Source organism: Emys orbicularis, chromosome 3 (assembly GCF_028017835.1).
Source record: "Emys orbicularis isolate rEmyOrb1 chromosome 3, rEmyOrb1.hap1, whole genome shotgun sequence".
In the NCBI taxonomy this organism is placed as follows: Eukaryota; Metazoa; Chordata; order Testudines; family Emydidae; genus Emys; species Emys orbicularis.
Genome location: NC_088685.1, coordinates 182,674,140 through 182,817,742, shown reverse-complemented (window position 1 = coordinate 182,817,742; position 143,603 = coordinate 182,674,140). Strand labels below are relative to the sequence as shown.

Here is a 143,603-nt window from a genome sequence, read left to right as displayed (position 1 = left end):
GCATGCTGGACACGTAATACATGAACCCCAGACCGTTCACCCAGGCCAGCAGATGGCTGACTGGAGCTGGCGGCTGGGACCCTGGCTGGCAGCGGGATGAGCAGGCTGAGCGGGGCCGGCGGCCAGACTAGTAGACTTTATTATGGCCAGAAGAGACCTTTAGAACATCTAATCTAACCCCCTACATGATCACCGGCTTCCTGTATACTACAACAGTTACTTTTTGGGCACACACATTCCAGAAAGGCATCTAGTCTTCATTCAATGACATCAAGAGATGGCTAAGTGGGGCTGGCGGCTGGGACCCTGGCTGGCACAGACCCTTGTGCCCCGCCTCCCCCAGGTTCCGACCGCTTCCGGAGCGGCGCGGTGCGGCAGGGAGCCTGACCTGCCCCCGGTGTGCGCCGGACCAGAGCCCGCCCCCTGAACCCCTTTTGCACCCTAATCCCCTGCCTTGAACCCCCTGCCACACCCTGCACCCCTCCTGCACCCCGTACCCCTCCTGCACCCGACCCCCTGCCCTGAGTCCCTGCCACACCCTGCACCCCTCCTGCACCCGACCCCCTGCCCTGAGTCCCTGCCACACCCCGCACCCCTCCTGCACCCCGACCCCCTGCCCTGAGTCCCTGCCACACCCTGCACCCTCCTGCACCCCGCACCCCTCCTGCAACCAACCCCCTGCCCTGAGCCCCCTGCCACACCCCACACCCCTCCTGCACTGAAAGTGGGGTGAACCACATAGAGTAGCTCAAACCTTCAAAGTGTCAGGCCAGAAGCAGGACGTTAGCACTTCAGGGGATGGGTGGGTGTGGCAGTGACATCACAAAGGCCTTTTGCAGGACCTCAGCCTATTGGTCAAAGGTGTTAGGGAGGTGGTGACCTCACAGAGAGATGCTGACATCAGCCAGGCAGGACAGGGGCGCAGGGCCAGGGAAACCTCAGAGACCCCTGTGGCTTTGCTTCAGCAAGTCTCCTTCTCAAGGTCTCTCTTTGAGGACTGAGAGAGTATTAGGGTTCACATATGTGAGTGCGAGCAGGAGCCTCTTTCGAGTTTTCTCCTTTCCTTTTACTGATTTTACTAGAAAACAGATGTCCCTGTTTAGAAGGTAAGAGCCTCCAAGAGGTTTTGGAACCTGCTCAGTCTGATCCATCTGGTGCCAGCTGAATTCTAGGCATGGAAAACACTAGTTTAAGGTGGCAGAATTTTATTGCCTCCCTGGGATTTTGTCCCGTAGAATCACTGGGGACATTAGGGTTTGTCCTTTTCGTTTTACCTTTTCCTCCATCCCTCCTTCCTTTCTCTTCATCTCTTACTTCTTTTGTCCTTTCTCCTGTTCCCCTCCCACCACCAGGAGAGAGGTGTGTGTGTGTGTGTGTTGCTGAGGGTGCTCTTCACCTCCCCTTCTGGGAAGTTCATCCAAAACTGTGGGATTGAAATAGTGCTTGGACTCCACTGACACTAGATGCTGCCATCCTGTGGCTTAGCATTAGTGTCTGGGATGACTTGGGGCAAGATCTCAACCTCCCCCCAACCCACTTCACTGCTGCCAGAATCCCTCCTGCCCCCCCTGCTAGAGCCCCCTCCCTGCCCAACCTGGGTGGGGGTGGAGAAGAGGGTTCAGAGAACTTGAGCTGTGGTTTGGAGGTGGAACAGCTGTCAAGGGCACTGAGGGGGAGGTAGCAGGAGCTCACCCTACAAGGAGGGGGGTTGGCACTGGAGATTACTAGAAAGGACAAGAAGACTCCATTCTGGGGTTCAGGAGGTGAATTCATCCCTCAGTGGTGGGCAGGTGCTGGGTGGAAATACTGCTGGTTCCAGGTGCCCTTAATTCCCCCCGATTCCTCGGGGCGTTTGAGTCTCTGACAGGTTCTCGTTCCCTTGCAGCAGGAGGACGTCACGGCCAAAGTGATGCACCAGCTCCGCATCATCCGGCACTTGTGCCAGGTGCCTGAGACACTGCAGGGGCTGTGCCTCTGAGGCCATCAGCAACTCCCGCTCCCTGCTGCAGGTACTGCTCTGGCTCACTGTAAATGGGGAGCTAGTGGAAGGGGAAATGGAGCCCCCTGGCACTCACTAAAAGGGAAAGTGGTGGATTCTCCATCTCTTCATGTCATTGAATGAAGACTAGATGCCTTTCTGGAATGTGTTTTCCAAAAAAGTAACTGTTGTGCTATACAGGAAGCCCATGATATGCAGGGTGTTATATTAGATGCTCTAAAGGTCTCTTCTGGCCATAAAGTCTACTAATTTTGGAAAAACTGAGTGTAGCATTGGGAGCAGCCTCTGATGTTTTACTGTCTAGCCGGCTTGCTTCCTAGAATGAACACACATTGAGTGGGGTGATCCACAGGGAGTAGCTCAAACCTTCAAAGTGTCTGGTCAGCGGCAGGACAATAGCACTTCAGGGGAGGGGTGTGTGTGGCAGTGACATCACAAAGGCCTTTTGCAGGATCTCAGCCTATTGGTCAAAGGTGGTGGGGAGGTGGTGACCTCACAGAGAGATGCTGACATGAGCCAGGCAGGATAAGGGCGGAGATCCAGGAAAACCTCGTAGACCCCTGTGGCTTAGCTTCAGCAATTCTCCTTCTCGAGGTCTCTCTTTGAGAGAGTATTAGGGTTCACGTAGGTGAGTGCGAGGAGGAACCTCTTTCGAGTTTTCTCCTTTCCTTTTACTGATTTTAATAGAAAACAGACATCCCTGTTGAGAAGGTAAGAGCCTCGGAGAGGTTTGTAACCTGTTCAGTCTGATCCACCTGGTGCCAGCTGAATTCTAGGCATGGAAAACACTAGTTCAAGGTGGCAGAATTTTATAGCCCACCTGGGATTTTGTCCCGTGGAATCACTGGGGACATTAGGGTTTGTCCTTTTCGTTTTACCTTTTCCTCCATCCCTCCTTCCTTTCGCTTCATCTCTTACTTCTTTTGTCCTTTCTCCTGTTCCCCTCCCACCACCAGGAGGTGTGAGTGTGTGTGTGTGTGTATGTTGCGTGTTGCGGGGGGTGCTCTGCATCTCCCATTGTGGGAGGTCCACCCAAGAAAGTGGGGCTGAAATAGTCCTCGGACAGTGATCCCTACCGGTGACCTGGGCCTTCCTTTGGGCTCTCTGGTGAGAACTCTCAGCCTCCCGCCCCTCAGTCTCTACCCTGATTGGTTGAGCAGGGGGTTATTGACAGGGAGGAGACTCAGGTCCTTTTTGTTCTCTTTTAAGAACAAGTAAATAAGTCATAACCAGTCATCTGTTTGACGAATTTTGCTGCTTCTCTACATTAATTGTCTCTGCGCAGTTCATGAACTGTTGTTGGTCTGGAGCTCATTTGAGAGCACTTTATTCAGGCTCTGGCTTCGGGAGGGATGGGGCGGGACCAAAAAGGCTGGTTAGTGAGAGGCTGCCTTGACCCCAGACTCACGCCTGCTCCCCGCTCGGTTCCAGGCTGTCCAGGCTCCTGAGGAGGTTCAGGAAGAAGGCTCTGCAGGTGGCCCCAGAGCCTGAGGGAAGCAGCTGCCATCTTCCCCAGGAGCAAAGCGGCTTCTCCGTCCCTGCTGGCGGGGAAGGAGCTCCCGGCCGAGCGAGGAGGTGGAAGTGTCCAGCCTTCTGGCAGAGGAAAGCCGCTCCTGGCGCAGGCGCTGAGGTGAGAGAGCCAGCAGCCAGGCCGAAATGAATCTGGGCCAGGATGCAGCTGGGCAGGCAGGACCCGGCCCAGAAGGGGAGCCGGGCAGGGTGGCTCTGCGGCTTGTTGTGTGGGAAGCACCGGCCCCCAGAGCCCAGCCCTGATTCTCAGCAGGAGGCATCGCCCTGCCTAGTCCCTGAGGACCTTCCAGCCTCCCCAGGGCAGGAGGTGGAGGATCCCTGTCGCAGCACCAGCAGCTCGGCCCACTCCCCAGGGGACAGCAGCAGCACCTGGGACTCAGGCAGCAGTGAGGCCGATGGGCGCTGCTGCTTTGTTCCAGGTGAGGAGCCAGGCTGGGCTCAGGGAGGGGTGAGGAGGGGGCTGTGAACACCCTGGACCACGAACTCGACCAGTACTATGGGGGCGGGTCCCCAGCCCAGGTGTCTGGTCTGAGCCACGTGAACCCCGCTGACACTAGATGCTGCGATCCTGTGGCTTAGCATTAGTGTCTGGGATGACTTGGGGCAAGATCTCAACCTCCCTGCAACCCACTTCACTGCTGCCAGAATCCCTCCTGTCCACCCCTGCTAGAGGCCCCTCCCTGCCCAACCTGGGTGGGGGTGGGAGGAGAGGGTTCTGAGAACTTGAGCTATGGTTTGGGGGTGGATCAGCTGTCAAGGGCACTGAGGGGGAGGTGGCAGGAGCTCACGCTTCAAGGAGGCGGTTTGGCATTGGAGGTTACTAGAAAGGACAACAAGACTCCATTCTGGGGATCAGGAGGTGAATCCATCCCTCAGTGGTGGGCAGGTGCTGTGTGGAAATGCTGCTGGTTCCATGTGCTCTTAATTCCCCTGATTCCTCTGGGCGTTTGAGTCTCTGACAGGTTCTCGTTCCCTTGCAGCAGGAGGACGTCACGGCCAAAGTGATGCACCAGCTCCGCATCATCCGGCACTTGCGCCAGGTGCCTGAGACACTGCAGTGGCTGTGCCTCTGAGGCCATCAGCAACTCCCGCTCCCTGCTGCAGGTACTGCTCTGGCTCACTGTAAATGGGGAGCTAGTGGAAGGGGAAATGGAGCCCCCTGGCACTCACTAAAAGGGAAAGTGGTGGATTCTCCATCTCTTGATGTCATTGAATGAAGACTAGATGCCTTTCTGGAATGTGTGTGCCCAAAAAGTAACTGTTGTACTATAGAGGAAGCCGGTGATCATGCAGGGGGTTAGATTAGATGTTCTAAAGGTCTCTTCTGGCCATCAAGTCTACTAGTTTTGGAAAAAGTGAGAGTAGCATTGGAAGCAGCCTCTTATGTTTTACTGTCTAGCCGGCTTGCTTCCTAGAATGAACATGCATTGAGTGGGGTGATCCACAGAGAGTAGCTCAAACCTTCAAAGTGTCTGGCCAGCAGCAGGACATTAGCACTTCAGGGGAGGGGTGTGTGTGGCAGTGACATCACAAAGGCCTTTTGCAGGACCTCAGCCTATTGGTCAAAGGTGGTGGGGAGGTGGTGACCTCACAGAGAGATGCTGACATCAGCCAGGCAGGATAGGGGCGCAGGGCCAGGGAAACCTCAGAGACCCCTGTGGCTTTGCTTCAGCAAGTCTCCTTCTCGAGGTCTCTCTTTGAGGACTGAGAGAGTATTAGGGTTCACGTACGTGAGTGCCAGGAGGAGCCTCTTTTGAGCTTTCTCCTTTCCTTTTACTGATTTTACTAGAAAACAGATGTCCCTGTTTAGAAGGTAAGAGACTCCGAGAGGTTTGGAACCTGTTCAGTCTGATCCACCTGGTGGCAGCTGAATTCTAGGCATGGAAAACAGTAGTTTAAGGTGGCAGAATTTTATTCCCAACCTTGGATTTTGTCCCATACAATCACTGGGGACATTAGGGTTTGTCCTTTTCGTTTTGCCTTTTCCTCCATCCCTCCTTCCTTTCTCTTCATCTCTTCCTTCTTTTGTCCTTTCTCCTGTTCCCCTCCCACCACCAGGAGGGGTGAGGCGGGCTGGCTCCAACTGGCTGTAGGATCTGCTGCTGCAGGGGCTGTGGGTTAGGAGTGTTGCTCTTGGGGAGGCAGAGGCAGAGCAGAGAATGAGCTTGGCTGGAGTCAAGTTCTTCTTGTCCTGGTTAAGTAGTGACTGGGCTTTTAAGGGGACCATGCTCCAGGTTCATGCCTTCCTGTCATCCTGGAGCAGCTGGGGAAGCAAGTCCTCATGGAGGGCCCTGCCCATATCCCTGTTCTCCAGGCTCCCTTGGGGGCAGAGGAAATTAAGGGTCTAGCTCTAGCTTCTATCCTCTAGCATCTCCTGCTGAGGGGAAAAAGAGAGTCCTGGCCCACGGGGGACTGGGAGCTGGCAGGAAAATGCTGATGGAGTCCCCTCTCCCTCTCCCTTCCATTAGAACTCAGCAGAATCCCCCAGGATGGGTCACCACGTGGCACAGCTGGCTCTGTTGATCAGTGCCCCAGCCAAGGACATCAGCCAGCAGGCCAGGGAGGGGGTTTACCGGCTCTACCAGCTGCTGCTTCACCAGAGGGGTAAGGAACCCAGCTGGGAAATGGCACCCGATAGTAGAGTGAGACTGGGACCCAAGCCAATTTCTCTCAGACTGACCCCGGCTGGGGGATGAGTCTCTGTTTGTCTCTTTCTCTGTTCTATATCTCTCCCCTGCAATTCTGTTGGGCCAGGCACGCAGCGAGGACTCTGCCCACTGTGCAGCCACCAATGGGATTGGAAGGACACAAGCACTGCAACCAGAGTGACAAATGTGGGTGTGGGTGTGGGTCTCTCTTTCCCAGGGCTGAGCATCCATGAGACCAAAGCCCTGAGGTGCTGGGACTGGCACCAGGACAGCAGGCTCCTGGGCTACAGGAATACAGCCAGGGTCGGGGAGGTAAGGACACTCTGCCAGGGCATGCGACAGCTCAGGGAGTGGGGGTGGCTGGGTCCCCTGCAGTGACTGCCTCCAGGGGCCACTAGATGGAGATGCCGTTCTAGCCCCAGGAGTTGGAGCCTGGCTCTGGGCAATCTGCTAATGCCTCACATCCTGTTGGTTTTAGGTCTTCGGAAAGTTCTTCTCGGAAGGGCAGAGAAGACTCTTCCTCCGGACGGCAGTGCTGGCCATCCACAACCCCCTGCTGTGTGTCCAGGGGCGGCTCTAGGCACCAGCAAAGCAAGCACGTGCTTGGGGCAGCCCATTTGCAGCGGCGGCAGGGATCCAGCCTGGGAGCTGAGAACCAACAGGGGGTCCTGGGAGCTGTAGTTCCTTGGTTAGCTCCCTGCCTATAGAGCCAGCCTTGGAGCAGGGAAAGAACTACATTTCCCAGCATTCCCTTGGCCACTACCAACAGGATAGAGGGGGAGGGAGTGAGGAAGCTGAGACCTCATGCTGTAGCCTGCTGTGAATGGAGAGCTGAGCTGTGAGTAGGGATTCCATATTTTAACATTCAAAAAATAGGACACTCCACGGGGAGGGAGGGTAGCCCCACCCTGCCCCCATCCACTCCCTCTGACTGCCCCCCACAGAAACCCCAACCCATCCAACCCCCCTGCTCCCTGTCCCCTGATCACCCCCTCCCGGGACCCCTTCCCCAACTGCCCCCCAGGACTCCACCCCCTATCTAAGCCCCACTGGTCCTTGTATCCAACTTCCCCCTTCCTGAGACCCCCCCCCGAACTTCCCCTCTAGGACCCCACCCTCTACCTGTCCCCTGACAAACCCCTGGGACTCCCATGCCTATCCAACTGCTGCCTGTCCCCTAACTGCCCCCCCAAACCCCTGACCCATCTAACCCCCCCTTCTCCCGGCCCCTGACTGCCCCCCCGAACCTCCGCCCCATCCAACCCCCCCTGCTCCCTGTCCCTTGACTGCCCACCCCCCACCCCCCGGAACTCCCTACCCCTTCTGCAACCCCCCAACCCCCTTACCGTGCCATTCAGACCAGCGTGTCTGGCTTCGTGCAGCGCCAGACACACTGCTGCATACATGCTGCTGTGCTCTCCTGCGGAGCCACAGGCTCCCCCCTCCAGCACCTGCCTTCCAGATTTGAACACCTCAAAATTCAGGAGTGCTCAAGCTCAGTTTGGGCAGCTGTTACTTCATTTCTCCCAAATCAAATATACTGATCCACTGTAACTTGCTGTAGAAAAAGTAGGATAACATTGAGCAAGAAATGTTTCTCAGTGGTTATTAGGACTGGAATTGCTATTTTCAACAGCCATTGCCTTTTGTTTGTTTGTTTGTTTAAAAGGAAGACAGTAATATTGCATTGGCAAATTCCCCATAGAAAGAAAGAGTGGAACAAAAGAATAATAAAGGCACCTCAACTTTTCCTCATTTATGTAGGACAGTCTTATAATATGCATCCAGATATCCTCCAATCACACAAGCTGAAAATTGTTCCACTTTACTGCAGTTCTGTAACCATATGGGAACCAATCCTGTCTGTGTTCTGTGCACATCTAAAATTCCTGCTGAATGACCTGCCGTGGGAGCGAGTTACCAGTGACGCAGGGCTGCGGCGGAAGGAGGGTGCAGGTGGGGGGGGTGAGCCCAGGGCTGGGGCGGCAGGAGGTGTGTGTGTGTGTGGGGGGGGCAATGGTGGGGGGTAGGGGGAACCCAGAGCTGGGGCAGCAGGGTGTGTGTGTGGGAGAGCCCAGGGCTGGGGAGGCAGGGGGGTGCGGGTGGGGGAAGTGAGAGCCCAGGGCTGGGGAAGGCAGGGGGGTGCGGGTGGTTGGGGAGAGCCCTGGGCTGGGGCGGCAGGGGGGTGTGGCGAGGAGCCCAGGGCTGGGACAGGGGGCAGCCAAAAATTGTTTTGTTTGGGGCAGCAAAAAACCTAGAGCCGGCCCTGCCCCTGATCCAGTTAACTGAGGAAACCTCCCAGATCTTTCTCTGCTCCCTCCTGGAAGGCTCAATCTGGTCCTATGCTTTCCATAGTAAAGTCATGTGGTGAACATGTTATGGGTTTCAGACTGCAATTTATTTTGCTGGGTGTGTGCAGCGATGCAGGGGCAGAAGTCAGGTTGGTGACTGATTCTTAATGATGAATTTCCAGATTTTCACATATTTAGTTGTTCTTAAAATGGCAGCATTCTTTATACATGTGTTGTTGTTTAAGGGAGATCTACAAACAACTCCACCTCACTGATGGCATTTTTTTTTGGCCTGGTGCCATTTACGGCTTTAGCATCCAACCAATCTACACTGCTTTCAGTTGCAAAGGTGGGGAACAGCCCCAAAAAGGAGGAGCAGAGTAAAAACGAAAGAAAGAAAGAAATCAGTGCAGGGAGTTTAAAATGCTTCCTCTCCAGCAACCAGACAGTCTTCCTCGCTCACATTTTCACAATCCAGCCTTAAACAACATACACTGAGGGCAACAGTCTGAAGAGCTGTGCATAAGTTTGGGACCGTAATGAGAGTCCTCCTCCCATGATTTCTGAGCCACTATAGCTGCAGGGGAAAGCCCTCCAGCATCTCCAGCTGGGCAACTAGCCCTTCCCTTACTCTGTGCTCCCTACACTAGCTACCCAAATAACCTGTAATTCCATTGGTTTTCTGCTGCTTCATTTGGGATTGTTTTTCACTCCCTTTTTTAAGAGACATAATAAAAAAGACTTTAAGCTACTGGTGGTGGTGGGTGGGAGGAATGTCCCAGCAGCCAAGCACCCCAGAGGGCCAAGGACAAGATCTCTGGGAGTGAAACAGTTCCAACTTTGGGGGGGGGGCTTATCGTCTGCCTGGCATGCCAGCAGCTCCCTTCTGCCCTTTTCGTGCATCTCCCTCCACCTCTTTTCCTGGCTCCCCTCCTGCACAGGGAAGGGAGCTGGGGTGGTTGCTTTCCCCTCACTCCGCAGGCGTGAGTCTGAGGCTGGCAGATCTCAGCTTCTTCCCTCCTCGTCCTGCTGCATTTCCCTTCTAGGAGGATGTGGTGGGCGGTATTGGGCCGTAGCTCCTATTAGAGTTAATACGGGAGGGTCAGGGGACATGGTGAGCAGCTGAAAACTTCAAACCAAACCAACTCTGCACTGCCCCGCCCCTCCCCTCTTCACCCCCCCCCCCCCCTTCCTTGGAAGTTCGAGCTGCGCTGCCTGCATCAGCAGCCGGGCTGGCAGGAGGAGCAGCAGCAGCCCCTGCCCCCCCTGTGCTCCCAGCCCGCTCTGCCCCCCCGCCAGCCATGGGCTTTGACCTGGATCGCTTGGCCGAGCCCGTGGAGCCGGATCTCAAGTGCAAACTGTGCAGCAAGGTGCTGGAGGAGCCGCTGTCCACGCCGTGCGGGCCCGTCTTCTGCGCCGGCTGCCTGCTGGCCTGGGCGGTGCAGCGGCGCCTGTGCCCCCTGCAGGGCCAGCCCATCTCGGCCAAGGAGCTGCGCCAGGTGCTGCCGCTCAGGAGCCTCAGCCAGAAGCTGGAGCTCAAGTGCGACTCCAGCCCGCGGGGCTGCGGCCGGCCCGTGCGGCTCCACCAGCTGGCCGCCCACGTGGAGCTGTGCGACTCCAGCCCGGCCCGGTGCCGCCACAAGGGCTGCCCGCCCGGAGGTGCTCAGCCTGAAGGACGTGGACGCGCACCTGCGGGAGAGCTGCGAGCACCGCCCGGCCGGCATCTGCCAGCAGGGCTGCGGCTTGGTGCTCCTGCAGCGGGACCGGGCGGGGGGCGCGCAGCCGGGCGGGGCGGGGCGGGGGGCACTGCTGCCTGCGGGCGCCGCGCAGCCAGAACAGCAGCTTGCCAGGCCAGAGGGCCAGCCTGGAGCAGGAGCTGAAGCGACAGGCCCTGAAGTGGAGCCAGAGGGAGAAGTCGCTGCTGGCTCAGCTCGCGGCGCTGCAGAGCGAGGTGCAGCTCGCGGCGCTTAGGTACCAGGTGAAGTTCAACCAGTGCATGAGCCACATCCGCAGCATCCCCAGGAACCTGGCCGGCAGCCACCCCTGCAAGGTGAGTGAAGGAGTGAGCGGGCTGGGGGCCGCAGGAGCCCAGCCTGGCGGGCTCTGAAGTGAGCCGCCCCCTTCCCCTCAGCCCGCTGTTTGGTGTGACCCGGCTGCCTGTCTTTACACTGGGATCTCCTCTATGCCAAGGCTGCTCCTTGGAGGGTGCCTAGCAGACAGCGACGCTGGAACAATTTGCATAGTGGGGGCACTGAGAGCCATTGAACCAAACTGTCAACCCTGTATGTGATGGAAGCCACTTCAAGCCATGGGGTGCGGGAGCACCCCTAGTTCCAGCCCCTATGCTATCAGCTCATGGGTGATACTGCCAACGACCCTATCGACTTGGGACCAGATTCTCTGCAAGCCAAACTCTGCTGCAGTCAGCAGACCTACCCGAGCAGAGACTGGACCCTTTGTGGCATTTATTCCATCCCTACTTGTGTGGTCGCTTTTGGCAAATACAAATCGAGCTGACACACACTGTAGCCTCTGCCCACCACACTGTAACTGGACCTGGGATTGCACTTTCAGCCCCTGCAGTTTGGTGCGGTCCCCTAGAAAACCCCCAAAGGCAGAGAGGCAGTCAGTGAACACATGGCAGGTTAGTGCCACTCTCAGCCACCTAAAACCTAGCTCTCTCTTGTTGTGCCGATGCTTGAAAAGTCCGGAAACAGTTAAAGTGATGTGAATCAAACTTTTACATTTCAGCCCCCCCATTCATTCAGCCTGGAAAACTCGTCATCTTTCAAGAGCTGTGAAAGCAGATTCTTTCGGGCTCTCTCATTTTCTTTAAGAGTGCAAACGAAGAGCCTAAAATGCAGTCATAAATTACGTGAGTCTTTTTAGGTTACGTGTTTCGTGTCTCCTTTTGTAGTTTAAGAATCTGGCGGCTCTAGGGGTTGCACACCAGCAGCCTCTGGTAGTTCCCAGTGACTCAGTTTGGATGAGGATCTCATGTCAGGTTTGTCTGGAGTGAGAGGGAAACACAAGTGAGAGGAAAGGGCTTCAACTTCGCTGACAATAAACAAATTTGAATGCAAATCTTCCGGGGCAGGGTGTCCAGATCAGACCACAATTCATCCAGCTGGGTGTGACCTTATTAATCCTGGTACTGTGTTTTCTTTAGATGGGGTTCCAGTTTCAGATAGACATGGAGCTAACAGATATTTTTGTCTTATAATTACATTATTAAGAAGTAGCTTGGGAAACAGTTTGTTGTTTAAAAACATTAGAATAGTTTATAGTTTAGGAACAGTTCTGCAGGGACACAGAAATGTCTTTAGTTTTGGAGAAGGGCATAATGATTGGCAGTTTTGACATTAGAGACCAGCGCTGCTGCTTCAGCCCTTTGCCAAGTCAGATGGCATTGCTTATTGAATTGCCTGCTTTTGATTGAATAAACAGACACATTTTACTGGTGAGATGGCTTAACATGCTAAAGGGTTTGTTCTGTAAAGCTTTAATTCCTGTCTGAAGGATTGCTGTGCAGAGTCTGACATTGTTGGTTGCAACCATGGTGAGAAGTGATTTAATAGAACTTAAGCGCCACTCAAGAGACTTTTCTTCCAAAATCTTTATTGACTCTTTTGAAGCAAAATCCAGAGGAAAAGATTTGCGTAGTCTGGCCGGCTTCTGAACTAGTAGGATATGCTGAACTTCAAACTGCTATAAAAGAGACTCACATTTGGGGCACTGATTCAAGTTCTCAGAATTTTTATGTCCAGGATTAAGATGATAAATTCAAGGCTTATTGGAAATAAAATACTTAGTGTTTTAGAAACTTGAATACTTAATCTTTTTTTTTTTTTTTTTTTTTTTTTTTTTGCTACTTCCTCCTGGTGGCTAATCCATGGGGTTGGGGTGTTGGTTTTAGAAGATATGCTCATATATCGGCTTCACCTCTGGGAAGATATGACGAGAGGGAATGAAGAGAGCCAGCAATGATTGCAGTGAAGTGCCCAGTACGCAAGAAAAATAGTAATATGTGGGGAGGAGGTGAGAAAGAACAGGATTTTAAAAAGGACATTTTAAAAGGAAGTTGGCACATTGACATGAAGGCAGTCCTCTTGTGTAATGATTCTATAGCTATCCTTTCTTGTCACTACCAGTAGGTGCTGATGTATGTACTGCCTCAGAGAAATATGTTACAGAAGACAAGGAAAATTCATATAACGCTCATTTGGAAGAAAAACCATCAATAAAGTAAAAAATGTTCCTCATTAATTTAAAATGTATCATGCTGTAATATAAAACTTCACTGCCACAGTTAATAAAAATCTGTTTGGATATCAGAGTGCATCTACATTCATTATTATATTCTGAATATTTTAAAATGTACATTTTCTTTACTTGTCAAAATTGCTTAAATTTACCAATGTATAGAGAATGACAAAACACAATCTTACTTTACTCGGTACAGGCTGAATACAAATTTTCAGTAGGCATTATGTCTCCTGAAATACAACTGCTCTTATATGTGAAAATTCAAAATAAATTAAATTACTATGCTAAAGAAAGGCCTGTGATAATCTTTTTTGTTTTCTTTGTATGGTTTAGAAAATTATTTAACCATTTTTACCTAAGGAAGTAGGTTTTTTTTCATATATTATTATTTTTTAACTTTGGTTTCTTCACTATTTTTTACTCTGTGACTTATAAAATCACATCTAGGATTTTTGTGTGTGTGTTTTCTAGCTTATTTGCTTTACTTTGCTGTGAAGAAAAAAAGAAGAGAAAAAAGGTGTCTCTTCCCCCCCCCCCCCCTTTGAAGTGCTGTGGAATCTGTATAGAACCAGCTTGTGGAGCTGGAAATGATAAGAGGCCGAGATCTGGGTGAAATCCTGGCTCCATTGAAATCAATGAGAAAACTCCTATTGACTTCACTAGGGCAGGATTTCACCTCATAAGCTTAATATCGAATGTAATTAGTATATACAGGGATTTGTTTTAAAGGTACATAAACATTTGGGGCCTTATTTCAAGAGGTGCTGAGCACTCCCAGATCCACTAACTTAAAGTTTTGTGTGCTCAGCATCTATGAAAATCAGGTCCTTGGGCTCTTCAAAGTACCTGTTACATTTCAGTGGTATTTGTTTTTTCCATCGTGTAAACTCCTGTGTCATTTATAAGTATGTAGCACCATTTTAAATCAGAGTTTTCCATTCAGCTTGTTTGTGTTGCATTTTCCACAGCGAAAAGCTATAGAACATTGATACAGTCCCATGAAGTATTCTTTTTCATGTAACATTTTTAAATTAGCATTTCACCCCTTTTTTCTTAGGGAGGAGAATCTAAGCCATTAACCATCATGCTACAAAGAGAAAATGATACTTTGGGATTCAATATTGTAGGAGGACGACCCAATCAGGTAATCTCCAAAGTAAATATAGTTTTTCCTTTTTTTTTAAAGTACATAGATACTTTTTTATTATCATGTGGCTATTATTAGTAATAAAAACAAATAGCTGGGGCCAGCTTCTGCTTTCAGTCACACCATGGATCTGTACTAGCTGAAAATGGGTACAGAATTTGGCCTGCAGATTTAAGATTTTTTTTTTTTTTTTTTTTTTAAATCATTAGCTTTAACTATTTTTAGGACCCAGTCCTACGAGGCATAGAGTACCCACAACTCTAATGATCGGGTCCATAATACTATTAGAACAAACCTGGGAGCTGTCTGTAGTCTGAATTCATGCGAGTCATCTGTACTTATGCAAGTTGCCCAGTTGAAATCAGTGGGACTATTCAAATGAGTAAATGTTGCAGAATCAAGCACCCGTAATTCTGTGAAAAAATACTTGATTATTTTCATTAAAGGGAAAGATCAAAATCTTATTCTGTAGCTGCACTACCTGCATCATAGTCAAAACAACTGTCTTGCTAGTGTATGCATTCAAATATATATATTTATATTCCACCTTCTTGTATCTTAAATCAGTCTTCTAGCATTAATAACTAGCTTAGATTTGGAAAGACATTTTTTAAAAAAAATCCTAAAATATTAATACCTGTTTGCTTATATAATAATGTATTAAATGGTAAAGAAACTCGGTAAACTGAAAAAATTGATAGTTAATTAAAAATGTTTCATAGTGTTTAGTCAGTTACTATGTACTGATCAAAGGGTTGGGTTTTTTTTGTTTGTTTTTTTGAAGTTGTAAAGCTGTAACCTGCTACTGCTCTTTTAGCAACAAAATATTGGGGGCAGGGAGTGTGTATGCTTGGTTTGCATGTCTTTTCCTTCTTTTCTAAAGCTATATTTAGTGATGCCAAGGAGTCTGCTCCCATTAGCACCAAAGCCCAAGAAGTACAGGGCCTGCTCTGCAGAATTTCACTGCTAGGTCTTGTGGGTAAATATGAAGTTCTGCAGGTGTCATATGCATTTTATAAAGAGTTCCAAAGTTTGAGCTTGTAAGATTTCTTAAGGGAAAGGATGAAAGTCCAGGACTCTAGAAGACATGCATATTCTAATACTTACATTGCAATGTATAACACCTTTTCATAGTCCTGGTAAATGAAATCCATAAAATCTTTATTTTGGATTGCAATGTGACTTCTTCTACAATTTAGGGCTGTGGAAGAACTTGGATTTTTGCATGAAGAAAGCAACTCTGTGTTTGTTTGATTTCCTGGGTTTTCTTGGGATTTCATTTTTTGAACTTCTAGATCACTGAAGTATTCACGTGCACATCACATATATTGAACATTTTTTAAATAGTAACATATTGAGGGTCTAGTTTCAATCTGTGAATGAAACCTTAAATTTTTCTAGAAAGTTCAAAGGGAAGTGATGAAAACAATCAAGGTTCTTATTATGCCTATTAAGAAAAAATAAGTAAGTTATAGCACTGTCTGTAACGGGGAGGTTATTGCTGATTGGGGAAAGGATGTGATTTTTGTGCAGAAGCAACTGCCATTGATTATTGAAGAGATGGAAGTTGGTGGAGTTGTGAATTGTTAGGTGGAAACTTCTAGAAGGTGGGCAGGGCATCATATAACTTGGGTCTGTATAAAGCTGGCTACTTCATATTACTTTTCAGTCTTCAGTATTGAACTTAGTTTTTTCCCCTCTCATTCTAACTATAGTATATGTGAATACTACAAATAGGTGATTTGTGTTAGTGGCTACCAAATATCAATGTGAGACAGAACTGACCCAACATGCCTGAAGCTGAAGAAAATCCTAGGAAACAGGGATTGAATGGACTACAATAATTAAAATAGATCAGCGTTTCCCAACCAGTGTGCCACGGCACGAACAGGTGTGCCACAGAATTTTGGAAAAGTCACTTGTGCGGAGAAAAAAAAAATCTCATTTATTTTAATTTGCATTTTGTGCTATTGCTCTTCGGATGTATGCATGTGAGACAGACATTACACATGCTAGGCTCAAATGACCTTGCTTTGCTCTTTGTGGTGTCACATGGTAGCTGTGTTTTCTTAAAATTTGCATTGTGGCTTGCTGACTCAACAGATATCAGTAATCACACTGAACTCTTGGCTAATGTCAGGTATGTTGATGGAGATAGTATAAAAGAAATTTTTTTATTTTGCAGACAAGTGCCAGGTCACACGACTGGAGAGGAAATCTTCAGGGTGACAATGACCTGCCTTGAGGAGGGAGAATTGCACTGGAAAAATTGTCTTAGTGTTTGCACAGACGGAACTGCCTCCATGACTGGAAAGACAAGAGGTTTGTAAGCAAGGTCAAAGAACAAAATCCAGATGTGCTGGTGACCCACTGTTTCCTGCACTATGAAGCTGTCGTGGCCAAAAAACTGCCAGAAAAACTTTCCTCAGTGTTAGATGGAGCAGTAAAGATCGTGAACTTAATAAAATCACAGTCCTTAAAATGTTGCCTTTTCTCGTTGTTGTGTGAGGAAATGGGAGCAGAACACCAGAATTTATTTTTTCACATAGAAATACGCTGGCTTTTCCATGGAAAAGTTTTCTCATGTTTGTATGAGCTCAGAGAGGAGTTAAAGATAGCTTTGGAGGAATCTGATGTGGCACGGGATGCAAAACTTGCCTACTTGGCTGATATATTCCACCACCTCAATGAACTGAACAGGAAAATGCAAGGTAGAAATGAGGCTCTTGTCTCTTGCATGGATAAACTTGCATGAGTTTAGATCTAAGTTAGCCCTCTGATGTGAAAAAAGTAGCAAAAGGCACAATAGAAATGTTCACCCTGGAAAGCACAGCAGATCCCATTGGCAGTATTTTGGTCAATGCCTTTTCTGAGCATTTGAAAAGTCTGGAAGAAAAATTCAGCCTATATTTTCCTTCAACCTAAAGAGAAGATTTCGACTAGGTCTGGGATCCTTGAATTTCCTCTGCAATGGAAAGTGCTAAGAATCTTACAATAATGACCCAAGAGCAACTTGCTGAATTAAGGATGGACCCCTCTTTTAAAATTAAGTTTGGCAATATGCCTGTGGACTCATTCTGGTTGACATTGGCAGATGAATACACGGTAATCTCCATTTTGTTGCCATTTTCAACAACGTACCTGTGCAAGTTAAGTTTTTTCAAGCCTGAATTACATAAAAAACAAGCAAAGAGAGCATATGAGATCAGTGGAGCAAGAGCTCCGAGTTGCACTGTCAACATTTCCTGCTGGGATTAAGAGATTCTGCATATCAAGGCTAGCTCAAATTTATAATGAAAAGTAAGTTTTGTTATGATGATTTTAGCGTGGGGCTGTGGTGCGCCACAGAAATCTTTTATTGAAGTAAGTGTGCCTTAAGACTGGAAAAGGTTGGGAAACACTGAACAAATACTATTCTCTAATATAAAAATGTAAACATTGTGTCAAGAATTGTTGAGTAATAAGATAGAAAGGGTGTGTGCTCATCTCAAAGTGCAGGAAATCATTTTTTTTTTCCAGGTTATTCAAGGAAAATGTGCATTGCATGAAACTTGGTTTAATGAAGTGAAACAGAATGCTGATTGGTCCTGCAAGCGACAGATTTTTGAGGACAAAATTATGTTCTACTTACAGAATTGCAAGCTTTTCCTTTTGGATAACCTGTGCCTTTCTGTGTCTGAGGGATAACTATACTTACATTTTATGTGTGTTGTGTTTCATAAAACAGTTGAAAGTTTTTTCACTGTTTTGTTTTTTCTTCCTTCCCTCACCTGAAAAAACAAAACCAAACCCATAACAACCTCGTTAGGATTTATCTTAGCAGAAAAGAAGTTATTTCAGAGGGCTATGTGTGGGTTGTATGTTTTTTAAAGGAGAAGATGATGTGGTATGCTAATAAGACTCTATAAGTGAGAACTTCACTCCTGCTCTGGACTTTTGAGGCTGCGGGCTCCTGGTTCTGGTGGTGGGAGAATTCTTCTGTTGCCGGCACTGTGGAGACAGCCTCAGGCTGTCCTCCATGGACCCCATCACAAGCCCTGCCATAGGAGCTTACTGGGGGCAGCAGGAGCGTGTCAGATACTGGGTTTCTGGGCAGCCCTGCAGCTCTTGTGCAGCCCAAGGAGGCTCTGGTAACTTAGGTCCCCAGCGCTGGCTAAATTATGCCTGGGGGAAGGGTGGGTGGGGGTGGGGGTGGGGGTGTGTCCAGCCATCCTGAGAGCAGCTCAGGATTGGGAGGGCATAAAGGTAGTTTAAAGCCATTTTAGCCCCCTCCTGCCATCTTGGACTGCGAGTTCTTTGCTTCCCCTTTTAGAACCGAAGCACAAACTCTCGCCCCATGAATGCTGAATCCAGGTGGCAAAGACTGCCAAAGGATTCTGTATGTCATGTACCTATGTTGTCTATTTAGGCTGTACCAGATTCATCCCCTTACTCTCATCAGATAGTACCTTACTTTATAAAAAGTCATTGAATAAGGTGCAATTTTATATGAGTAAAAGTATATTTATATTAGTAGTTATATTTTTCGTATCTGAAGGGGACCCTCAGTAGAAGTCTATTTGTTTACATTAGACCATTTGGAAACATTTTTGGACCTCTTTTTAGGATGTGAGGCATGAAAAATCGAGGGGGTAGGCAGCAGGTGTTGATTTACCAGCACTTAATTTAGAGCAATACTGTCGACTTGAAATCTAGTCGGAATGAAAGCTCTTCAGGACAGTAACTGTATATTTGTACAGCACGTAGCACAGTGGAGTGAAATCTTGATTGTGGTTTTGCTGTAAGAAAGACCCACACAAAGGACCCAATCCTGCGAACACTTATGTACATGAATAGTCCCATTGGTCAGGGCCTAACTGACAACATACAAAGTACTGTAAAAAAGCTACAAAATAAAACAAACTGGGAAAATAGTCTTTCAGACATTTTTGTTGTTTGTAACATTAAATAATAGGGCTGTCAAGCGATTAAAAAATGTGATTAATCGTAAAATTAATTTTTTTAGTCATGATTAATCGCTTGATTAATTGCACTGTTAAACAATAATATAATACCATTTATTTAAATATTTTGGATGTTTTCTATATTTTCAAATATATTGATTTCAATTACAACACAGAATACAAAGTGTACAGTGCTCACTTTTTATTTTTGATTACAAATATTTGCACTATAAAAAAGCAAAAGAAATAGTATTTTTCAATTCACCTAATACAAGTACTGTAGTGCAGTCTCTTTACCATGCAAGTTGAACTTATGAATGTAGAATTATATTAAAAAAAACTGCATTCAAAATTAAAACAATGTAAGATTTTAGAGCCTGCATGTCCACTGAGTCCTACTTCTTGTTCAGCCAATCGTTCAAACAAACACATTTGTTTACATTTGTAGGAGATAATGCTGCCTGCATCTTGTTTACAATGTCACCTGAAAGTGAGAACAGGCGTTCTTATGGCACTGTTGTAGCCGGCATTGCAAGATATTTATGTGCCAGATGCGCTAAAGATTCATACAGTAACTCCTCACTTACAGTCATCCCGGTTAACGTTGTTTCGTTGTTCCTTTGCTGATCAATTAGAGAAAATGCTCGTTTAAAGTTGCACAATGCTCCCTTATAACGTTGTTTGGCAGCCAACTGCTTTGTTTACTGCTTGCAGAAAGAGCAGCGCATTGGAGCTAGTTGGTGGGGCCTTGGAACCAAGGTGGACCATCAGCCTTCCATCAACTCCCCACTCCCTTAAGTTCCCTGTGTGGCAGCCGCCCAGCAGGCTATCAATTGCCCGGCAGTCAGGGCCGGCTCCAGGCACCAGTTTGCCAAGCAAAATTCGGCGGACGGTCCTGTGACGTTGTGCAGCCTATATGGTTTTATAAAAACTTGATAATAAGTCAATATAATGTAACTGGGATAGTTTTAGAGAAAATACGGTAATAAGTGAATGTAACGTAACTGGGATATGCTTCATGCAAAAGGTCTCTTGTAAGGTATCATTACAAAGCTTATAATCTACTGAGTATGATCATCTGATATGTATAAATGTACCACTCTTGTATCTAAAACTAGAACTATAAAATGTAACTCTGAGGGCCTATTGTAATTATGTAAAGTGTGGGCCATTAATGATGGTTTGGAATCTTGATGACTCCCATTGTCTGCAGATGGCTGTTTACCTGTGAGTCTCCCTGTATATGTGTGTGCTGGCAAGTGAGTAATGAAGTCTTGCAGTGACATGTGATCATGTCACCTGAACTGGAATCCATCTTTAACCTGGTGCTTTTCCAGTGAGGGGGGGGGTGGAAACCCAGAGGGACAAAGGGTTCCCGCCTTATGCAAAAGATATATAAAGGGGTGGAACAGAAGAGAGAGGAGAGGAGCCATCATGAAGAATCCCCTAGCTACCACCTGAGCTGGACCAAGAGCTGTACCAGGGGAAAGAATTGTGCCCAGGCCTGGAAGGTGTCCAGTCTGAGAGAAACTTACTGAAGCATCTCTGAGGGTGAGATTATCTGTATTCAGCTTGATTAGACATAGATTTGCGCATTTTATTTGATTTTGCTTGGTGACTTACTTTGTTCTGTCTGTTACTACTTGGAACCACTTAAATCCTACTGTCTGTATTTAATAAAATCACTTTTTATTTAGTAATTTACTCAGGGTATGTATTAATACCTGGGGGAGCAAACAACTGTGCATATCTCTCTATCAGTGCTATAGAGGGCGAACAATTTATGAGTTTGCCCTGCATAAGCTTTATGCAGGGTAAAACGGATTTATCTGGGTTTAGACCCCATTGGGAGTTGGGCATCTGAGTGCTAAAGACAAGCACACTTCTATGAGCTGTTTTCAGGTAAACTTGCAGCTTTGGGACAAGTGATTCAGACCCTGGGTTTGTGTCTGGAGCCAGACGGGAGTGTCTGGTTCAGCAAGACAGGGTGCTGGAGTCCTGAGCTGGCAGGGAAAACAGAAGCAGGGGTAGTCTTTGCACATCAGGTGGCAGCTCCCAAGGGGGTTTCTGTGATCCAACCTGTCACAGGTCCCTCACTCCCGCTCGGAGCGAAGGACCTCCCACCGAATTGCCACCACAGATCGCGATCGAGACCAGAGGAGTCCCCTAAGTGCCCTCTGCGAGCCTCTCCTGTCCCAGAGGGCCTCACCCAGTTGCCAGTGGCCTAGTGTCTGGGTCACCCGAACCACCACCTAGAGAGAACGGGAGGATTCAGTCAGCAGGGGCTGCTGATCTGCCCCATTCACCAGTGCTGCCATCCTGTGGCTTCAGCATTAGTGTCTGGGATGACTTGGGGCAAGATCTTGACCTCCCCGCAACCCACTTCACTGCGGCCAGAATCCCTCCTGCCCGCCCCTGCTAGAGGCCCCTCCCTGCCCAACCTGGGTGGGGGAGGGAGGAAAGGGTTCTGAGAACTTGAGCTGTGGTTTGGAGGTGGATCAGCTGTCAAGCGCACTGAGGGGGAGGTGGCAGGAGCTCACCCGACAAGGAGGGGGTTTGGCACTGGAGGTTACTAGAAAGGACAACAAGACTCCATTCTGGGGATCAGGAGGTGAATCCATCCCTCAGTGGTGGGCAGGTGCTGGGTGGAAATGCTGCTGGTTCCAGGTGCTCTTAATTCCCCCTGATTCCTCGGAGCGTTTGAGTCTCTGACAGGTTCTCATTCCCTTGCAGCAGGAGGACGTCACGGCCAAAGTGATGCACCAGCTCCGCATCATCCGGCACTTGCGCCAGGTGCCTGAGGCACTGCAGGGACTGTGCCTCTGAGGCCACCAGCAACTCCCGCTCCCTGCTGCAGGTACTGCTCTGGCTCACTGTAAATGGGGAGCTAGTGGAAGGGGAAATGGAGCCCCCTGGCACTCACTAAATGGGAAAGTGGTGGATTCACCATCTCTTGATGTCATTGAATGAAGACTAGATGCCTTTCTGGAATGTGTGTGCCCAAAAAGTAACTGTTGTACTATACAGGAAGCCGGTGATCATGCAGGGGGTTAGATTAGATGCTCTAAAGGTCTCTTCTGGCCATAATAAAGTCTACTAGTTTTGGAAAAACTGAGTGTAGCATTGGGAGCAGCCTCTTATGTTTTACTGTCTAGCCGGCTTGCTTCCTAGAATGAACACACATTGAGTGGGGTGATCCACAGAGAGTAGCTCAAACCTTCAAAGTGTCTGGCCAGCAGCAGGACATTAGCACTTCTGGGGAGGGGGTGTGTGTGGCAGTGACATCACAAAGGCCTTTTGCAGGACCTCAGCCTATTGGTCAAAGGTGGTGGGGAGGTGGTGACCTCACAGAGAAATGCTGACATCAGCCAGGCAGGATAGGGGCGCAGGGCCAGGGAAACCTCAGAGATCCCTGTGGCTTTGCTTCAGCAAGTCTCCTTCTCGAGGTCTCTCTTTGAGGACTGAGAGTGTATTAGGGTTGACGTACGTGAGTGCGAGGAGGAGCCTCTTTTGAGCTTTCTCCTTTCCTTTTATTGATTTTACTAGAAAACAGACATACCTGTTTAGAAGGTAAGAGTCTCCGAGAGGTTTGGAACCTGTTCAGTCTGATCCACCTGGTGGCAGCTGAATTCTAGGCATGGAAAACAGTAGTTTAAGGTGGCAGAATTTTATAGCCCACCTGGGATTTTGTCCCATACAATCACTGGGGACATTAGGGTTTGTCCTTTTCGTTTTACCTTTTCCTCCATCCCTCCTTCCTTTCTCTTCATCTCTTCCTTCTTTTGTCCTTTCTCCTGTTCCCCTCCCACCACCAGGAGGGTTGAGGCGGGCTGGCTCCAACTGGCTGTAGGGTGTGCTGCTGCAGGGGCTGTGGGTTAGGAATGTTCCTCTTGGGGAGGCAGAGGCAGAGCAGAGAATGAGCTTGGCTGGAGTCAAGTTCTTCTTGTCCTGGTTAAGTGGTGACTGGGCTTTTAAGGGGACCATGCTGACCCTCCACACACACACCCTGTCGGGTGCTGCAGGGAGGTGAAGGAGGAAACGGTTGGCACAGAGATGAAGCAGACTGAAGTAGGGACAAACACAAGGGTGGTGCAGTCCATGGTGGGTTCCTGTGCACTGCCCTGAAGGGAGTATAGAGCATGGGCATGGGGAAGGCCAAAATTCACATCCAGGTAGATCATCAACCTACTCCTCTGTCCCAAGGGCCAGGAAGGCCTCTGGTTTTTGCTGTCTTTGGTAGCTGGAGCTGCTCTGATTTGGGGGTGGGGTGGGCATAGGTGGGAACAGGCCATAGGATTTAATCAAGTGTCAGGGGGAGACTCCCCCTCTGCGGGAGATTATGTTGCTCCTCTGTGGGGAATCCCTTCCTTGTAGATGCTGGACTCTGCCAGGAAGCCCAGCTCCCATCCCTAGCAGCTTGGCTGTTCCCTACCTGCTGTGCACCAGGCCCTCTGCAGAGAGCTGCTCTGGGCAAGGACTGCAGAGCCAGCTGTCATCCTGGCAGGTGTAGCCCCAGGTTCCATAACCCTGACCCATGGTCTCCCTCCGCTGGCAGGCTCTGAAAAAGGCCTGCCCAGAGACATGGATGCCATGCTGAAGAGCTTGCTGACAGCAACCCCGAGCACAGACAATCTCCAGCACATCTTGGAGGTGAGCATAATGGTCAGGGGGAGCAGGAATTTTACCTTAGCCCTGGGGAGGCCTGGAAATGAGAGACTGGATGAGCCACGTTTCCATTGTGTCCTGCTACCTGAGAGCCATCCGTGGTCAGGGCAGTGAGTGCAGGGCAGTGTTGGGGCCCTTCCACCTTCAGGGATAGAGGGAAGGCGCTGGTGCTCGACAACAGGGCTCTTCCTGGTTCTGTTGAGCACTAACTCCAAGGCCCCAGGCAGGCTTGTGGAGTGAGAGCATCAGACCCCTGTGAGGTCCAGGAGAAGGCCCTCCGAGAAGAGCACTGGCTCCTTCCTAGGAAGCTGCTGAGATTCTCAAGGAGGGATTCATCCCTTCTCTCCCATGGACACAGAGGATTGTAAGGAGCAGGGCGTTGTCCTTTATCCAACAGAGACCTGTCCTAGCTCTCACCCACAAACCTGGGAGAGAGCTGGGCACTTGACCGGATCCTACCCCTGCATTTGCCCTGGTACACTTTCTTCTCCCCTCCTGCCTTGGCTATTAGGCTACGGCTCTATGAACATGAAACAAACAGGAACTTCTTCTCTATCTCTAAGCCAAACTGGTTTATCAAGTCTGACCCCTCAACATATTTCAGGGGACGTATTTCCAGTACATGTATAGAACTCATTATACCCCACTCAGACCTGGTCACGCGGATTCGGCGGCGTTTCTGCCGTCGATCTGACGGTCCCGTGCCTTCGACGTACCTGCTGCTGAATTGCCACCGAAGACTGCCTGCGCTTGCTGCGCTGGTTCCTGGAGCCGCCCCTGCAGGGCAGGCAGCCCTATGAAGTGGTGCAGCAGCTGGGTTGAGGGTTGTTCCTGGGCGGGTAGCGTGGCTGTTTTGGAGCTTTGATTTAGTGCCTTCTTTTAATGTTTTATCTAATCCAGAGTATCTGGAGAGACATTTCCCTCCGTGCTTTACATACAATTTTATTGTAAACCCTCAGTTGAAGAGTGTCATGTTCACAATCATATTCAGGGAAGGGCAGAGGCTGATGGCTGAGGAAGGTCTCCCAGCTTCAGAATGGCCAGGTCTGCTTTTCAAGTGAACGTATCAGTATTTACGACTGCATTGCCCCCTAGGCACGTGTGATAAATGAAGGCGGGGGTAGCTCCCTTTTATGGACACTCAGCCAGCCAGTTAGCTATAAAATCCCTGTTAGTAGCTGTTCTCTACTTGCTTTATCTGTAAAGGGTTAAAAAGTCCATAGGTAAAAGGAAGAGAGTGAGCACCTGACCGAAAGAGCCCATGGGAAGGCTAGAACTTTTTAAAATTGGGAAAAAACTTTCCCTTTGTCTGTCTGTCTGTTTGTTCTCCCGGAAAGCAGGGACAGGGCTGGAACTAGGCTGTAAAAGCTTGTGCCAGGTATGAAAATCATCAGATCATACCTAGAAACTACTCTTTTGAAACCCCAGATATGTAAGTAGATCAGGAAATGTCTAGGAAGACACGATTAGGTTTATCTCTTTTGTTTCGTTATGGCTTGTGGACTCCTCTGTGCTAACCCCAGGTGCTTTTGTTTTGCTTGTAACCCTTAAGCTGGACCTCAATAAGATATCTTGATGCTTAATCCTTGTAATTGTTTTTTTTTAAAACCTAGCAAAAAGCGTAAGTTCCAGATGTATTTTTCTTTCCTTTTGTTTTTAATAAAATTTACCTTTTTTTAAGACCAGGATTGGATGTTTGTGTCCCTAAGAGGTTTGTGCGTATGTTGTTTAATTAGCTGGTGACAACAGCTGATTTCCTTTGTTTTTTTTTCTCAGCTCTTCCCTGGGGAGGGGGGTTGAAAGGGCCTGAGGGTACCCCACAGGAAGGAATTCCTAAGTGTGCCTTTCTGGGCTCTCAGAAGGGTTTTTTTTTTTTTTGCATTTGGGTGGTGGCAGCATCTACCCATCCAAGTTCAGAGAGAAGCTATAACCTTGGGAGTTTAATACAAGTCTAGCGTGGCCAGTATTAATTTTTAGAATCCTCACGGGCCCCCACCTTCTGCACTTGAAGTGCCAGAGTGGGGAATCCGCCTTGAAATGGTGGCAGAGCGGTGGGATCATTCTGAACCAGAAGCACAGATCTCAGTATTTTAAAAGGACACATTTTTTCTTTTGGCAGCCTGCAAAGCCAGGGAGGTGTTTTTTCTTTTCTTTTCTGCCTGAGGGGGAACAGGCACAAAAAGGGTTCAGCCTGCAAAGCCAGGGAGTCCAACATGCATTTTTTTTTTCTAGCTTCGTGGCAACAAAATAGCCAGGCTAGAGTAGGGCACCCCTGTGCATGAGGTTGAGGTCAGGCACCAAAACTCTAAAGCAACCAGTCTTCCCAAAGTGGCACGCCACGGAGAAGACAGACCCAGACCAAGCCCAGACATCCAGCTCCATGATGGAAATTCAGGGAGGGGATGAGGGAATGGAGAATCCCAACTGAGATCCTGGTGCCAGGATGGAGGGATGCAATGAGGGGGGAGGGGCAATGGCAGAAACCCATCCCAAGGTGGCTCCTTGGGAGGAAGAGGAGCCAAAGGGGTCGGCAGAGAGCCCAGGGCTGGGAATACATGAACGGACCCCTCAGATCGCCTCCTGTTGCAGCAAGCAGGGTTCACTGCACAGATCTGCCCTGATGTCACCTCACCTGCTGCCGTGGATCCATACGATTGGTGCTACACTCTGGCTTTGGAACAGTCTCTCAGGAAGCCCTTTGATGGGCCAGACCCCCTAGAGGTCTCACTCTTCCTGCAGGGTAAGAGACACGGCTTCACTGCCTCCTGTCACTGGACCTCTGGGCTTTCAGCACTCCTGCTTCACACCAGGAGCAGTGTTCAGCGAATCCAGCTGAGATAGACTCCTGATGGAGACTTGTGTACACTTCAGGGATTAAGGCACCTCACCAAGCATTTGCAGTGACATTCAGAGCATTGACTAATTAACCAGGCTGACGGCCTGTCCCAAATTGGGCGGGACAGTTCCGAAATGCAGAGTTCAAGTCCCGGTCCTGGGCTGAATGACTCCAGGACAGCATCTCCCTCTGGGTTATTTGTTGCTAGGTTTCAATGCCAAGGCAATTGGGTTTGCCATCTTCAGTTCAGCAGGGGCTAGGGTGCGGCAGGGGGCTTAGGGCAGGGGGTTGGGCTGCAAGAGGGGTGCAGGGTGCGGCAGGGGGTCGGGGGTCAGGGTGTGGGGTGTGGCAGGGGGCTCAGGGCAGTGCGTTGGGGTGCAGGAGGGGTGTGGGGTGCGGCAGGGGGTTCAGGGCAGGGGTGCGGGGTGTGGCAGGGACTCAGAGCAGGGGGTCGGGGTGTGGGATGTGGCAGGGACTCAGGGCAGGGGGCGGGGTGCAGGAGGGTTGTGGGGTGTAGGAGGGGTGCGGGGTGTGGCAGGGACTCGGCATGGGGTCGGGTGCAGGAGGGGTGCAGGGTGTGGCAGGAGGTTCAGGGCAGGGGATCGGGGTGCAGGAGGGGTGCAGGGTCTGGCAGGGGGCTCAGGGCAGGGGGTCAGGTGCAGGAGGGGTGTGGGGTGTGGCAGGGGGCTCAGGGCAGGGGGTTGGGTGCAGGAGGGGTGCGGGGTGCAGGAGGGGTGCAGTGTGTGGCAGGGGGTTCAGGGCAGGGGATTAGGGTGCAAAAGGGGTTCAGGGGGCGGGCTCTGGTCCAGCGCACACCGGGGGCAGGTCAGGCTCCCTGCCGCACCGCGCCGCTCTGGAAGCGGTCGGAACCTGGGGGAGGCGGGGCACAAGGGTCTGTGCCAGCCAGGGTCCCAGCCGCCAGCCCCACTCAGCCATCTCTTGATGTCATTGTCAAGCCGGGCCTTAAAAACCTCTAAGGATGGAGATTCCACCACCTCCCTAGGTAGCCCATTCCAGTGCTTCACCACCCTCTTAGTGAAAGAGTGTTTCCTAATATCCAACCTTCTTGGCAACAAGGGCACACTGCTGACTCATATCCAGCTTCTCGTCCACTGTAATCCCCAGGTCCTTTTCTGCAGAACTGCTGCGTAGCCAGTTGGTCCCCAGCCTGTAGCGGTGCATGGGATTCTTCCGTCCTAAGTGCAGGACTCTGCACTTGTCCTTGTTGAACCTCATCAGATTTCTTTTGGCCCAATCCTCCAATTTGTCTAGGTCACTCCGGCATATCCACCTCTCCCTCCCTGCTTAGTGTCATCTGCGAACTTGCTGAGGGTGCAATCGATCCGATCATCCAGATCATTAATGAAGATGTTGAACAAGACCAGCCCCAGGACCGACCCCTGGGGCACTCTGCTTGATACCAGCTGCCAACTAGACATCGAGCCGTTGATCACTACCTGTTGAGCCCAACAATCTAGCCAGCTTTCTCTCCACCTTATAGTCCATTCATCCAATCCATACTTTTTTAATTTGCTGGCAAGAATACTGTGGGAAATCGTATCAAAAGCTTTGCTAAAGTCAAGATATATCACCACTTTCCCCATATCCACAGAGCCAGTGATCTCATCATAGAAGGCAATCAGGTTGGTCAGGCATGACTTTCCCTTGGTGAATCCATGTTGACTGTTCCTGATCACCTTCCTCTCCTCCAAGTGCTTCAAAATGGATTTCTTGAGGACCTGTTCCATGATTTTTCCAGGGATTGAGGTGAGGCTGATCAGTCTGTAGTTTCCCACATTCTCCTTCTTCCCTTTTTTAAAGATGGGCACTATATTTGCCTTTTTCCAATAGAATTGCTCCATCTTGTACACCTTTGCGGACTCATGATAGAGCCTGGAATTAGATAATATATTTAGAAAAGTGCCTGACATCATCAGAGTGAATTTTCAAAAACATGTTTATTCTCTGCAATCTAAGATTCATGCATTTAAACCAAGGATCAGTTTCCCTTCTCCTTAAGGTCTCTTACTAGCTCATTTTAAAGATACATACAAGTTTTGCGACAATTATTTAATTCTCCCCACTGAATTGAGGCACTAAAACAAACAATCAATCAAACAAACCCCCCAAAACAGACCATTCATTAAAATCCTCCATTGATAGACTGTTAAGGTAGCACAACACACTGGGACTGGATGACAGGGGATGGATCACTCGATAATTGCCCTGTTCTGTTTATTCCCTCTGAAGTATCTCGCACCAGTCACTGTTGGAAGACAGGACACTGGGCTAGTTGGACCATTGGTCTGACCCCGTATGGCCGTTCTTATCACAGTAATATCACTCCCTGCCCATCTGGCATGCAGGACTCAATCACTCGGTTAGATGTTGACCAGTCCTTAATGCGTGTGTTTGGGGGCAGGGGGGCATGTCAGTGTGAGCGTGTGTGTGAATGTGTGAGCATATGAATACGGGTGCGTCTATTGCCGAGAGAAGCAGCGTCTGGCTTTAATTCTGAGCTCCATAAGGTCCAAGGTCTCGTGTCTCTCACCATGGTGAGCTCCCCAGGCTGGGCCTGGCTCCTGTGATCACTGATCAGCAGTGCCCATTGCTGGTTTCACAGCTCTGGCGGCAGGCACCCCAAGGTGGGTGAGGGAGAGGTGTATCTCAGCGAGCTAGACCCCGTCCCATGGGGCCTGGGAGCGTCAGCACAGACTGCGTTCTGGGGGATCCAGTGCAGAGCAGGGAGCACCAGGGCGATATGCTCAGGGCAACCGGCACGGCTGAACCTCTGGAATGCTGTGCTTGGCATCAGCAGGGTAGGGGCCTCTGTTCCGAGCTACAAGCAATGCCAGGTTCATCAGAGGCACTGGAGCTGCCGGCAGCTCCCCAGCCCCCCCAAATGCTCTTCCCCCTCAGTCCTGCGTGGCCCCGATGCACTAACCTGCTGGCCCTGTTTCTTCAGATGGGAGGGGAATGGTACAAGGGCTGGATGGGGCTAAATACATGCTGGTGTACGGAGTGCTGGCTGCAGGTTACTCTGGATCTGGGGGAGCCAGCCTGAGCTTGTCTCTGGGACCCCACACTGCAAAGAAAAGAAAGATCTTCTTTGTGGCGAAGGAGGTCATGAAATTAAAGATAGGAGCCTCATTCTCAGCATTGTAAAATGCCACCAGCGCTACCCTAACTCTGGGGTGGCTTACACATATGAACCCGAACCCTAACTCCAAGTGGCCTACCCATAGGTACCCTAACCCTAGGGCAGGGAGCCCTACCCACAAGAAACCTAACTATAGGGTGGGGAGTCCTACCCATATAAACCCTAACCCTGGGGTGGAGAGCCCTTTCAATAGGAACCCTAATCCTAGGCGGGGAGCACAACCCATACCAACCCTAATCATACAGAGGGGCGCTCAACCCATAGGAACCGTAATCCTAACTCCAAGTGACCTATCCATAGATACCCTAACCCTAAACTGGGGAACCGTACCCATAGGAACCCTAACCCAAGGACGGGGATCCCTACAGAAGAGAACCCTAAAACTAGGGTGGGGAGCCATACCTATTGGGGGTATGGCTCCCTGACCTAGGGTTAGGATTCCTATGGATAGGCCACTTGGAGTTTGGGTTAGGGTTCCTATGGGTATGGCTTCCCACCCTAGGATTAGGGTTCCTGTGAGTAGCGGTCCCCGCTATAGTGTTAGGGTTCCTATGGTTTGGGCTCTCCAGGCTAGGGTTAGGGTTTCTCTGGCTAGGGCTCCCCTCCCTAGGGTTAGGGTTCTTGTGTTTCGGACTCTCTGGCCTAGGCTTAGGGTTCCTATGGCTAGGGCTCCCTGCCCTAGTTTTAGTATTCCTATGGGTATGGCTCCCTGCCCTAGCATTAGGGTTCCTGTAGGTAGGCCACTTGGAGTTATGATTAGGGTTGCTAAGGGTAAGGTACCCCACCCTGTTATGCTTATAAGAAGCACATGGGATCTGTTTCAGGGGAAAAGGCAATACGCCACATTTATTAAAGATACAACAATTAGCATATGTATTTAACCACCACACACACAAACACACACATGCACCCCCCCACCAGGTGATGTTATAGTTACCAGTCCAGAGTCTGGCTCAATCTAGTGGCCAGCTAGGTTGGTGACGGATAGGTAGGAGCCAGGTTCTGTTGGTCACGACCTGATGCCCCAGGGAAGTCTTGGCAGGACAAACCCAGTTTCATGGCAAGACACCCTGTTTATACAGTGATTTTCCTTCATTGGGACCAATGAGTTTTGCACCGTCATGCTGTAATCCAGGGGTCTCAAACACGCGACCCATGGGCCGGGTATTTTCTGCGGCCCGCAAGCTCCTCGTGCCCCCCCCCCTCCCCCAACGTTTACCTAGAGCGTCTCTGGCCCAACACGCACCGGGGGAAGGGCAGGCTCCCTGCCTGCCTGCCCTGTCCCCACGCCACCCCGGGAAGTGGCCAGAACTTGGGGAAGGGGGGCACAGAGGTCTGTGTGTTGCTCTTGCTTCAGGCAGCGCCCCCTGCAGCTCCCATTGGCCGCAGTTCCCCGTTCCCGGCCAATGGGGCTGCTGGGGGCGGTGCCTGAAGCAACAGCAACACACAGACCCTTGTGCCCCGCCTCCCCCAGGTTCCGACCGCTTCCGGAGGGGCGCGGTGCAGCAGGGAGCCTGACCTGCCCCCGGTGTGCGCCGGACCAGAGCCCGCCCCCTGAACCCCTTTTGCACCCTAATCCCCTGACCTGAACCCCCTGCCACACCCTGCACCGCTCCTGCACCCCGTACCCCTCCTGCACCCGACCCCCTGCCACACCCTGCACCCCTCCTGCACCCGACCCCCTGCCCTGAGTCCCTGCCACACCCCGCACCCCTCCTGCACCCCGACCCCCTGCCCTGAGTCCCTGCCACACCCTGCACCCCTCCTGCACCCCGCACCCCTCCTACACCCAACCCCCTGCCCTGAGCCCCCTGCCACACCCCACACCCCTCCTGCACTGAAAGTGGGGTGAACCACATAGAGTAGCTCAAACCTTCAAAGTGTCAGGCCAGAAGCAGGACATTAGCACTTCAGGGGATGGGTGGGTGTGGCAGTGACATCACAAAGGCCTTTTGCAGGACCTCAGCCTATTGGTCAAAGGTGTTAGGGAGGTGGTGACCTCACAGAGAGATGCTGACATCAGCCAGGCAGGACAGGGGCGCAGGGCCAGGGAAACCTCAGAGACCCCTGTGGCTTTGCTTCAGCAAGTCTCCTTCTCAAGGTCTCTCTTTGAGGACTGAGAGAGTATTAGGGTTCACATATGTGAGTGCGAGCAGGAGCCTCTTTCGAGTTTTCTCCTTTCCTTTTACTGATTTTACTAGAAAACAGACGTCCCTGTTTAGAAGGTAAGAGCCTCCAAGAGGTTTTGGAACCTGCTCAGTCTGATCCATCTGGTGCCAGCTGAATTCTAGGCATGGAAAACACTAGTTTAAGGTGGCAGAATTTTATTCCCTCCCTGGGATTTTGTCCCGTAGAATCACTGGGGACATTAGGGTTTGTCCTTTTCGTTTTACCTTTTCCTCCATCCCTCCTTCCTTTCTCTTCATCTCTTACTTCTTTTGTCCTTTCTCCTGTTCCCCTCCCACCACGAGGAGGAGGAGGAGTTGGCGGGGGCGGGGGTGGTGTGTGTGTGTGTGTTGCTGAGGGTGCTCTTCGCCTCCCCTTCTGGGAAGTTCATCCAAAACTGTGGGATTGAAATAGTGCTTGGACTCCACTGACACTAGATGCTGCCATCCCGTGGCTTAGCATTAGGGTCTGGGATGACTTGGGGCAAGATCTCAACCTCCCCGCAACCCACTTCACTGCTGCCAGAATCCCCCCTGCTAGAGCCCCCTCCCTGCCCAACCTGGGTGGGGGTGGAGAAGAGGGTTCTGAGAACTTGAGCTGTGGTTTGGAGGTGGAACAGCTGTCAAGGGCACTGAGGGGGAGGTAGCAGGAGCTCACCCTACAAGGAGGGGGGTTGGCACTGGAGGTTACTAGAAAGGACAAGAAGACTCCATTCTGGGGTTCAGGAGGTGAATTCATCCCTCAGTGGTGGGCAGGTGCTGGGTGGAAATACTGCTGGTTGCAGGTGCCCTTAATTCCCCCTGATTCCTCGGGGCGTTTGAGTCTCTGACAGGTTCTCGTTCCCTTGCAGCAGGAGGACGTCACGGCCAAAGTGATGCACCAGCTCCGCATCATCCGGCACTTGTGCCAGGTGCCTGAGACACTGCAGGGGCTGTGCCTCTGAGGCCATCAGCAACTCCCGCTCCCTGCTGCAGGTACTGCTCTGGCTCACTGTAAATGGGGAGCTAGTGGAAGGGGAAATGGATCCCCCTGGCACTCACTAAAATGGAAAGTGGTGGATTCTCCATCTCTTGATGTCATTGAATGAAGACTAGATGTCTTTCTGGAATGTGTTTTCCAAAAAAGTAACTGTTGTGCTATACAGGAAGCCCATGATATGCAGGGGGTTATATTAGATGCTCTAAAGGTCTCTTCTGGCCATAAAGTCTACTAATTTTGGAAAAACTGAGTGTAGCATTGGGAGCAGCCTCTGATGTTTTACTGTCTAGCCGGCTTGCTTCCTAGAATGAACACACATTGAGTGGGGTGATCCACAGGGAGTAGCTCAAACCTTCAAAGTGTCTGGTCAGCGGCAGGACAATAGCACTTCAGGGGAGGGGTGTGTGTGGCAGTGACATCACAAAGGCCTTTTGCAGGACCTCAGCCTATTGGTCAAAGGTGGTGGGGAGGTGGTGACCTCACAGAGAGATGCTGACATGAGCCAGGCAGGATAAGGGCGGAGATCCAGGAAAACCTCGTAGACCCCTGTGGCTTAGCTTCAGCAATTCTCCTTCTCGAGGTCTCTCTTTGAGAGAGTATTAGGGTTCACGTAGGTGAGTGCGAGGAGGAACCTCTTTCGAGTTTTCTCCTTTCCTTTTACTGATTTTAATAGAAAACAGACATCCCTGTTGAGAAGGTAAGAGCCTCGGAGAGGTTTGTAACCTGTTCAGTCTGATCCACCTGGTGCCAGCTGAATTCTAGGCATGGAAAACACTAGTTTAAGGTGGCAGAATTTTATAGCCCACCTGGGATTTTGTCCCGTGGAATCACTGGGGACATTAGGGTTTGTCCTTTTCGTTTTGCCTTTTCCTCCATCCCTCCTTCCTTTCTCTTCATCTCTTCCTTCTTTTGTCCTTTCTCCTGTTCCCCTCCCACCACCAGGAGGGGTGAGGCGGGCTGGCTCCAACTGGCTGTAGGATCTGCTGCTGCAGGGGCTGTGGGTTAGGAGTGTTGCTCTTGGGGAGGCAGAGGCAGAGCAGAGAATGAGCTTGGCTGGAGTCAAGTTCTTCTTGTCCTGGTTAAGTAGTGACTGGGCTTTTAAGGGGACCATGCTCCAGGTTCATGCCTTCCTGTCATCCTGGAGCAGCTGGGGAAGCAAGTCCTCATGGAGGGCCCTGCCCATATCCCTGTTCTCCAGGCTCCCTTGGGGGCAGAGGAAATTAAGGGTCTAGCTCTAGCTTCTATCCTCTAGCATCTCCTGCTGAGGGGAAAAAGAGAGTCCTGGCCCACGGGGGACTAGGAGCTGGCAGGAAAATGCTGATGGAGTCCCCTCTCCCTCTCCCTTCCATTAGAACTCAGCAGAATTCCCCAGGATGGGTCACCACATGGCACAGCTGGCTCTGTTGATCAGTGCCCCAGCCAAGGACATCAGCCAGCAGGCCAGGGAGGGGGTTTACCGGCTCTACCAGCTGCTGCTTCACCAGAGGGGTAAGGAACCCAGCTGGGAAACGGCACCCGATAGTAGAGTGAGACTGGGACCCCAGCCAATTTCTCTCAGACTGACCCCGGCTGGGGGATGAGTCTCTGTTTGTCTCTTCTCTGTTCTATATCCCTCCCCTGCAATTCTGTTGGGCCAGGCACACAGCGAGGACTCTGCCCACTGTGCAGCCACCAATGGGATTGGAAGGACACAAGCACTGCAACGAGAATGACAAATGTGGGTGTGGGTGTGTGTCTCTCTTTCCCAGGGCTGAGCATCCATGAGACCGAAGCCCTGTGGTGCTGGGACTGGCACCAGGACAGCAGGCTCCTGGGCTACAGGAACACAGCCAGGGTGGGGGAGGTAAGGACACTCTGCCAGGGCATGCGACAGCTCAGGGAGTGGGGGTGGCTGGGTCCCCTGCAGTGGCTGCCTCCAGGGGCCACTAGATGGAGATGCCGTTCTAGCCCCAGGAGTTGGAGCCTGGCTCTGGGCAATCTGCTAATGCCTCACATCCTGTTGGTTTTAGGTCTTCGGAAAGTTCTTCTCGGAAGGGCAGAGAAGACTCTTCCTCCGGACGGCAGTGCTGGCCATCCACAACCCCCTGCTGCGTGTCCAGGGGCGGCTCTAGGCACCAGCAAAGCAAGCACGTGCTTGGGGCAGCCCATTTGCAGCGGCGGCAGGGATCCAGCCTGGGAGCTGAGAACCAACAGGGGGTCCTGGGAGCTGTAGTTCCTTGGTTAGCTCCCTGCCTATATAGCCAGCCTTGGAGCAGGGAAAGAACTACATTTCCCAGCATTCCCTTGGCCACTACCAACAAGAAAGACGGGGAGGGAGTGAGGAAGCTGAGACCTCATGCTGTAGCCTGCTGTGCATGGAGAGCTGAGCAGTGAGTAGGGATTCCATATTTTAACATTCAAAAAATAGGACACTCCACGGGGAGGGAGGGTAGCCCCACCCTGCCCCCATCCACTCCCTCTGACTGCCCCCCACAGAAACCCCAACCCATCCAACCCCCCTGCTCCCTGTCCCCTGATCACCCCCTCCCGGGACCCCTTCCCCAACTGCCCCCCAGGACTCCACCCCCTATCTAAGCCCCACTGGTCCTTGTATCCAACTTCCCCCTTCCTGAGACCCCCCCCGAACTTCCCCTCTAGGACCCCACCCTCTACCTGTCCCCTGACAAACCCCTGGGACTCCCATGCCTATCCAACTGCTGCCTGTCCCCTAACTGCCCCCCCAAACCCCTGACCCATCTACCCCCCCCTTCTCCCGGCCCCTGACTGCCCCCCCGAACCTCCACCCCATCCAACCCCCCCTGCTCCCTGTCCCTTGACTGCCCCCCCCCCCGGTACTCCCTACCCCTTCTACAACCCCCCAACCCCCTTACCGTGCCACTCAGACCAGTGTGTCTGGCTTCGTGCAGCACCAGACACACTGCTGCATACATGCTGCTGTGCTCTCCTGCGGAGCCACAGGCTCCCCACTCCAGCACCTGCCTTCCAGATTTGAACACCTCAAAATTCAGGAGTGCTCAAGCTCAGTTTGGGCAGCTGTTACTTCATTTCTCCCAAATCAAATATACTGATCCACTGTAACTTGCTGTAGAAAAAGTAGGATAACATTGAGCAAGAAATGTTTCTCAGTGGTTATTAGGACTGGAATTGCTATTTTCAACAGCCATTGCCTTTTGTTTGTTTGTTTGTTTGTTTAAAAGGAAGACAGTAATATTGCATTGGCAAATTCCCCATAGAAAGAAAGAGTGGAACAAAAGAATAATAAAGGCACCTCAACTTTTCCTCATTTATGTAGGACAGTCTTATAATATGCATCCAGATATCCTCCAATCACACAAGCTGAAAATTGTTCAACTTTACTGCAGTTCTGTAACCATATGGGAACCAATCCTGTCTGTGTTCTGTGCACATCTAAAATTCCTGCTGAATGACCTGCGGTGGGAGCGAGTTACCAGTGACGCAGGGCTGCGGCGGAAGGAGGGTGCAGGTGTGGGGGGGTGAGCCCAGGGCTGGGGTGGCAGGAGGTGTGTGTGTGTGTGTGGGGGCAATGGTGGGGGGGTAGGGGGAACCCAGAGCTGGGGCAGCAGGGTGTGTGTGTGGGAGAGCCCAGGGCTGGGGTGGCAGGGGGGTGCGGGTGGGGGAGGTGAGAGCCCAGGGCTGGGACAGGGGGCAGCCAAAAATTGTTTTGCTTGGGGCGGCAAAAAACCTAGAGCCGGCCCTGCCCCTGATCCAGTTAACTGAGGAAACCTCCCAGATCTTTCTCTGCTCCCTCCTGGAAGGCTCAATCTGGTCCTATGCTTTCCATAGTAAAGTCATGTGGTGAACATGTTCTGGGTTTCAGACTTCAATATATTTTGCTGGGTGTGTGCAGCGATGCAGGGGCAGAAGTCTGGTTGGTGACTGATTCTTAATGATGAATTTCCAGATTTTCACATATTTAGTTATTCTTAAAATGGCAGCATTCTTTATACATGTGTTGTTGTTTAAGGGAGATCTACAAACAACTCCACCTCACTGATGGCATTTTTTTTGGCCTGGTGCCATTTACGGCTTTAGCATCCAACCAATCTACACTGCTTTCAGTTGCAAAGGTGGGGAACAGCCCCAAAAAGGAGGAGCAGAGTAAAAGCTAAAGAAAGAAAGAAATCAGTGCAGGGAGTTTAAAATGCTTCCTCTCCAGCAACCAGACAGTCTTCCTCGCTCACATTTTCACAATCCAGCCTTAAACAACATACACTGAGGGCAACAGTCTGAAGAGCTGTGCATAAGTTTGGGACCGTAATGAGAGTCCTCCTCCCATGATTTCTGAGCCACTATAGCTGCAGGGGAAAGCCCTCCAGCATCTCCAGCTGGGCAACTAGCCCTTCCCTTACTCTGTGCTCCCTACACTAGCTACCCAAATAACCTGTAATTCCATTGGTTTTCTGCTGCTTCATTTGGGATTGTTTTTCACTCCCTTTTTTAAGAGACATAATAAAAAAGACTTTAAGCTACTGGTGGTGGTGGGTGGGAGGAATGTCCCAGCAGCCAAGCACCCCAGAGGGCCAAGGACAAGATCTCTGGGAGTGAAACAGTTCCAACTTTGGGGGGGGGGGGGTTATCGTCTGCCTGGCATGCCAGCAGCTCCCTTCTGCCCTTTTCGTGCATCTCCCTCCACCTCTTTTCCTGGCTCCCCTCCTGCACAGGGAAGGGAGCTGGGGTGGTTGCTTTCCCCTCACTCCGCAGGCGTGAGTCTGAGGCTGGCAGATCTCAGCTTCTTCCCTCCTCGTCCTGCTGCATTTCCCTTCTAGGAGGATGTGGTGGGCGGTATTGGGCCGTAGCTCCTATTAGAGTTAATACGGGAGGGTCAGGGGACATGATGAGCAGCTGAAAACTTCAAACCAAACCAACTCTGCGCTGCCCCGCCCCGCCCCTCTTCACCCCCCCCGCCCCCTTCCTTGGAAGTTCGAGCTGCGCTGCCTGCATCAGCAGCCGGGCTGGCAGGAGGAGCAGCAGCAGCCCCTGCCCCCCCTGTGCTCCCAGCCCGCTCTGCCCCCCCGCCAGCCATGGGCTTTGACCTGGATCGCTTGGCCGAGCCCGTGGAGCCGGATTTCAAGTGCAAACTGTGCAGCAAGGTGCTGGAGGAGCCGCTGTCCACGCCGTGCGGGCCCGTCTTCTGCGCCGGCTGCCTGCTGGCCTGGGCGGTGCAGCGGCGCCTGTGCCCCCTGCAGGGCCAGCCCATCTCGGCCAAGGAGCTGCGCCAGGTGCTGCCGCTCAGGAGCCTCAGCCAGAAGCTGGAGCTCAAGTGCGACTCCAGCCCGCGGGGCTGCGGCCGGCCCGTGCGGCTCCACCCGCTGGCCGCCCACGTGGAGCTGTGCGACTCCAGCCCGGCCCGGTGCCGCCACAAGGGCTGCCCGCCCGGAGGTGCTCAGCCTGAAGGACGTGGACGCGCACCTGCGGGAGAGCTGCGAGCACCGCCCGGCCGGCATCTGCCAGCAGGGCTGCGGCTTGGTGCTCCTGCAGCGGGACCGGGCGGGGGGCGCGCAGCCGGGCGGGGCGGGGCGGGGGGCACTGCTGCCTGCGGGCGCCGCGCAGCCAGAACAGCAGCTTGCCAGGCCAGAGGGCCAGCCTGGAGCAGGAGCTGAAGCGACAGGCCCTGAAGTGGAGCCAGAGGGAGAAGTCGCTGCTGGCTCAGCTCGCGGCGCTGCAGAGCGAGGTGCAGCTCGCGGCGCTTAGGTACCAGGTGAAGTTCAACCAGTGCATGAGCCACATCCGCAGCATCCCCAGGAACCTGGCCGGCAGCCACCCCTGCAAGGTGAGTGAAGGAGTGAGCGGGCTGGGGGCCGCAGGAGCCCAGCCTGGCGGGCTCTGAAGTGAGCCGCCCCCTTCCCCTCAGCCCGCTGTTTGGTGTGGTGTGGTGTGACCCGGCTGCCTGTCTTTACACTGGGATCTCCTCTATGCCAAGGCTGCTCCTTGGAGGGTGCCTAGCAGACAGGGACGCTGGAACAATTTGCATAGTGGGGGCACTGAGAGCCATTGAACCAAACTGTCAACCCTGTATGTGATGGAAGCCACTTCAAACCATGGGGTGCGGGAGCACCCCTAGTTCCAGCCCCTATGCTATCAGCTCATGGGTGATACTGCCAACGACCCTATCGACTTGGGACCAGATTCTCTGCAAGCCAAACTCTGCTGCAGTCAGCAGACCTACCCGAGCAGAGACTGGACCCTTTGTGGCATTTATTCCATCCCTACTTGTGTGGTCGCTTTTGGCAAATACAAATCGAGCTGACACACACTGTAGCCTCTGCCCACCACACTGTAACTGGACCTGGGATTGCACTTTCAGCCCCTGCAGTTTGGTGCGGTCCCTTAGAAAACCCCCAAAGGCAGAGAGGCAGTCAGTTAACACATGGCAGGTTAGTGCCACTCTCAGCAACCTAAAACCTAGCTCTCTCTTGTTGTGCCGATGCTTGAAAAGTCCGGAAACAGTTAAAGTGATGTAAATCAAACTTTTACATTTCAGCCCCCCCATTCATTCAGCCTGGAAAACTCGTCATCTTTCAAGAGCTGTGAAAGCAGTTTCAGCAGATTCTTTCGGGCTCTCTCATTTTCTTTAAGAGTGCAAACGAAGAGCCTAAAATGCAGTCATAAATTACGTGAGTCTTTTTAGGTTACGTGTTTCATGTCTCCTTTTGTAGTTTAAGAATCTGGCGGCTCTAGGGGTTGCACACCAGCAGCCTCTGGTAGTTCCCAGTGACTCAGTTTGGATGAGGATCTCATGTCAGGTTTGTCTGGAGTGAGAGGGAAACACAAGTGAGAGGAAAGGGCTTCAACTTAGCTGACAATAAACAAATTTGAATGCAAATCTTCCGGGGCAGGGTGTCCAGATCAGACCACAATTCATCCAGCTGGGCGTGACCTTATTAATGCTGGTACTGTGTTTTCTTTAGATGGGGTTCCAGTTTCAGATAGACATGGAGCTAACAGATATTTTTGTCTTATAATTACATTATTAAGAAGTAGCTTGGGAAACAGTTTGTTGTTTAAAAACATTAGAATAGTATATAGTTTAGGAACAGTTCTGCAGGGACACAGAAATGTCTTTAGTTTTGGAGAAGGGCATAATGATTGGCAGTTTTGACATTAGAGACCAGCGCTGCTGCTTCAGCCCTTTGCCAAGTCAGATGGCATTGCTTATTGAATTGCCTGCTTTTGATGGAATAAACAGACACATTTTACTGGTGAGATGGCTTAACATGCTAAAGGGTTTGTTCTGTAAAGCTTTAATTCCTGTCTGAAGGATTGCTGTGCAGAGTCTGACATTGTTGGTTGCAACCATGGTGAGAAGTGATTTAATAGAACTTACAGAGGGTCCTGTGGCACCTATAAGACTAACAGAAGTATTGGGAGCATAAGCTTTCGTGGGTAAGAACCTCACTTCTTCAGATGCAAGTGAGGTTCTTACCCACGAAAGCTTATGCTCCCAATACTTCTGTTAGTCTTATAGGTGCCACAGGACCCTCTGTTGCTTTTTACAGATTCAGACTAACACGGCTACCCCTCTGATAATAGAACTTAAGCGCCACTCAAGAGACTTTTCTTCCAAAATCTTTATTGACTCTTTTGAAGCAAAATCCAGAGGAAAAGATTTGCGTAGTCTGGCCGGCTTCTGAACTAGTAGGATATGCTGAACTTCAAACTGCTATAAAAGAGACTCACATTTGGGGCACTGATTCAAGTTCTCAGAATTTTTATGTCCAGGATTAAGATGATAAATTCAAGGCTTATTGGAAATAAAATACTTAGTGTTTTAGAAACTTGAATACTTAATCTTTTTTTTTTTTTTTTTTTTTTGCTACTTCCTCCTGGTGGCTAATCCATGGGGTTGGGGTGTTGGTTTTAGAAGATATGCTCATATATCGGCTTCACCTCTGGGAAGATATGACGAGAGGGAATGAAGAGAGCCAGCAATGATTGCAGTGAAGTGCCCAGTATGCAAGAAAAATAGTAATATGTGGGGAGGAGGTGAGAAAGAACAGGATTTTAAAAAGGACATTTTAAAAGGAAGTTGGCACATTGACATGAAGGCAGTCCTCTTGTGTAATGATTCTATAGCTATCCTTTCTTGTCACTACCAGTAGGTGCTGATGTATGTACTGCCTCAGAGAAATATGTTACAGAAGACAAGGAAAATTCATATAACGCTCATTTGGAAGAAAAACCATCAATAAAGTAAAAAATGTTCCACATTAATTTAAAATGTATCATGCTGTAATATAAAACTTCACTGCCACAGTTAATAAAAATCTGTTTGGATATCAGAGTGCATCTACATTCATTATTATATTCTGAATATTTTAAAATGTACATTTTCTTTACTTGTCAAAATTGCTTAAATTTACCAATGTATAGAGAATGACAAAACACAATCTTACTTTACTCGGTACAGGCTGAATAAAAATTTTCTGTAGGGATTATGTCTCCTGAAATACAACTGCTCTTATATGTGAAAATTCAAAATAAATTAAATTACTATGCTAAAGAAAGGCCTGTGATAATCTTTTTCGTTTTCTTTGTATGGTTTAGAAAATTATTTAACCATTTTTACCTAAGGAAGTAGGTTTTTTTTCATATTATTATTATTTTTTAACTTTGGTTTCTTCACTATTTTTTATTGTGTGACTTATAAAATCACATCTAGGATTTTTGTGTGTGTGTTTTCTAGCTTATTTGCTTTACTTTGCTGTGAAGAAAAAAAGAAGAGAAAAAAGGTGTCTCTTTCCCCCCCGCCCCCCCTTTGAATTGCTGTGGAATCTGTATAGAACCAGCTTGTGGAGCTGGAAATGATAAGAGGCAGAGATCTGGGTGAAATCCTGGCTCCATTGAAATCAATGAGAAAACTCCTATTGACTTCACTAGGGCAGGATTTCACCTCATAAGCTTAATATCGAATGTAATTAGTATATACAGGGATTTGTTTTAAAGGTACATAAACATTTGGGGCCTTATTTCAAGAGGTGCTGAGCACTCCCAGATCCACTAACTTAAAGTTTTGTGTGCTCAGCATCGATGAAAATCAGGTCCTTGGGCTCTTCAAAGTACCTGTTACATTTCAGTGGTATTTGTTTTTTCCATCGTGTAAACTCCTGTGTCATTTATAAGTATGTAGCACCATTTTAAATCAGAGTTTTCCATTCAGCTTGTTTGTGTTGCATTTTCCACAGCGAAAAGCTATAGAATATTGATACAGTCCCTTGAAGTATTCCTTTTCATGTAACATTTTTAAATTAGCATTTCTCCCCTTTTTTCTTAGGGAGGAGAATCTAAGCCATTAACCATCATGCTACAAAGAGAAAATGATACTTTGGAATTCAATATTGTAGGAGGACGACCCAATCAGGTAATCTCCCAAGTAAATATAATTTTTCCTTTTTTTTTTAAAGTACATAGATACTTTTTTATTATCATGTGGCTATTATTAGTAATAAAAACAAATAGCTGGGGCCAGCTTCTGCTTTCAGTCACACCATGGATCTGTACTAGCTGAAAATGGGTACAGAATTTGGCCTGCAGATTTAAGATCTGTGGTTTTTTGTTTTTTGTTTTTTTTAAATCATTAGCTTTAACTATTTTTAGGACCCAGTCCTACGAGGCATAGAGTACCCACAACTCTAATGATCGGGTCCATAATACTATTAGAACAAACCTGGGAGCTGTCTGTAGTCTGAATTCATGCGAGTCATCTGTACTTATGCAAGTTGCCCAGTTGAAATCAGTGGGACTATTCAAATGAGTAAATGTTGCAGAATCAAGCACCCGTAATTCTGTGAAAAAATACTTGATTATTTTCATTAAAGGGAAAGATCAAAATCTTATTCTGTAGCTGCACTACCTGCATCATAGTCAAAACAACTGTCTTGCTAGTGTATGCATTCAAATATATATATTTATATTCCACCTTCTTGTATCTTAAATCAGTCTTCTAGCATTAATAACTAGCTTAGATTTGGAAAGACATTTTTAAAAAAAAATCCTAAAATATTAATACCTGTTTGCTTATATAATAATGTATTAAATGGTAAAGAAACTCGCTAAACTGAAAAAATTGATAGTTAATTAAAAATGTTTCATAGTGTTTAGTCAGTTACTATGTACTGATCAAAGGGTTGGGTTTTTTTTGTTTGTTTTTTTGAAGTTGTAAAGCTGTAACCTGCTACTGCTCTTTTAGCAACAAAATATTGGGGGCAGGGAGTGTGTATGCTTGGTTTGCATGTCTTCTCCTTCTTTTCTAAAGCTATATTTAGTGATGCCAAGGAGTCTGCTCCCATTAGCACCAAAGCCCAAGAAGTACAGGGCCTGCTCTGCAGAATTTCACTGCTAGGTCTTGTGGGTAAATATGAAGTTCTGCAGGTGTCATATGCATTTTATAAAGAGTTCCAAAGTATGAGCTTGTAAGATTTCTTAAGGGAAAGGATGAAAGTCCAGGACTCTAGAAGACATGCATATTCTAATACTTACATTGCAATGTATAACACCTTTTCATAGTCCTGGTAAATGAAATCCATAAAATCTTTATTTTGGATTGCAATGTGACTTCTTCTACAATTTAGGGCTGTGGAAGAACTTGGATTTTTGCATGAAGAAAGCAACTCTGTGTTTGTTTGATTTCCTGGGTTTTCTTGGGATTTCATTTTTTGAACTTCTAGATCACTGAAGTATTCACGTGCACATCACATATATTGAACATTTTTTAAATAGTAACATATTGAGGGTCTAGTTTCAATCTGTGAATGAAACCTTAAATTTTTCTAGAAAGTTCAAAGGGAAGTGATGAAAACAATCAAGGTTCTTATTATGCCTATTAAGAAAAAATAAGTAAGTTATAGCACTGTCTGTAACGGGGAGGTTATTGCTGATTGGGGAAAGGATGTGATTTTTGTGCAGAAGCAACTGCCATTGATTATTGAAGAGATGGAAGTTGGTGGAGTTGTGAATTGTTAGGTGGAAACTTCTAGAAGGTGGGCAGGGCATCATATAACTTGGGTCTGTATAAAGCTGGCTACTTCATATTACTTTTCAGTCTTCAGTATTGAACTTAGTTTTTTCCCCTCTCATTCTAACTATAGTATATGTGAATACTACAAATAGGTGATTTGTGTTAGTGGCTACCAAATATCAATGTGAGACAGAACTGACCCAACATGCCTGAAGCTGAAGAAAATCCTAGGAAACAGGGATTGAATGGACTACAATAATTAAAATAGATCAGCGTTTCCCAACCAGTGTGCCACGGCACGAACAGGTGTGCCACAGAATTTTGGAAAAGTCACTTGTGCGGAGAAAAAAAAAATCTCATTTATTTTAATTTGCATTTTGTGCTATTGCTCTTCGGATGTATGCATGTGAGACAGACATTACACATGCTACGCTCAAATGACCTTGCTTTGCTCTTTGTGGTGTCACATGGTAGCTGTGTTTTCTTATCAACTGTTAAGTAACAGTGCTGAATTTTGATTTGAAGACTTGTAAATGGACGAATATTTGAAGAAAAGAGAATCTAGCACCTCCACATGAAGCTGAACATGAACATAAGAAAGTCAAAATGGTGAGCCAACGCTACGGTGAGTATTATTTGCAATTTGGATTTTCATTTACAGCTGAACCATCTTGCTGTCTTTGACAGTGTTGTGTGGGGGGGGAGAAACTCTCAAGCCATGCAGTCGTGCCAAGTGATGACACCTTACAAGCAAACATCCGTCCCTTGTCAACAAGGGAAAATATTTTTTTGAGCGTTTGAAGGATCAAACTGAAAAACAAGTGCAAATGATGAAAGACTGTAGCAGTTTCTGATAAACCACTGGAAGCAAGCTACTTCGCTACTTGTAGCGAAGGTGAAAAAGCCGTTATACAGTTGTAGAAATACTAATTTTACCAGCATGCAAAGAACTGATGACAGTAACTGTCATAACTATAAAGGGAAGGGTGACAGCTCTCCTGTGTACAGTGCTATGGAATCCCTCCTAGCCAGAGACTCCAAATCCTTTTACCTGTAAAGGGTTAAGAAGCTCGGGTAACCTGGCTGACACCTGACCTCAAGGACCAATAAGGGGACAAGATACTTTCAAATCGTGGCGGGGGGAAAGGCTTTTGTGTGTGTCCTTTGTTTAAGGGGTTGTTCGCTCTTGGGACTGAGAGGGACCAGACATCAATCCAGGTTCTCCCCATCTTTCTAAACAAGTCTCTCTTATTTCAAAATTGTAAGTAAAAGCCAGGCAAGGCGTCTTAGATTTACTTTGTTTTCTCAACTTGTAAATGTACCTATTACTAGAGTGCTTATCTTTGTTTGCTACACTCTGAACCTAAGACAGAGGGGAGTCCTCTAAGCTCTTTAAGTTTGATTACCCTGTAAAGTTATTTTCCATACTGATTTTACAGAGATGATTTTTACCTTTTTCTTTAATTAAAAGCCTTCTTTTTAAGAACCTGATTGATTTCTCCTTGTTTTAAGATCCAAAGGGGGTTTGGATCTGTATTCACCAGGAGTTGGTGAAAGGAAGGAGGGGGGAAGGGTCAATTTCTCCTTATTTAAGATCCAAGGAGTTTGGATCTGTATTCACCAGGGAATTTGTGAAGGTCTCTCAAGGCTACCCAGGAAAGGGAATTAGCTTTGGGATGGTGGCAGCGGACCAGAACTAAGCTGGTAGTTAAGCTTAGAAGTTTTCATGCAGGCCCCTACATTTGTACCCTAAAGTTCAAAGTGGGGATACAGCCTTGACATGGTGGCACAGCGGTGGGATCGTTTTAAACCCAAAAGCCAGTAAGAGATTTTTTTTTCCTTCTAGCTGCTTGGAGAGCAGAGCTGAAGGTAGATGCATATCTTATCTCTCCTTGCCTGAAGGCAGAGGTGTTAAGTTTTTTTAACAAGGTCCTTTGTTAAGAGAACGGTTCAATAAGTGAGCAAACTTTGATCTGGTAAAGGTAATTTACAAGCTGAATTGTTTTTTTTTCTTTTTGCATCCTCGGAAGTAGCTAGTTAGAAAGTCTCTGTTAACTCAGCAGCACTCAGCAGGAGCCTGAGCTAAATACATCCCAGTTTCAGTCAACTGCAGAGGGTGTGACCCAGCACAAGAAAACAGGAAAATGACTACCAAAGAAGCATCTAACAAAATAGAACTGGCCAAACTAGAAGCAGAAGAAAATGAAAGAAAACATCAAAGACTGCTTCAAATTAAAAAACTTGAAGAGGAGGCCCACAAGAGAGAGATGGAGCTGGAAAAAGCCAAAGAAAAAGCCAAAGAGGAGGCCCACAAGAGAGAGATGGAGCTGGAAAAAGCCAAAGAAAAAGCCAAAGAGGAGGCCCACAAGAGAGAGATGGAGCTGGAAAAAGCCAAACATGAAAGAGAAGAAAAAGCCAAACAGAAGGCCCATAAAAGAGAGATGGAGCTGAAAGAAAAAGAGATGGAACTGGAAGCAGCAAGGACTAGGCAGGGTGCATCAGACCATCCTAACAACTCCTCTCCAGGTACCACTTCCCATCCCAGGAAATTCCCCACCTACAAGGCAGGCGATGATACTGAGGCCTTCTTAGAAAATTTTGAAAGGGCCTGCCTTGGATACGACATCCCTCCAACCCAGTACATGGTAGAGCTGAGGCCGCAGCTCAGTGGACCCTTAGCAGAAGTGGCGGCTGAAATGCCTAAGGAACACATGAACAGTTATGAACTTTTTAAAAACAAGGCCAGACTCAGAATGGGGCTAACACCCGAGCATGCCCGTCGGCGGTTCAGAGCCCTAAGGTGGAAACCAGATGTGTCATTTACCCGGCATGCCTACCACATTGACAAAAATTGTGATGCCTGGGTATCAGGAGCAAATGTTAAATCTCTGGAAGATCTGCTTTCCCTAGTAAAAATGGAGCAGTTTTTAGAGGGTGTTCCTGAGGAAATAGAAAGGTACATCCTAGATGGGAAGCCCAAAACTGTAACCGAGGCGGGGGAGATTGGAGCCAAATGGGTGGAGGTGACAGAAAAGAAAAAAGCTAGTAGCAGTTGGAGCGAATATCAGAAGAGGCAAGCCGAAACAAAACCTTATCACCGGGGACAACCCAAGGCCCCACCCACATCCCAAGGGAAACCCCAGACGCCTTCTCACCCCACCACACCAGTCTCCATCAACCAACATCGCCCCGGTGATACCTTAGCAGGGCGATGTTTTAAATGTAATGAACTGGGGCATATAAAGGCTCACTGCCCCAAGAACCCCAACCGATTACAGTTCATTACACCCCAATCACACCAAAGAACCCCAGACCCAGATGCCTCTCTCATACCCTCGGAGCGAAGGGAAACCTTGAGAGTGGGCGGAAAGAAGGTTATCGCTTGGAGGGACACTGGGGCACAAGTGTCAACTATCCACCAATCCCTAGTGGACCCCAAACTCATCAACCCTGAGGCTACAGTGACAATTCAACCCTTCGTGTCACAGTCTGTAACCTTGCCTACAGCCCAGTTGCATGTCCAGTACAAGGGCTGGTCAGGAATGTGGACTTTTGCAGTCTATGACAATTATCCCATTCCCATGCTGCTGGGGGAAGACTTGGCCAACCATGTGAAGCTAGCCAAGAGGGTGGGAATCATCACCCGCAGCCAGGCTAAGCAAGCTTTCACCCCCATCCCTGTTCCTGAGCCGTCCACCAGGGCCCCGTCTGTGTTACCGGAGACCTAAACACAGGTGGTGGAACCGGATCCCCTGCCAACGACTGCAACAGCCGTAGTGGATCCAATCCCAGAGACCCAGCCAAAGCCAGTCCCAGAACCGGAACTGGCAACGCAACCAGCACCAGAACCATTGCCAGCACTGAGTCCAGCGCTTGCAACCCCGTCTACAACTCCAATGCCAGAGGGCACCAGCGAGCCTAAACTGGCGGAAGCAGCAGATAACCCTACCCAAGAGGCTCAGCCAGAGCCTGAAATACCACATAGTGCACCAGCGGACAGCGGTTCACAGTCAATGAAAAAAGCCCCTGCACCTGCATCGCTTCCAGAGGGACCAAGCCCCAGTCCACAGTCCAAGGAGGAACTGATGTCTCCAGCATCAAGGGAACAGTTCCAGGCCGAGCAGGAAGCAGATGACAGCCTTCAAAAAGCTTGGGCAGCGGCACGGAGCACCCCACCGCCTCTCAGCTCTTCTAACCGATCCCGGTTTGTTGTAGAAAAAGGACTTTTATACAAGGAGACTCTTTCTGGTGGGCACCAGGAAGACTGGCATCCTCAAAGACAGCTGGTAGTTCCCACTAAGTATCGGGTAAAACTCTTGAGCTTAGCCCATGATCATCCCAGTGGCCATTCTGGGGTGAACAGAACCAAAGACCGGTTGGGGAAGTCCTTCCACTGGGAGGGAATGGGCAAGGACGTTGCTAATTATGTCCGGTCTTGTGAGGTGTGCCAACGAGTGGGAAAGCCCCAAGACCAGGTTAAAGCCCCTCTCCAGCCACTACCCATAATTGAGGTCCCATTTCAGCGAGTAGCTGTGGATATTCTGGGTCCTTTCCCAAAGAAGACACCCAGAGGAAAGCAGTACGTACTGACTTTCATGGATTTTGCTACCCGATGGCCGGAAGCTGTACCCTTAAGCAACACCAAGGCTAAAAGTGTGTGCCAGGCATTAGCAGACATTTTTGCCAGGGTAGGTTGGCCCTCCGACATCCTTACAGATTCGGGAACTAATTTCCTGGCAGGGAACATGAAAAACCTGTGGGAAGCTCATGGGGTGAATCACTTGGTTGCCACCCCTCATCACAATCAAACCAATGGTCTGGTGGAGAGGTTTAATGGAACTTTGGGGGTCATGATACGTAAATTCGTAAATGAACACTCCAATGATTGGGACCTTGTGTTGCAGCAGTTGCTTTTTGTCTACAGGGCTGTACCACATCCCAGTTTAGGGTTTTCACCATTTGAACTTGTGTATGGCCACGAGGTTAAGGGGCCATTACAGTTGGTGAAGCAGCAATGGGAGGGGTTTACGCCTTCTCCAGGAACTAACATTCTAGACTTTGTAAGCAACCTACAAAACACCCTCCGACACTCTTTAGCCCTTGCTAAAGAAAACCTAAAGGATGCTCAGGAAGAGCAAAAGGCCTGGTATGATAAACATTCCAGAGAACGGTCCTTCAAAGTAGGAGACCAAGTCATGGTCTTAAAGGTGCTCCAGGCCCATAAAATGGAAGCGTCGTGGGAAGGACCATTCACGGTCCAGGAGCGACTAGGAGCTGTTAACTATCTCATAGCCTCCCCCACCTCCAACATAAAGCCTAAGGTATACCATGTTAATTCTCTTAAGCCCTTTTATTCTAGAGAATTAAACGTTTGCCAGTTTACAGCCCAGGAAACTGATGACGCGGAGTGGCCTGCAGGTGTCTACTATGAAGGAAAAAGGAATGGTGGCGTGGAAGAGGTGAACCTCTCCACGACCCTGGGACGTCTGCAGCGACAGCAGATAAAGGAGCTGTGCACAAGCTTTGCACCGATTTTCTCAGCCACTCCAGGACGGACCGAACGGGCATACCACTCCATTGACACAGGTAATGCTCACCCAATTAGAACCCCACCCTACCGGGAGTCACCTCATGCCCAAGCGGCTATACAAAGGGAGATCCAGGACATGCTACAGATGGGTATAATCCGCCCCTCTACCAGTGCATGGGCATCTCCAGTGGTTCTAGTTCCCAAACCAGATGGGGAAATACGCTTTTGCGTGGACTACCGTAAGCTAAATGCTGTAACTCGTCCTGACAACTATCCAATGCCACGCACAGATGAGCTATTGGAAAAATTGGGACATGCCCAATTCATCTCTACTTTAGACTTAACCAAAGGGTACTGGCAAGTACCACTAGATGAACCCGCTAAGGAAAGGTCAGCCTTCGTCACCCAGGCAGGGGTGTATGAATTCAATGTACTCCCTTTCGGGTTGCGAAATGCACCCGCCACCTTCCAAAGACTTGTAGATGGTCTCTTGGCGGGATTGGGATTATCTGCTGTTGCCTACCTCGATGATGTGGCCATTTTTTCTGATTCATGGACAGAACACCTGGAGCACCTGAAAAAAGTCTTCGAGCGCATCCGGCAGGCAGGACTAACTGTTAAGGCTAAAAAGTGTCAAATAGGCCAAAACAGAGTGGCGTACCTGGGACACCAGGTGGGTCAAGGAACTATAAATCCCCTACAGGCCAAAGTGGATGCTATCCAAAAGTGGCCGGTTCCAAAGTCAAAGAAATAGGTCCAATCCTTCTTAGGCTTGGCCGGATATTATAGGCGATTTGTACCACACTACAGCCAAATCGCCGCCCCGCTGACAGACCTAACCAGAAAGAAACAGCCAAATGCAGTTCAGTGGACTGATAAGTGTCAAAAGGCCTTTAACCAGCTTAAGGCAACACTCATGTCTGACCCTGTGCTAAGGGCCCCAGACTTTGACAAACCGTTCCTAGTAACCACAGATGCGTCCGAGCGAGGCGTGGGAGCAGTTTTAATGCAGGAAGGACCGGATCAAGAATTCCATCCTGTCGTGTTTCTCAGCAAGAAACTGTCTGAGAGGGAAAGCCACTGGTCAATCAGCGAAAAGGAATGCTACGCCATTGTGTACGCGCTGGAAAAGCTACGCCCATATGTTTGGGGACGGCGGTTCCAACTACAAACAGACCATGCTGCGCTACAGTGGCTTCATACCGCCAAGGGAAATAACAAAAAACTTCTTCGGTGGAGTTTAGCTCTCCAAGATTTTGATTTTGAAATACAACACATTTCGGGAGCTTCTAACAAAGTGGCTGATGCACTCTCCCGGGAAAGTTTCCCAGAGTTAACTGGTTAACAATTGTTCTTGAAATAAAACATATTGTTAGTTTTTATATAATCAGTAGTATGTCTAAAGGTACATGTGTTTTATTAACTCTGTTTTCTCCTAGAACTCCAGGAAGAAATCACAGCCAGTGTGGAACCGGACGTCCAACACTATCTGTGATTTGGGGGGCGTGTCATAACTATAAAGGGAAGGGTGACAGCTCTCCTGTGTACAGTGCTATGGAATCCCTCCTAGCCAGAGACTCCAAATCCTTTTACCTGTAAAGGGTTAAGAAGCTCGGGTAACCTGGCTGACACCTGACCTCAAGGACCAATAAGGGGACAAGATACTTTCAAATCGTGGCGGGGGGAAAGGCTTTTGTGTGTGTCCTTTGTTTAAGGGGTTGTTCGCTCTTGGGACTGAGAGGGACCAGACATCAATCCAGGTTCTCCCCATCTTTCTAAACAAGTCTCTCTTATTTCAAAATTGTAAGTAAAAGCCAGGCAAGGCGTCTTAGATTTACTTTGTTTTCTCAACTTGTAAATGTACCTATTACTAGAGTGCTTATCTTTGTTTGCTACACTCTGAACCTAAGACAGAGGGGAGTCCTCTAAGCTCTTTAAGTTTGATTACCCTGTAAAGTTATTTTCCATACTGATTTTACAGAGATGATTTTTACCTTTTTCTTTAATTAAAAGCCTTCTTTTTAAGAACCTGATTGATTTCTCCTTGTTTTAAGATCCAAAGGGGGTTTGGATCTGTATTCACCAGGAGTTGGTGAAAGGAAGGAGGGGGGAAGGGTCAATTTCTCCTTATTTAAGATCCAAGGAGTTTGGATCTGTATTCACCAGGGAATTTGTGAAGGTCTCTCAAGGCTACCCAGGAAAGGGAATTAGCTTTGGGATGGTGGCAGTGGACCAGAACTAAGCTGGTAGTTAAGCTTAGAAGTTTTCATGCAGGCCCCTACATTTGTACCCTAAAGTTCAAAGTGGGGATACAGCCTTGACAGTAACGTTAGGTGAAAATGCAGTCAATGAAATCGCAAAAGTTCCCCTTTCAGATAATATGATAAGTCGCCACATTGATGATCTCAGCTGACATTGAGACTGTGCTCGGAGAAAAATCAAATCAAGTGGAAAATTTGCATTGTGGCTTGCTGACTCAACAGATATCAGTAATCACACTGAACTCTTGGCTAATGTCAGGTATGTTGATGGAGATAGTATAAAAGAAATTTTTTTATTTTGCAGACAAGTGCCAGGTCACACGACTGGAGAGGAAATCTTCAGGGTGACAATGACCTGCCTTGAGGAGGGAGAATTGCACTGGAAAAATTGTCTTAGTGTTTGCACAGACGGAACTGCCTCCATGACTGAAAAGACAAGAGGTTTGTAAGCAAGGTCAAAGAACAAAATCCAGATGTGCTGGTGACCCACTGTTTCCTGCACTATGAAGCTGTCGTGGCCAAAAAACTGCCAGAAAAACTTTCCTCAGTGTTAGATGGAGCAGTAAAGATCGTGAACTTAATAAAATCACAGTCCTTAAAATGTTGCCTTTTCTCGTTGTTGTGTGAGGAAATGGGAGCAGAACACCAGAATTTATTTTTTCACATAGAAATACGCTGGCTTTTCCATGGAAAAGTTTTCTCATGTTTGTATGAGCTCAGAGAGGAGTTAAAAATAGCTTTGGAGGAATCCACACACATGGACCTAATCGCTGATGTGGCACGGGATGCAAAACTTGCCTACTTGGCTGATATATTCTACCACCTCAATGAACTGAACAGGAAAATGCAAGGTAGAAATGAGGCTCTTGTCTCTTGCATGGATAAACTTGCATGAGTTTAGATCTAAGTTAGCCCTCTGATGTGAAAAAAGTAGCAAAAGGCACAATAGAAATGTTCACCCTGGAAAGCACAGCAGATCCCATTGGCAGTATTTTGGTCAATGCCTTTTCTGAGCATTTGAAAAGTCTGGAAGAAAAATTCAGCCTATATTTTCCTTCAACCTAAAGAGAAGATTTCGACTAGGTCTGGGATCCTTGAATTTCCTCTGCAATGGAAAGTGCTAAGAATCTTACAATAATGACCCAAGAGCAACTTGCTGAATTAAGGATGGATCCCTCTTTTAAAATTAAGTTTGGCAATATGCCTGTGGACTCATTCTGGTTGACATTGGCAGATGAATACACGGTAATCTCCATTTTGTTGCCATTTTCAACAACGTACCTGTGCAAGTTAAGTTTTTTCAAGCCTGAATTACATAAAAAACAAGCAAAGAGAGCCTATGAGATCAGTGGAGCAAGAGCTCCGAGTTGCACTGTCAACATTTCCTGCCGGGATTAAGAGATTCTGCATATCAAGGCTAGCTCAAATTTATAATGAAAAGTAAGTTTTGTTATGATGATTTTAGCGTGGGGCTGTGGTGCGCCACAGAAATCTTTTATTGAAGTAAGTGTGCCTTAAGACTGGAAAAGGTTGGGAAACACTGAACAAATACTATTCTCTAATATTAAAATGTAAACGTTGTGTCAAGAATTGTTGAGTAATAAGATAGAAAGGGTGTGTGCTCATCTCAAAGTGCAGGAAATCATTTTTTTCCCCCCAGGTTATTCAAGGAAAATGTGCATTGCATGAAACTTGGTTTAATGAAGTGAAACAGAATGCTGATTGGTCCTGCAAGCGACAGATTTTTGAGGACAAAATTATGTTCTACTTACAGAATTGCAAGCTTTTCCTTTTGGATAACCTGTGCCTTTCTGTGTCTGAGGGATAACTATACTTACATTTTATGTGTGTTGTGTTTCATAAAACAGTTGAAAGTTTTTTCACTGTTTTGTTTTTTCTTCCTTCCCTCACCTGAAAAAACAAAACCAAACCCATAACAACCTCGTTAGGATTTATCTTAGCAGAAAAGAAGTTATTTCAGAGGGCTATGTGTGGGTTGTATGTTTTTTAAAGGAGAAGATGATGTGGTATGCTAATAAGACTCTATAAGTGAGAACTTCACTCCTGCTCTGGACTTTTGAGGCTGCGGGCTCCTGGTTCTGGTGGTGGGAGAATTCTTCTGTTGCCGGCACTGTGGAGACAGCCTCAGGCTGTCCTCCATGGACCCCATCACAAGCCCTGCCATAGGAGTTTACTGGGGGCAGCAGGAGCGTGTCAGATACTGGGTTTCTGGGCAGCCCTGCAGCTCTTGTGCAGCCCAAGGAGGCTCTGGTAACTTAGGTCCCCAGCGCTGGCTAAATTATGCCTGGGGGAAGGGGGGGTGGGGGTGGGGGTGTGTCCAGCCATCCTGAGAGCAGCTCAGGATTGGGAGGGCATAAAGGTAGTTTAAAGCCATTTTAGCCCCCTCCTGCCATCTTGGACTGCGAGTTCTTTGCTTCCCCTTTTAGAACCGAAGCACAAACTCTCGCCCCATGAATGCTGAATCCAGGTGGCAAAGACTGCCAAAGGATTCTGTATGTCATGTACCTATGTTGTCTATTTAGGCTGTACCAGATTCATCCCCTTACTCTCATCAGATAGTACCTTACTTTATAAAAAGTCATTGAATAAGGTGCAATTTTATATGAGTAAAAGTATATTTATATTAGTAAAGTTATATTTTTCGTATCTGAAGGGGACCCTCAGTAGAAGTCTATTTGTTTACATTAGACCATTTGGAAACATTTTTGGACCTCTTTTTAGGATGTGAGGCATGAAAAATCGAGGGGGTAGGCAGCAGGTGTTGATTTACCAGCACTTAATTTAGAGCAATACTGTCGACTTGAAATCTAGTCGGAATGAAAGCTCTTCAGGACAGTAACTGTATATTTGTACAGCACGTAGCACAGTGGAGTGAAATCTTGATTGTGGTTTTGCTGTAAGAAAGACCCACACAAAGGACCCAATCCTGCGAACACTTATGTACATGAATAGTCCCATTGGTCAGGGCCTAACTGACAACATACAAAGTACTGTAAAAAAGCTACAAAATAAAACAAACTGGGAAAATAGTCTTTCAGACATTTTTGTTGTTTGTAACATTAAATAATAGGGCTGTCAAGCGATTAAAAAATGTGATTAATCGTAAAATTAATTTTTTTAGTCATGATTAATCGCTTGATTAATTGCACTGTTAAACAATAATAGAATACCATTTATTTAAATATTTTGGATGTTTTCTATATTTTCAAATATATTGATTTCAATTACAACACAGAATACAAAGTGTACAGTGCTCACTTTTTATTTTTGATTACAAATATTTGCACTATAAAAAAGCAAAAGAAATAGTATTTTTCAATTCACCTAATACAAGTACTGTAGTGCAGTCTCTTTACCATGCAAGTTGAACTTATGAATGTAGAATTATATAAAAAAAAACTGCATTCAAAATTAAAACAATGTAAGATTTTAGAGCCTGCATGTCCACTGAGTCCTACTTCTTGTTCAGCCAATCGTTCAAACAAACACATTTGTTTACATTTGTAGGAGATAATGCTGCCTGCATCTTGTTTACAATGTCACCTGAAAGTGAGAACAGGCGTTCTTATGGCACTGTTGTAGCCGGCATTGCAAGATATTTATGTGCCAGATGCGCTAAAGATTCATACAGTAACTCCTCACTTACAGTCATCCCGGTTAACGTTGTTTCGTTGTTCCTTTGCTGATCAATTAGAGAAAATGCTCGTTTAAAGTTGCACAATGCTCCCTTATAACGTTGTTTGGCAGCCAACTGCTTTGTTTACTGCTTGCAGAAAGAGCAGCGCATTGGAGCTAGTTGGTGGGGCCTTGGAACCAAGGTGGACCATCAGCCTTCCATCAACTCCCCACTCCCTTAAGTTCCCTGTGTGGCAGCCGCCCAGCAGGCTATCAATTGCCCGGCAGTCAGGGCCGGCTCCAGGCACCAGTTTGCCAAGCAAAATTCGGCGGACGGTCCTGTGACGTTGTGCAGCCTATATGGTTTTATAAAAACTTGATAATAAGTCAATATAATGTAACTGGGATAGTTTTAGAGAAAATACGGTAATAAGTGAATGTAACGTAACTGGGATATGCTTCATGCAAAAGGTCTCTTGTAAGGTATCATTACAAAGCTTATAATCTACTGAGTATGATCATCTGATATGTATAAATGTACCACTCTTGTATCTAAAACTAGAACTATAAAATGTAACTCTGAGGGCCTATTGTAATTATGTAAAGTGTGGGCCATTAATGATGGTTTGGAATCTTGATGACTCCCATTGTCTGCAGATGGCTGTTTACCTGTGAGTCTCCCTGTATATGTGTGTGCTGGCAAGTGAGTAATGAAGTCTTGCAGTGACATGTGATCATGTCACCTGAACTGGAATCCATCTTTAACCTGGTGCTTTTCCAGTGAGGGGGGGGGGGTGGAAACCCAGAGGGACAAAGGGTTCCCGCCTTATGCAAAAGATATATAAAGGGGTGGAACAGAAGAGAGAGGAGAAGAGCCATCATGAAGAATCCCCTAGCTACCACCTGAGCTGGACCAAGAGCTGTACCAGGGGAAAGAATTGTGCCCAGGCCTGGAAGGTGTCCAGTCTGAGAGAAACTTACTGAAGCATCTCTGAGGGTGAGATTATCTGTATTCAGCTTGATTAGACATAGATTTGCGCATTTTATTTGATTTTGCTTGGTGACTTACTTTGTTCTGTCTGTTACTACTTGGAACCACTTAAATCCTACTGTCTGTATTTAATAAAATCACTTTTTATTTAGTAATTTACTCAGGGTATGTATTAATACCTGGGGGAGCAAACAACTGTGCATATCTCTCTATCAGTGTTATAGAGGGCGAACAATTTATGAGTTTGCCCTGCATAAGCTTTATGCAGGGTAAAACGGATTTATCTGGGTTTAGACCCCATTGGGAGTTGGGCATCTGAGTGCTAAAGACAAGCACACTTCTATGAGCTGTTTTCAGGTAAACTTGCAGCTTTGGGACAAGTGATTCAGACCCTGGGTTTGTGTCTGGAGCCAGACGGGAGTGTCTGGTTCAGCAAGACAGGGTGCTGGAGTCCTGAGCTGGCAGGGAAAACAGAAGCAGGGGTAGTCTTTGCACATCAGGTGGCAGCTCCCAAGGGGGTTTCTGTGATCCAACCCGTCACAGGTCCCTCACTCCCGCTCGGAGCGAAGGACCTCCCACCGAATTGCCACCACAGATCGCGATCGAGACCAGAGGAGTCCCCTAAGTGCCCTCTGCGAGCCTCTCCTGTCCCAGAGGGCCTCACCCAGTTGCCAGTGGCCTAGTGTCTGGGTCACCCGAACCACCACCTAGAGAGAACGGGAGGATTCAGTCAGCAGGGGCTGCTGATCTGCCCCATTCACCAGTGCTGCCATCCTGTGGCTTCAGCATTAGTGTCTGGGATGACTTGGGGCAAGATCTTGACCTCCCCGCAACCCACTTCACTGCGGCCAGAATCCCTCCTGCCCGCCCCTGCTAGAGGCCCCTCCCTGCCCAACCTGGGTGGGGGTGGGAGGAAAGGGTTCTGAGAACTTGAGCTGTGGTTTGGAGGTGGATCAGCTGTCAAGCGCACTGAGGGGGAGGTGGCAGGAGCTCACCCTTCAAGGAGGGGGTTTGGCACTGGAGGTTACTAGAAAGGACAACAAGACTCCATTCTGGGGATCAGGAGGTGAATCCATCCCTCAGTGGTGGGCAGGTGCTGGGTGGAAATGCTGCTGGTTCCAGGTGCTCTTAATTCCCCCTGATTCCTCGGGGCGTTTGAGTCTCTGACAGGTTCTCATTCCCTTGCAGCAGGAGGACGTCACGGCCAAAGTGATGCACCAGCTCCGCATCATCCGGCACTTGCGCCAGGTGCCTGAGGCACTGCAGGGACTGTGCCTCTGAGGCCACCAGCAACTCCCGCTCCCTGCTGCAGGTACTGCTCTGGCTCACTGTAAATGGGGAGCTAGTGGAAGGGGAAATGGAGCCCCCTGGCACTCACTAAATGGGAAAGTGGTGGATTCACCATCTCTTGATGTCATTGAATGAAGACTAGATGCCTTTCTGGAATGTGTGTGCCCAAAAAGTAACTGTTGTACTATACAGGAAGCCGGTAATCATGTAGGGGGTTAGATTAGATGCTCTAAAGGTCTCTTCTGGCCATAATAAAGTCTACTAGTTTTGGAAAAACTGAGTGTAGTTTCGCAGGGCCAGGGAAACCTCAGAGACCCCTGTGGCTTTGCTTCAGCAAGTCTCCTTCTCGAGGTCTCTCTTTGAGGACTGAGAGTGTATTAGGGTTGACGTACGTGAGTGCGAGGAGGAGCCTCTTTTGAGCTTTCTCCTTTCCTTTTATTGATTTTACTAGAAAACAGACATACCTGTTTAGAAGGTAAGAGTCTCCGAGAGGTTTGGAACCTGTTCAGTCTGATCCACCTGGTGGCAGCTGAATTCTAGGCATGGAAAACAGTAGTTTAAGGTGGCAGAATTTTATAGCCCACCTGGGATTTTGTCCCATACAATCACTGGGGACATTAGGGTTTGTCCTTTTCGTTTTACCTTTTCCTCCATCCCTCCTTCCTTTCTCTTCATCTCTTCCTTCTTTTGTCCTTTCTCCTGTTCCCCTCCCACCACCAGGAGGGTTGAGGCGGGCTGGCTCCAACTGGCTGTAGCGTGTGCTGCTGCAGGGGCTGTGGGTTAGGAGTGTTCCTCTTGGGGAGGCAGAGGCAGAGCAGAGAATGAGCTTGGCTGGAGTCAAGTTCTTCTTGTCCTGGTTAAGTGGTGACTGGGCTTTTAAGGGGACCATGCTGACCCTCCACACACACACCCTGTCGGGTGCTGCAGGGAGGTGAAGGAGGAAACGGTTGGCACAGAGATGAAGCAGACTGAAGTAGGGACAAACACAAGGGTGGTGCAGTCCATGGTGGGTTCCTGTGCACTGCCCTGAAGGGAGTATAGAGCATGGGCATGGGGAAGGCCAAAATTCACATCCAGGTAGATCATCAACCTACTCCTCTGTCCCAAGGGCCAGGAAGGCCTCTGGTTTTTGCTGTCTTTGGTAGCTGGAGCTGCTCTGATTTGGGGGTGGGGTGGGCATAGGTGGGAACAGGCCATAGGATTTAATCAAGTGTCAGGGGGAGACTCCCCCTCTGCGGGAGATTATGTTGCTCCTCTGTGGGGAATCCCTTCCTTGCAGATGCTGGACTCTGCCAGGAAGCCCAGCTCCCCATCCCTAGCAGCTTGGCTGTTCCCTACCTGCTGTGCACCAGGCCCTCTGCAGAGAGCTGCTCTGGGCAAGGACTGCAGAGCCAGCTGTCATCCTGGCAGGTGTAGCCCCAGGTTCCATAACCCTGACCCATGGTCTCCCTCCGCTGGCAGGCTCTGAAAAAGGCCTGCCCAGAGACATGGATGCCATGCTGAAGAGCTTGCTGACAGTAACCCCGAGCACAGACAATCTCCAGCACATCTTGGAGGTGAGCATAATGGTCAGGGGGAGCAGGAATTTTACCTTAGCCCTGGGGAGGCCTGGAAATGAGAGACTGGATGAGCCACGTTTCCATTGTGTCCTGCTACCTGAGAGCCATCCGTGGTCAGGGCAGTGAGTGCAGGGCAGTGTTGGGGCCCTTCCACCTTCAGGGATAGAGGGAAGGCGCTGGTGCTCGACAACAGGGCTCTTCCTGGTTCTGTTGAGCACTAACTCCAAGGCCCCAGGCAGGCTTGTGGAGTGAGAGCATCAGACCCCTGTGAGGTCCAGGAGAAGGCCCTCCGAGAAGAGCACTGGCTCCTTCCTAGGAAGCTGCTGAGATTCTCAAGGAGGGATTCATCCCTTCTCTCCCATGGACACAGAGGATTGTAAGGAGCAGGGCGTTGTCCTTTATCAACAGAGACCTGTCCTAGCTCTCACCCACAAACCTGGGAGAGAGCTGGGCACTTGACTGGATCCTACCCCTGCATTTGCCCTGGTACACTTTCTTCTCCCCTCCTGCCTTGGCTATTAGGCTATGGCTCTATGAACATGAAACAAACAGGAACTTCTTCTCTATCTCTAAGCCAAACTGGTTTATCAAGTCTGACCCCTCAACATATTTCAGGGGACTTATTTCCAGTACATGTATAGAACTCATTATACCCCATTCAGACCTGGTCACGCGGATTTGGCGGCGTTTCTGCCGTCGATCTGACGGTCCCGTGCCTTCGACGTACCTGCTGCTGAATTGCCACCGAAGACTGCCTGCGCTTGCTGCGCTGGTGCCTGGAGCCGCCCCTGCAGGGCAGGCAGCCCTATGAAGTGGTGCAGCAGCTGGCATACTCCCACTGCATGTGCTCTAACCCAACCAATATCCGCCCACCTCCGGAGCTCTCTGCCATGGCTTCTAATCAGAAAGGCCCTGGCTGGTTCCCCGGTACAAGAGAAGGGACCAGCCCCTTCACCAGAGCCTAACAGGTCCTTGTTTATTTGATAGAGTTACAGGGGAGGGTTGAGGGTTGTTCCTGGGCGGGTAGCGTGGCTGTTTTGGAGCTTTGATTTAGTGCCTTCTTTTAATGTTTTATCTAATCCAGAGTATCTGGAGAGACATTTCCCTCCGTGCTTTACATACAATTTTATTGTAAACCCTCAGTTGAAGAGTGTCATGTTCACAATCATATTCAGGGAAGGGCAGAGGCTGATGGCTGAGGAAGGTCTCCCAGCTTCAGAACGGCCAGGTCTGCTTTTCAAGTGAACGTATCAGTATTTACGACTGCATTGCCCCCTAGGCACGTGTGATAAATGAAGGCGGGGGTAGCTCCCTTTTATGGACACTCAGCCAGCCAGTTAGCTATAAAATCCCTGTTAGTAGCTGTTCTCTACTTGCTTTATCTGTAAAGGGTTAAAAAGTCCATAGGTAAAAGGAAGAGAGTGAGCACCTGACCGAAAGAGCCAGGGAAGGCTAGAACTTTTTAAAATTGGGAAAAAACTTTCCCTTTGTCTGTCTGTGTTTGTTCTCCCGGAAAGCAGGGACAGGGCTGGAACTAGGCTGTAAAAGCTTGTGCCAGGTATGAAAATCATCAGATCATACCTAGAAACTACTCTTTTGAAACCCCAGCTATGTAAGTAGATCAGGAAATGTCTAGGAAGACACGATTAGTTTTATCTCTTTTGTTTCTTTATGGCTTGTGGACTCCTCTGTGCTAACCCCAGGTGCTTTTGTTTTGCTTGTAACCCTTAAGCTGGACCTCAATAAGCTATCTTGATGCTTAATCCTTGTAATTGTTTTTTTTTTTTAAACCTAGCAAAAAGCGTAAGTTCCAGATGTATTTTTTCTTTCTTTTTGTTTTTAATAAAATTTACCTTTTTTTAAGACCAGGATTGGATGTTTGTGTCCCTAAGAGGTTTGTGCGTATGTTGTTTAATTAGCTGGTGACAACAGCTGATTTCCTTTGTTTTTTTTTCTCAGCTCTTCCCTGGGGAGGGGGGTTGAAAGGGCCTGAGGGTACCCCACAGGAAGGAATTCCTAAGTGTGCCTTTCTGGGCTCTCAGAAGGGTTTTTTTTTTTTTGCATTTGGGTGGTGGCAGCATCTACCCATCCAAGTTCAGAGAGAAGCTATAACCTTGGGAGTTTAATACAAGTCTAGCGTGGCCAGTATGAATTAGAATTAATTAGAATCCTCACGGGCCCCCACCTTCTGCACTTGAAGTGCCAGAGTGGGGAATCCGCCTTGAAATGGTGGCAGAGCGCTGGGATCATTCTGAACCAGAAGCACAGATCTCAGGATTTTAAAAGGACACATTTTTTCTTTTGGCAGCCTGCAAAGCCAGGGAGGTGTTTTTTCTTTTCTTTTCTGCCTGGGGGGGAACAGGCACAAAAAGGGTTCAGCCTGCAAAGCCAGGGAGTCCAACATGCATTTTTTTTTTCTAGCTTCGTGGCAACAAAATAGCCAGGCTAGAGTAGGGCACCCCTGTGCATGAGGTTGAGGTCAGGCACCAAAACTCTAAAGCAACCAGTCTTCCCAAAGTGGCACGCCACGGAGAAGACAGACCCAGACCAAGCCCAGACGTCCAGCTCCATGATGGAAATTCAGGGAGGGGATGAGGGAATGGAGAATCCCAACTGAGATCCTGGTGCCAGGATGGAGGGATGCAATGAGGGGGGAGGGGCAATGGCAGAAACCCATCCCAAGGTGGCTCCTTGGGAGGAAGAGGAGCCAAAGGGGTCGGCAGAGAGCCCAGGGCTGGGAATACATGAACGGACCCCTCAGATCGCCTCCTGTTGCAGCAAGCAGGGTTCACTGCACAGATCTGCCCTGATGTCACCTCACCTACTGCCGTGGATCCATATGATTGGTGCTACACTCTGGCTTTGGAACAGTCTCTCAGGAAGCCCTTTGATGGGCCAGACCCCCTAGAGGTCTCACTCTTCCTGCAGGGTAAGAGACACGGCTTCACTGCCTCCTGTCACTGGACCTCTGGGCTTTCAGCACTCCTGCTTCACACCAGGAGCAGTGTTCAGCGAATCCAGCTGAGATAGACTCCTGATGGAGACTTGTGTACACTTCAGGGATTAAGGCACCTCACCAAGCATTTGCAGTGACATTCAGAGCATTGACTAATTAACCAGGCTGACGGCCTGTCCCAAATTGGGCGGGACAGTTCCGAAATGCAGAGTTCAAGTCCCGGTCCCGGGCTGAATGACTCCAGGACAGCATCTCCCTCTGGGTTATTTGTTGCTAGGTTTCAATGCCAAGGCAATTGGGTTTGCCATCTTCAGTTCAGCAGGGGCCAGGGTGCAGGGTGCGGCAGGGGGCTTAGGGCAGGGGGTTGGGCTGCAAGAGGGGTGCAGGGTGCGGCAGGGGGTCGGGGGTCAGGGTGTGGGGTGTGGCAGGGGGCTCAGGGCAGTGCGTTGGGGTGCAGGAGGGGTGTGGGGTGCGGCAGGGGGTTCAGGGCAGGGGTGCGGGGTGTGGCAGGGACTCAGAGCAGGGGGTCGGGGTGTGGGGTGTGGCAGGGACTCAGGGCAGGGGGCGGGGTGCAGGAGGGTTGTGGGGTGTAGGAGGGGTGCGGGGTGTGGCAGGGACTCAGGGCATGGGGTCGGGTGCAGGAGGGGTGCAGGGTGTGGCAGGAGGTTCAGGGCAGGGGATCGGGGTGCAGGAGGGGTGCAGGGTCTGGCAGGGGGCTCAGGGCAGGGGGTCAGGTGCAGGAGGGGTGTGGGGTGTGGCAGGGGGCTCAGGGCAGGGGGTTGGGTGCAGGAGGGGTGCGGGGTGCAGGAGGGGTGCAGGGTGTGGCAGGGACTCAGGGCAGGGGGTCGGGGTGCAGGAGGGGTGCGGGGTGTGGCAGGGACTCAGGGCAGGGGGTCGGGTGCAGGAGGGGTGCAGGGTGTGGCAGGGACTCAGGGCAGGGGGTCGGGTGCAGGAGGGGTGCAGGGTGTGGCAGGGACTCAGGGCAGGGGGTCGGGTGTAGGAGGGGTACAGGGTGCAGGAGGGGTGCACGGTGTGGCAGGGGGTTCAGGGCAGGGGATTAGGGTGCAAAAGGGGTTCAGGGGGCGGGCTCTGGTCCGGCGCACACCGGGGGCAGGTCAGGCTCCCTGCCGCACCGCGCCGCTCCGGAAGCAGAGAGCTCCGGAGGTGGGCGGATATTGGTTGGGTTAGAGCACATGCAGTGGGAGTATGCCAGCTGCTGCACCACTTCATAGGGCTGCCTGCCCTGCAGGGGCGGCTCCAGGCACCAGCGCAGCAAGCGCAGGCAGTCTTCGGTGGCAATTCAGCAGCAGGTACGTCGAAGGCACGGGACCGTCAGATCGACGGCAGAAACGCCGCCGAATCCGCGTGACCAGGTCTGAGTGGGGTATAATGAGTTCTATACATGTACTGGAAATACGTCCCCTGAAATATGTTGAGGGGTCAGACTTGATAAACCAGTTTGGCTTAGAGATAGAGAAGAAGTTCCTGTTTGTTTCATGTTCATAGAGCCATAGCCTAATAGCCAAGGCAGGCGGGGAGAAGAAAGTGTACCAGGGCAAATGCAGGGGTAGGATCCGGTCAAGTGCCCAGCTCTCTCCCAGGTTTGTGGGTGAGAGCTAGGACAGGTCTCTGTTGGATAAAGGACAATGCCCTGCTCCTTACAATCCTCTGTGTCCATGGGAGAGAAGGGATGAATCCCTCCTTGAGAATCTCAGCAGCTTCCTAGGAAGGAGCCAGTGCTCTTCTCGGAGGGCCTTCTCCTGGACCTCACAGGGGTCTGATGCTCTCACTCCACAAGCCTGCCTGGGGCCTTGGAGTTAGTGCTCAACAGAACCAGGAAGAGCCCTGTTGTCGAGCACCAGCGCCTTCCCTCTATCCCTGAAGGTGGAAGGGCCCCAACACTGCCCTGCACTCACTGCCCTGACCACGGATGGCTCTCAGGTAGCAGGACACAATGGAAACGTGGCTCATCCAGTCTCTCATTTCCAGGCCTCCCCAGGGCTAAGGTAAAATTCCTGCTCCCCCTGACCATTATGCTCACCTCCAAGATGTGCTGGAGATTGTCTGTGCTCGGGGTTGCTGTCAGCAAGCTCTTCAGCATGGCATCCATGTCTCTGGGCAGGCCTTTTTCAGAGCCTGCCAGCGGAGGGAGACCATGGGTCAGGGTTATGGAACCTGGGGCTACACCTGCCAGGATGACAGCTGGCTCTGCAGTCCTTGCCCAGAGCAGCTCTCTGCAGAGGGCCTGGTGCACAGCAGGTAGGGAACAGCCAAGCTGCTAGGGATGGGAGCTGGGCTTCCTGGCAGAGTCCAGCATCTGCAAGGAAGGGATTCCCCACAGAGGAGCAACATAATCTCCCGCAGAGGGGGAGTCTCCCCCTGACACTTGATTAAATCCTATGGCCTGTTCCCACCTGTGCCCACCCCACCCCCAAATCAGAGCAGCTCCAGCTACCAAAGACAGCAAAAACCAGAGGCCTTCCTGGCCCTTGGGACAGAGGAGTAAGTTGATGATCTACCTGGATGTGAATTTTGGCCTTCCCCATGCCCATGCTCTATACTCCCTTCAGGGCAGTGCACAGGAACCCACCATGGACTGCACCACCCTTGTGTTTGTCCCTACTTCAGTCTGCTTCATCTCTGTGCAAACCGTTTCCTCCTTCACCTCCCTGCAGCACCCGACAGGGTGTGTGTGTGGAGGGTCAGCATGGTCCCCTTAAAAGCCCAGTCACCACTTAACCAGGACAAGAAGAACTTGACTCCAGCCAAGCTCATTCTCTGCTCTGCCTCTGCCTCCCCAAGAGGAACATTCCTAACCCACAGCCCCTGCAGCAGCACACGCTACAGCCAGTTGGAGCCAGCCCGCCTCAACCCTCCTGGTGGTGGGAGGGGAACAGGAGAAAGGACAAAAGAAGGAAGAGATGAAGAGAAAGGAAGGAGGGATGGAGGAAAAGGTAAAACGAAAAGGACAAACCCTAATGTCCCCAGTGATTGTATGGGACAAAATCCCAGGTGGGCTATAAAATTCTGCCACCTTAAACTACTGTTTTCCATGCCTAGAATTCAGCTGCCACCAGGTGGATCAGACTGAACAGGTTCCAAACCTCTCGGAGACTCTTACCTTCTAAACAGGTATGTCTGTTTTCTAGTAAAATCAATAAAAGGAAAGGAGAAAGCTCAAAAGAGGCTCCTCCTCGCACTCACGTACATGAACCCTAATACACTCTCAGTCCTCAAAGAGAGACCTCGAGAAGGAGACTTGCTGAAGCAAAGCCACAGGGGTCTCTGAGGTTTCCCTGGCCCTGCGCCCCTATCCTGCCTGGCTGATGTCAGCATTTCTCTGTGAGGTCACCACCTCCCCACCACCTTTGACCAATAGGCTGAGGTCCTGCAAAAGGCCTTTGTGATGTCACTGCCACACACACCCCTCCCCAGAAGTGCTAATGTCCTGCTGCTGGCCAGACACTTTGAAGGTTTGAGCTACTCTCTGTGGATCACCCCACTCAATGCGTGTTCATTCTAGGAAGCAAGCCGGCTAGACAGTAAAACATAAGAGGCTGCTCCCAATGCTACACTCAGGCCTGGTCTACACTACGAGTTTAGGTCGACTTTAGCCGCGTTAAATCGAATTAAGCCTGGACACGTTTACACGACGAAGCCCTTTCTTTCGACTTAAAGGGCCCTTTAAACCGGTTTCTTTACACCACCTCCGACGAGGGGATTAGCGATAAAATCGGCCTTAGGGGGTCAGAATTGGGTTAGTGTGGACGGAATTCGACGTTATTGGCCTCCGGGAGCTATCCCACAGTGCTTCATTGTGACCGCTCTGGACAGCACTCTCAACTCAGATGCCCTGGCCAGGTAGACAGGAAAAGCCCCGCGAACGTTTGAATTTCATTTCCTGTTTGCCCAGCGTGGAGAGCACAGGTGACCATGCAGAGCTCATCAGCACAGGTAACCGTGATGGAGTCCCAGGATCGCAAAAGAGCTCCAGCCTGGACCGAACGGGAGGTACGGGATCTGCTCGCCGTCTGGGGAGATGAATCAGTGCTGGCCGAACTCCGAAGCAGTAAAAGAAATGGCAAAATATTAGAAAAGGTCTCCAAGGCCATGAAGGACAGAGGCCATAACAGGGACGCACAGCAGTGCCGCGTGAAAATTAAGGAGCTAAGGCAAGCCTACCACAAATCCAGAGAAGCAAACGGAAGGTCCGGGGCTGAGCCGCAAACATGCCGCTTCTACGCGGAGCTGCATGCCATTCTAGGGGGTGCAGCCACCACTACCCCAACCGTGTGCTATGAGTCCCTCACTGGAGAAAGACACAGGGAAGCGGGTTCGGCGGACGAGGAAGATGAGGATGGAGAGAACATAGATAGCTCACAGCAGCAAGGAAGCAGAGAAACCGGTTTCCCCAACAGCCAGGATATGTTTATCACCCTGGACCTGGAACCAGTAACCCCCGAACTCACCCAAGACCCTGTGGGCACACAGGGGACCTCTGGTGAGTGTACCTTTGTAAATATTACACATGGTTTAAAAGCAAGCGTGTTTAATGATTAATGATTAATTTGCCCTGGCAATCGCGGCCAGTACAGCTACTGGAAAAGTCTGTTAACGTGTATGGGGATGGAGCGGAAATCCTCCAGGGACATCTCCAGAAAGCTCTCCTTCATGTACTCCCAAAGCCTTTGCAAAAGGTTTCTGGGGAGGGCTGCCTTATCCCGTCCGCCATGGTAGGACACTTTACCACGCCAGGCCAGTAGCACGTAGTCTGGAATCATTGCATAACAAAGCATGGCAGCGTATGGTCCCGGTGTTTGCTGGCATGCAGACAACATCCATTCCTTATCGCTCTTTGTTATCCTCAGGAGAGTGATATCATTCACGGTCATCTGGTTGAAATGGGGCGATTTTATTAAGGGGACATTCAGAGGTGCCCCTTCCTGCTCTGCTGAACAGAAATATTCCCCGCTGTTAACCACGCGGTGGGGGGGAGGGGTGAAGTGACCATCCCAGAGAATTGGGTGTGTGGGGGAGGGGAGTTAGTTGGGTTTGTGCTGCATGTTAAACCTGAAACCGCAGCCCCTCCTTTTACATTGCAAACCCATTTTAAATGGCCAACCCAACGGGTGCTTGGTATGGTTAATGAGAGCAGTATTGTTTTAAACCATCCCCACTTGTTAACAAGGTTAAAAAAGCCAAAAGACTGTGTCTTACCATGGCTGCCTGCAAGCTGAAATCTGTGGCCTGGCACTGCGTGAGTGATCTCTCACACCAAACCTGCAGGCTCTCAATATAAGAGGAAAAATGCGACCTTGTAACGAAAGCACATGTGCTGTGTGATGTGAACAGCAAAATCTAACGTGAAAGAGTGTACCCATTGTTCTCTAAAATGTATCTTTTTTAACCACCTCTCCCTTCTCCTCCACCAGCTGCAAATGTTTCTCCTTCACAGAGGCTAGTGAATATTCGAAAACGGAAGCGAAGGACGCGTGATGAAATGTTTACAGAACTACAGACTGCCTCCCATGCTGACAGAGCACAGCAGAATGCGTGGAGGCAGTCAATGACTGATTTTAGAAAAGCCCAATATGAGCGAGAGGAGAGGTGGTGGGCTGAATCGCGGGCTGAAGAGCAGAGGTTGCGTGCTGAATCGCGGGCTGAAGAGGAGAAGTGGCGTCAGCTTGTAAACAGAAAGCAAGAGTCGATGCTCCGGCTGCTGGAGCATCAAACTGATATGCTCCTGCGTATGGTTGAGCTGCAGGAAAGGCAGCAGGAGCAGAGACCGCCGCTACAGCCCCTCTGTAACCAACAGCCCTCCTCCCCAAGTCCCATTGCCTCCTCACCCAGACGCCCAAGAACATGGTGGGGGGGCCTCCGGCCACCCAGTCACTCCAGCGTAGATGATTTCCAGAGCAATAAGTTTTAAAGTTTTAAAGTGCAGTGTGTCCTTTTCCTTCCCTCCTCCCCCACCCATCCCGGGCTACCTTTGCAATTATCCCCCTAGTTGTGTGCTGAATTAATAAAGAATGCATGAATGTGAAGTAACAATGACTTTATTGCCTCTGCAAGTGGTGCTTGAAGGGGGGAGGGTAGGGGAGGGTGGGGTGCTTGGTTTACAGGGAAGTAGAGTTAACCGGGTGGGTGGGGGGGCGGAGATTTCATCAAGGAGAAACAAACAAGTTTCACACCGTAGCCTGGCCAGTCACAAAACTAGTTTTCAAAGCTTCTCTGATGCGCACCGCGCCCTGCTGTGCTGCTCTAACCGACCTGGTGTCTGGCTGTGCGTAATCAGCGGCCAGGCGATTTGCCTCTACCTCCCACCCCGCCATAAATGTCTCCCCCTTACTCTCACAGATATTGTGGAGCGCACAGCAAGCAGCAATAACAATGGGGATATTCTTTTCGCTAAGGTCTGAGCGAGTCAGTAAGCTGCGCCAGCGCGCTTTTAAACGCCCAAATGCACATTCCACCACCATTCGGCACTTGCTCAGCCTGTAGTTGAACAGGTCCTGACTCCTGTCCAGGCTGCCTGTGTACGGCTTCATGAGCCATGGCATTAAGGGGTAGGCTGGGTCCCCAAGGATCACGATAGGCATTTCAACATCCCCAACGGTTATTTTCTGGTCCGGGAAGAAAGTCCCTTCCTCCAGCTTTCGAAACAGAACAGAGTGCCTGAAGACGCGAGCATCATGTACCCTTCCCGGCCAGCCCACGTTGATGTCGGTGAAACGTCCCTTGTGATCCACCAGGGCTTGCAGCAGCATTGAAAAGTACCCCTTGCGGTTTATGTACTCGGTGGCTTGGTGCGCCGGTGCCAAGATAGGGATATGGGTTCCGTCTATCGCCCCACCACAGTTTGGGAATCCCATTGCAGCAAAGCCATCCACTATGTCCTGCACGTTTCCCAGAGTCACTACCCTTGATATCACCAGGTCTCTCATTGCCCTGGCAACTTGGATCACAGCAGCCCCCACAGTAGATTTGCCCACTCCAAATTGATTCCCGACTGACCGGTAGCTGTCTGGCGTTGCAAGCTTCCACAGGGCTATCGCCACTCGCTTCTCAACTGTGAGGGCTGCTCTCATCCTGGTATTCTGGCGCTTCAGGGCAGGGGAAAGCAAGTCACAAAGTTCCATGAAAGTGCCCTTACGCATGCGAAAGTTTCGCAGCCACTGGGCATCGTCCCAGACCTGCAACACGATGCGGTCCCACCAGTCTGTGCTTGTTTCCCGGGCCCAGAATCGGCGTTCCACGGCATGAACCTGCCCCAGTAACACCATGATTTCCACATTGCTGGGGCCTGTGCCTTGTGAGAGGTCTAGGTCCATATCCATTTCCTCATCACTGTCGTCGCCGCGCTGCAATCGCCTCCTCCTCGGCTGGTCCCCGTTTTGCTTTGGCATGTCCTGGCTCTGCATATACTCCAGGACAATGCGCGTGGTGTTCATAGTGCTCATAATTGCCGCGGTGATCTGAGCGGGCTCCATGATCCCAGTGATAGCTATGGCGTCTGGTCTGAAAAAAGGCGCGAAACTAGTATCTGAAAGACCAGGGGAAGGAGGGAGGCAGGGAGGGAGGGAGGGAGGGGCGAGTGACGACATGGCGTACAGGTACAGGGAATTAAAATCAAGAAAGGTGGCTGTGCATCAGGGAGAAATACAAACAACTGTCACACAGAATGCACCCCCCCCCCAGAGATTGAACTCCTAAGCCTGGGTTTAGCGGGCCGTTGATTTGACGGAGGGAGGGGGTAAGGAAATGAATACAGAACAAATCTATTTTTTACATCTTAAGACGACAGTGCAGCATGACTGATAGCCCTCGGCATTTTTGCTTGGCAGCAAATACTGGACGCTTACCAGTATGATGATGACGGATACCAATCATAATATACTATTTATTGCCAAAAGGCAAGGGGTTGCTGCTGTGTAGCAATGTAGCCCTACGTGTGCCAGCCACATGTCTGCCAGCACCCAGATCGCCCTCGGCCTTTTCTGGGTGCTTAGCAGACAATACTTGGCAGAAAATAGTATACTACGACTGATAGCCATCATTGTCCGACGAGGACGGTTAAAGGCAAGGGGTTGCTGCTGTGTAGCAATGTAGCCCCACGTGTGCCAGCCATATGTCTGCCAGCACCCAGATCACCCTCGGCCTCTTCTGGGTGCTCAGCAGACAATACTTGGCAGAAAATAATATACTATGACTGATATCCATGATTGTCCGACGAGGACGGTTACCAGTCGTAATAAACCATCTACTGCCAAAAGGCAAGGGGCTGGTGCAATGCAGCCCTACGGCTGCCAGCCCCACAGCTACCAGCATCCCGATCGCCGATGAAGGCTACCAGTCATGCTGCACGGTCTACCGCCAAAAGGCAGTTAGCTGCTGCTGCTGTGTAGCAATGCAGTCCCACGTCTGCCGGCACCCGGAAGACATATGGTGACGGTGAGCTGAGCTGAGCGGGCTCCATGCTTGGCGTGGTATGTTGTCTGCACAGGTAACCCAGGTAAAAAGGCGCGAATCTATTGTCTGCCGTTGCTGTGACGGAGGGGGAGGGGCCTGACGCAATGTACCCAGAACCCCCCGCGGCACTGTTTTGCATCATTCGGGCATTGCGATCTCAACCCATAATTCCAATGGGCGCCAGAGACTGCGGGAACTGTGGGATAGGTACCCATAGTGCAATGCGCCGGAAGTCGACGCTAGCCTCGGTACTGTGGACGCGGTCCGCCGACTTCATGCACTTAGAGCATTTTATGTGGGGAAACACACAATCGGCTGCATACAACCGGTTTCTATAAAACCGGCTTCTATAAATTCAACCTAATTTTGTAGTGTAGACATAGCCTCAGTTTTTCCAAAACTAGTAGACTTTATTATGGCCAGAAGAGACCTTTAGAGCATCTAATCTAACCCCCTACATGATCACCGGCTTCCTACAACAGTTACTTTTTGGGCACACACATTCCAGAAAGGCATCTAGTCTTCATTCAATGACATCAAGAGATGGTGAATCCACCACTTTAGCATTTAGTGAGTGCCAGGGGGCTCCATTTCCCCTTCCACTAGCTCCCCATTTACTGTGAGCCAGAGCAGTACCTGCAGCAGGGAGCGGGAGTTGCTGGTGGCCTCAGAGGCACAGTCCCTGCAGTGCCTCAGGCACCTGGCGCAAGTGCCGGATGATGCGGAGCTGGTGCATCACTTTGGCCGTGACGTCCTCCTGCTGCAAGGGAATGAGAACCTGTCAGAGACTCAAACGCCCCGAGGAATCAGGGGGAATTAAGAGCACCTGGAACCAGCAGCATTTCCACCCAGCACCTGCCCACCACTGAGGGATGGATTCACCTCCTGATCCCCAGAATGGAGTCTTGTTGTCCTTTCTAGTAACCTCCAGTGCCAAACCCCCTCCTTGAAGGGTGAGCTCCTGCCACCACCCCCTCAGTGCGCTTGACAGCTGATCCACCTCCAAACCACAGCTCAAGTTCTCAGAACCCTTTCCTCCCACCCCCACCCAGGTTGGGCAGGGAGGGGCCTCTAGCAGGGGCGGGCAGGAGGGATTCTGGCCGCAGTGAAGTGGGTTGCGGGGAGGTCAAGATCTTGCCCCAAGTCATCCCAGACACTAATGCTGAAGCCACAGGATGGCAGCACTGGTGAATGGGGCAGATCAGCAGCCCCTGCTGACTGAATCCTCCCGTTCTCTCTAGGTGGTGGTTCGGGTGACCCAGACACTAGGCCACTGGCAACTGGGTGAGGCCCTCTGGGACAGGAGAGGCTCGCAGAGGGCACTTAGGGGACTCCTCTGGTCTCGATCGCGATCTGCGGTGGCAATTCGGCGGGAGGTCCTTCGCTCCGAGCGGGAGTGAGGGAACTGTGACGGGTTGGATCACAGAAACCCCCTTGGGAGCTGCCACCTGATGTGCAAAGACTACCCCTGCTTCTGTTTTCCCTGCCAGCTCAGGACTCCAGCACCCTGTCTTGCTGAGCCAGACACTCCAGTCTGCTCTAACAAAGACTCAGGGTCTGAATCACTTGTCCCAAAGCTGCAAGTTTACCTGAAAACAGCTCATAGAAGTGTGCTTGTCTTTAGCACTCAGATGCCCAACTCCCAATGGGGTCTAAACCCAGATAAATCCGTTTTACCCTGCATAAAGTTTATGCAGGGCAAACTCATAAATTGTTCGCCCTCTATAACACTGATAGAGAGATATGCACAGTTGTTTGCTCCCCCAGGTATTAATACATACTCTGAGTAAATTACTAAATAAAAAGTGATTTTATTAAATACAGACAGTAGGATTTAAGTGGTTCCAAGTAGTAACAGACAGAACAAAGTAAGTCACCAAGCAAAATCAAATAAAATGCACAAATCTATGTCTAATCAAGCTGAATACAGATAATCTCACCCTCAGAGATGCTTCAGTAAGTTTTTCTCAGACTGGACACCTTCCGGGCCTGGGCACAATTCTTTCCCCTGGTACAGCTCTTGGTCCAGCTCAGGTGGTAGCTAGGGGATTCTTCATGATGGCTCCTCTCCTCTCTCTTCTGTTCCACCCCTTTATATATCTTTTGCATAAGGCGGGAACCCTTTGTCCCTCTGGGTTTCCACCCCCCCCCCGTCACTGGAAAAGCACCAGGTTAAAGATGGATTCCAGTTCAGGTGACATGATCACATGTCACTGCAAGACTTCATTACTCACTTGCCAGCACACACATATACAGGGAGACTCACAGGTAAACAGCCATCTGCAGACAATGGGAGTCATCAAGATTCCAAACCATCATTAATGGCCCACACTTTACATAATTACAATAGGCCCTCAGAGTTACATTTTATAGTTCTAGTTTTAGATACAAGAGTGGTACATTTATACATATCAGATGATCATACTCAGTAGATTATAAGCTTTGTAATGATACCTTACAAGAGACCTTTTGCATGAAGCATATCCCAGTTACGTTACATTCACTTATTACCGTATTTTCTCTAAAACTATCCCAGTTACATTATATTGACTTATTATCAAGTTTTTATAAAACCATATAGGCTGCACAACGTCACAGGACCGTCCGCCGAATTTTGCTTGGCAAACTGGTGCCTGGAGCCGGCCCTGACTGCCGGGCAATTGATAGCCTGCTGGGCGGCTGCCACACAGGGAACTTAAGGGAGTGGGGAGTTGATGGAAGGCTGATGGTCCACCTTGGTTCCAAGGCCCCACCAACTAGCTCCAATGCGCTGCTCTTTCTGCAAGCAGTAAACAAAGCAGTTGGCTGCCAAACAACGTTATAAGGGAGCATTGTGCAACTTTAAACGAGCATTTTCTCTAATTGATCAGCAAAGGAACAACGAAACAACGTTAACCGGGATGACTGTAAGTGAGGAGTTACTGTATGAATCTTTAGCGCATCTGGCACATAAATATCTTGCAATGCCGGCTACAACAGTGCCATAAGAACGCCTGTTCTCACTTTCAGGTGACATTGTAAACAAGATGCAGGCAGCATTATCTCCTACAAATGTAAACAAATGTGTTTGTTTGAACGATTGGCTGAACAAGAAGTAGGACTCAGTGGACATGCAGGCTCTAAAATCTTACATTGTTTTAATTTTGAATGCAGTTTTTTTTTATATAATTCTACATTCATAAGTTCAACTTGCATGGTAAAGAGACTGCACTACAGTACTTGTATTAGGTGAATTGAAAAATACTATTTCTTTTGCTTTTTTATAGTGCAAATATTTGTAATCAAAAATAAAAAGTGAGCACTGTACACTTTGTATTCTGTGTTGTAATTGAAATCAATATATTTGAAAATATAGAAAACATCCAAAATATTTAAATAAATGGTATTCTATTATTGTTTAACAGTGCAATTAATCAAGCGATTAATCATGACTAAAAAAATTAATTTTACGATTAATCACATTTTTTAATCGCTTGACAGCCCTATTATTTAATGTTACAAACAACAAAAATGTCTGAAAGACTATTTTCCCAGTTTGTTTTATTTTGTAGCTTTTTTACAGTACTTTGTATGTTGTCAGTTAGGCCCTGACCAATGGGACTATTCATGTACATAAGTGTTCGCAGGATTGGGTCCTTTGTGTGGGTCTTTCTTACAGCAAAACCACAATCAAGATTTCACTCCACTGTGCTACGTGCTGTACAAATATACAGTTACTGTCCTGAAGAGCTTTCATTCCGACTAGATTTCAAGTCGACAGTATTGCTCTAAATTAAGTGCTGGTAAATCAACACCTGCTGCCTACCCCCTCGATTTTTCATGCCTCACATCCTAAAAAGAGGTCCAAAAATGTTTCCAAATGGTCTAATGTAAACAAATAGACTTCTACTGAGGGTCCCCTTCAGATACGAAAAATATAACTTTACTAATATAAATATACTTTTACTCATATAAAATTGCACCTTATTCAATGACTTTTTATAAAGTAAGGTACTATCTGATGAGAGTAAGGGGATGAATCTGGTACAGCCTAAATAGACAACATAGGTACATGACATACAGAATCCTTTGGCAGTCTTTGCCACCTGGATTCAGCATTCATGGGGCGAGAGTTTGTGCTTCGGTTCTAAAAGGGGAAGCAAAGAACTCGCAGTCCAAGATGGCAGGAGGGGGCTAAAATGGCTTTAAACTACCTTTATGCCCTCCCAATCCTGAGCTGCTCTCAGGATGGCTGGACACACCCCCACCCCCACCCCCACCCCCCCCTTCCCCCAGGCATAATTTAGCCAGCGCTGGGGACCTAAGTTACCAGAGCCTCCTTGGGCTGCACAAGAGCTGCAGGGCTGCCCAGAAACCCAGTATCTGACACGCTCCTGCTGCCCCCAGTAAACTCCTATGGCAGGGCTTGTGATGGGGTCCATGGAGGACAGCCTGAGGCTGTCTCCACAGTGCCGGCAACAGAAGAATTCTCCCACCACCAGAACCAGGAGCCCGCAGCCTCAAAAGTCCAGAGCAGGAGTGAAGTTCTCACTTATAGAGTCTTATTAGCATACCACATCATCTTCTCCTTTAAAAAACATACAACCCACACATAGCCCTCTGAAATAACTTCTTTTCTGCTAAGATAAATCCTAACGAGGTTGTTATGGGTTTGGTTTTGTTTTTTCAGGTGAGGGAAGGAAGAAAAAACAAAACAGTGAAAAAACTTTCAACTGTTTTATGAAACACAACACACATAAAATGTAAGTATAGTTATCCCTCAGACACAGAAAGGCACAGGTTATCCAAAAGGAAAAGCTTGCAATTCTGTAAGTAGAACATAATTTTGTCCTCAAAAATCTGTCGCTTGCAGGACCAATCAGCATTCTGTTTCACTTCATTAAACCAAGTTTCATGCAATGCACATTTTCCTTGAATAACCTGGGGGGAAAAAAATGATTTCCTGCACTTTGAGATGAGCACACACCCTTTCTATCTTATTACTCAACAATTCTTGACACAACGTTTACATTTTAATATTAGAGAATAGTATTTGTTCAGTGTTTCCCAACCTTTTCCAGTCTTAAGGCACACTTACTTCAATAAAAGATTTCTGTGGCGCACCACAGCCCCACGCTAAAATCATCATAACAAAACTTACTTTTCATTATAAATTTGAGCTAGCCTTGATATGCAGAATCTCTTAATCCCGGCAGGAAATGTTGACAGTGCAACTCGGAGCTCTTGCTCCACTGATCTCATATGCTCTCTTTGCTTGTTTTTTATGTAATTCAGGCTTGAAAAAACTTAACTTGCACAGGTACGTTGTTGAAAATGGCAACAAAATGGAGATTACCGTGTATTCATCTGCCAATGTCAACCAGAATGAGTCCACAGGCATATTGCCAAACTTAATTTTAAAAGAGGGATCCATCCTTAATTCAGCAAGTTGCTCTTGGGTCATTATTGTAAGATTCTTAGCACTTTCCATTGCAGAGGAAATTCAAGGATCCCAGACCTAGTCGAAATCTTCTCTTTAGGTTGAAGGAAAATATAGGCTGAATTTTTCTTCCAGACTTTTCAAATGCTCAGAAAAGGCATTGACCAAAATACTGCCAATGGGATCTGCTGTGCTTTCCAGGGTGAACATTTCTATTGTGCCTTTTGCTACTTTTTTCACATCAGAGGGCTAACTTAGATCTAAACTCATGCAAGTTTATCCATGCAAGAGACAAGAGCCTCATTTCTACCTTGCATTTTCCTGTTCAGTTCATTGAGGTGGTAGAATATATCAGCCAAGTAGGCAAGTTTTGCATCCCGTGCCACATCAGCGATTAGGTCCATGTGTGTGGATTCCTCCAAAGCTATTTTTAACTCCTCTCTGAGCTCATACAAACATGAGAAAACTTTTCCATGGAAAAGCCAGCGTATTTCTATGTGAAAAAATAAATTCTGGTGTTCTGCTCCCATTTCCTCACACAACAACGAGAAAAGGCAACATTTTAAGGACTGTGATTTTATTAAGTTCACGATCTTTACTGCTCCATCTAACACTGAGGAAAGTTTTTCTGGCAGTTTTTTGGCCACGACAGCTTCATAGTGCAGGAAACAGTGGGTCACCAGCACATCTGGATTTTGTTCTTTGACCTTGCTTACAAACCTCTTGTCTTTTCAGTCATGGAGGCAGTTCCGTCTGTGCAAACACTAAGACAATTTTTCCAGTGCAATTCTCCCTCCTCAAGGCAGGTCATTGTCACCCTGAAGATTTCCTCTCCAGTCGTGTGACCTGGCACTTGTCTGCAAAATAAAAAAATTTCTTTTATACTATCTCCATCAACATACCTGACATTAGCCAAGGGTTCAGTGTGATTACTGATATCTGTTGAGTCAGCAAGCCACAATGCAAATTTTCCACTTGATTTGATTTTTCTCCGAGCACAGTCTCAATGTCAGCTGAGATCATCAATGTGGCGACTTATCATATTATCTGAAAGGGGAACTTTTGCGATTTCATTGACTGCATTTTCACCTAACGTTACTGTCATCAGTTCTTTGCATGCTGGTAAAATTAGTATTTCTACAACTGTAGAACGGCTTTTTCACCTTCGCTACAAGTAGCGAAGTAGCTTGCTTCCAGTGGTTTATCAGAAACTGCTACAGTCTTTCATCATTTGCACTTGTTTTTCAGTTTGATCCTTCAAACGCTCAAAAAAATATTTTCCCTTGTTGACAAGGGGCGGATGTTTGCTTGTAAGGTGTCATCACTTGGCACGACTGCATGGCTTGAGAGTTTCTCCCCCCACACACAACACTGTCAAAGACAGCAAGATGGTTCAGCTGTAAATGAAAATCCAAATTGCAAATAATTCTCACCGTAGCGTTGCCTCACCACTTTGACTTTCTTATGTTCATGTTCAGCTTCAGGTGGAGGTGCTAGATTCTCTTTTCTTCAAATATTCGTCCATTTCCAAGTCTTCAAATCAAAATTCAGCACTGTTACTTAACAGTTGATAAGAAAACACAGCTACCATGTGACACCACAAAGAGCAAAGCAAGGTCATTTGAGCGTAGCATGTGTAATGTCTGTCTCACATGCATACATCCGAAGAGCAATAGCACAAAATGCAAATTAAAATAAATGAGATTTTTTTTTTCTCCGCACAAGTGAATTCACCTCCTGAACCCCAGAATGGAGTCTTCTTCTCCTTTCTAGTAACCGCCTGTGCCAACCCCCCTCCTTGTAGGGTGAGCTCCTGCTACCTCCCCCTCAGTGCCCTTGACAGCTGTTCCACCTCCAAACCACAGCTCAAGTTCTCAGAACCCTCTTCTCCACCCCCACCCAGGTTGGGCAGGGAGGGGGCTCTAGCAGGGGGGGCAGGAGGGATTCTGGCAGCAGTGAAGTGGGTTGGGGGGAGGTTGAGATCTTGCCCCAAGTCATCCCAGACACTAATGCTAAGCCACAGGATGGCAGCATCTAGTGTCAGTGGAGTCCAAGCACTATTTCAATCCCACAGTTTTGGATGAACTTCCCAGAAGGGGAGGTGAAGAGCACCCTCAGCAACACACACACACACACCTCTCTCCTGGTGGTGGGAGGGGAACAGGAGAAAGGACAAAAGAAGTAAGAGATGAAGAGAAAGGAAGGAGGGATGGAGGAAAAGGTAAAACGAAAAGGACAAACCCTAATGTCCCCAGTGATTCTACGGGACAAAATCCCAGGGAGGGAATAAAATTCTGCCACCTTAAACTAGTGTTTTCCATGTCTAGAATTCAGCTGGCACCAGATGGATCAGACTGAGCAGGTTCCAAAACCTCTTGGAGGCTCTTACCTTCTAAACAGGGACGTCTGTTTTCTAGTAAAATCAGTAAAAGGAAAGGAGAAAACTCGAAAGAGGCTCCTGCTCGCACTCACATATGTGAACCCTAATACTCTCTCAGTCCTCAAAGAGAGACCTTGAGAAGGAGACTTGCTGAAGCAAAGCCACAGGGGTCTCTGAGGTTTCCCTGGCCCTGCGCCCCTGTCCTGCCTGGCTGATGTCAGCATCTCTCTGTGAGGTCACCACCTCCCTAACACCTTTGACCAATAGGCTGAGGTCCTGCAAAAGGCCTTTGTGATGTCACTGCCACACCCACCCATCCCCTGAAGTGCTAATGTCCTGCTTCTGGCCTGACACTTTGAAGGTTTGAGCTACTCTATGTGGTTCACCCCACTTTCAGTGCAGGAGGGGTGTGGGGTGTGGCAGGGGGCTCAGGGCAGGGGGTTGGGTGCAGGAGGGGTGCGGGGTGCAGGGTGTGGCAGGGACTCAGGGCAGGGGGTCGGGGTGCAGGAGGGGTGCGGGGTGTGGCAGGGACTCAGGGCAGGGGGTCGGGTGCAGGAGGGGTGCAGGGTGTGGCAGGGACTCAGGGCAGGGGGTCGGGTGCAGGAGGGGTACGGGGTGTAGGAGGGGTGCAGGGTGTGGCAGGGGGTTCAGGGCAGGGGATTAGGGTGCAAAAGGGGTTCAGGGGGCGGGCTCTGGTCCGGCGCACACCGGGGGCAGGTCAGGCTCCCTGCCGCACCGCGCCGCTCCGGAAGCGGTCGGAAGCTGGGGGAGGCGGGGCACAAAGGTCTGTGTGTTGCTGTTGCTTCAGGCACCGCCCCCAGCAGCCCCATTGGCCGGGAACAGGGAACTGCGGCCAATGGGAGCTGCAGGGGGCGCTGCCTGAAGCAAGAGCAACACACAGACCCCTGTGCCCCCCCTTTCCCAAGTTCTGGCCACTTCCCGGGGTGGCGCGGGGGCAGGGCAGGCAGGCAGGGAGCCTGCCCTTCCCCCGGTGCGTGTTGGGCCAGAGGCGCTCTAGGTAAACGTTGGGGGAGGGTGGGGGGGCCACGAGGAGCTTGCGGGCTGCAGAAAATACCCGGCCCATGGGTCGCGTGTTTGAGACCCCTGGATTACAGCATGACGGTGCAAAACTCATTGGTCCCAATGATTGAAAATCACTGTCTAAACAGGGTGTCTTGCCATGAAACTGGGTTTGTCCTGCCAAGACTTCCCTGGGGCATCATGTCGTGACCAACAGAACCTGGCTCCTACCTATCCGTCACCAACCTAGCTGGCCACTAGATTGATCCAGACTCTGGACTGGTAACTATAACATCACCTGGTGGGGGGGTGCATGTGTGTGTTTGTGTGTGTGGTGGTTAAATACATATGCTAATTGTTGTATCTTTAATAAATGTGGCGTATTGCCTTTTCCCCTGAAACAGATCCCGTGTGCTTCTTATAAGCATAACAGGGTGGGGTACCTTACCCTTAGCAACCCTAATCATAACTCCAAGTGGCCTACCTACAGGAACCCTAATGCTAGGTCAGGGAGCCATACCCATAGGAATACTAAAACTAGGGCAGGGAGCCCTAGCCATAGGAACCCTAAGCCTAGGCCAGAGAGTCCGAAACACAAGAACCCTAACACTAGGGAGGGGAGCCCTAGCCAGAGAAACCCTAACCCTAGCCTGGAGAGCCCAAACCATAGGAACCCTAACACTATAGCGGGGACCCCTACTCACAGGAACCCTAATCCTAGGGTGGGAAGCCATACCCATAGGAACCCTAACCCAAACTCCAAGTGGCCTATCCATAGGAACCCTAACCCTAGGTCAGGGAGCCATACCCCCAATAGGTATGGCTCCCCACCCTAGTTTTAGGGTTCTCTTCTGTAGGGATCCCCGTCCTTGGGTTAGGGTTCCTATGGGTACGGTTCCCCAGTTTAGGGTTAGGGTATCTATGGATAGGTCACTTGGAGTTAGGATTACGGTTCCTATGGGTTGAGCTCCCCTCTGTATGATTAGGGTTGGTATGGGTTGTGCTCCCCGCCTAGGATTAGGGTTCCTATTGAAAGGGCTCTCCACCCCAGGGTTAGGGTTTATATGGGTAGGACTCCCCACCCTATAGTTAGGTTTCTTGTGGGTAGGGCTCCCTGCCCTAGGGTTAAGGTACCTATGGGTAGGCCACTTGGAGTTAGGGTTCGGGTTCATATGTGTAAGCCACCCCAGAGTTAGGGTAGCGCTGGTGGCATTTTACAATGCTGAGAATGAGGCTCCTATCTTTAATTTCATGACCTCCTTCGCCACAAAGAAGATCTTTCTTTTCTTTGCAGTGTGGGGTCCCAGAGACAAGCTCAGGCTGGCTCCCCCAGATCCAGAGTAACCTGCAGCCAGCACTCCGTACACCAGCATGTATTTAGCCCCATCCAGCCCTTGTACCATTCCCCTCCCATCTGAAGAAACAGGGCCAGCAGGTTAGTGCATCGGGGCCACGCAGGACTGAGGGGGAAGAGCATTTTGGGGGGCTGGGGAGCTGCCGGCAGCTCCAGTGCCTCTGATGAACCTGGCATTGCTTGTAGCTCGGAACAGAGGCCCCTACCCTGCTGATGCCAAGCACAGCATCCCAGAGGTTCAGCCGTGCCGGTTGCCCTGAGCATATCGCCCTGGTGCTCCCTGCTCTGCACTGGATCCCCCAGAACGCAGTCTGTGCTGACGCTCCCAGGCCCCATGGGACGGGGTCTAGCTCGCTGAGATACACCTCTCCCTCACCCACCTTGGGGTGCCTGCCGCCAGAGCTGTGAAACCAGCAATGGGCACTGCTGATCAGTGACCACAGCAGCCAGGCCCAGCCTGGGGAGCTCACCATGGTGAGAGACACGAGACCTTGGACCTTATGGAGCTCAGAATTAAAGCCAGACGCTGCTTCTCTCGGCAATAGACGCACCCGTATTCATATGCTCACACATTCACACACACGCTCACACTGACATGCCCCTCTGCCCCCAAACACACGCATTAAGGACTGGTCAACATCTAACCGAGTGATTGAGTCCTGCATGCCAGATGGGCGGGGAGTGATATTACTGTGATAAGAACATAAGAACGGCCATACGGGGTCAGACCAATGGTCCAACTAGCCCAGTGTCCTGTCTTCCAACAGTGACGGGTGCGAGATACTTCAGAGGGAATAAACAGAACAGGGCAATTATCGAGTGATCCATCCCCTGTCATCCAGTTCCAGTGTGTTGTGCTACCTTAACAGTCTATCAATGGAGGATTTTAATGAATGGTCTGTTTGGGGGGGTTTGTTTGATTGATTGTTTGTTTTAGTGCCTCAATTCAGTGGGGAGAATTAAATAATTGTCGCAAAACTTGTAAGTATCTTTAAAATGAGCTAGTAAGAGACCTTAAGGAGAAGGGAAACTGATCCTTGGTTTAAATGCATGAATCTTAGATTGCAGAGAATAAACATGTTTTTGAAAATTCACTCTGATGATGTCAGGCACTTTTCTAAATATATTATCTAATTCCAGGCTCTATCCAGAGTCCGCAAAGGTGTACAAGATGGAGCAATTCTATTGGAAAAAGGCAAATATAGTGCCCATCTTTAAAAAAGGGAAGAAGGAGAATGTGGGAAACTACAGACTGATCAGCCTCACCTCAATCCCTGGAAAAATCATGGAACAGGTCCTCAAGAAATCCATTTTGAAGCACTTGGAGGAGAGGAAGGTGATCAGGAACAGTCAACATGGATTCACCAAGGGAAAGTCATGCCTGACCAACCTGATTGCCTTCTATGATGAGATCACTGGCTCTGTGGATATGGGGAAAGTGGTGATATATCTTGACTTTAGCAAAGCTTTTGATACGATTTCCCACAGTATTCTTGCCAGCAAATTAAAAAAGTATGGATTGGATGAATGGACTATAAGGTGGAGAGAAAGCTGGCTAGATTGTTGGGCTCAACAGGTAGTGATCAACGGCTCGATGTCTAGTTGGCAGCTGGTATCAAGCAGAGTGCCCCAGGGGTCGGTCCTGGGGCTGGTCTTGTTCAACATCTTCATTAATGATCTGGATGATCGGATCGATTGCACCCTCAGCAAGTTCGCAGATGACACTAAGCAGGGAGGGAGAGGTGGATATGCCGGAGTGACCTAGACAAATTGGAGGATTGGGCCAAAAGAAATCTGATGAGGTTCAACAAGGACAAGTGCAGAGTCCTGCACTTAGGACGGAAGAATCCCATGCACCGCTACAGGCTGGGGACCAACTGGCTAAGCAGCAGTTCTGCAGAAAAGGACCTGGGGATTACAGTGGACGAGAAGCTGGATATGAGTCAGCAGTGTGCCCTTGTTGCCAAGAAGGTTGGATATTAGGAAACACTCTTTCACTAAGAGGGTGGTGAAGCACTGGAATGGGCTACCTAGGGAGGTGGTGGAATCTCCATCCTTAGAGGTTTTTAAGGCCCGGCTTGACAAAGCCCTGGCTGGGATGATTTAGTTGGGGTTAGTCCTGCTTTGAGCAGGGGGTTGGACTAGATGACCTCCTGAGGTCTCTTCCAATCCTAATCTTCTATGATTCTATAACTATTGCTTTCCCCAGACTTGTGGCCACTTAGCATAGGATTTTGGTGTGCCACAGAAGAAGCATTCAGAGGTGGAGTAAAAGCTCCTGGCAAAGTCATGTTGCACGAGTTGTACCCTGGTATGAAGGCCATTTAACTAGACCTGCCTGTTGAGGTCTTACTAGACAATGTCAACATTCAACTCCAACAAGAAGCTAGTCCTTACTTTTGCAAAAGAATCTTTCGTCTGTTATACAGTTTGTCCTTCCATTCTCCCTCTCCAATTCAAACCATGCCCTGCTAGTTAAAACCCCAGAAAACAGTGTCTCCCATATTTCTGGGTAGGAAGTTTTCATTTCAGGCCCACTGAGAGAATATCGTGGCCTCTCATGATGCTACTAAAGTACTCTTTGAAAGGAGTCATGCCAGTCTTCTGGGAGAGCATGAGTAGTGATAACATCTTGGTGCAGCTGCTCTGTAGAAGATGTAAACAAACAAACAAAAGAATCAGAACAAAAGCTAACAAAACCCTGACCTTTCTCATAAAAATAGGGGGTTTCCTGAGTGCCCCAGCCAAAATGTCCCCACCTTTCACTTGTAGGTGAATGAGTGTGTTGGCTGTTGTCTTCCACCCCAGAAGTGGCTGCATTTCAGAGGTACTTTCCTCTTCATCTAGAAAGGATGGTGTTATATTATACTTTGAATATTGTATGGTAAAGAGCACTTGGATGGGTGTGGCACTCTGTACCCCAAAGCAACACCCTGGAACCCCCATATTCACCAATGTCAGGTAATTATGATAGGTTTCATACAAAGCATGCCATATAAGGTATCATATAAAAAGTCATGATCTGCTGATACCCATTGTTCTGTCCAAATCTGTATATCATTAGTGTGTATAAGTTATAAGATGATAAGATTTTTCTGTATGGTTGTTACCAAAATACGTTACAAGCTGAAGAGTGTCTGCAGCCAGGTGGGTGTTGACCGCCCATTAATCAACTGTGTGATGCAACTACACAACGGAAACTGCTCGATCACTGTGATTTGGGGACTGCTTGATCACTGGGACTCAGCAAAGCCCATCAGGACATGCCTGGGCTAGTGTCTGTGAGGCCCGTGGGCCAAGGGTATAAAACAAGGGCAATAGCATCATGTCTTGGCCTTTCTCCCTCCCCCACTTACGCTGGAAGCAATGAAAATGCTGGAAAGGCAGAAGACTTGAACTGAAGGAGATTGATCCCCAGTGAAGCTTGTGTATTAAGAACTGTAACATCCAGTTGGGTGAGAAAACTACTTGATCTAAATATTGCCTAGTGTTATAAGGTTTAAGATTTAGATTGTGCACTTACCTTTTATTTTCTTTGGTAACCATCTCTAACTTGTTATGCCTACCACTTATAATCACTTAAAATCTATCTTTCTGTAGTTCTGTTTTCTATTTGACCTAAAACAGTGTATTTTGCTTGAAATGCTTAGGAGTTCTCAGCCTGAGTTACACAGGCATATGCATGTCCTCTCCACATTGAGGAAAGAGCGGACTGGGTAGTAAACCTACATTGGTCAGGCTTCTGACCAGGTCTAGTCGGTACAGCTCTGGAGTGCAAGGCTGGGGAGAGGGGGGGAGTTGGCTGGTGCCTTTCTGTGATTCATAAGTGTCTCTCTGAGGATTCATGCAATCTAACTGGGTGTGGAACTCCATATACCGGTGGCTGAGTGGGGCAAGGAGGGGTTTGCTGCTTGTCACTAGCAAAGCGTTGTGAGAGACCGATCAGGCTGGAGAGTATCCCAGCTCCAGGCTGTACCCTGGGGATCATGTCACAGTGGGATCCTTTATCAGTGATATTTGGAAGAGAGGCAACAGACAACAACAGTCATTCTGCTGATGCTGCAGTGATTTTGGGGTAATGGGATAGTTTGTCAGCCATGCACCTATTCCCCTGGCTGTCAGGCCAGTAGGCCAGCCATAAAATGCACAGGGTAGGGAGGAATTTATCAGGGGGTAGCCGTGTTAGTCTGTATCCACAAAAACAAGGAGTCCGGTGGAACCTTAAAGACTAACAGATTTATTTGGGCATAAGCTTTCGTGGGTAAAAAACCCACTTCTTCAGATGCGTGGAGTGAAAATTACAGGGTAGGGAGGAATCTCTTTATCTCTTGATTTATAAAATGGGCTTCCCAAGCAGCTTTTTGGAGCTGGGCAATGTCTGCTTGTATGTCTGGGAAGCACCTAGCACATTGTGGCCTCTATATAAATAATACTCTGGGTGTATGTGTGAAGATTAAAACATACGCTGCTCACTGTCTGCTGCTTTCTGCAAAATGCTGCTAATTGCTGCCTTCCTCTCGCTCATTGACTAGATGAGCCTTATGCACTTCCTGAAGGTCAGCGGAACAATTCTCCCTAATCTAAGGCACCCTAGCTCTGTGCGCATTTGTAACCAAAGTCCACTTCTGAGGCAAAATGTTCATTGACTCTGTGGGCTCAGTTTAGAACCGATTCCTAATGACTTAGCAGGGAAGACGTCCTGTGGTAGCTGGTAATGAGACTTAAAACTGCTTCTCTGTTTCTGCAGATCTCTGTACTTGAGCTCCCTGATGTTTATATGCAGGGAAAGATCTTCCTGCAACCAGACTCCTTGTGTGCTGATGCCGTCGAGGTGGGCTCCCCATCCCAGATCCGACACATCGGAGACCAAGGTCACTGAGGGACACAGGCCTGAGAATGGGATCCCCTCCAACACCGATCGGGGTTCCGTCTTCCACATCCAGGATGCCAGGATGTGTGATGGGTCTGTGACCACCTGGTCCAAGTCGTGCCTGCCTGGCACATAGACCGAAGCCAGCCATACCTGCAGCGGTCTGAGACGCAGACGCGCATGCTGGACACGTAATACATGAACCCCAGACCATTCACCCAGGCCAGCAGGTGGCTGAGTGGGGCTGGCGGCTGGGACCCTGGCTGGCAGCGGGATGAGCAGGCTGAGCGGGGCCGGCGGCCAGAACTCTGGCTGGCAGGAGCCAGCAGGCCCGCTGCCGGTCTGTGGTTCCGGCCACCAGCGCCTGCCAGCCGGGATCCTGGCCGCCGGCCCGCTCAGCCCACTGCCGGCTGAGTGAATGGAACCCCAGGCCGGCAGCAGGCTCAGTGGCGGCTGGGACCCGCAGTCTGCCATTAAAAAAAAAATTGGCTCGTTTGCCACCTTTGGCACGCGTGCCGTAGGTTGAGGACCCCTATTCTAGTGTATACTGTGTGTACTGTACTTTATGAAAATTTTCACTATACGCGATTTTCCTCTTTCACGCTGACTTTCGAACCTAACCCCTGCGTAAGATGTGACTCCGCTGTAGTGTAAAGAAATTTTTTTAGGCACTGCTTTTTGGCGCCCCCAAATCTTGGCGCCCTAGGCGGTCGCCTAGTTCGCCTAGTGGTTCCACCGGCCCTGCTGAGCGTGAGCCCTAGTTCCAGTTCTTTCTTGCCGAGAGCAAGGAGGCAGGAAATGGGGTGGGGGAAGGAGACTTTGTGCTGTTTCTTTTCACCTGTGTTTGCTGAAATGCCAATTTTCTGTGTGTTCTTTTTTCCCCCACTTGTCCTTCATAGACTCTGATTACAACTCATATGTGTGATGAAGTGGGGAGTTCGCATAAAGTTTTGTATGAATGCTCCATGTGCCCCTCACCAGGGTCTCTAAGCAGCTTCTCATTGCTGCCCATTAAAGCTCCTTCCCCTTTGGGTCTCTATGTTCTGGGGCAGCTGCTCTCCTCAGGGACACTGCGCCGGCTTAGGGCAGGTGCATGGCAAGGTGGAGATTGTAACTTCATCACAAATGTAAATAAAATTAATCTGTGACAACCAGTGGCATTGGGCTTGTTTCTTAAAGTGCAGAATAACACATGGGCACACTCAGTGGGGGTGTGCCACGGTGCAATGCCCCCTGGTGACCAGGTTGGGCAGTACATGGTGAATATCTCTCCCATTGGGACAGTGACCCTTGCTGGCCAAGTGGGATAGTGCCCTTTGTGTATCTCCATGTGGTGTCCAGGTGTGGCAGTGTCCTATGTGCATCCCCACCACCCCCACTGCAGGACATGGATCAGCGGGCATGTCACACGCCCCGTGAGTGCCCAGCCCGGGCCAGGGAATCTAATGATCCGACCACCGGACCAAATTCAGTGATGAATCCTGGTCATGTGCCACCTGAGGCAGGTTGCGCATATGCTAAGAACCACAACCACTGTGACAGTGACCCCTGGTGGCCAGGCAAGCGAGTGCCCTGGAGGTGCCTCCCTGTTGGAGCAGTGACCCCTGGTGGCCAGATGGGGCAATGCCCTGTATATATTACCCCCACCCACACCCCACCATTTCTGCAGCGACCCCTGGTGGCCACTGAGGGCAATTACCTGTGTGATCCACCCCCACAATTGTGGCAGTGACCCCTGGTGTCCAGGTGAGGTAGTGTCCTGTGTATATCTCACCCACTGGAGCAGTGCCCTCTGTGTATCCCACCCTCAACTCAGTGACTCCTGTTGGCCAGGTGGGGTAGTGCCCTAGGTGTATTCCCCAACCCAGCCCAAGGTGGCAGTGATCCTAGGTGGTCAGGTCGGGCAGTACCCTGGGTAATGTGGCAGTGACCCTTGTTCCCAGTGTGTATCACCGCTCCGCAATGGGGACTTGTCCACTGATGCCAAAATGGGGCAGAACCCTGTGTATATGCCCCAAAATGAGGCAGTGACCATTGCTGGCCAGCTGGGACAGGGCACTGTATGTTTCTCCTCCATTTGGGCAGTGACCCCTGGGGGCTAAGTGAGGCAGTGCTCTCCGGTTATTACCCCCCCACACACAGATAGTGACCTCTGCTGGCCAGCTGGGGCACTGCTCTCTGTGTATCTCCATCAATTGGAGGACTGTCCCCCCAAGTGGCACGGTGTGGCAGTGCCCTATATGTATCTGCCCCACACTATTGTGGCAGTGCCACCTAGTGGCCAGGAGAGGCAGAGCCTGCATGTATTCCCACCCCATCATTGCAGTAGTGACCCCCTTGGAGCCAGCCAAAACAGTCCATGCTATGTGGCCTCTGGTGGCCACTAAGGGCACTGGCCTGTGTGAACGCCACCACCACCACTGTGGCAGTGCCCTGCATGGATTCCCATCCCACCACTGCCTTAGTGACCCCTGGTAGATAAAATAGTGCATGCTGTGTGACCTCTGGTGCCAGGTAGGGCAGTGGCCTGTGTAAACCTGCCCCCACTGTGGCAGTGCCCCCTAGTGGCACCACCTCTGGGTTAGGCACTAGGGTTGGTAATACGGGTGCGGATGGGTCCACGCTGTACCCAGAAGGACTGGAATGGCTGGTGTTCTGGGTAGAGGACTCCACCTGGTATTTAGCTGTGACACTCTGAGCACCTTTACCAGCCCTTTAGAAGAGCCCTGCCTGGCTCAAAAGCTTGTCTCTCTCCTAGTGACCCAGGGCTGGGGCGGCAGGAGGGGGGGGGGGGGAGGGAGAGAGAGAGCTCAGGGCTGGTGGGGGGGTGGGGGTTGGCAGCCAAAATTTTTTTTGCTTGGGGCAGCAAAAAACCTAGAGCCGGCCCTGACCCCACCTGCAAACCCTACGGAGCCTGGGGTTGGGGGGCTCTAGGCAGGGGAGGGGAAATCCCAGGGCCATAGCTCAATAACCCTGTGAGGCTACCCCTGCAAGAAGCAGTGGGGTGGGGAATGAGGCAATGCATCATGGGAGATGTAGTGTCTCCCCTGCCTCCATCTCCCATCAGCCACTGCGGGCCCCATGGCACCATGGGAGATGTAGTTTCTCCCCTGACTCCATCTCCCATTAGCTGCTGCCAAGCCCGGCCCCGCCTTCCCATTTCTAGAGCGAGGGGCCGGTGGTGCGAGGCCGAAAGCGAAAGCTACTGTGACACTGGGGATGGGCCGCCCTTGCTGGGAAGCCCCCCCCCCCGGGAGATGTTCTCTCCCTGCCCCGCGCACCGCTCTGCACCATCCCCAGTGCGCACGGGGGTGCAGGGTCCAGCTTGCTGCACTGCAGCAGGGACCCCCCCCCACGCCGCCCCTCCTCACTCCCCCCACGCCCCAATACCTGCCAGGTGCTCCCCGTCTCAATGCCGCCAGGCCTCCCCCTCTCCACTAGCTCCCAATCCCCCAGGTATGGAAGAGGAGCAACCTCCGCCCACTGTTCCCATTGGGAATCTGTTAGAGGGGTTACTGAGTGCTGTCACTTCCGGTCACTGTTCCCAGTTGGACTCTAATATTGAGCGCACCGGGGCAACATAACTTCCGGTAACTGTTCCAGGTTAGACTCTAATAGAGGGAGCACCGGGGCAACATATCCTCTAGTTCCTCCTCTTCCCCGTTCCCCCCGCGAGCTCCGTTTGCGGCTCTTGGGGGATCGGCGGCGCCCTAGACCCCGCAGCTGCGGCCCGGCAGTGCCAGGGAGCCACCCCGTGGGCTCATCTGGCTGTACTGCCTGCGCTGCCTGTTCCCCAGGGGCTGGGCCAGGCCCTGGCCTGGGAACACCCAGCGCCTGTGTGGGGCCCTGCTCGAGTGCACCAGGGCTTGCACCAGCCCGGCCAGACCCTCTAGGACAGGGGCTCTCAAACTGGGGATCAGGAGGTTATTATATGGGGGGTTGGAAGCTGTCAGCCTCCACCCCAAACCCTGCTTTGCCTCCAGCATTTATAATAGTGTTAAATGTATACAAATGTTTTTAATTTATAATGGGGGTCGCACTCAGAGGCTTGCGATGTGAAAGGGGTCACTAGTACAAAAGTTTGAGAACCACTGCTCTATGGGCCCAGTCATGAACAGGCCACGCTGCTGCCCTCTGAGCCCAGAGCCCTTGGGAATCACTCTCCACAAAGTCTGCAGCACAAACAAGTGTCCGGGCGCTGTTCATTAGCAGTTGAGGCTCCTAAGGGCACCAAAACAAGCAGCCATCAAAGCTGTGCGGGGAATTGGGGTCAAGTATTGGCACCATCAGCATGACCGGTTGAGCCCCTCTGCAGGGCTTTTCCTTCACAGGTTCAAAGGCAGGAGTGTGTTGTCATCCCTGGATTACAAACTGGGAAACCAAGAACTCTTTCTAACAGCCCTTGACTAGCATGTGCTGTGTGTGATGGAGGCTTTACAGAGCAGGAAGCTACTTCACTGCCTCACCCTGTTTGCTTTTCTTTTTCATTAGCCTTCTCCCTAGGGCAAAGCATAGAGGTACTCGATAAAGACAGAAAATCGCTTGTTTCGTAGTAAATCTGCAAATATGTGACCAAAAATCCTCCTTATTTAGAATACTATGGAAACTGACCCTTGAAATTAAAATGAAGACACTGGGTTTGATTGTTAATTATTCCTGCCCCCAGTAATAAAACTTTCAGGGAAGCTCCATATTAATCAATTGTTTATAAAGGACACATTTGGGGGTTAGGCAGGGGATAGGCATCTGGAAACCTAGAGGGAGGCAGCAGAGCACATGCATGGAGGCAAAGACTTAGGCACGTAGGGAATTTGTGCTGCAGAAACTTAGGCACTAAGCAGCCAAGTGAGCTAAGGCACCTACAGGGTTGGGCAGCAGCCAAGCAGCAGTTTCGTGGGTCTCAGCAGTGCCTAAAAATGGGACTCAGGCACCGAAGTACCTTTGTGAATACCACCCCATGTCCCTATCCTAGGAGGCCAACAAGTACCGTTCTCCCCCTTCTAACAGAGGCGGTAACTGAGGACCAGAGACACTGCTCAAGCTCACTTCTAGCAGAGTTAGGAAGAGAAGGTCAGTCTCTCCTGGGGCAGACCCAAGTCACTCCCACTTAGCCATTGCCTTTTGGAATGACTGTGCCAAATCTGTGTGCTTAGCTATGCTGTCTGTGCAATGGAGCTACCCCTGCCCAGCCACGTGAACGAGGCAAGAAGCTGCAGGAAGAGCCGAGCATTGGGCAAGTCTCGTAAAGCAGAATGTTCAGAGGGTTAGGGCGCTGTGCCAGGGATCGCATATGTGGGGCAGCCCCTGAACCTCTGCTGTAGAGGGGCCAGGGAGCAGAGGGGCCAGGGAGCCATAAGAAAATGGGTGGTTGTGTTTGTTCTTTATGCTTTAAAGCAGCAAAAAAGATTTTTAACTTTGGTGAACCCTCCTTTCCAGGGTGTTATAATTCAGCAACCACTTGTCCAATTTACATCAAATTTGGTAGAAATAGTTTACTTCAGCCCCAGATTTAAGGTTCCAATTTTGAGGCTGATAGGATCTTCCTGTAGTTTATAGATGTAGGGTCAAAAATCAGGGTTATAAAGGAAACTATTAGAGTCTTAAACTATGGAGTGACTATCATCACTCCATCATACTGGGATGAAGCAGCCTCTTCCACAGTGGGAATGACTCTGCTCCAACCGGGATGTGTGTGAGGCTAAGCCGTCTGGGTCTGAGAGGATAAGCACATTGCTGTATGCAGATTTCCATAAGGACTCTTTAATTTCATAGCACCATCTAAATGATAATGGTGGCTTTCTGCTTTACAATTTCACTTGCATCTTCAGCCTTGCTACATGCAGGAGAAAAGAGTAAATTCTGCTGCTGTTTAAAAAACATCACCATAAAAGTGCACAAGGACAGATGATACTGAACTGATTCTCTTTTCCTAAATTATTTTTGCTTTATACTATAACTTGAATTCTTTCATTGTAAGGCACCTCCCGGACTAAGGGTCCATTTCACTGACTGTGAGAAGCTGGAAATGTCCCAGTGATCCTGTATCTGATGGGAAGTTTCTCCTGGGCTCATGAGGTATGTGGCAGGAAGTTCTCATCCTTTAATTTGTTTTTAAAATGCTCCTTTTTCCACTTGAAAAGCTTCACTAATGACTTTAGATGCTCTGTATTTATCCACGTGACCCAGACCCAGAAATTGCAATGCCTTTTCTCACACTGCATTATAAAAACAGATACAAAATACATTTGTTCTTCTTGGCTACTTTCTCTTTGTAATTTTACAACCAAAAAGTTAGTGATTTTTGTGATATTTTTCAATGAATTTTGCAAATGCTAGTATTAAGGCCTTTGTCCAGAATATTGGACTGTAATTTGAGATGGTGAACAGTGAAGCCGAGTTTTGCTATGTCTTGTAACATGTCTTTTGACAAAAACAGTAGCAAACACGCACATTTTGATGCAATTATTAATTAGCACATGTCCTAGGGTTCATATTGTGCTCAATGAATTTGTATCCCAAATTACAGCACGTTGCTCACTTGGAATTTGTTTTTTCTTTTCCTTTCTGGTGTGTGAATCAAGTTACAATGAAGATGAGGATTTCCTTCCACTCGCATTGTGCCATGGGCAACCCCTCTCTGTCCAGTTACCTCCTTTTCTTTTTTATGGTCCATGTTTCTACATTGGAATCAGGTAGGAAGCCTCTTGTCACAGAGTGTCTTCTACTTTCTCTCAACAGTTTGAATACCATTGATCTTTTGTTATTTTGAAACAATTCATAATAAGAGCATTTTATGTAAATTTGAGAAAGACAATCTTTTTTTGGGGGGGGGCAGGGAAAGATATTGATTTTTCTCCCTTTTTACTCCCCTTGGTCTCAGTGTAACCTGTACTCAGTGGACTTTTACATCATATTTCACCTTAAACTTTCCTCCTGTCTCATCTTAAACTTTTGCGACTCTACCTATCACTATTGAATATTTTCATTAATGACTTGGATAATGAACTGGAGAGTATGCTGATAAAATTTGCAGATGACACCAAGCTGGGAGAGGTTGCTACAACTCTGGAAGACAGGATAAGAATTCCAAATGACCTGGACAAATTGGAGAATTGGTCCGAAATCAACAGGATGGATTTCAATAAAGACAAGTTCAAAGCACTTCACTAAGGAAGGAAAAATCAAACGCACAGCTACAAAATGGCGAATAAATGACTAGATGGTAACACTGCTGAAAAGGATCAGGGGCTTACAGTGGATCACCGATTGAATATGAATAAGGCTATGAGTCAGTCATGGAGGTCATGGATTCCATGATTTTATGGGACCTTCATGACTTCCTGAAAATTATGATTCAGCTCCGGGCGGCAGAGCTAAGGCTTCAGCCCTGGGAGGTGGAGCTCAGGCTCCAGCCCCATATAGCGGGGCTTGGGCTTCCATGATTTATTGTTTATTGCCCACATCCTGCCCGTGACTTTTATTAAAAATACCCATACCAAAATCTTAGCCTTAAATATGAGTCAACAATGTGATGGAGATGCAAAAAAGGCTAACTAAGGTTTTAAGTGATTATAAGTAGCAGGCATAGAAATCAAAGTTGGTTACCTAAGTAATAAATATAGAAATGCAGTCTAAATTTTAACTTTAACAGACTAAGTAAGATTTGAATCAAGTTGTCTCTCACCCTAACAGATCCTACAGGTAGCTTACAGTTCCTTAATACACGAACTGGACACCCTTCCAGCCTGGGACCATTCTCTTCCAGACGATCTTCCAGGTGTTGAGATGGAGGTGGCGGGGAGAGAGGCCAAGAGATGATGTCACTGTCTCTCTTTTATGCTTTCTTCAGGATGCTAGAAAGATCCTTGCTGTAACGTGAGTTAGGTTGCCCCATTGCATATGTGCCTTCTACAAGAAGTCTCTGAGATAGAAGGCTGGGTGTTGATGAGCCATTAACACCTGTCTGGCCAGCAATGGTGGCTTCTTTGTCCCTACTGAAAGTCCAGCTGTGGGCATCTCTCAACCTCATAACATATTTCAGTAACATTTATAGCAATACTTCATAACTTCACATACAATGATAGTACATAAAATCCACAGCATATTAAGGTCCAACAGATCCACACTTTTAAAATGATACTTCACAAGGCATACTTTGTACAAAACAAACCATAATCACATGATAATAGTGAATATGAGGGGTCCAGGGTGCTAATTTGAGGTAAAGAGTGTCACACTGATCCATCCCATCTTCCATTCCTTGTTGGTTTTTTGCTTTCTCTTAATAGTTTGAGATGCTTGCTCATCCAACTTGGTCAGTAACCCTTCCCTACAAATGTTTCCCCTTGCTTGAGATTCAGGCTTCAGATAGTTTCTGCAACTTTGACTTAAAGTAATTCCAAGCCTCCTCCACAGTCAGATCCTTGAGTTCCTCAGTCTAGTCTAGTTCCCTAATTCCCTTACTTTTTAAAATTTGCTCTTTTGAAATTAAGAACCCTAATTGCAGATCTATTTTTTATCTTTCCATTTAGTTTAAACTGAGTTAGCTAATGATCACTTGAACCAAGGTTGTCTCCTACAACTAGCTGTTCTAAGAGGTCCTCACTACTCATGAATGCCAAATCTAAAATAGCATCAGCTCTTTTGGTTTGGTGGCTATTTGGTGAAGAAATCTGTCAGCTATCACATCCAGGAAAATCTGGGCCCTTATTAGTAGCACTTGTCCTCCAATCTATATCTGGGAAGTTAAAGTCTCCCATAATCATAAAAAGGTCTCTATCCATATCCAAATCAGATGTGTGGGGGGAGGGGGTCTCTAGCATACCCCAAGCACTATCCAGGGGAGCCTCTGGTAGCTTTCTTCTCCAAAGTGATTTTGACCCAAACAGACTCTGTTTTATCCGTTCCATCACTTCTGATTTCTTTACAGTTTAACTCCTTATTAATATACGATTCTACTCCATCACCTTTGCCTTTATTTCTGTCTTTCCTGAACGGCACGTACCCTTCAGTTCCTGTACTCCACTCATGACTGCTATTCCATCATGTTTCTGTTAACCCTATAATATCTGGTTTCACTTCCTGCACTGGTAGTTCTAGTTCCTCTATTTTGTTACCCAGGCTCCTTGGATTGGTGTACAAACATCTTAACTGTTGCTGCTTGGCTTCACTCAGATTCCTCACCCGATTGAGTACAGTTATTCTACTTACAGTATTGCCTACTTGACTTTAGCTTCATTGGTATTGGCACTTTCTTTCCTCTTACTGTCCATTCTCCTACATACTGCTCTTCCTTTCCCCATTGGAGTATTCTCTCTTGACTTTCCTGCCAGTCAATATTAGAATAAGGCATGAGGATTACATGAGCATCTCCCAGCAGTCTCCCCCCGAGTTCCTAGTTTAAAGCTCTTTTAATCAGTTGTGCCGTCCTCCACCCCAGCAGTCTATTTCCCTCCCTATTCAGGTGGAGTCCATCCCATGAGAACAGTCCTCTGTCCGTGAATGCATCCCAGTCATGAAATATCCCAAAACCCTCCTTGTAGCACCACTGCCTGAGCCATCTGTTGATCATCATAATCTTGTCTTGCCTTCACTCTCCTCCTCTAGGGCCAGGCAGAATCCCACTGAAGCTCACCTGAGCCTCCATTTCTTTAAGTGTCTTCCCCAGCTTGGCATAGTCTCCTTTGGTGCATTTCAGTGAGAATCTAGCAGTATCATTTGTTCCCCATGTGAAGGACAATCAGTTAATTCTGCTTCCATTAGAATTCTTTTCAGCCTCCGGTCCACATTCTGTATCTTAACTCCTGGCAGACAGCACATTCGTCTGTTCTCCGGATCAGCTCTGGTGACAGGCCTGTCTGTTCTTCTTAGTAGGGAGTCCCCAATCATGTAGACCTTCCTTTTCTTGGTTTTGTTGTGATTTTCTGGCCTTCCTCCCAGGGCCAGCTCCAGGGTTTTTGCCACCCCAAGCGGTGGGAAAAAAAAAAAAAAAGCCACGATCGCGATCGGCGGCACTTCGGCGGCAGCCCCACCGCGCCGCTTCATTCTTCTGCGGCAATTCGGCGGCAGGTCCTTTCCTCCGAGAGGGACTGAGGGACCTGCCGCCGAATTGCCGCTGAAGAGCCGGACGTGCCACCCCCTTCCATGAGCCGCCCCAAGCACCAGCTTGCTGTGCTGGTGCCTGGAGCCGGCCCTGCTTCCTCCTGTTCCTTCTGATTGCAAGTCCTCTTATCTTTTGTTCACACTTGCAATCTTTTGTGAGTCATCCTGTATCCTTCCCCTCTTCTTATAGGACTAGCCGTTCTTCTCTTCTTCCTTGACCTCCCACCTTCTGTGACTGCCTGCTGTGCCCCTTCTTCATTTTCCAACTCAGCAAACCTATTCCTGAGCTCTATTTCTCCTTCATTAGCAGAGCCGGCTCCAGGCACCAGCCTAGCAAGCAGGTGCCTGGGGCGGCCAATGAAGAGGGGGGCGGCACGTCCGGCCCTTTCGGCGGCAATTCGGCGGCGGGGCCGTCACTCCCTTTAGGAGCAAAGGACCTGCCGCTGAATTGCCGCCATAGAATGAAGCGGCGGTAGAGCTGCTGCTGCGATCGCGGCTTTTTTTTTTTTTTTTTTTGCGGTGCTTGGGGCGGCAAAAATGCTAGAGCCGGCCCTGTTCATTAGCCAGTCTTTCCCTCTGCCTGGTTCTCATAGTCACATGCTTCCAGTGGCCGCATTCCTCATCCAGCAGTCTCCCCTCAGAGTTCATCAGTGCAGCTTGCATCTGCCAGTCTTGACTTTTCCCTTCAGCCTTCTCTTGTCTTCCCTCCATCATCTGCTTGAATCCCCATCAAAACTAAACAACCATAGTTTCCACTTGCATCTCCAAGTCTCTGATCTTCTCTTCCATCTAGTCTAACAGGCGGCACTTCATACAAACCAAGCTCTTTTTGTGTACCCGCTTCCGGATAATTTACATCCTGCAGCTTCCACATCTGATTGTCTTCATTGTCTCACCCATTCCTTGTCTCACTACCACTGTTGCCTCTGTATCTGTCACAGCCTTCCCGCCTAAGCTCCTGTCATGGAGAAAATAACAAATCCCCAAACAAAATCTCCCCCTCAATGAACACCAAAGCAGAAACAGACCACTACACACTCCCTTCCCCAACCTCCCACTCAAACGCCCCTGTTTTCAGCTCTGTTTGCTGGTTCCTGTGCCACTGGATGGCTGCTTGGCTGCCTTTATAGACCCCCAATCAGAGAAGCCCCACTGCCTAATCAGGGAAGCCCTGCCCCCTAATCTGAACTCTGCTTCTCTCACAAAAAACTATGCCCTACCAGCCTCTGCAAACTGAAGAAAAAAGAAGGGGAAAAAAAGAAAAAAACCCACACAAAACTACAAAAACTAACTCACTGTCCCCTATGGAATAGGTGCTTGCCTCCTTCCTTCTCCTCCCACTGAACTCCCACTCAAACTCCCCTGTTTTCACCTCTTATTTATTTATTTACTTATTTTTGCTGGCTTCTGTACCAGCCATTGGATTGTGTTATAGCTTTCTCTGCTAAATTGAGCTCATTATCAAGTCATTCCTTAATCTTCTCATAGCTCTTCTCTGAACCCGCTCCAATTTATCAACATCCTTCTTGAATTGTGAGAACCAGGACTGGACACAGAATTCCAGCAGGGGTGTCACCAGTGTGAAATACAAGGAAGTTCTGTGACCTGTGTTACACAGGAGATCAGACTAGATGATCACTTCTGGCCTTGGAATCTATGAATCTATGATGCAAAAGTTTGAATTGCACATTACACAAATAAGTCAAATATATGAAACAGAGTGATTTGAACGGAATGTGACTGACACATGCTGTAAATTCATTTTGTGTGATGTGCTACCAAGCAGAGAATGTCATAAGTGGAAGGGGTAAAGAAGGATTTTGTACTATATTTTGTTGTTTTTCAAATATCTATATTTGAAAGGATACAGAGCAAGTTACAAATATAAAACAAAGTACTTTTTTTTTTCAGTTTAGCTTATGTCACTGGGGAAGGGGTTTAAGGCAAACTGAAAAAGGTCACTATTATACCAGAATAAAGGGGTCCACATAGGAGTTATACCAGTATAATTACACCTGCATAACCAGTAAAACTTTCCCATGTAGACCAGGCCTTAAGCTCCACAGCATGTCACAGACACAGCCTCTCCTTTCAGGTGTTCTGTATCATCCTTCTCTCTAGAGGCCACCTGCCTCGGTTCCAGTCTAGCAAACAGTCTTCCACAGGTTAATTGTTCTGGTTTCAGCCATTAACCAGCTCACAACATTTAGAGACAGAGATCACCCATTTTTTAATTCTCTCTGGATTGGTATTGACTAGGAAAAGTGGCTGAGTTTAGCTCAAGGGTTAGCTAACATGTGCTAGCTAAGCCTGTCCTAACTTGACCTGTTTTCCAGTGCAGATACAGTGAGACACCATTAGCTCAGTTTTAGCTGGTCAAGTTGCAGCCTAGGCAGTTGTGAGAGATCACCATTCATTACCTATGAAAGCAATCCAGCTCCCCTCTGGTCTAATTTTCTGTGTGTCTTGGTTCCTTTAACAGTGAATTTCAAGGTGATTGGACCTGATCATCCCATCATGGTCTCTGCAGGTGAAGATGCCCTGTTACCCTGTCACCTCTTCCGTAACACAAGTGCTCAGAAGATGGAGGTGCGCTGGTACCGATCCAAGTTCTCTGAACCTGTCCATCTGTATCAGAATGAAAAAGATCAGGCTGAGCAGCAAATACCAAATTCTCAGGGCAGAACAGAGCTGCTGAAGGATGGTATTGTGGATGGAAGCGTTGTCCTGCGTATACGCAACATCACCCTCTCTGACCATGGGCAATTTATCTGTTTCTTCCGATCAAGCAGATTTTATGCGGAAGCCACTCTGGAACTGAAGGTGACAGGTCAGTAACTTGGGCTGCTGATTTGAATTCCCAGCAGAATAATAATTTATTTTGATGTGGAACTTGATGTGTCTCATTTTCATGCGAGTATCCAGAATTCCCTTCTATCTGCCAGTTATTTCCCATCAGTTGTTCAGGAGCCTATGCCCTGGGCATAAGCTAACAGATTTCAATGTGTGTCTCTTTTCACATCTTTGTTGTGCAAGAACTGTGAGAAAATCTATAAGTACCTACATGGGAACAAATATTTGATAATGGCTCTTCAGTCTAGCAGAGAAAGGTGTAACACAAGCTAATGGCAGGAAGTCGAAGCTAGAGAAATTCAGACTGGAAATAAGGCATAATTTTTTAATAGTGAGAGTAATTAACTATTGCAGTGGTTCTCAAATTGTGGTCTGCGAGCTCCATTCAGGTGGTCCGCAGATAGTTCCCTCTAAGGCCGCACATGAGAGAATGAAGGGCCACCCACCCAGGCGTGGCTCCACTAATTAGGTGCCTGGACCCTGGAGAAGACACACATGTAAGGTGAGGTTGTGGCCTTGGGGAGAATAGGGGGTAAGTGGGAGGGGGCAGTGGGGTGAGAAGAGGAGGTGGGGGGAATTTGGGACGTACAGGGCTGCAGCAGCCAGAGAAAGGCGACTTTCCCCAGCTCCAGGGCTGCGGCTGCTGGGGAGGGAAGGCCCTCCTTCCCAGCCTCAGCTCTCTGGCTGCTGGGGCCGGGGAGAGACCCCCCTCCTTCCCAGTCCCAGCTCTGTGGCTGCTGTGGTGAGGGAGAGACCCCACTCCTTCCCAGCCTCAGCTCTGTGTCGGCAGTGGTGGGGGAGAGAGGCACATCCATCGCATTAGAAAGGTAAGAATACTGATATTAAAATCTGAGTTGTGTGCTTTTATTTGTAGAACAAAAAAAAATGTTAATTATTATTAAGGTGTTTTTTTATCCAACGCGCTTTACAATAGTTAGTTAATGGTACAACAACTTTTGGAAAGATCGTTAAGTGGTCCGCTGAGACCCTCAGCAATTTTCAAGTGGTCCCCAAACAAAAAAGTTTGAGAACTATTGGAACAACTTACCAAGGGTTGTGGTGGTGTCTCCTTCACTGGCAATTTTAAAATCAAGATTGGCTGTTTTTCTAAAAGATCTGCTGTCAGAATCATAATGGTCCCTTCTGGCCTTGGAATCTATGAATCTGTGAATGAACCTATGAAAGGCTTTTAAAGACTATTAGACCTTTAATTTTGGAGAAAACAGCAAGAGGAGATAAAAAGGTGAAGAAAAATGCTTGAAAATCAGCTCTTGTTTCTTGCCACACAACTTCTAAGGGTGTGTGCAGGAGAAAGAGAAACATCCTTTTCTGATGACTTGAAGTGTCCATCCTAGAAAGGGCTGGAAACTACAGAGAGAGCAGCATCTACATCAGCAGGACCAGATCTTTTATTTCTTCTTTTGATTATGTTTCTTTGTCTTTGACCTACACTGACTGAGATCCAAATCCACTTTGGGACTCGTGTGAAGTGCGGGGTTTCCCCTGGAAAAATACTCAGGGCTCAGAGAGGGGGTAGCTCCAGGTTATTACAACAAAGGCAATGCAGATTCTTTGATTAGAGAATGAATTGTCAGTTGCCTCCCTGCCATGCTTTGTGGGGACATTCTATGAATACTTGAGAGTCCCCAACCCAACTCCCCCAGTGTGCAAACAAGGCCTAGCAGAGCCCCGTGTGATATTGCTAGATACAGTATTGATTTCTGGGAGCTGTAGTCTTTGAGGTTAGAGAACTAGCAGGAAGGGTAAGCGCATCTGTATGTGCTGAGGCCAGGGGCTGCTGCAGCAGCTGCTTCTGGAGCTGTTTGATGTTGGATTTCACTTTTTTGGTCTCGGCCTCCACTGCTCAACAAAGTGGTGACTAGGATGCCCCTGAATCCACCTGCACCCTTTCTTCAAAGCCTAGGAGAGCTTCCAGTTGCTTTTAATGCTTGGATAAGAGTATCTGAGTACGATGTCCTTGCAGTTAATGACAGAGAACTCTCTGAAGTAAGAAAATGTGCTTTGCTTATTTAAGTGCCTTGGAGCAGAAGGGCAGCTATATGTTACACTCTTCCCTTCTGAATAATAAATATGATACAGCACTCTCTGCATTAATTTTTGTGTGTGTCTAAAGTGAATGTGGTAGCTGCATGCTATAAATTCCACCAGCGTGGAAACCAGGGGAATTGACAGATCAGTATATTGCTGCTTTAAGGGAACTGATTGTCACATGTGATTTTTGGCAACATGGCAGATGAAATTATTTGAGATCGGCTCATGGAGAAAACAGCTGTGCCTCGTATTAGAGAACATCTACTGCTTGAACCAGAATTGAAATGGCAGAAAGCTGTAACCATTGCTAATCACATCGAGTCAGCAATGGTGGAGGTGAATATAATGAGCTCAGGAACAGCAGGTGTGATGCAAGCCGTGCAACCACTACATCTGGACTACAACAAGGCAGCTGAAAAATTACAAGGGCAATGTAAATGAGAAGTAACATGCCCAGTGATTTCAGAACACACAAGGAAAAGAATGTCACCACTGTGAATGTAACACCCCACTACAGACTACACAGGGATCGGCAACTTTTGGCACATGGCCTGCCAGGGAAAGCCCCTAGCAGGCTGGGCCAGTTTGTTTACCTGCCGCGTCCGCTGCTTTGGCCGATCGCAGCTCCCACTGGCCGCGGTTCACCGTCCAAGGCCAATGGGGGCTGCGGGAAGGGTGGCCAGCATATCCCTCGGTCTGCGCCGCTTCCTGCAGCCCCCATTGGCCTGGGACAGTGAACCGCAGCCAGTGGGAGCCGCGATCAGCCGAACCTGTGGACGCGGCAGGTAAACAAACCAGCCCAGCCAGGCCCGCCAGGGGCTTACCCTGGCAGGCTGTGTGCCAAAGGTTGCCGATCCCTGGACTATACTGGAAAGCTTGCAGAGGGAGCTCAGTGGCCTGCAAAAAGAGCGGACATTTCCCTAAGGTATGCTAAAGCAACCCATCCTAATCAACAAGTACGTGCGGTTACCATGCCAGAGGTAACTTACTGCATTGGGTGTGGATGGAAGCAGCTCCACAGACACTGTGGATAAAATAACGTGTGCTGTTCATGTCTCTGCTGCAGCAGGAGTGAAGCCCCAGGTGGTGGAATGAATGTTGAACACTGGCTCAGCAGTTTCTATACTACCTGAATTGATTTGCTTGCAATACTTTGGACATGTATCAGTTACTGAACTGAGCTTACACCTAGTGTGCTACTTGATGAACCACATCCCTGTGCTTGGTTGACTACCTGCAACCCTGACATTTGATACATAATGTGTACCGGCAGAATTCTGTCCTATGCCTAGGGGTACTGCTATCCTAAACAGCGATTTGTTTCCCTCACTAAACATGTAGGCAGGCAATGGGCACATTGCTTTTACCCCACCTGGCACCACTACAGCACAAACTCTGGTCTCTGCTCTTAACGAGGATGGTACAGAGGAGCCCCAGTGGCTGTGCATTTGGATTTGCTCACGAAATTAAATTTTGACCTCAAGTGACAGCTGTATGACAGAATTTCCCTCTCTACCATTCTCCGTCAGGGATGCTGTAGCACAAGAGGTTAAAAAATTAGTACAAAATGGTGTTATTGAAGAGATTGCATCATCTGAATGAGTCTCACCAATAGTAGTGATAAAGAGAAAGACTGGAGGTATTTGTCTTAGCATAGATTTAAGGGAGCCTAATAAGTGATTGACAGCTATCCACTCACACATAGAAGAAGCATTGGTGGATCTTTGTGACACAAAGACATTTTCTACTCTTGATCTACAGAATGCATATCACCAAGTTATACTACAGGAGGACAGAGAGATCTCACAGCATTATTACGCTTGAGGATCTATTCCACTTGAAACATGCACCATACAGACTTGTATTGGCACCCAGCATTTTCCAAAGAATAATGTCAGTGATTCTGAAGAATCAGCCTGGAGTCCAGTATTACTTGGATGAAATTATTGTGTTTGGGAAGACTTGCGAGGAACATGAAAAACATTTCCATGCAGTACTAAATAGGGTGACCAGACAGCAAGTGTGAAAAATCAGGACAGGGGGTGGGGGTTAATAGGAGCCTATATAAGAAAAAGACCCAAAAATTGGGACGGTCCCTATAAAATCGGGACATCTGGTCACCCTAGTACTAAACCACATCAAAACTGCAGGGCTGAAACTGAATTTCGCCAAATGCCAATTCTGACAAACAGAGTTGTTATTTCTGGGGCACATAATTTTGGAGACTGGATTGAAACCTGACCTGGACCACATCATGGTGGTTAAAAACCACCACCTCCAAGAGATACATAAACCTTACATGCTTTCTTAGTTTTTATGTCATGGTATGCCAAGTTTATTCTGAACAACACTTCAGTCACCGTTACAAACATACTCCAGAGAATCTCGAGCTTGGCCTGGATGACTGTTGCACAAGTTGTTTTGAAACAGTGAAAGATTTGATTGAAAATAGTCCAGCACTTGCATTGTTTGACCCTGCCTCAGACTACAGACTGGGAGCAACACTTACTCAAATCCAGGATGACAACATGGAGGACACTGTTGCATTTGCTTGAAGAACACTTACAGAAGCTGAGAGGAAGTATTCATCTGTTGAAAAGAAAGCACTTGCTTGCTATGGACTATGGAAAAATGGAGAACTTAGCTCTGGGGCCAGACTTTCAAGTCGCATACAGATCATAGCTCTTTGACGACACTGTTAACTTCTAAAGGACTTGGATGAGTGGGAGGCCAGGTTGCTAGATGGTCAGCAAGACTACTGTCTTTCATGTATGTCACAGAATAAAGGCTGGGAATTCAAAATGCGATGCTTGTCCTGCCTGCCCTTGCCGACAGATGGTGACAATGTAGTTGCACTTATAGCAGGCACCCCCACATCCGTTACACAAGAATAATTCAAAGCTGCTTACTTAGCATGCCCCATTCAACAAAGATTGCAGGAACAGCTGATAACAAAATGGCTACACAACCCCAAATGCTTGATCCAGCTTTTCCCCTTTACTGTAGCATACTCAAAACAATTCTGTACTAGACGGATGGGTATTATGAGGTACTGACTGGTTGATTGTACCCGACACACTGCAGACAAAATTCATACATCTGGCACATGATACACATCAAGGGACTGACAGAATGAAAGAGTGTCTATGTGACCTGTATTGGGGCCAAGAATGCATGCTCAGGTTGAAGCAGCTGTAAAAACGAGCATTACTAGCCAGTTACATGACAAAATGGTGGTGATCATGTGCCACCATTACAGCCTGTTCTTCTTCCAGATGCCACATGGGAAAAGCTTGCCATTGATATTATATGTCCATTATTATATTTATATGTCATCTCTGCTACACTCATCAAGTTCGTGTCGATTGTCTTTAGCAGGGAAGGGAACCTGAAAAATGTGTGTTGGACAATGGAACACAATTTTCCTCACTGGAATTTGAAACCTTTCTGGCAGAAGGGAACATAAGTGGCTCTGTGGATATGGGGAAAGTCGTGGACGTGATATAGCTTGACTTTAGCAAAGCAGTCTCACACATTCTTGCCAGCAAGTTCAAGAAGTATGGATTGGATGAATAGACTATAAGGTGGATAGAAAGCTGGCTAGATCGTCGGGCTCAATGGGTAGTGATCAACGGCTTGATGTCTAGTTGGCACCCGGCAACAAGCGGAGTGCCCCAGGGATCGGTCCAGTTTTGGGCACCCTCACTACAGAAAGGATGTGGACAAATTGGAGAGAGTCCAGCGGAGGGCAACAAAAATGATATGGGGGATAGGGCGCATGACTTACGAGGAGCGGCTGAGGGAACTGGGGTTATTTAGTCTGCAGAAGAGACGAGTGAAGGAGGATTTGATAGCAGCCTTCAACTACCTGAAGAGGGGTTCCAAAGAGGATGGAGCTCGGCTGTTCTCAGTGGTGGCATGTGACAGAACAAGGAGCAATCATCTCATGTTGCAGTGGGGAGGTCTAGGTTGGATATTAGGAAAAACTATTTCACTAGGAGGGTGGTGAAGCACTGGAATGCGTTACCTAGGGAGGTGGTAGAATCTCCATCCATAGAGGTTTGTAAGGCCCAGCTTGACAAAGCCCTGGCTGGGATGATTTAGTTGGGGATTGGTCCTGCTTTGAGCAGGGGGTTGGACTAGATGACCTTCTGAAGTCTCTTCCAACCCTAATCTTCTACGATTCTATGACACTTTAACATTACATGTAGAAAATAATCATGTATTACAATCAAATTGATTGAGAAATTGAACAATTCCATAGAAGTTTGAAAGACAGTCTGGAGACAGCTATGCTGGAAAGAAAAGTGTGGACAACCTTCACTACGATTACTTTTAAATCTACAGGGCTACACGCCATGCCACAACACAAAAGTCACCTGCTGAATTATTGCACGGTAGAGAGATGCATACTAAATTAAACATTGCTGGATTACACGGGCCTATATCTGATATATCATTGCTGCCGGATATCAGACAAACAGTTCAATGAAAACCACAAAAATATAAGATGCAGATAAATGCTGTGGGGTCAGGGAACTGAAATTCAAATGTGGCTTGTTTATAGAAGTATGAAAACCTGGAATGTTAGGAAAAGGAGAACCCAGGTTCACTTCCCCACTGAAAATTGTTTCTAAAAAGGACTATGACACTCTGTACCTCAGAGTAGCACTCTGGAACTCCCATATTCATCACTGTCATAGAATTATGATACGTTTTGTACAAAGTTTGCCTTGAGAGGTATCATTTTAAAAGTCTTGATCTGTTGAACATTAATATCCTGTTGGATTGTATGTGCTATCATGGTATAGGAAGTTATGACGTTTTGCTATGTATGTGTTACTGAAATATGTTGTGAGGTTGGGAACACCCACAACCAACCTTTCAGGTGCAACAATGGAGGAGGCAGACAGGGGTTAATGGCTCATCAACACCCATCAAGGAAAGGATCTCAGAAACTGTATACAATGGAAACTTCTCAGAGAGAACACGTAGACAATGGAGACTGCTTGACCAATGGAGACTACCTGATCCCCACACCACAGCAAAGGATTTTTCCAACAAGCTGGAAGAAACTATAAAAGAGGGGAAGTGACATCATCACTTGGCCTCACTCCCCCCCACAACTCAACACCTGGAAACATGTTTGGAGGACAAAGACTTTGTATGTGGGAGGGCGGTTTCAGGCTGGAAAAGAGTCCCAGCCTGTGTATTGAGGAACTATACTATCCTGTTTAGTTTATAGAACTCAGATTGTGAATTTACTTTTATTTCTTAGGTAACCAACTTTGATCTGTACATTCGCTACCTATAATCACTTAAAATCTATCTTTCTGTAGTTTATATTTTACCTAAAACAGTGTGGTTTGGTTGAAGTGCTTGGGAAATCTCAGCTCAGTTTACATCGAAGCAGGGGCAGTCTGGGTAATGAACTTATTCTGGTTAGGCTTCTGACCAGGGTAAGATGGTACAGCTCTGGGGTGCAAGGCTGGGGAGCTGGGGGGAATTGGCTGGGGAGCTGGGGGGGAATTGGCTGGAGCCTCCCTATTGTTGGTTCATGAATGACTGGGAGAAGCATTCATGTAACTCAGCTGGGTGTGTTGCTGTCTATGGATGGCTGTGTAAGGGTAGTGCCTGCCAGGGGTATGTGGCTTGACACAGCATCACAGTGTGAGGGGCACCCCATGTTGGAGGGACAGAGGGCTCAGTGGTCCCACAGTCCATGTTGCACCCCAGGGACCCCGTCACAAGGACCTCACGCTTACAAGCTGTCAGATGGTCAGTCTGGAGCACTATTCATCTTGCCCCTGCTTACTAAGACATAGTGCAATGTTTCAGACTATCTAACTAGCCCTTTGCTGCTGACAATATAGGATAACTGACAGGATATTGGGCCTGACGAATATGCTGTCAGAGTCTGACAGCCAACTGTATTGGCTAGAGACTGTGTTCTGTAATTATTAAAGGAACAGTCTTCTATTATAACTAGAATTCTAATTACAGTTACATAACTACTTCTTAGTTATTGTTTATTTGCTAATTACATAATTTATGTTTATTATAGTAGCAGGTTATTGGATTAGTATTACTGCCGTAAGATTGAGTTTGTTCTAAGACGAGGGAAATGTGGTGTTGCTAGATCCAGCATTGATTGCTGAGAGCTGTAGTCTTTGTTTAGAAGCCAACAGGAAACAGGAAGTGTAAATATGGGTGTTGCTTCATTGTTGTCGTAATAAACCTTGTTGGATTTCACCCTTTTGGTCTCAGCTTCCACTGCTCAGCAAAGAATGAGATAATATTCAGTTAGGTAATAAATACACCATGATCTCCCCAGGCAGAGCTGCCAAGCAACTCCTGGTGCCTTTTCACAGTGACTTAGGGCTTTCCTACACTAGGGGGGCTACAGTGGCACTCTAGCTATGCCGCTGCAACCCCACAGTGCAGACGCAGACTAAAGCGATGGCAGGGTTTTCCCATTGCTGTAGGTAATCCACCTTCCCAAGCAACAGGAGCTAGCTCAATAGAAGCACTCTATTGTAGTTCTTCACACCCCTGAGTGACATAGCTGTGTCAATCTACATTTTAAGTGTAGACCAGGCCTTAGAGCCTCTGGCCTTCTCTGCATGGGAAAGTTGTATCAGTTTAAATTAAATTGGTTTTTAATCCAGTTTATTTAGATGAGTGCGAACTCCTATGTGGACGCTCCTACATCCGTTTAAAGCAGGGGTCTCAAACTCAATTTACCTTAGGGCCAGTGCCAGTCCTCAAATCCTCCCAGTGGGCCACTAGTGTCACTGAAGATGGTGTTCAGAAAAGAAAACGTTTATATTGTATTTTTTTATTTTGAGTTTCTTAGAAATAATAAAACTGTTATGCAACTTTATACAATTCTTCGCCTGCCAGAGAGTTGTTAGTGTTTGCCAGACACCTGGCAATGCTTCAGTTCTGTCAGTTTGCTGATGTTTGGCCTCAGTGACTGTGCAGTTGAAACCTTCAGGATTGCAGCAAGGTGTGCATCAGATAGTTGTGTTCGGTATTTTGACTTGTTTATATTCATTGTGGAAAAACGTGATCTGCCTCGATGGCTGACTCTGCCCGGCAACTAATGATGCTGCCTCCATGGCTGACTCTGCCCGGCAACTAATGATGCTGCCTCCATGGCTGATTCTGCCCGGCAACTAATGATGCTGCCTCCATGGCTGACTCTGCCCAGCCATTAGTGATGGTATCTCTGTCCCTCTCCCCCAGCCAATGGAAGCTGCAGGGGCCGCGCCTGCAGCAAACATTGCTGGCAGCGTGTCTGCATGCGTTTCTCCTCCGCAGGCCGCAGTGGGGAGGTTCTTGGGCCACAGATGGCCCGCAGGCCGGGACCTTGAGACCCCTGGTTTAAAGGCAGCTATCACTGGTTTAGTTAAACCTGTTCCAAACTGAGTTAAAATAAACAATAAAACAAAAGGCCTCTCTTACACAAAAATCAGTTTCATGTGGCTTTTTGCACCAGTTTAACTAGATGGTTTTCAACTTACACCTTGTGTTAAATCACTGCAGCTTCACACGGTCTTTGTTTAGCAACGTAGTCACGAAAACCTGCAGCAGCCCATGGTGCTACAGCCCAGGTCTACCCTAGGAGTTTGTTCCTAGTAGCTATGCCAGAGTACACTGTCTTCAGATGTTGATAGATATTTGGCTGTGTGTGTGTTCTTTCAGCGTGCTTTCCAGCTCTGCGCAGATAGCAGAGACAGCAGGCTGTGATTGAACCACCCAATAAATTCACAGACTCGGTTTTCAGCAAAGGTACTTGGTCAGGTTTATTGCCGACGAGGCATGGTACTAATGCCCTGGCTCAATGGTTACAGGTACACTAACACATGTATGCCTGTGACAATGGACCAGCTCAGTGAATGGCCCCGACTTTCCATTTTCCCCTCGGCCAGACAAAGACACCCCCTCTGAGATACATCTTTATACACAGATACAAACAAGTTACTCATTACTCCTGATGTACCAGGGTGCCACCCTCTGACATATTAGGGTGCCACCCATTGATGTATCCAGGAGCCACCCATTACCTTGTACATGTTGGTTCGATCAAAAAATCTCTGTCCATCATGCTGTCATCTTGACTTTTTCCTTAAGATGGGTCAGCGTGTTCCTGTTCTCTTTGGGGAACGTGTTTGCTATCAAGGTGTTCTGGTGCCACCTTTCTGGAATGTGTTTGCATATATTTGTGCCTAACACTACTTAGGAATGTGTGTTTCTGCAATATCAGCCCTATTCTTGCCAGATTCTGTCTGCTTGCAAGCAGGCAAAACCCGACTTTGCTTCTTTGCTTTATATCAACAAAACTACTTTAGTTCAGGCTAGGGTGACCAGACAGTGAAAAATCGGGACGGGGGTGGGGTGTAATAGGAGCCTATACAAGAAAAAGACCCAAAAATCGGGACTGTCCCTATAAAATCGGGACATCTGGTCACCCTAGTTCAGGCCTCAGGCCTCACACCAGGCCTCTGATACAAGGGCTTATGTTTCAGGCCCTCTTCCTACTACATAAACTATACCAGCAAAACGGTCCTGGTGGTTTATACCGGTGTTGCCGGCCCAGAGGTCCCGGGGGGGGCAACAGGGGGTTCGTTGCCCAGTGTGCGTCGCACTGATAAACACACCAGGGTGGAGAAGCAAATCAAATTTATTCGAGATCTCGAAAAGGCACTCAGGAGACCAGCATGTCTCAAATCAGAAGCGCAATAAATACAAGCAAGTTTCCCATTTTATATTCCAAGCTGTTTGTGTGTAAGCCTTTGTTCTGTTTCTCCCTCCACCCCTCCCTTCCCGACAGCGGTTACAGTAGGCACTACATTGTGGCATGTTAGAAAAGTTCTCGTCCGCATGTTTATCTTTGGCCTTGCAAGCCTCGACGTAGTAGACTTCCCCCTTTCCCCCCTCCTTCTTCCTTATCACTACTGCTTGTGCTAGTGTGAGCGAAACTGCAGCTGTCTGCTAAAAAAAAGCTGACTGTTACGTATTCTGCTTCAGCAGTTAGGCTGTTAGCATAGAGGCTGGTTAAAGTTCACAAGATGGAGTTACTTTGGCTCACTTAGACCCAGAGCAGGGGGGTTTCATTGACACTTATGGCCTTCCACCTCCCCCCCCCCCCCCCCGAGTTACTTGGTAGCTATGCCTAGTGACGCCAACACCAGCAAAGTGACTTTGTACCACCTTATTTCACCCACCCTGAGCAAATCAAGTTTTACGGGGAATGGTCACAGCTTTGCCAGTATAACCGTATCTACACTAGGGGTATCTTGCTTTCTAGCATTGTCAGGCAACTGAGAGTATCTTCCTTATGAGTGTGCTACAGAATTCAGGAAACAGAGCAGGACCAGGGATATAAAGTTTAAACCAGAACTCTCGTTATAACATGACAAGATGGCTCCTACAAACTTTCAGCATACAGCCTCTGTGTGTATCTGATTCATGTGAGAGACCCCTGATAATGGGAGGCCTTCTGGTGATTAAACAACTAATTTTAAAGAGACTATAAATACAATATACTGCTGCATCACCCTTGCTTCATTCTTTAAACTTGTCCCAATAAATAACTGAACTTCTCAAACAAACAGGCCTGAGGCATGAGTAGAGAATTACAGCACTGATTGCTGTTAAATCTTCACCTGCGTGCGTCTGAGACTGTTAACGCTTAAGCTGCTGGCACTTATTTTTACCACTGGCGCAATCTGTCATCTATGTATATGGGGAGGGATAGCTCAGTGGTTTGAGCATTGGCCTGCAAACCCAGGGTTATGAGTTCAGTCCTTAAGGGGGCCACTTAGGGATCTGGGGCAAAATCAGTACTTGGTCCTGCTAGTGAAGGCTGGGGGCTGGACTCAATGACCTTTAACGTCCCTTCCAGTTCTAGGAGATAGGATATCTCCATTAATTTATTTTATTTTTATTTATTTATGTCATCTCTGTAGACAATTGTCATTCGAGTCCTGGTCGCAAATGTGTGTGTGTGAGAGAGAGCGCGGGGGGGAGGCAATAGGCCACATGTGCTCCCCTTCCTTACTAAGGCTGTGGAGTAACTGCTCACCTGCTACTGCAACTTGGCACTTAAGGTTTCTAATCCTCAGCCCCTCATACATTCCATAGAGTCATAGATGTTAAGGCCAGAAGGCACTTTTATGATCATTTAATCTGACCCTCTGTATGACACAGGCCAGAGAATTTCTCCCAGTGATTCCTGCATCCAGCCCAGTAACTTATGGGTGAGCTAGAGCAATTCTTTATTAATTTATTTATTTTTAAGGAAGAGACTTACAATTCTGATTGAAGAACTACAGGAGATGGAGAATCCACCATGTCCCTTGTTCCAGTGATTTAAGTACACACATTGTGAAAAATTTGCACCATATTTTGTCTGGCTTCAACTGCCTGCCACTGGAATTGTTATTTCCTGGAGCTCACAGCCAGTTTAGTTGGGCTGCTCGCTCTGTTCAATGATACGGCCTATCATTTTATCCTGGAGGTCTGGAATGTGTTTTCCAAAAAAGTAACTGTTGTGCTATAAAGGAAGCCCATGATATGCAGGGGGTTAGAATAGATGTTCTAAAGGTCTCTTCTGGCCATAAAGTCTACTAATTTTGGAATAACTGAGTGTAGCATTGGGAGCAGCCTCTGATGTTTTACTGTCTAGCCGGCTTGCTTCCTAGAATGAACACACATTGAGTGGTGTGATCCACAGGGAGTAGCTCAAACCTTCAAAGTGTTAGGCCAGCAGCAGGACATTAGCACTTCAGGGGATGGGTGGGTGTGGCAGTGACATCACAAAGGCCTTTTGCAGGACCTGAGCCTATTGGTCAAAGGTGGTAGGGAGGTGGTGACCTCACAGAGAGATGCTGACATGAGCCAGGCAGGATAGGGGCGCAGAGCCAGGAAAACCTCGTAGACCCCTGTGGCTTTGCTTCAGCAAGTCTCCTTCTCGAGGTCTCTCTTTGAGGACTGAGAGAGTATTAGGGTTCACGTACGTGAGCGCGAGGAGGAGCCTTTTTCGAGTTGTCTCCTTTCCTTTTACTGATTTTACTAGAAAACAGACGTCCCTGTTTAGAAGTTAAGAGCCTCCAAGAGGTTTTGGAACCTGCTCAGTCTGATTCATCTGGTGCCAGCTGAATTCTAGGCATGGAAAACACTAGTTCAAGGTGGCAGAATTTTATTCCCCACCTGGGATTTTGTCCCGTAGAATCACTGGGGACATTAGGGTTTTTCCTTTTCGTTTTACCTTTTCCTCCATCCCTCCTCCCTTTCTCTTCATCTCTTACTTCTTTTGTCCTTTCTCTTGTTCCCCTCCCACCACCAGGAGTGGTGTGTGTGTGTGTGTGTGTGTGTGTGTGTGTGTGTGTGTGTGTGTGTGTGTGTGTGTGTGTTGCTGGGGGTGCTCTTCACCTCCCCTTGTGGGAAGTTCATCCAAAACTGTGGGGTTGAAATAGTGCTTGGACTCCATTGACACTAGATTCTGCCATCCTGTGGCTTAGCATTAGTGTCTGGGATGACTTGGGGCAAGATCTCAACCTCCCCGCAACCCACTTCACTGCTGCCAGAATCCCTCCTGCCCCCCGTGCAAGAGTCCCCTCCCTGCCCTACCTGGGTGGGGCTGGAGGAGAGGGTTCTGAGAACTTGAGCTGTGGTTTGGAGGTGGAACAGCTGTCAAGGGCACTTTTTGAGGGGGAGGTAGCAGGAGCTCACCCTACAAGGAGGGGGGTTGGCACTGGAGGTTACTAGAAAGGACAAGAAGACTCCATTCTGGGGTTCAGGAGGTGAATCCATCCCTCAGTGGTGGGCAGGTGCTGGGCGGAAATACTGCTGGTTCCAGGTGCCCTTAATTCCCCCTGATTCCTCGGGGGATTTGAGTCTCTGACAGGTTCTCGTTCCCTTGCAGCAGGAGGACGTCACGGCCAAAGTGATGCACCAGCTCCGCATCATCCGGCTCTTGCGCCAGGTGCCTGAGGCACTGCAGGGTCTGTGCCTCTGAGGCCACCAGCAACTCCCGCTCCCTGCTGCAGGTACTGCTCTGGCTCACTGTAAATGGGGAGCTAGTGGAAGGGGAAATGGAGCCCCCTGACACTCACTAACAGGAAAAGTGGTGGATTCTCCATCTCTTGATGTCATTGAATGAAGACTAGATGCCTATCTGGAATGTGTGTGCCCAAAAAGTAACTATTGTACTATACAGGAAGCCCGTGACCATGCAGGGCGTTAGAATAGATGCTCTAAAGGTCTCTTCTGGCCATAAAGTCTACTAGTTTTGGAAAAACTGAGTTTAGCATTGGGAGCAGCCTCTGATGTTTTACTGTCTAGCCGGCTTGCTTCCTAGAATGAACACGCATTGAGTGGGGTGATCCACGGAGAGTAGCTCAAACCCTCAAAGTGTCAGGCCAGCAGTAGGACATTAGCACTTCAGGGGATGGGTGGGTGTGGCAGTGACATCACAAAGGCCTTTTGCAGGACCTGAGCCTATTGGTCAAAGGTGGTAGGGAGGTGGTGACCTCACAGAGAGATGCTGACATCAGCCAGGCAGGACGGGGCGCAGGGCCAGGGAAACCTCAGAGACCCCTGTGGCTTTGCTTCAGCAAGTCTCCTTCTCGAGGTCTCTCTTTGAGGACTGAGAGAGTATTAGGGTTCACACCTTGAACTAGTGTTTTCCATGCCTAGAATTCAGCTGGTACCAGATGGATCAGACTGAGCAGGTTCCAAAACCTCGTTTTACCTTTTCCTCCATCCCTCCTTCCTTTCGCTTCATCTTTTACTTCTTTTGTCCTTTCTCCCGTTCCCCTCCCACCACCAGGAGGTGTGAGTGTGTGTGTGTGTGTGTGTGTGTGTGTGTGTGTGTGTGTGTGTGTGTGTGTTGCGTGTTGCGGGGGGTGCTCTGCATCTCCCATTGTGGGAGGTCCACCCAAGAAAGTGGGGCTGAAATAGTCCTCGGACAGTGATCCCTGCCGGTGACCTGGGCCTTCCTTTGGGCTCTCTGGTGAGAACTCTCAGCCTCCCGCCCCTCAGTCTCTACCCTGATTGGTTGAGCAGGGGGTTATTGACAGGGAGGAGACTCAGGTCCTTTTTGTTCTCTTTTAAGAACAAGTAAATAAGTCATAACCAGTCATCTGTTTGACGAATTTTGCTGCTTCTCTGCATTAATTGTCTCTGCGCAGTTCATGAACTGTTGTTGGTCTGGAGCTCATTTGAGAGCACTTTATTCAGGCTCTGGCTGCGGCAGGGATGGGGAGGGACCAAAAAGGCTGGTTAGTGAGAGGCTGCCTTGACCCCAGACTCACGCCTGCTCCCCGCTCGGTTCCAGGCTGTCCAGGCTGCTGAGGAGGTTCAGGAAGAAGGCTCTGCAGGTGGCCCCAGAGCCTGAGGGAAGCAGCTGCCATCTTCCCCAGGAGCAAAACGGCTTCTCCGTCCCTGCTGGCGGGGAAGGAGCTCCCGGCCGAGCGAGGAGGTGGAAGTGCCCAGCCTTCTGGCAGAGGAAAGCCGCTCCCGGCGCAGGCGCTGAGGTGAGAGAGCCACCGGCCAGGGCGAAATGGAGCTGGCCCAGGATGCGTGTGGGCAGGCAGGACCCAGCCCAGAAGGGGAGCCGGGCAGGGTGGCTCTGGGGCTTGTTGTGTGGGAAGCACCAGCCCCAAGAGCCCAGCCCTGATTCTCAGCAGGAGGCATCGCCCAGCCTAGTCCCTGAGGACCTTCCAGCCTCCCCAGGGCAGGAGGTGGAGGATCCCTGTTGCAGCACCAGCAGCTCGGCCCGCTCCCCAGGGGACAGCAGCAGCACCTGGGACTCAGGCAGTAGTGAGGCCGATGGGCGCTGCTGCTTTGTTCCAGGTGAGGAGCCAGGCTGGGCTCAGGGAGGGGTGAGGAGGGGGCTGTGAACACCCTGGGCCACGCACTCGACCAGTATTATGGGGGCGGGTCCCCAGCTCAGGTGTCTGGTCTGAGCCACATGAACCCCACTGACACTAGATGCTGCGATCCTGTGGCTTAGCATTAGTGTCTGGGATGACTTGGGGCAAGATCTCAACCTCCCCGCAACCCACTTCACTGCTGCCAGAATCCCTCCTGCCCCCCCTGCAAGAGTCCCCTCCCTGCCCAACCTGGGTGGGGCTGGAGGAGAGGGTTCTGAGAACTTGAGCTGTGGTTTGGAGGTGGATCAGCTGTCAAGGGCACTGAGTGGAGGTGGCAGGAGCTCACCCTATAAGGAGGGGGTGTTACCAGATGTGCCCATTTCTTTGGGGTATGCTCATTTATTCGGGTTACTCTTCTGGGGAAGGGTGTTCTGTAATTCTATCAATGTACTGCTTGTGTCACTTGTGTTTTCATATGGAGCTCTACTTCTCCCTTCTGCAAGTCCCCTCCCAGTGGAGCTATCCTGCAGGACTTAGGCTCCCTAGGGCTGGGTTACTCCAGCCCCAGAACCGGATGAACACCCACACATACATTAACAGAGCAAGTGTGAGCGGACCGGGTCAATCAGCACTGTCAAGCTGACCCCTTATATGTCTCTGGACTCACTGGGCTGGATGAAGCAGCACTTTCAAGCTACCTCTCCTTATATGCCCCTGGGCTCCATGGACTGGGTCAAGCAGCACTTTCAAGCTGTTACCCTTATGCGTCCCAGATTCAGCACGTCCCTATCCCCACTCCCCCAACACAATTGTACTGGCAGTAACCTACTTGATGAGCAAACCCCACAGTATTTTGGGCGCTGCAGGGATCTTTAGCTTAGGTAAAAGAAGCGTTGCTGTAGAGTGAATGGGGGAAGCTAAAAACACAAAAGAGTAAAGTTCAGCAACAGAGAGAGAGAAGCAACCAAGTTAACCATAAAAGTTATTTATTGAATAATAGTGATAACTACACAAGGAGAGCTAAACCAACATAACATACATTATTAAAGGTTAATACCTAAGGTAGAAAGGAAAACACAGAGAGAGAAAGAGGGGGGATCTCACCCACTCCATGAGGCTTGAACTGGTCGGGGTTCCCAGTTGATGGTGATAGCAGAGGGTCCTGAATGTAGGAGACAGGCAGAGCCGCCAGCACGATCAGTCAGGAGGAGATGGAGTTCCAGTGGAACTGATGCATAGTTTGGATCTAAGCATCAGAACCCTGACTACAGAGTGAGTAGGGATTTTTGTAGAGAAATTGCAATTGTTCAAGGGAGAACACTAGATTTGTTTATAGGTAAACTGATGACTCAAGGGTTTTCTTTAGACTAGACAATAGGAACTGAGCACTCTTGGCTATGGGTGGTGTTTTCTTCCAGGGAGCTCACAATGCAACTAGGCTACTTCAGTATTTGCATATCAATTAAGGATTCATTACTAGAATTGGTCTGATTATTGCTGAGCCGGGTGTGTGCAGCCATAGGTTCATTAGCATCTGGAGCAGAGATTCCCATGATGCAGTGCTTCCCTGCTTTTTCTGGTCCCAGAGTTCAGTGTGGTTCTCTGTTCTCCATTCTGTATGTAAATTGAGATGTCTTCCTGTCTCATCTTTCATGCAGATGAGGCTAGGGGAGTTGTCTCTGCTCTCCATTCTGTATGCTAATGGAGATGTCTTAATCTTGTCACCCTTGTCAGGAGGGGTCTAGGTGTGTCACCCAACGCCCTTCACTGCTCTCTGCAAGCTTTTCCTCTGATGGGTTTTAGTTTAAGCAGAGGTGGGGGGTGGGGAGTGTCTTTCATGAGTCAGGCTGGATACTGCACCCTGGTTCCCCAAGAACACAGAGGTGTCTGGTATCAGGGGGTTGGCACTGGAGGTTACTAGAAAGGACAAGACTCCATTCTGGGGGTCAGGAGGTGAATCCATCCCTCAGTGGTGGGCAGGTGCTGGGTGGAAATGCTGCTGGTTCCAGGTGCCCTTAATTCCCCCTGATTCCGCGGGGCGTTTGAGTCTCTGACAGGTTCTCATTCCCTTGCAGCAGGAGGACGTCATGGCCAAAGTGATGCACCAGCTCCTCATCATCCGGCACTTGCGCCAGGAGCCTGAGGCACAGCGGGGGCTGTGCCTCTGAGGCCACCAGCAACTCCCGCTCCCTGCTGCAGGTACTGCTCTGGCTCACTGTAAATGGGGAGCTAGTGGAAGGGGAAATGGAGCCCTCTGGCACTCACTAAAGGGGAAAGTGGTGGATTCTCCATCTCTTGATGTCATTTAATGAAGACTAGATGCCTTTCTGGAATGTGTGTGCCCCAAAAGTAACTATTGTACTATACAGGAAGCCTATGATATGCACGGGGTTAGATTAGATGCTCTAAAAGTCTCTTCTGGCCATAAAGTCTACTAATTTTGGAATAACTGAGTGTAGCATTGGGAGCAGCCTCTGATGTTTTACTGTCTAGCCGGCTTGCTTCCTAGAATGAACACTCATTGAGTGGGGTGATCCACAGAGAGTAGCTTAGACCTTCAAAGTGTCTGGCCAGCGGCAGGATATTAGTACTTCAGGGGATGGGTGTGTGTGGCAGTGACATCACAAAGGCCTTTTGCAGGACCTCAGCCTATTGGTCAAAGGTGGTGGGGAAGTGGTGACCTCACAGAGAGATGCTGACATGAGCCAGGCAGGATAGGGGCGCAGAGCCAGGAAAACCTCGGAGACCCCTGTGGCTTTGCTTCAGCAAGTCTCCTTCTCGAGGTCTCTCTTTGAGGACTGAGAGAGTATTAGGGTTCACGTACGTGAGCGCGAGGAGGAGCCTTTTTCGAGTTGTCTCCTTTCCTTTTACTTATTTTACTAGAAAACAGACATCCCTGTTTAGAAGGTAAGAGCCTCCAAGAGGTTTTGGAACCTGCTCAGTCTGATCCATCTGGTGCCAGCTGAATTCTAGGCATGGAAAACACTAGCTCAAGGTGGCAGAATTTTATTCCCCACCTGGGATTTTGTCCCGTAGAATCACTGGGGACATTAGGGTTTGTCCTTTTCGTTTTACCTTTTCCTCCATCCCTCCTCCCTTTCTCTTCATCTCTTACTTCTTTTGTCCTTTCTCTTGTTCCCCTCCCACCACCAGGAGTGGTGTGTGTGTGTGTGTGTTGCTGGGGGTGCTCTTCACCTCCCCTTGTGGGAAGTTCATCCAAAACTGTGGGGTTGAAATAGTGCTTGGACTCCATTGACACTAGATGCTGCCATCCTGTGGCTTAGCATTAGTGTCTGGGATGACTTGGGGCAAGATCTCAACCTCCCCGCAACCCACTTCACTGCTGCCAGAATCCCTCCTGCCCCCCCTGCTAGAGCCGCCTCCCTGCCCAACCTGGGTGTGGGTGGAGAAGAGGGTTCTGAGAACTTGAGCTGTGGTTTGGAGGTGGAACAGCTGTCAAGGGCACTGAGGGTGAGGTAGCAGGAGCTCACCCTACAAGGAGGGGGGTTGGCACTGGAGGTTACTAGAAAGGACAAGAAGACTCCATTCTGGGGTTCAGGAGGTGAATCCATCCCTCAGTGGTGGGCAGGTGCTGGGTGGAAATACTGCTGGTTCCAGGTGCCCTTAATTCCCCCTGATTCCTCGGGGCGTTTGAGTCTCTGACAGGTTCTCGTTCCCTTGCAGCAGGAGGACGTCACGGCCAAAGTGATGCAGCAGCTCCGCATCATCCGTCTCTTGCGCCAGGTGCCTGAGGCACTGCAGGGTCTGTGCCTCTGAGGCCACCAGCAACTCCCGCTCCCTGCTGCAGGTACTGCTCTGGCTCACTGTAAATGGGGAGCTAGTGGAAGGGGAAATGGAGCCCCCTGACACTCACTAAAAGGAAAAGTGGTGGATTCTCCATCTCTTGATGTCATTGAATGAAGACTAGATGCCTATCTGGAATGTGTGTGCCCAAAAAGTAACTATTGTACTATACAGGAAGCCCGTGACCATGCAGGGCGTTAGAATAGATGATCTAAAGGTCTCTTCTGGCCATAAAGTCTACTAATTTTGGAAAAACTGAGTGTAGCATTGGGAGCAGCCTCTGATGTTTTACTGTCTAGCCGGCTTCCTTCCTAGAATGAACACGCATTGAGTGGGGTGATCCACGGAGAGTAGCTCAAACCCTCAAAGTGTCAGGCCAGCAGCAGGACATTAGCACTTCAGGGGATGGGTGGGTGTGGCAGTGACATCACAAAGGCCTTTTGCAGGACCTCAGCCTATTGGTCCAAGGTGGTGGGGAGGTGGTGACCTCACAGAGAGATGCTGACATCAGCCAGGCAGGACGGGGCGCAGGGCCAGGGAAACCTCAGAGACCCCTGTGGCTTTGCTTCAGCAAGTCTCCTTCTCGAGGTCTCTCTTTGAGGACTGAGAGAGTATTAGGGTTCACGTACGTGAGCACGAGGAGGAGCCTTTCTCGAGTTGTCTCCTTTCCTTTTACTGATTTTACTAGAAAACAGACGTCCCTGTTGAGAAGGTATGAGCCTCGGAGAGGTTTGGAACCTGTTCAGTCTGATCCACCTGGTGCCAGCTGAATTCTAGGCATGGAAAACACTAGTTCAAGGTGGCAGAATTGTATAGCCCACCTGGGATTTTGTCCCGTGGAATCACTGGGGACATTAGGGTTTGTCCTTTTCGTTTTACCTTTTCCTCCATCCCTCCTCCCTTTCTCTTCATCTCTTACTTCTTTTGTTGTTTCTCCTGTTCCCTTCCCACCACCAGGAGGTAGATGTGTGTGTGTGTTTGTGTGTGTGTGGTGTGTGTCTTGCTGGGGGTGCTCTGCATCTCCCAATGTGGGAGGTCCATCCAAAAATGTGGGGCTGAAATATTGCTTGGACCCCACTGACATTAGAGGCTGCCACTTTGGTCGTTGATGCTCCAATTGGGTGGGGGGTGGGGAAGGCACCTCCTAGGGAGTCCAGGACAGTGTGGTTCTCTTTGCTATGGGCTCCTGAAGGAGTTGGGGTCTGAAGGCATCACTGAGAGCGGGGAGTGTGGGGTCCAATCTGCCCTGGGTCCCGGAGGTGGGAAGGGGGCACATTGCCCCACCATGCCCCTGTCCTTTCCCCAAGTGGCAGCAGGCGTCATCCTGTCCCCTTTTTTCCCTGGTGCTGGGACCCCCAGGGACTCAGAGGAGGAGGAGGAGGAATGGGTGGACGTGGCCATAGAGGAGTCTGCTCTCAAAAACATCCGAGAGCAGCTCCAGGGCTGAGAAAAGGTACAAAGGTTCCCCAGCTGTGCTAGAACCGAGATTGTCCTGCCCCTTCTCAGCACCCTGACCCCCTGCAGAGGGTCTTGTCTCTGATGATCCACCCAGCCCTAATGGGGACGTTTCTCTACCATGATCTGGGACCCCGAAGTTGGGGGTATTTGTCACACACCAGTCGGGTCTCCTCCCCCCACAGGCACTGTCCCAGTTCCTGACCCTGCTTGTGTAGGAGTTGTGGGTGATTTGGACAATGGGTGGGTCCCCACTATCCCCCATTCAGGCCTGAGTCCTGCAGCTGGTGTGGGTGGGGCAGAGAGGTCCCTGGCTAATTGATTCTCTCCCCTAACCCCACTCCTGGTGGGTGCAGGATGAGGCTTAGCAGCTCATGTTCCTGCACGCCATCCACCTGAGTGTCTCCCTGCACAGCAGAGAGGGCAGGACACATTGGAGCCGCACTGCTGCAAGGCGGCTGTGGTGGAGAGGATTGTGGTGAGTGAGACGCGGTGCCCAGCAGCTGGAGGGAGGACAGAGACATGGGAGGGGCAGGGGTCTCCCCGGGCCAATGGATGGGGGATGGCTGGTGCTGGAGGGGCAGCTGAGGGCAGGGATTGCTGGGGCTGAAGATTGGGGAGAAGAGACGGGAGAAATTCTGAGCTTGGTCACTAGTGGGCAGGAATCGGAGGAGCGGGAGCCAGGTGGGGGGATCCTCTGGCTGTGTGGGGTGCTGCCTGCGTAATCTCCTCACTGGCAAGTGTCAGTGAGGCCCGAATCTCACACGCTGCTTTGTCTCCTTTGGGTCTCACAGGAGCTCATTGAGGCGCTGCCTGATAACTCTCCACCCAGCGGCGTCCTCGCTAACTCCCTGATTGCTGTGGGCAACCTCAGGTACCGAGACCCTCCCGCCCGGTTCCCCTAACCCCGGTGCTGCTCAGACCCAGGGCTGGGAGTCATTGCCCCTCCCACTCCCAGCTCACCTCCCAAGGGTGACACCTGTGGCAGAGGTGGTGGGAAGGTTCACTCTCTCCTGGCTGGGCTGTTCTTTTCACTCCAGTAACATTGCAATGGCTTTGGGGAGAGGCTCACTCCCAGGATCAGATACAGGAGGGGCAGCAGGGTCCAGGGAACAGGCGCTATTCCTGCCCTGCTACTGTCTGTCTGGGAAACCTTGGCCTTGTCATTGGTGCCTCAGTTTCCATTTTCGCCAGCCTCTGCCTAGTTCCCTGCAGCTTCGTGGCCATGTTGGTGCCAGTCCCACCCCCACACTGCACAGTCTAATACCGGCTCCTCTCTCTTCCAGCACCATGACACGTGCCCTTGAGCCAGAGCTAGAGACCCATCTCCTTCGAGCTGCCCTGCATGCCGTCTTCATCCTGGGCACGCAGAAAGACACCACCCAAGTCCAGGTAGATCATGCTAAAGTCATGGATTGAAGAGCCAGCTGTCATCCTGCCATGAATCCTGGCTAATTGCCAGCAGTGGGATGTGAATGCGAAAGGCCAGGATATGTTTTTGGGGGTCTCACCAGTGCTTCTCAGGGACCCCTCTTCCCATCCAGTGGCAGGTGTAGCCCCACTTTCCCTAACTCTGACCCATGGCTCTCCCTTGCTTTGCAGGATCTGCATAGGGTCTTGCCACACCTTGTGGATGCCATGCTGGGGAACCTGCTGGCAGAGTCCCCAGACACCGACAGGCTCCACTGCATCTTGGAGGTGAGCCCGATGACAGGGGTGGGGGCAATTTTTCCTTCACTCTTAGATCCATTTTCCAGTCTGTCCTCCTAGCTGGTCCCCAGTGGCCCGTCCTCGGTCAGGGCAGTCAGTGCAATGCAGTGTCAGGCCCTTCCTCCTTGAAGGTCAGGGGAAGGAGCTGGGACTTCAAGCCAGAGCTCTGGCTGTTTCTGTTGAGCACTAACCACAGGGCCCCTGGCTGGCTTGGGGAGTGAGAGTCTGAACCCCTCCTGTGAGATCCAGAAGATGGTCCTCAGAGAAGAGTCACAGGCTCCTTCCTAGAGAAACAGAAGGACCCCAGAGAATCAGCCCTTCTCTCCGATGGGCCCTGAGATTCCTGGGGGGGATTGTGCTGACACTCAGTCCCTTCACCCAACCAAGGACTCGAGAGGCAGGGAGGGGTGGGGATCTGTCGCCTTCCTGGTGAGCTGTTCAGGAATCAGGCGTTCTGGGAGGATGGGACCAGCCCCAACACCGAACATTGTTCCAATCTACAGAGACAACGACAAGTTGTGACCTGCAGGATACAAGCATCGTCCTGGGGGCAACAATCCCCTTCTAAAGCTCTGCAATCAACGAATCAGATATGCCACCCTGCGCACAATGTCGCAGCCCCCTGGAGATTGGGGGGGGGGGGTTTCTAATTTTCACAACACGTGCACCTGCCCATTGATCCTGAGCTGCCTCCTTTCCCCACAGCACATAACTACTGGATGGTGTCCAGGGTGTCGCAGGAGAGAGCCAAGACCATTAGGAGCAGCACGACCCTGCTCAGATTCACCATCACCCTCCCTGAGTTGAACGTATGTGACCTCTGACCCCAGCTTCCTGACTCCAGGCGTAGGCGTGCTGGCTCCAATTGGCTGTAGTATCTGCTGCTGAAGGGGCTGTGGGTTAGGAGTGTTCCTCTTGGGAAGGCAGAGGAAGAGCAGAGAATGAGTTTGGCTTGCGTCAAGTTCTTCTTGTCCTGGTTAAGTGGTGACTGGGCTTTTAAGGGGACCATGCTCCAGGTTCATGCCTTCCAGTCATCCTGGAGCAGCTGGGGAAGCAAGTCCTCATGGAGGGCCCTGCCCATATCCCTGTTCTCCAGTCTCCCTTGGGGGCAGAGGAAATTAAGGGTCTAGCTCTAGCTTCTGTCCTCTAGTATCTCCTGCAGAGGGGCTGAAGGGAAAAAGAGAGTCCTGGCCCACGGGGGACTGGGAGCTGACAGGAAAATGCGGATGGAGTCCCCTCTCCCTCTCCCTTCCATTAGAACTCAGCAGAATTCCCCAGGATGGGTCACCACGTGGCACAGCTGGCTCTGTTGATCAGTGCCCCAGCCAAGGACATCAGCCAGCAGGCCAGGGAGGGGGTTTACCGGCTCTACCAGCTGCTGCTATACCAGAGGGGTAAGGAACCCAGCTGGGAAATGGCACCCGATAGAAGAGTGAGACTGGGACCCTAGCCAATTTCTCTCAGACTGACCCTGGCTGGGGGATGAGTCTCTGTCTGTCTCTTTCTCTGTTCTACACCCCTCCCCTGCAAATCTGTTGGGCCAGGCACGCAGCGAGGACTCTGCCCACTGTGCAGCCACCAATGGGATTGGAAGGACACAAGCACTGCAACCAGAATGACAAATGTGTGTGTGTCTCTTTCCCAGGGCTGAGCATCCATGAGACCGAAGCCCTGTGGTGCTGGGACTGGCACCAGGACAGCAGGCTCCTGGGCTACAGGAACACAGCCAGGGTGGGGGAGGTAAGGACACTCTGCCAGGGAATGAGACAGCTCAGGGAGTGGGGGTGGCTGGGTCCCCTGCAGTGGCTGCCTCCAGGGGCCACTAGATGGAGATGCCGTTCTAGCCCCAGGAGTTGGAGCCTGGCTCTGGGCAATCTGCTAATGCCTCACATCCTGTTGGTTTTAGGTCTTGGAAAGTTCTTCTCGGAAGGGCAGAGAAGATTCTTCCTCTGGACAGCAGTGCTGGCCATCCACAACCCCCTGCTACATGTCAGCCAGGCTGGGCTGGTCCTGGCCTACTCCCTCCTGGGGGAAGCCCAGCAGCTGATGGGGGACAAGGTAAGCAGCTGCGTTAGACTCAGGAGATTGGGGCGGGGCCATGCCTCATTCCCATCCTATCGCCATTTGCTGGCCTGGCAGCAAGGAACCTGGTGGGAATGAGAGCGAGAGCAGGTGATACTGGGAAAGGAGTTGAATTCACCTCCATGAGCAGGAGGGAACCAGCTTGTCCCCAGAGCAGCTCCAACACAGCTCTTTAGCAAGGCTAATTAATGACAAGCATTACCTCATCACGGACTTATGTTCCTAGGGCACGGTGCTTTCGCTCTCGGGAAGAGCAGACGAGTCCCCTAAGTGCCATCTGCGAGCCTTTCCTGTCCCAGAGGACACCCAGTTTCCAGTGGCCTAGAGTCCGTGTCACCCAAGCCACTACCTAGAGAGAACGGGAGGATTCAGTCAGCAGGGGCTGCTGATATGCCCCATTCACCAGGGCTGCCATCCTGTGGCTTCAGCATTAGTGTCTGGGATGACTTTGGGTAAGATCTCGACCTCCCCGCAACCCACTTCAGTGCTGCCAGAATCCCGCCTGACCCCCTTGCTAGAGCCCCCTCCCTGCCCAACCTGGGTGGGGGTGGGAGGAGAGGGTTCTGAGAACTTGAGCTGTGGTTTGGAGGTGGAACAGCTGTCAAGGGCACCGAGGGGGAGGTGGCAGGAGCTCACCCTACAAAGAGGGGGGTTGGCACTGGAGGTTACTAGAAAGGACAACAAGACTCCATTCTGGGGGTCAGGAGGTGAATCCATCCCTCAGTGGTGGGCAGGTGCTGGGTGGAAATACTGCTGGTTCCAGGTGCCCTTAATTCCCCCTGATTCCTCGGGGCGTTTGAGTCTCTGACAGGTTCTCGTTCCCTTGCAGCAGGAGGACGTCACGGCCAAAGTGATGCACCAGCTCCGCATCATCCGGCACTTGCGCCAGGTGCCTGAGGCACTGCAGGGGCTGTGCCTCTGAAGCCAACAGCAACTCCCGCTCCCTGCTGCAGGTACTGCTCTGGCTCACTGTAAATGGGGAGCTAGTGGAAGGGGAAATGGAGCCCCCTGGCACTCAATAAAAGGGAAAGTGGTGGATTCTACATCTCTTGATGTCGTGGAATGAAGACTAGATGCCTTTCTGGAATGTGTGTGCCCAAAAAGTAACTATTGTGCTATACAGGAAGCCCGTGATATGCAGGGGGTTAGATTAGATGCTCTAAAGGTCTCTTCTGGCCATAAAGTCTACTAATTTTGGAAAAACTGAGTGTAGCATTGGGAGCAGCCTCTGCTGTTTTACTGTCTAGGTGACTTGCTTCCTAGAGTGAACACTATTTGAGTGGGGTGATCCACAAGGGGTAGCTCAAACCTCCAAAATGTCTGGCCAGCGGCAGGACATTAGCACTTCAGGGGATGGGTGTGTGTGGCAGTGACATCACAAAGGCCTTTTGCAGGACCTCAGCCTATTGGTCAAAGGTGGTGGGGAGGTGGAGACCTCACAGAGAAATGCTGACATCAGCCAGGCAGGACAGGGGCGCAGGGCCAGGGAAACCTCGGAGACCCCTGTGGCTTAGCTTCAGCAATACTCCTTATCGAGGTCTCTCTTTGAGAGAGTATTAGGGTATGTCTACACTACGAGAGTACTTCGATTTTAGTTAATTCGACTATGTGGAATCGATATTACTAAGTCGAACATGTGTGTCCACACTAAGGACAGTAATTCGACTTTGTGAGACTTTGTGAGTCCACACTAACGGGGCAAGCGTCGACATTGGAAGCGGTGCACTGTGGGCAGCTATCCCACAGTTCCCGCAGTCCCCGCTGCCCATTGGAATTCTGGGTCGAGCCCCAAATGCCTTCTGGGTAAAAAAATGTGTCGAGGGTGCTTTTGGGCGCCTGTCGTCATCCGTCCGTCACTCACGCCCTCCCTCCCTCCCTCCCTGAAAGCGCTGGCGGGAAATCAGTTCGCGCGCTTTTCTGATTACTGACAGCGCGGACGCCACAGCAGTGCGAGCATGGATCCCGCTGCGACCATCGCTGCAGTTGTGGCAGTTCTCAACGCCTCGCAGCTTCTCCTCCACCTGTACCAGAGGCAGCTGCAGATCAATCATGAGAGGAGGCTACGGCACCACCGTGACGGCATGAAGTCGGACACTAGCTCCGACCTCTCTGAGAACATGAGACCCAGCGCCCAGGACATCTCGCTGTCACTGGGTCTTGTTGATACTGTTGAACGGCGATTCTGGGCCCGTGAAACAAGCACGGACTGGTGGGACCGCATAGTGCTGCAGGTCTGGGATGAATCCCAGTGGCTGCGCAACTTTCGCATGCGGAAGGGGACTTTCCTCGAACTGTGTGAGTTGCTGTCCCCTGCCCTGAAGCGAAAGGACACCCGGATGCGGGCAGCCCTGACTGTCCAGAAGCAAGTGGCCATAGCCCTCTGGAAGCTCGCAACGCCAGACAGCTACCGGTCCGTCGCTAACCACTTTGGTGTGGGCAAGTCTACCGTGGGGGTTGCTTTTATGCAAGTAGCCAGGGCAATCGTCAAGCTACTGCTATCTAAGGTAGTGACCCTGGGAAACGTGGAGCTCATCAGAGATGGCTTTGCCAAGATGGGATTCCCAAACTGCGGTGGGGCTATAGATGGGACTCACATCCCTATCCTGGGACCGGACCACCAGGCCAGCCAGTACATCAACCGAAAGGGCTACTTTTCCATGGTGCTGCAAGCACTGGTGGACCATCGGGGACGTTTTACCAATATCTACGTTGGATGGCCTGGCAAGGTTCATGACGCTAGGGTGTTCAGGAACTCTGGTCTGTTTAGACGGCTGCAGGAAGGTCTTTACTTCCCGGACCACAAAGTAACTGTTGGGGATGTGGAGATGCCTACAGTCATCCTCGGGGACCCTGCATACCCGCTAATGCCCTGGCTCATGAAGCCCTACACTGGCGCACTGGACTCAGGGAAAGAACTATTCAACTACCGGCTCAGCAAGTCCAGAATGGTGGTGGAGTGTGCTTTTGGCCGTCTCAAGGGGAGATGGAGAAGCCTACTCACTCGCTGTGATCTCAGCGAGACCAATATCCCGATTGTAGCTGCTTGCTGTGTGCTCCACAATTTGTGTGAGAGCAAGGGGGAGACCTTTATGTCGGGGTGGGAGGTTGAGGCAAATAGCCTGGCTTCTGATTACGTCCAGCCAGACAGCCGGGCGATTAGAAGATCCCAGCGGGACGCGCTGTGCATCAGGGAGGCTTTGAAAACCAGGTTCCTGACTGAGCAGGGTCTCCAGTGACTGTTTACTTTGTGGACACAGATGCTGAACCTGCCCCCGTTTCTTTACCCAGTTACTGTTGACTATCCTTCCAAGTTACATACCCCCTTCCCCACCTTCCCAACAAATAAAATCTGTTCCGTTTTGTTAATGAACAAGGTTCTCTTTCTTACTGTTTTCGCGGGAATGTTTTAAACCGGGGACGCAGACTGTGGCGGGGGGCGGGTTTAGTGTTTTGATGCAAATGATGCTTCTAAAGTCCGGGAATGACAGGCTCTGCAGTGCTGGATTGGTTGTTTCAACGCAGCCTGCCAGCAGTCCTGGGCGGGACTGCATGTATGTGTCGGCCAAGTGACTTTCTGGCAGGGGGCGGAGGGTAACAGATCCCCTGCTGCGTGGCTCTGTGATCCAGGATAAGGACCGCGGCATAAGATCTCTAACTGCCCTCCCCCGCCACAAAGTCACAGATCAACCCCCTCGCACCTCAGAACATGAAAACCGCCTCCCAGACTGACCAGGGTAACTGGTGACTGTACTGTGTATGTGTCCTGATGCTGGACCTGCCCCTGCCTCTGTAGCCTGCTACAGGTGACTGTCCTGTCCAAGTAACAAACCCCTTCCCCCCCTTCAGACAGAATCCCCTCTAAAAGACACTCTCGGAAACAGTACTTAACAGAAACAGATGTTTTATTATGAACCGCACATGAAAAGGGGGGGGAGGAAACTTGGACGTGGGCTATTGTGAGATGGGTAGGAAAGGACTTTTCAAACTTTGGAACGAGAGCCTTCCATTGCTGCAGCAGTGTGCAGGGGCCGACTGAAAGTTTTAACGGCCCTTGCCGCCCCTCCTTCTTTGGACTTTTGGTGAGGGGGGTGTGGGACTTGGTGGTGGGGGAGGGCGGTTAGAGATAGACAGCAGCAGGGCTCTGTCCTCCTGCCTCCGGTCTTGCAGAACATCCACTAGGCGCCGGAGCGTCTCCGTTTGCTCCCTCATTAGTCCAAGCAGGGTTTGAGTAGCCTGCTGGTCCTCCTGGCGCCACCTCTCCTCCCGTTCCATGACTGCTCTGTGCATTTGTGACAAGTTCTCCCTCCACTGTGTCGTCTGGGCTGCCTGCTCTCGTGAGCACTCCATAAGTTCATAAAACATGTCTTCACGCGTCTTTCTCTTCCTTCTCCTAATCTGCGCTAGCCTCTGGGAGTGTGATGCCAGGCTGGGTTGGGAGACAGTCGCAGATGTGTCTGTGGGAATGGGAAAAAGGGAGTAAATTCCTGAGACAGATAAATGAAGTTGCTAACAAAGAACATAGTCTTTCTCTGTGAACAACACCATGCACTGGACCTTTCACATGCGCACTCAGGACAAGGTCGAATTTTCGGCCCTCGCCTTCAGTGCCTGGGGTCCTGCAGTTGCGATCAGAGAAGCGTTGCAGGACACCTCTACTTCTGTTGCAGGAAAACATGGTAAGCCGTAGACTTGTTGCAGCTTAAAAATGTAATAGTAGCACTGGGCTCCTTTCGCACTGAATGCAAGGCCACTCTCTGCTGGCAGCAATCAGGGAAGCATGAGCTTTGCCCCTGTCCCACCACCTCGCGGCTGTCCCCGGGAAAGCTCCCTGTATGCTGCCCCTCTGCCGCCTCCACCGCGTGGCTGTAAAGCAGTCCCAATACTAACATTCCCCTCCCTAATTTAAAGCAGGGCGTCATGTGTGATATTACACTGATAAGGATCTCGGAGACCGAGAGGGGAAGGATGCTTCGTGAGACCATGCAGAGGCCAGGGCCGTATGCCGCCATGCTGTGCCGTGCAATGATCCCGGACTACCTGATGGACTCATGGCGTGGGAACGTGTGTTACCACGGGGGACCGAACAAGATCGCCCTGCCGCGGAACCTCATGCGCATGCTTGAGCGGTACCTCCAGGAGAGCTATGCCGAGCTATCCCAGGAGGACTCTCTGTCCATTCCCGGGCACATTGACCGTCTTTTCATTTAAGTGCAGCATAAGGGACTACAGAGTGGAGCGTCCTGTGGTGGCCTAATCATGAATATCCGGACATTATTTGATTTTCTATACATAGTTAGGACTAAATAGTTGACTAAGCCAACTAAATCATGAACAACAAATTACTAATATAGTTAATATTCCTGTTTTGTTATAAATAAAAGTTTCTATGTTTAAATGAGTGACTGAAAAGCCCATTCTTAACAATATAAATATTCCAGTTATGTTAAAATGAAATGTTGAGATGTTTAAAGCACTCACTGCTTGATCCTTCCCCTGATTCGGTGTCCGGGGTAACGGCTGTGGACGGTTGGTAGGGGATCTCGGTAAGGGTGATGAAGAGCTCGTGGCTGTCGGGGAAATCAGCGGTGCAAGCGCTGTCGACTGCCTCGTCCTCCTCATCTCCTTCCTCATCTTCCCCGTCACCTAACATTTCCGACGAGGAACCGGCCGTGGACAATATCCCATCCTCGGAGTCCACGGTCAGTGGTGGGGTAGTGGTGGCGGACGCACCTAGGATGGAATGCAGTGCCTCGTAGAAACGGGATGTGTGGGGCTGGGATCCGGAGCGTCGGTTTGCCTCTTTGGTTTTTTGGTAGCCTAGTCTCAGCTCCTTGATTTTCACGCGGCACTGCGTTGCATCCCGGCTGTATCCTCTCTCTGCCATGGCTTTAGAGATCTTCTCGTAGATCTTTGCATTCCTTCTTTTGGAGCGCAGCTCTGAAAGCACGGACTCATCGCCCCACACAGCGATGAGATCCAAGACTTCCCGATCAGTCCATGCTGGGGCCCTCTTTCTATTAGATTGCACGGCCATCTCTGCTGGAGAGCTCTGCATCGTTGCCAGTGCTGCTGAGCTCTCCACGCTGTCCAAACAGAAAATGAGATTCAAACTGGCCAGACAGGAAAAGGAATTCAAATTTTCCCGGGGCTTTTCCTGTGTGGCTGGTCAGAGCATCCGAGCTCGAAGTGCTGTCCAGAGCGTCAACAGAGTGGTGCACTGTGGGATAGCTCCCGGAGCTATTACCGTCGATTTCCATCCACACCTAGCCTAATTCGATATTGCCATTTCGAATTTAGCGCTACTCCTCTCGTTTTCGAGGAGTACAGAAGTCGAATTTAAAAGAGCTCTATGTCGAACTAAATAGCTTCGTGGTGTGGACGGGTGCAGGGTTAATTCGATGTAACGGCGCTAAATTCGATATAAACTCCTAGTGTAGACCAGGCCTTAGGGTTCACGTAGGTGAGTGCGAGGAGGAATCTCGAGTTTTCTCCTTTCCTTTTACTGATTTTACTAGAAAACAGACATCCCTGTTGAGAAGGTAAGAGCTTCGGAGAGGTTTGGAACCTGTTCAGTCTGATCCACCTGGTGCCAGCTGAATTCTAGGCATGGAAAACACTAGTTCAAGGTGGCAGAATTTTATAGCCCACCTGGGATTTTGTCCCGTGGAATCACTGGGGACATTAGGGTTTGTCCTTTTCGTTTTACCTTTTCCTCCATCCCTCCTTCCTTTCTCTTCATCTCTTACTTCTTTTGTCCTTTCTCCTGTTCCCCTCCCACCACCAGGAGGTGTGAGTGTGTGTGTGTGTGTGTGTGTGTGTGTGTGTGAGTGTGTGTTCCGTGGGGTGCTCTGCATCTCCCACTGTGGTATGTCCACCCAACAAAGTGGGGCTGAAATAGTCCTCGGACAGTGATCCCTACCGGTGACCTGGACCTTCCTTTGGGCTCTCTGGTGAGAACTCTCAGCCTCCCGCCCCTCAGTCTCTACCCTGATTGGCTGAGCAGGGGGTTATTGACAGGGAGGAGACTCAGGTCCTTTTTGTTCTCTTTTAAGAACAAGTAAATAAGTCATAACCAGTCATCTGTTTGACGAATTTTGCTGCTTCTCTGCATTAATTGTCTCTGCACAGTTCATGAACTGTTGTTGGTCTGGAGCTCCTTTGAGAGCACTTTATTCAGGTTATTCATTGTATGAAATTCAAGATCCGATGGTTAGATTGAAAGTCAGGGCTCTTGGGTCCTATTCCCAACTCTGCCACTGACTGGCTGTGTGACCTAAGACAAGTCAATTCTCCTTTCTCAGCCTTAGCTTCTCCCCCTTTCAAGTAGAGATAACAATCCGCTTCTATCTACCTCATGGTGGGCGGAGGACGGGGATTCATTGGAGAGTGTCACTAGGAGCACTGCATAATATGAGGTGTCCTATCCCGTTTATTCAGATCAGATTATGACAGAATAGAATAGCTGAAATTTTTTATTTTTTTTGTATTTTATTCTTTTGAAATTGTTAAGTGCAGCAGGCTCCAGGAAGGTGTGTAAAGTGCCGGGATGTCAGGAGCTGGGATGCGCTGTCACCCCCGCACTAGGACAGAGTTCTGCACCCCCTGCTGCTGGCTGAATTTCTCTGTCCCTTGGCAATAAGACAGACGCTTGTTTTCACAGCCAGTCGATCGCCCAGTGTCATCACCCTGCCTGCTGGCTGGGCAGGGTAACTCCTCAGGTCACCACCCTCTCTAGCCTGCCTTGGGCTTGGAGAGTGAGGAGGAGGGCAAGGGACAGCTGGCGACCCTGAACATCCACCATCCATCGCTCCATCACCCAGAGCAAGTGAGTGGCATTAGGGTTCCTCTGTGGCGTCCCCTGTCTGTCTGGGGAGAGGCAGAAAGAGGGGGAGAGAATCTCTCCCAAAGGAAATTGGATTTGCAATCCATGGGAGCAGATCATGTAATGAACTCCTGCCAGTGTGTGTAGATTGCACTCCCTGCACCCCTGTGCGGGGAGAAGGAGCTGCTCTGGCTGCGGCAGGGATGGGGAGGGACCAAAAAGGCTGGTTAGTGAGAGGCTGCCTTGACCCCAGACTCACGCCTGCTCCCCGCTCGGTTCCAGGCTGTCCAGGCTCCTGAGGAGGTTCAGGAAGAAGGCTCTGCAGGTGGCCCCAGAGCCTGAGGGAAGCAGCTGCCATCTTCCCCAGGAGCAAAGCGGCTTCTCCGTCCCTGCTGGCGGGGAAGGAGCTCCCGGCCGAGCGAGGAGGTGGAAGTGCCCAGCCTTCTGGCAGAGGAAACCTGCTCCCGGCGCAGGCACTGAGGTGAGAGAGCCACCGGACAGGCTGAAATGGAGCTGGCCCAGAATGCGGCTGGCTGGGCAGGCAGGACCCAGCCCAGAAGGGGAGCCGGGCAGCCCAGCCCCGGTTCCCAGCAGGAGGCATCGCCCTGCCCGGTCCCTGAGGACCTTCCATCCTCCCCAGGGCAGGAGGTGGAGGATCCCTGTCGCAGCACCAGCAGCTCGGCCCGCTCCCCATGGGACAGCAGCAGCGCCTGGGACTCAGGCAGCAGTGAGGCCGATGGGCGCTGCTGCTTTGTTCTAGGTGAGGAGCCAGGCTGGGCTCAGGGAGGGGTGAGGAGGGGGCTGTGAACACCCTGGGCCACGCACTCGACCAGTGCTATGGGGGCGAGTCCCCTGCCCAGGTGTCTGGCCTGAGCCACGTGAACCCCACTGACACTAGATGCTGCCACTTTGTGGTTGATGCTCCAGTTGGGTGGCGGGAGGGGAAGGCATCCCAGGGAGTCCAGGAGAGTGTGGGGGGTCTCTTTCCTATGGGCTCCTGAAGGAGTTGGCGGCTGAAGGCATCACTGAGAGGGGGGAGTGTGGGGCACAATCTGCCCCGGGTCCCGGAGGTGGGAAGGGGTCACATTGCCCCACCATGCCCCGTCCTTCCCCCGACTGGCAGGAGGCGTCACCTTGTCCACTTCTCTCCCTGGTGCAGGGACCCCCAGGGACTCAGAGGACGAGGTGGAAGAATGGGTGGAGGTGGCCACAGAGGAGGTTGCTCTCAAAAACATCTGAGAGCAGCTCCAGAGCACGAGAAAGAACCTCTTTTGAGTTTTCTCCTTTCTTTTACTGGTTTTACGAGAAAAGATACGTCCCTGTTTAGAAGGTAAGAGCCTCCGAGAGGTTTGGAACCTATCCTGTTTGTTTTATCTTTCCTCCATCCCTCCTTCCTTTCTCTTCATCTCTTACTTCTTTTGTCCTTTCTCCTGTTCCCCTCCCACCACCAGGAGGGGTGTGTGTGTGTGTGTGTTGCTGGAGGTACTCTTCATCTCCCATTGTGGGAGGTCCATTCAAAAATGTGGGGTTGAAATAGTGCTTGGACCCCACTGACACTAGATGCTGCGATCCTGTGGCTTAGCATTAGTGTCTGGGATGACTTGGGGGCAAGATCTCGACCTCCCCGCAACCCACTTCAGTGCTGCCAGAATCCCTCCTGCCCCCCTGCTAGAGCCCCCTCCCTGCCCAACCTGGGTGGGGGTGGGAGGAGAGGGTTCTGAAGACTCAAGCTGTGGTTTGGAGGTGGATCAGCTGTCAAGGGCACTGAGGCGGAGGTGGCAGGAGCTCACCCTACAAGGAGAGGGGTTGCAACTGGAGGTTACTAGAAAGGAGAACAATCTCCATTCTGAGGGTCAGGAGCTGAATCCATCCCTCAGTGGTGGGCAGGTGCTGTGTGGAAATGCTGCTGTTTCCAGGTGCTCTTAATTCCCCCCGATTCCTCGGGGCGTTTGAGTCTCTGACAGGTTCTCATTCCCTTGCAGCAGGAGGACGTCACGGCCAAAGTGATACACCAGCTCCGCATCATCCGGCATTTGCGCCAGGTGCCTGAGGCACTGCAGGGGCTGTGCCTCTGAGGCCACCAGCAACTCCCGCTCCCTGCTGCAGGTACTGCTCTGGCTCACTGTAAATGGGGAGCTAGTGGAAGGGGAAATGGAGCCCCCTGGCACTCACTAAAAGTGAAATTGGTGGATTCTCCATCACTTAATTTCATTGATGTCATTTTATGAAGACTAGATGCCTTTCTAGAATGTGTTTGCCCAAAAAGTAACTATTGTTCTACATAGGAAGCCTGTGATATGCAGGGGGTTAGATTAGATGCTGTAAAGTTCTCTTCTGGCCATAATGTCTACTAATTTCGGAAAAACTGAGTGTAGCATTGGGAGCAGCCTCTGATGTTTTACTGTCTAGCCGGCTTGCTTCCTAGAATGAACACTCATTGAGTGGGGTGATCCACAGGGAGTAGCTCAAACCTCCAAAATGTCTGGCCAGCGGCAGGACATTAGCACTTCAGGGGATGGGTGGTTGTGGTAGTGACATCACAAAGGCCTTTTGCAGGACCTCAGCCTACTGGTGAAAGGTGGTGGGGTGGTGGTGACCTCACAGAGAGATTCCTACATCAGCCAGGCAGGACAGGGGCGCAGGGCCAGGGAAACCTGGGAGACCCCTGTGGCTTTGCTTCAGCAAGTCTCCTTCTCGAGGTCTCTCTTTGAGGACTGAGAGAGTATTAGGGTTCACGTACGTGAGCGCGAGGAGGAACCTCTTTCGAGTTTTCTCCGTTCCTTTTACTGATTTTACTAGAAAACAGATGTCCCTGTTGAGAAGGTAAGAACCTCCGAGAGGTTTGGAACCTGTTCAGTCTGATCCATCCGGTGCCAGCTGAATTCTAGGCATGGAAAACACTAGTTTAAGGTGGCAGAATTTTATTCCCCACCTGGGATTTTGTCCCATATCACTGGGGACATTAGGGTTTGTCCGTTTTGTTTTACCTTTTCCACTATCCCTCCTTCCTTTCTCTTCATCTCTTACTTCTTTTGTCCTTTCTCCTGTTCCCCTCCCACCACCAGGAGGGTTGAGGCGGGCTGGCTCCAACTGGCTGTAGGATCTGCTGCTGCAGGGGTTGCGGGTTAGGGGTGTTCCTCTTGGGGAGGCAGAGGCAGAGCAGAGAATGAGCTTGGGTAGAGTCAAGTTCTTCTTCTCCTGGTTAAGTGGTGACTGGGCTTTTAAGGGGACCATGCTGATCGTTCACACACACACCCTGCCGAGTGCTGCAGGGAGGTGAAGGAGGAAACGGTTGGCACAGAGATGAAGCAGACTGAACTATGAACAAACACAAGGGTGTAGCAGTCCATGGTGGGTTCCTGTGTGCTGCCCTGAAGGGAGTATAGAGCATGGGCATGGGGAAGGCCAAAACTCACATCCAGGTAGATCATCAACCTACTCCTCTGTCCCAAGGGCCAGGAAGGCCTCTGGTTTTGTCTCTCTTCGATAGCTGGAGCTGCTCTGATTTGGGGGTGGGGTGGGCAGAGGTGGGAAGAGGCCATAGGATTTAATCAAGTGTCAGGGGGAGACTCCCCCTCTGCGGGAGATTATGTTGCCCCTCTGTGGGGAATCCCTTCCTTGCAGATGCTGGACTCTGCCAGGAAGCCCAGCTCCCATCCCTAGCAGCTTGGCTGTTCCCTACCTGCTGTGCACCAGGCCCTCTGCAGAGAGCTGCTCTGGGCAAGGACTGCAGAGCCAGCTGTCATCCTGGTAGGTGTAGCCCCAGGTTCCATAACCCTGACCCATGGTCTCCCTCCGCTGACAGGCTCTGAAGAAGGCCTGCCCAGAGACATGGATGCCATGCTGAAGAGCTTGCTGATAGCAACCCCCAGCACAGACAATCTCCAGCACATCTTGGAGGTGAGCATAATGGTCAGGGAGAGCAGGAATTTTACCTTAGCCCTGGGGAGGCCTGGAAATGAGAGACTGGATGATCCACGTTTCCATTGTGTCCTGCTACCTGAGAGCCATCCGTGGTCAGGGCAGTGAGTGCAGGGCAGTGTTGGGGCCCTTCCACCTTCAGGGATAGAGGGAAGGCGCTGGTGCTCGACAACAGGGCTCTTCCTGGTTCTGTTGAGCACTAACTCCAAGGCCCCAGGCAGGCTTGTGGAGTGAGAGCATCAGACCCCTGTGAGGTCCAGGAGAAGGCCCTCCGAGAAGAGCACTGGCTCCTTCCTAGGAAGCTGCTGAGATTCTCAAGGAGGGATTCATCCCTTCTCTCCCATGGACACAGAGGATTGTAAGGAGCAGGGCGTTGTCCTTTATCCAACAGAGACCTGTCCTAGCTCTCACCCACAAACCTGGGAGAGAGCTGGGCACTTGACCGGATCCTACCCCTGCACTTGCCCTGGTACACTTTCTTCTCCCCTCCTGCCTTGGCTATTAAGCTATGGCTCTATGAACATGAAACAAACAGGAACTTCTTCTCTATCTCTAAGCCAAACTGATTTATCAAGTCTGACCCCTCAACATATTTCAGGGGGCGTATTTCCAGTACATGTATAGAACTCATTATACCCCACTCAGACCTACATCACCAAGGATATTCATCACCAGAGTGTTGTCAGCTTTCCAAACATAAGAGCGGCCATACTGGGTCAGACCCAAGGTCCATCTAGTCCCATATCCTGTCTTCCGACAGTGGCCAATGCCAGGTGCCCCAGAAGAAATGAACAGAACAGGTAATGATCAAGTGGTCCATCCCCTGTCGCCCATTCCCAGGTTCTGGCAAATAGAGGCTAGGGACAGCATCCTTACCCATCCTGGCTAATAGCCATTGATGGACCTATCCTCTATGAGCTTACCTAGTTCTTTGTTGAACCCTGTTATAGTCTTGGTCTTCACAACATCCTCTGGCAAGGAGTTCCACAGGTTGACTATGTGTTGTGTGAAAAAATACTTCCTATTTTTATTTTTCAACCTGCTGCCTATTAATTTCATTTGGTGACCCCTAGTTCTTGAACGATGAGGAGTAAATAACATTTCCTTATTTACTTTCTCCACACCAGTCATGATTTCAAAGACCTCGTATCATATCCCCCCCTTAGTCATCCCTTTTCTAAGATGAAAAATCCCAGTCCTCTTAACCTCTCCTCATTTGGCAGCTGTTCCATACCCCTCCAGATCCCTTTCTTGAGTGGTAACAGCTAATTTAGATCCCATCATTTTATATGTAGAGTTGGGATTGTATTTTCCAATGTGCATTTCTTTGCATTTATCAACATTGAATTCTGAACATTGAACATTGCCATTTTTTTGCCCAGTCACCCAGTTTGGTGAGATCCTTTTGTAGCTCTTTGCAGTCTGCTTGGGATTTAAGTATCTTGAGTAGTTTTTTTATCATCTGCAAATTTTGCCACCTCACTGTTTACCCCTTTTTCCAGATCATTTATGAATATGTTGAACAGCACTGGTCTCAGTTCAGACCCCAGGGGGACACCACCATTTACCTCTCTCCATTCTGAAAACTGACCATTTATTCCTACCCTTTCTTTCCTATCTTTTAACCAGTTACCAATCCATGAGAGGACCTTATTAGGTACCTGTATGGTACAATAATTCTGCATTGAATCAGTTGATTCAATTGCTTATTCTTTGGGGTGCAGAGACCCTCTGTTCTCCCCCTGGGGTGACAGAACCCTGATTATCACATCTGTCTTTCAGGCTCTATCCCAGCCTCTCACAGAGATGTATCCTGCAGCCCACCCAGCTCAGGGAGCAGTGGAGACAGGTGATCTCATCCTGTCAACCCAAGCAACATGGGTCTCATTGAGGCTCAGATGGAAGATCCCATGCATCTCCTGGAGGTAAGAACCGTTGACTCTTCCTGCCACTTGGGGCTCTTGCAACAAACGGGGCTACTGCTACATACCCTGGTTGGGAGCTTTCCCTATCCCTGGATCCCATACCTGGTACAGAGACCTATTTCTCATCATGATATCCTCGTTTTATTCGCAGAGGATGTGTCCAGGATCCTGGATAATGTTTTCTGCAGGAGGTTTGAACGGGGAGAGATCACTCACTGTCAGGACCCAGAGGTCTTCAACCCGGGGCTGTAGGGTTCATGGAAGCAGCCACACTCCAACCCTCCACCTGGAAGCCTGCTGAAAATTGCTTACCTAGGACCCATGAAGTTCAGCCCCAATTTGAGGCTTCACTCCTGAGGTCCTATTGAAGGAGTCCCAGAGAAGCTAACTGGCCCTCTGGCCCTGCTTAAGGCAGCAGCAGGAAAAGGAAGCTGACTGAACACCAGGACTGCTCCCTGTTCTGGACCATGTGCTGCCTGTTTCTGCTGCGGCTCCCCTGGCTTGATTTTGTGGCATCTGATTTGTGGTTGTGATCGCAAGTTTCTCTTGTGCTTCTGATCTTCCAGAATCCTGACCCAGCTGACTCTCAACTCCTGTCATGTGAGTGTGGACTCTGGCTCTGACCAGTAGGTCTGCCTGCCCTTGACCCAGCCATGTCATTGTACAATTTCTCCAATGCTCTTTTTTGCTGTCCAGCAAGATACACCAGTACCTTGGCTCCCAAAGTCCTGGTTGCCTGCTATTCCAGGGCTGAGGGGTAGTGCTTGTATTGCCCCCACCCCCACCCCAGCTGCTTTTCCTATGGGAATCTCCCTAGAGCAGAGGAGAAATCTCCTCTTTTCTTAGGATCAGTCCCAACAGTAATTCCACCCACCCTGGCCTCAGCTCAGCTACTTTGTTGACCTGGGATCAGGGACCACTTTTGAAGCCCTTAGCATGTGGGTGGAGGTGGGAGCAGAGGCTGAAGCTCCAGCAGTTTCCACCAAAGAACACCACCTTGTCTTTCTATGGTCTGACTAGGGCTCACCATCCATCTTGGAGCTGAACACCAAATGGGAGCTGATAGATTGTCCTTGGTGGGCCATGTTCTTGTGTGTGATGGAGCTGTGTGCCAGAGAGGGCCAGGAGAAGATGCACCACGCATGGCCAGGACCGGGCTAAACAGTCTGTAATGGTAGGTGAGTCAAACCTTGGCCACATATAGATACCTTAGGCATCCGTGGGGACTGAATCTGGGCCCTTCGCTGCCAAGAGCACAACTCACTCCAATTTGAGTCATTACAGTAGTGACCCCTACCAGCCCCTCTGAGGGGGTCAGTATTATCTCTGTTAGCTGGCGCACAGGGATGGAAAGCAACTGGCTGCAAGGTCACACACAACATCACTGCCAGAGGCAGGAAGGAAGCATGGTACTGATACCAGTCCAGCTCCAACCACTAGACTCCACCCGCCTCTAAAGCCAGAGAACCCCAGGAGCCCTGACTCTGACAGCTAGGCCTCAAATGACAAGACCAACCTCCCTCCCACTCAGGAAGCCATAGAAAGAGACCATCTGCTGAGCTCCCCTTTGCAATGACAGTGTCAGAGACCATTGCTAGTGGGTGCCAAGTGACTGAGCAGGGAACTCCTTGAGAGACTCCTAGAGACTTGCAGGTGTTTCACTGTGACCCTCTGGGGTCCGTGGAAAGAGCTGCATTGAAGAGACTCTCCTGCTCTAACAAAGGGCTTCTAAGCTCCTAGAGAGTCAGCCAGTGAGGCCAGTTTTCAGAATGTGGAAGAGCTGTTTGGCGATGGGTTGGAGGATTGACCATGTAGGTGGCAGCAGCTGCAGTGCCTGGGGTCCCCATGGGCCAAGCCTCCACTTTCTACACACTAAGCTAATTTCCCACTGCTCTCAGTGGGGCTTTGGCTTTAGCTGCTGGGCCTGCATGCCTAGACAGAGGACTCAGGTATTTCCATCATGCTGCTCAATGGCAAATACAGCCATCCACAGAAGTGAAGAATTGAAGTGAAAGAGTAAAGCTGGAGCATCCGCTGAGCTGCTGCAATCAAGTGAGCAGAGCTGGGGAGAGAAGAGGGAGAACGCGAAGGTGGCTGGTGGCAGTAAGGAGGAAAAACAGTTTGGGAGCCAGGAGCGTAGAAATAAATAGTTAATGATGAATACTGTGGGCTTTGTCTTGTGTGGTGAAGGGTTGAAAATGGGTCTCTTTACTATCACACTCAACTTTAAAATAGCCTTGTACGATGAAAGGGCAGGTCTATAAAGGTAAGAAGTCACTCTAGGGGCTTGACATCCCAGTTTCTGTCACTATTGCATGCTTCTATCAACATGATCTCAAGCCAACAAATCCCTGAGGTGGTAGCAGTAGTGAGCTCTTCTTCTCTTTTTCTGGACTAGCCACCAGAAAAAGGACACAATACATGTGGCCAAGGAAATAGAGAGGCATGGGGGTCAGTCGCAGTGTTGCCTGTTAATATGGCTCTTGTCAGGGAGCACGGCAGGTTACTTTGGACTAGGTAGGAGCCACATGTCTCCAAACCTGCACATCCCGAGGCTCCAGAGACCTCTCTTCAGATCCCAGAGCTTATGTTATGTGTCCTCTCCTGCCACACTCACCTGTTGGTGACTAATGCAGTCACAGAGTTCAGGCTCAGTGTCATGCATTCCTCTGGGCTGCGACAAGCAGGAGGACTTGAGCTGCAATGGATCCTCCTGTGCATGGGCTGAGTGGGCAACCTCCCTAATGCCATATCTGTTTTCCAGCCCATCTACACTAAGGAGGAGGTGATGGACTTACCCCAAAGGTGGGTTGGGAAGAAGCTGAGTGAAGCGATGATCAGAAAGCCATCCCATAGCATTCCACCTAGAGTCATTCCAACAACCACCTGGCTCCTTCCTGCTGTAGGCCGCAGCCCCTAGGTTCCATAGGGAATTTTTGAATGAACCCTCTAGAAAGCTGCCTCTGGCTCTCTACAAGCTCTCACACAGACCTATCATGAGAGGTAAGGAATAAGGTCCTGCCTCCCGCAACTGCTCAGGGGAATCTTCTCAGAGAAATCACTGCAGGGCGTTATGCATCTCTACAAACAGATCACTTTGCATTGTGTAGTCAAGAAGCTGCACCACTCTTTTTAGAGCAACATTAACTCCCACAGGGATTTCTGCTCTAAATCCTCCGGGCCTGAGGGAAGGATTCTGTGGGAAAAGAAGCCGTTCCCTTGCTCCAATCCAGGCTCTGCTGTTCTGATGCTGCAGAGCAGATAGGGAAGGCTTGAGGGTTCCTGGAGAGCATGCTGCAACGCCAGCAATCCCATGCTGCAATGCCAGCAATCCCATTCTGCCTCAGCCCTAGGGACACGTTCTCTTTCTCCCCCGGTACCTTCCAATGGAGGGAAGAAAGGAACACGTAAGATGGAGTCTCTCCCTGGCTTATAGATAACCCAACCTGCAGTAACCCAAGGGTGGATGCAGAGGAATGCTGTGGTGCAGTGTATGTGCCCTGCAAGACATCTCTCGTGAAGGGAAGCAACACTGCTCTTGGCACTGGAACCTGGGCAATAAGGAAGAGGAGCTGGAAATTCTCCCTGGGGTGGGGAAATGGGGAAACCCGGTGGGACGATGTGTATGACTGGAATGTTAATGTCACTGGTTACAACCCATTGAGGTAGGGGAGAGAGGATAAAAGTGGTGGGCAGGGTGGCACTTTACATTAGACCAGCGGTTCTCAAACTGTGGGTCAGGACCCCAAAGTGGGTTGCAACCCCATTTTAATGGGGTCACCAGGGCTGGCATAAATTTGCTGGGGCATGGGGCCAAAGCTGAAGCCCAAGCTCCACTGCCTGAGGTTGAATCCAAAGCTTGAGGGCTTCAGCCCTGGACAGTCAGGCTCAGGTTGCAGGTCCCACGTCTGGGGCTGAAGCCCTTGGGCTTCGATTTTCGCCTCCCCACGCAGGGTGATGGGGCTCGGGCTTTGGCTTTCCCCCCTCACCTGGAGCGGTGGGGCTCGGGAGGGCTCAGGCTTCAGTCTCCCCTCCTGGCGTCGTTTAGTAATTTTTGTTGTCAGAAGGGAGTCGGAGTGCAGTGAAGTTTGAGAATCCCCACATTAGACACATCATTACCTGTTTTATGTTCTTGGTTATTGAGAACCCCAGGACCTCGAATGGATAGGGATCAATCTGCTAATTCACACAGCCCAGCAGGTGAACCGGTGGGGGGCTGGCACAGTTCACTGAATCCAAACCAGAGAGCAGGAAACGTTTCTCCTTTTGCACCTGTCTGTGACTTGTGGGAAGAAATTAGGTTAGCATGGGGGACTTCCTACTGGGAGACAGACGGGGAGGTCTCCAGTAGCCAGGAGTAAATCATCCTTGGAGATTTTGAAAAATTATAAATACTTTTCTAATGCAAAGTACCCAACTAGGGGTGACTCTATTGTGGGCCTCCTTGTGGTGGATAAAGATGAACTGATCACTGGACTGGATGTTCGTGGTTGCTCTGGGGCACTGATCATGACTTGACTGTATTCAGTAAGGACCAGTAAGGAGGTTTTGGAACAAATTGATAAATTAAACAGCAATAAGTCACCAGAACCAGATGGTATTCACCCAAGAGTTCTGAAGAAACTCAAATGTGAAACTGCAGTACTACTAACTAACTGTGGTATGTAACCTATCCTTTAAATCAGCTTCCATACCAGATGACTGGAGTAGAGCTAATATGACACCGATGTTTTTAAAAGGCTCCAGAGATGCTCCCGGCAATTACAGGCCACTAAGGCTAACTTCAGTACCAGGCAAATTGGGTGAAATGATAGTAAAGAGCAGAATTATTAGACACATAGATAAACACTATTTGTTGGGGAAGAGTGAACATGGTTTTTGTAAAGGGAAATCATGCCTCATGAATCTACTAGAATTCTTTCAGGGAGTCAACAAGCATGTGGATAAAGGTGATCCAGTGCATATAGTGTATTTAGATTTTCAGAAAGCCTTTGCCAAGTTCCCTCACCAAAAGCTCTGAAGCAAAATGGGATAAGATGGAAGGTCCTCTCTGGGATAGGTAACTGGTTAAAAGGCAAGAAAGAAAGGGTCTGACTAAATGGTCAGTTTTCAGAATGGAGAGAGGTAAATAGTGGTGTCCCCCAGGGGTCTGTACTGGGACCAGTACTGTTCATCATACTCCTATGTGATCTGGAAAAAGGGGTAAACAGTGAGGTGGCAACATTTGCAGATGATACAAACCAACTCAAGTTACAGAGTGGTAGCCGTGTTAAGCTGTATCAGCCAAAAAAATGTGGAGTCCTTGTGGCACCTTAGAGACTAACGAATTTATTTGGGCATAAGCTTTCATGGGCTAAAACCCACATCCGATGAAGTGGGTTTCAGCCCATGAAAGCTTATGCCCAGATAAATGTGTTAATCTCTAAGGTGCCACAAGTAAACCAACTCAAGTTAGTTAATGCCAAAAGAGACTGCAAAGTGTGGCAAAGGGATCTCACCAAACTAGGTGACTGGGCAACAAAATGGCAGATGAAATTCAATGTTGATAAATGCAAAGTAATGCACATTAAGAAACATGATCCCAACTCTACATCTAAAATGATGGGGTCTAAATTAGCTCTTACAACTTAAGAAAGAGATCTTGGAGTCATTGTGGATAGTTCTCTGAAAACATCCACTCAATGTGCATCAGCAGTCAAAAAAGCGAACAAAATGTTGGGTAATCATTAGGAAAGGGAAAGGGATTGTTACCCCAAAATCTCTGTGTGGAATAATAAGGAGGTGACATATACAACAGGTTCAACTCCTACCAGCATCTATCAGCTGGGAGAATTAGAAATCTGTGTGCCTCCCGCCCATGTTGCATTGAAATAAAGGATAGAAAGCATATAACCTTAAACAGAAAGCAGATTTATTAAGGGATAGATACAACTGGGGGAAGATTCACTATGGGGAACACTACAAATACCCATGAATAGATTCCAGCAAGGGGGCATAAAGCCCAGGCCCTTAAACTGTCCCTTGGCTAAACTAATAAATGTCCCAAAAATAATTACTGTCTCTCTTCTAGCTGCAGGTGGAGGACACTGGCAACGGATGGTCCATCTCAGGATCTCTGGAACATCAGAGGATCTGGCTCTCTACTGCCCAAGCAGGAGATCAACAGATCTGAGCAGATAGCACAGCCTTCACTGGATCCTTTAGTGGATTACAGGAGTCAGGTAAGTATCAGAGTCCTTGACAGATGTTAGTAAGCGAAGTCTTGATCTAATGCCGCACAAAGAACCTGGACATGGCTGCCTCGATGGTGGACAGCACCTGCATCACCACTAACAGTCCCTTATACGCTCTCTGAGGCGCGCATTCCTGAGGCACACTCTGACAGGCACCGCTCCCAACCGGTTCCCGCCAGTTCTCTGTCCCTCAGGTTCCATGAGGAAAACAGAGTTTTGGCGGGAAAATGCCATGAAGAAAGGGTACCGTAACGGCGTTCAAACCCTTCCTATCATATGCGCCATCTTGAATTTCTAAACTCCATTTTGAATTGCAGCAACATTCCTAACAGAATATGACCATGTACCAAAATCACCTTACAGGATAGGTAAGAAGACAGAAACGTAATATTGCCTCTCAATAAATCCATGGTATGCCCCATC

At 49.5% G+C, this 143,603-nt stretch overlaps 2 pseudogenes; both read left to right on the top strand.

The window, feature by feature from the left end:
- Positions 1-9,769: 9,769 nt before the first annotated feature.
- On the top strand, positions 9,770-10,575 carry LOC135876302 (E3 ubiquitin-protein ligase PDZRN3-B-like; annotated as a pseudogene).
- Positions 10,576-37,671: 27,096 nt separating this feature from the next.
- Positions 37,672-116,396, top strand: LOC135876301 (E3 ubiquitin-protein ligase PDZRN3-B-like; annotated as a pseudogene).
- The last annotated feature ends 27,207 nt before the right edge of the window (positions 116,397-143,603 follow it).